The 144,179-nt window shown below is 39.0% G+C and overlaps 5 protein-coding genes across 11 annotated transcripts; 2 read left to right on the top strand and 3 right to left on the bottom strand.

Moving 5' to 3' along the window:
• The first annotated feature begins 36,066 nt into the window (after positions 1-36,066).
• On the top strand, positions 36,067-40,401 carry si:ch211-199f5.1 (protocadherin-8). Its single transcript, XM_053616411.1, has 3 exons — positions 36,067-39,118; positions 39,392-39,599; positions 39,867-40,401. The coding sequence occupies exons 1-3, from the start codon at positions 36,686-36,688 to the stop codon at positions 40,193-40,195; spliced, it is 2,970 nt and encodes a 989-aa protein (XP_053472386.1). The 5' UTR covers positions 36,067-36,685; the 3' UTR covers positions 40,196-40,401.
• A 1,975-nt stretch (positions 40,402-42,376) lies between these two features.
• On the top strand, positions 42,377-53,006 carry cnmd (chondromodulin). The gene is made up of 7 exons (XM_053615948.1): positions 42,377-42,545; positions 42,868-43,008; positions 46,011-46,151; positions 46,819-46,932; positions 49,358-49,511; positions 50,598-50,686; positions 52,052-53,006. Exons 1-7 carry the CDS (start codon positions 42,474-42,476, stop codon positions 52,271-52,273), a joined length of 933 nt encoding a protein of 310 aa, XP_053471923.1. The 5' UTR covers positions 42,377-42,473; the 3' UTR covers positions 52,274-53,006.
• A 474-nt stretch (positions 53,007-53,480) lies between these two features.
• sugt1 (SGT1 homolog, MIS12 kinetochore complex assembly cochaperone) lies at positions 53,481-78,298 on the bottom strand. Of its 2 annotated transcripts, none has more exons than XM_053615946.1 (13): positions 78,226-78,298; positions 78,079-78,127; positions 73,155-73,245; positions 70,708-70,777; positions 70,281-70,351; positions 69,610-69,663; positions 64,739-64,767; positions 64,177-64,202; positions 63,879-63,975; positions 62,557-62,664; positions 55,910-56,006; positions 55,634-55,806; positions 53,481-54,079 (listed from the first exon to the last, which is right to left on the bottom strand). In XM_053615946.1, the coding sequence occupies exons 1-13, from the start codon at positions 78,237-78,239 to the stop codon at positions 53,978-53,980; spliced, it is 981 nt and encodes a 326-aa protein (XP_053471921.1). In that variant the 5' UTR covers positions 78,240-78,298; the 3' UTR covers positions 53,481-53,977. The 2 variants fall into 2 exon arrangements, with proteins under 2 accessions (XP_053471921.1, XP_053471922.1); XM_053615947.1 differs by having other exon boundaries at positions 64,177-64,199; positions 78,226-78,289.
• A 2,127-nt stretch (positions 78,299-80,425) lies between these two features.
• On the bottom strand, positions 80,426-98,060 carry LOC128602248 (ETS-related transcription factor Elf-1). Of its 6 annotated transcripts, none has more exons than XM_053615941.1 (8): positions 97,903-98,060; positions 90,629-90,916; positions 90,165-90,309; positions 86,552-86,665; positions 83,450-83,548; positions 83,286-83,360; positions 82,975-83,167; positions 80,426-82,864 (listed from the first exon to the last, which is right to left on the bottom strand). In XM_053615941.1, exons 2-8 carry the CDS (start codon positions 90,698-90,700, stop codon positions 81,808-81,810), a joined length of 1,755 nt encoding a protein of 584 aa, XP_053471916.1. In that variant the 5' UTR covers positions 90,701-90,916; positions 97,903-98,060; the 3' UTR covers positions 80,426-81,807. The 6 variants fall into 6 exon arrangements, with proteins under 6 accessions (XP_053471916.1, XP_053471913.1, XP_053471915.1 ...); XM_053615938.1 differs by having other exon boundaries at positions 83,450-83,581; positions 97,903-98,057; XM_053615940.1 differs by lacking the exon at positions 97,903-98,060 and adding an exon at positions 91,893-92,367 and having other exon boundaries at positions 83,450-83,581.
• A 19,499-nt stretch (positions 98,061-117,559) lies between these two features.
• On the bottom strand, positions 117,560-128,288 carry LOC128602250 (endothelin receptor type B-like). The gene is made up of 7 exons (XM_053615944.1): positions 126,782-128,288; positions 124,680-124,792; positions 123,070-123,274; positions 122,218-122,367; positions 120,167-120,300; positions 119,376-119,484; positions 117,560-118,618 (listed from the first exon to the last, which is right to left on the bottom strand). Exons 1-7 carry the CDS (start codon positions 127,145-127,147, stop codon positions 118,481-118,483), a joined length of 1,215 nt encoding a protein of 404 aa, XP_053471919.1. The 5' UTR covers positions 127,148-128,288; the 3' UTR covers positions 117,560-118,480.
• Positions 128,289-144,179: the final 15,891 nt, after the last annotated feature.

Here is a 144,179-nt window from a genome sequence, read left to right as displayed (position 1 = left end):
TCAAGGTCACACAGTGGATCACACAGTGGATACATCCTAAATAAACATATTACCACATGACAGAGCACACGTCTAGCTTTCATGGCTTGGATGAGTGATTCACTTAATTACTAATTATTTAGGATGAATCAAAAGATGAATACAACTGGCATGTATTTCAAAATGCATATACTACTATAGCCTAGTATCCTAAACAGTAGCCATAGTAGTAAAAGTACTATACCAAATGTTTTGGAGCATTAATATATAAAATTCAACACAGGTACTGCCAAAATAGTCCGTTAAAACGGTATCCTACCTACTTTCCAGTTTACTATTTAGTAGTAGACATCATAATGGGTGAAATATTGTGATACCTAGGCTATCTACAACCAAAACCTAAAGAATATAGTACTCTATGCCACCTATCTATTATCGTATTAAATAGTGTATTAACATAGTGTATATTCTGACATGCTATTTGACATACTATTCTATACTGTAGTAGGTTCACAGTTGTGGCTTTGTCCAAAGCCATATATTACCATACTAAACAGTGCATAAAAATGTTCAGGGCTGTTCTACACATTCCTGTGCAAATGCAGTCTCTGAGGTCCCAATTCCCATTTCTTGACACTTTTAGTCCAAGCCCCTAGAGGGTCTCCTACACCTAGGGGCCCTAGGTAGTTAGTTTTAGTATTCCCCCACCGGTTTGTGTTGTAAGTATACTAGTGTGTAGGATTGTGTGTAAGGGAGATCATCTATACAACAGATATTGCACTGAAACAAAAGTTTTAAAGCACAATATCCCAAGTTGCATGTTTTAGTTAGAGAGCAATATACAGTAAGTGAACTGAAACAAATAGATTTTATTTTTCTTAAGCTGGCAGATGGTTACTGGGGCCTTTGTTATAAACACATTCGAAAATATGTATCACACTACAAGTTAACCAGCTAACATGGATGAAATGTAGAAAGTTGTTTGAGGGGAAAAAAGTGAAGGTTGAGCAATTAAAGGTGATTCCATACATTTTTTAAAAGAATTAATTTACTTTCAATATGTACTTTGGGAAGCAGTGCTGTACATTTAAAGTGACCTCATTAATCAATAATACAAAATCACTGAAAATTAAATAGAAGAACATAATTTTCTTCTTCCCATGATCTTCAGGAAATTTGTATGATGTAACTTAAGGTAGAATATGAGACCTGTGGAGTGTTCAAAATATTTCATACAGGTGTTCACATAACAGGGTTGAGTAAATGTTGTAGGTCACAAAAGTTGTATTTGAGTATTTTTATGAATGTATTTCAAAGTCAAGTGTAGATATAGTGGGCTGGGACAGTCAAAAATACTGTTTTCTCAGTGCTGTAGATGTTTTATTTATCTCACATTTTACTGATGTAAAATGTATCTTTACTTTAGAGACATTTTGACATATAAATATAATACCATGGAGACACAAATGTCACACCAATCTAAAATAAATGAGAACAGAGTACATTTAGCTACATATAGTACACTGCCCTTCCCTAATTTGTAAAAGAATGTTATGATGACCTCTACGCCTGAATAAACAAAACCTGTATCCTTATGTAACCACTAGATGGCAGAAGCGAGCAAGATATTGGCCGACCAGAAAGACAGAAAGACAAAGACCAGCATCAGTGAGATGTCGGATTGTACAGCGAGAATAAATGAGTGAATCACATTAATGGCAGGGGGGGAAAAAGAACAATAGCCGCTTTTCATTTTAGGCTCATTGATTTCATCAAATGCTGTGTAATGTATGATGGATTTCTGCATTTTACTTCTTCTTTTTAAACTAACACAGTGACTTTGCCAGACACAATTGTGACATAATTACAGTTATTATAGTAATTTAAGAAAAAATCGTAACAATTTGACTGATGCACACTAGTATATTGATGAACAATCCCTGCTATTTCCAAGGGAAAGTAGACTGTGTAGAAAATTGTGTTTTGTAGCACCCTGCTGAAGTAGTTTGCGGTCACATGTCTTGCTCTAAATTCATTCATTCATCAGTCTACCGTGATTACTTTATCCTGGGCAGGGTCATGGCGCATATCACCAGGAGCAATGGGCATGAGCGGGTATATCTTGAATGGTACACTAGTCCCATGAACACACACAAGCATTCACATTCTGTCAGTCAATCCACCTACTGGCATGTTTTGGGAGGGAGAAAACCAGAAAACCCAGAGGGAACCTATACAGACACAAGAGAACATGCAGAACTCCATATAGGCATTAACTCAAACTCAGAAGTCAATCCAGGACTCTGAAGCTGCTGCCCTTGCTCTAAATAAATAAAAAAATCTTGTATTAGGTAAACATACCTGGTGCCCATTTTGGGATAATCTAGAACCCCGACTAGTAACGATCTATCTTCACTATTTTCTGTACACTTGATTGGTACTGTAACCAGTTTCCATATCTGGCTTTTGGGAAAGCCTGCCACAGCCTTAAATATGCAACAGCATATCACAGCCATCATTCACAGTCATTTTAATATCTGCACCTCCAGCGCCTTGGGGTCTTATATATCCAAGAAACCCTCCATTGAATTTTATGGCAAAACACATAACCTCTCTTTAAACCTTCAGAGAAAAAAAATAGTGAGACAAATTCATCATGAAATATTTTTCCCCTTGTGTTAGATTAAAGTGTTGTTGATGTAAGCCACCTCACAAAAAAAAATGTGTACTGACTCTCATTCTTATTCTCATTTCCCCCTTTGATTGTCTACCAACAAATTCTCTCATCACTAATACCCTCGCGTCCCTAAGGGCTAGCTAGCCATCACCTTTGGCCAATGGCGCTGTTTTTCCTTCCCCAGCTCGGTGCTCATGGCACGGAGAGCACTGCCAGAGGAACGTGGCATAAATCCTTTCTGTGGCTCATGGTAGCCACTCCATCTTGCTAGCATCCCTTGAGACTCCGCTCCTGCCATAACAATGGATGATGCTGTCGCAGGCTTTCTGTAACACAGCCAAGGAGAGCTGGAGGTGTGGTGTGTGAGAAGCAGAAGTGTTGTTTCATTGTTAACATGCTCTCCTAAGGGCCTTCATTGGAGGGAGGTTGAATGTTGCTTTGAAAAGGTGAGGACAGGCTTTGTGTAAATGCTATCCCATGGCACAGAGCAGCAGATGTGATGCCCTTATCAGCATCAGAAACTTATGCTGTCAATATGTACACAACAACGTGACAGGGCAGATCATCAAGAATATACATATGACTATACATATCTGAGCAAGTACAGGCATCCATTTTGTGAAAACTAGTATGCAATATGGTCTGAGTGTAATAAAACAGAAAGTTGTATCAAGTAATTGGGGATTCAGCTTACTGCATAGTGTAAAATAGTAAAGTAAACATATGACACATAATAACTACTTTTGTCATGGTTTTAGATGGAACAGCTAAAAATCTGTCAATAACATGGAAATTATTCGAGCAATGCGTTGTCACATGGTATGATTAATGGCATAATAAGAATGATGTGGGGCAAACTATTATACAAACATGCACACACACACTTAGAGGCAGATAGGCATCTGCATCCGTGCTTTTTATTTTTTAAGTGCTTCTAGTAACCATCTATTCAAGTCCCTAATGTCCTACTGGGTTCATGCCATGTTTCCTCTGAATAACAAACATGAAAGTAAACAGAAAAGTTGTAACCCCTTAGTTCGAACCACCATTTGTCTGCCTTTTTGTGTAACTTGTACTTTGATTGGACTTAGTCTATATATTTTCAGTTTTTCCTCCAAAGAATTTTGGGGGAAAAGCATGATAGAGTTTATAACCCACCTCATTTGCATGCCTTCTCAATCACTGCTGAAGATGCATCAGCAAAGCTGGCTGAAAAATATAATCTCAATTGGAGATCAAATCTAGGGGGGCATTCACTCATCAGACATGTAATCATCAGACATAACTGACATCGATAGGCTTTATGAATCTACAGTCTGGGCTAGAAAGAAATCAGCCCCAGCATCGCTCCTTCAAACCATTCTGTATATTTTTCTTATGAACACTGGTGGTACTGTTGCGTTTGGGTTCACAAGAATCTACCTTATACCGTTTATAATCCACCTAAAACCAATTGTTAACAGAAAAGAACCTGATGTGGATGCTAAAAATGAATCGTTATGCGGATGTCTTTTTATCTTTGAAAGAATGAAGGGGTCTCTTTTGCACAAATTAAGTATCAAGTGCAAGAGTGGGTAATATAGGTAGTGTGTGCCATTTCTGTAGCACAAGGTATCATTTTCATTTTGTCTTGGATAGTTTCTTGAGCATGTGGATGTGCTTTTCACAATTTGAAGCAGTCTGTTAAAAAAAAAAAGTAGAATGTGCAAATAAATTAGCAAAACACTTCCTTGGCATGCTACAAAATGGCAGTTTCCCAAATTCTAATGCTTGTTCTTCCAACAGCAAAAATCATGACCTTTAAATACCAGTGTGTGAGGTTTTGCTGGTAATGATAGACCTGGAATGCTACAAGAGTCTCATTCTGTATGAGGAGAGGCTGGGGAGGGGATGCAGGGGGTATTTCTTTCAAATGTGTATCAAGACACTTGGAAAAAAAAAAAAAACAAGTGAATCTCAAACGTTGTAGCAAAATTGGTTCAGAGAGCTGGAGGTAATAGGGATGGTTCAGATATTCTACAGAGTGAGAAAGAAAAAGATTGCCTGCGGGTGGTTTTTAACACCTAGAACGATCGTCTTCAAGCTGTGGGACCAAGCGATACAGTCTGGCTGGCAGGCTGCATCCTGAATGTCATTGAGCATGTGTTGCTGAAGGTGTGGGGATGACGTTTTCTTCACACCATGGGTTTTCATCTTAAAAACTACACTGCTATGCACAAAGATTAGTATGGTTTCTGCCCACATTTAACATTTGTATTTGCCACATATGTACCTTTTTTGTATTAGAATGCAAATAGTTCATTAATGTACCATATAATATACACTTACTAGCCACTTCAGAAGGAACTCCTGTACACCTGCTCATTCATGCAAATATGCAATCAGCCAATCACAAGGCAGCTACAGTGCATAAAATCATGCAGATACAGGTCAAGAGCTTCAGCTCATTTTCACATCAAACATCAGAATGGGGGAAAATGTAATCTTAGTGACTTTCACTGTGGCATGCTTAATAGGCTGGTTTGAGCGTTTCAGAAATGGCTGATCTGGGATTTTCATGCACAACTCTCTCTCTCTAGAGTTGAAACATATGGTGCAGAAAGAAAAACATCCAGTGAATGGCAGTTCTGCATGTGGAAACATCTAATTGATGAGAAAGAGCAAAGGAGAATAGCCCGATTGGTTTGAGCTGACAGTAAGTCTATTGTAATTAAAATAAACACTCTTTACAACCATGGTATGCAGAAAAGCATCTCAGATCACACAAGATGCCGATCCTTGAGGCAGATTAGCTACAACATCAGATGACCACATCGTGTTACACTCAATTCAGCCAACAACAGAAATCTGAGGCTACGGCTAGAACAGGCTTAACAAAATATATAATATATACTGCATGTTATAGCTAAGGCAAGATTGCATGATGTTAAAATGTTCATGGTCATTTGTTTACTGAACTCCAATAATGATATAAATGGGAAAATCTCCTCCTCTATCATTTGTTACATAAATGATACACCTATATACACCTTTCAAACATGATAAAATGATTCAAATAATGCTCAATTTTATGAAAGTTTACAAATCAGTGCAGGCATAGCACCCTTATTGAAGTTCTACACTGGACATAATAAGGTTTCCTCAAATAAAAGTATAGTGGGTGTGAATAAGTGAATAAATTCTATCAGCAATAATAATAATAATAATAATAATAATAATAATAATAATATAAAAATCGATAGGGTGTCCTTATATGGCCATGTTATATACAAATCCAGAGATACAGGTGCACTGATGGGCTTTTCCACTGCAGAGAGCAGCCTAAGCTGTCTAATTCAAAGTAATCAGTTGATAAGCTTTAGTTTTAATAAAGCATCAGCTATCCTTCATATCACTCAGTTTGATAATTACCTTTTTTTTGACAGAAAAGCATCTTATCCAGAGACAATTCTCTAGCTCTGTTTTTTTTTTTTTTGTGTGTGTGTGTGTGTGTGTGTGTGTGTGTGTTTGTTTTTTGGGGTTTTTTTTTTTGGAATGTCACAATCCTTAATTAAATCAGCTTTTAAAAGTCTGATCTGAAATAATGAATTGCTATAATGGCTAATCTAAACTGAGATAAATCCATGTAGAAAAAAAGAAAACAAAAACAAATATGAATTAATAAGGATTAGCTAGTGTAATAATTTAATTTCTAAAATCCCATCACGGTCTGATCTGACCTAAATGAGGTCAGGCATAAACATCAAAGGCTTAGCGGAAAAGCATTTGCCATCTACATTTTCCAGTCTATAATTAGGGAAAGTAAAAGATTGTATTGTGGTTAAAACAACAGGATTATGGCTGGCTAAATGAGCTTTAGGCTCCCCCAATGCTACTCCCCTCCTACTGTTCCTGGATTTAAACTAATTCAAGTGATGCACTCTGACAAAAATTCACACTGCTCATGAAATTACAGCACCTTGTATATTTTAGGGCTTTGTGATCTTTCTGTATTTGCTCTGTACCTAATATAACAGGCTGTTCATATGTCGTATGCATAGACCTTTGTGAATTACCTTCACCCTGTTATCACTCAGAACATATGTCTATTCAAATCCTCTGTGATCTTGAGGCAAACGCTTGAAGCGAGGACTAATAAATCGATTGAGTTGTTTCCTCAGAGATTTAGATCAGGGATCGGGGACTCTGTGTTTGGATCAGGCCTGATGCCCTCGGGCTCTGTTAGGCTGAAGATCATAGGCTCCGGCCTTGGATCCTCTTTGATTTCATTCCCCAAGATAAATGCTTTCTTCAGATGCTTTTCTAATTTGCAGAAGTTGGCCATATTTGAAAGTGGCTCAGAGCATTCAGAACATGGCTCTATGCTGTCTTGAATACAAATATGGCAGTAGCACCCCTTCTACTGACATACTATATTCTCCTCTATGCAAACACGTTACAAAGAACATACAATCATTCCAGATTTTTCAATCATCACTGAGGATCTCAGAGTAATGATATAACAACACAGCAAATTGAACTTGATTCCAGTTGTCAGGTTGGGTGAATACGACAGACTTGTCATTATGTAGCTTTTAGGATGTGTGAAATGTTCTCACAAGGCTAGACTTGATGCTGTGTCTGGGTGTGCATGTGTGCATGTGTGTGTGCGTGTGTGCGTGTGTGTGTGTGTGAAACGTGAGCAAAAGAGGGAACAAGAGATTAGCGTAGAGGTACACTAGCTTGGAAAAGCTTTGTGTCCTCTGTTCACCAAATCAACCCCCCCCTTCCCACCCCCACCCCCACCCCACCCCTTATTCCATCCCTTTGTGTGCATTTTCTATGTTTCCCAAGAACCTCTCATACTGCACAGGCCAATTTCAGAGAAATTGCTAAAGGAAAGAGCTCTTCACCGCAATCACCAGGCCACTCCATCTACACCAGTGATTATGCTGCTAACTCCATTAGGTCTTGGTCACGATGTGAAGGGCGTCCATTTTGTGAAAGAGACGCTACTCAATAGGGGAAAGAGCTTTAGCCCATTCTGAAAATGAAGTACTTTTTCCACAGTCCTTTTCACGGAATAAAAAAAAAAGTCCTTCTGTTTCTTGAGTGCTAGATATTTAGCCTGCATACTCATTCTTTTTAAAAGTCTCCACTCTGAGACAACCAACTTGAGGGGTGAAAAGATTTAATTAAATGCCTCACTTTCAAATTCTCACTTCTGCTAACTGATACTAAAGCTTGTTTCTGAGTGGGTGGCTGAATATGGTGAACTTTGTCCCAGGACATCGCCTACACTCAAGGAATATGGAAAATATCATGCCGCAGTTTGTGAAATTCATGGATTTATTCATGAGATGCCATAGAAAAATAGGCAGAGAAGACAAATCAAGTGTTTAAGATGGTGATTTTAGGTGATTTTAGTCTTTATTTGGTGCAAAGGTTAGGCCCTACTGCATCTTATTATGAAGTCCTGGAAGCAATGCAATTAGCAAAGCTGTAGACTGTAAAATTCCCATACATTAATTTTTTTCAAATCTAAATGGTGCACAAACATATTGCTAGAGATCACACCATAATATTTAAATCAAATGAATAGCGTATGGGTTCTGTTATATGACTGGATTGGAAATTCTGAGTTCAGTCTGGCAACCCTGATGATAAGATAAGGCAAATGTGGAGGCTGTGAAAACGAAAAAAGCCACAATAGTTCTTGCCTTCTGTTCTCAAAGGGGCACACACTGTCAATACATTATGCAGCAAGATAATGAGGGGGGGGAGGGGGGGTTGTCATTTGAGAAAGAGCCAAAAAAAAAATGGAGAAGGAGCAAATGATGGATGGAGAGGAAACCTGCATTTCTGTGTTTGTATGAGGAAAGCAGGGAGACAGCGAAAACACACTGACAGGCTGAGCGTGTAGGCAATTAGTTGGTGTTATCTTGCTTGTGTAAGGGTGTGTGGGTGTGTCACATGGATTTGAGCTTGTGCTTCGGTGCACGATCGTGTGTGTGTGTGTGTGTGTGTGTCTTGCACACACATGCTGAGTGCAAGTGCAAAGTGGAGACAGACTTGTTTTTTTTAATCAGTGGGAGGTCGAAATCGCCCCAGGGTCCTCCTAGGGACTAATTAGTGCATGTGACTTCAGCTGAATAAATAAGGTGGAAAAACAGACACAGACCCGAGTGCTAATGACTCATAAATACACAAATTTGTGTCATTCTGTCCAAATGAGAGATGGCCTTTTTTATGCAAAGCATGCACGTTCATTAACAATTACGTTAAAAAGAGCAGGCAAGGGCCAGACTGCTGATACTGACCTGGAAATAAATAAAGAGCGGGAAACAGAATAGTGTTGAGAAAACAAGCAACAAAGCTATATATCTGTAAAACTCAAAGGAGACATGTTATTAGGTAATGAGGGAACCAACTACGGAGGGTGAGATGCACCATTTATTGTTTCTACCAAGTACTCTATTTACTGTAAGTAAAAGTTTAACAAGTATGTTAATAAGTATGTCTTTTTGAAGACAGGATTTGATTATGTTAGACATGGCTTTAGGTCCCATTGTGAAGGGCATCCATTAAAGACTTTTGTATAATTCCAGAAATACCTCTTATTTAAATGAGCTTTTGGATCTACTAAAATTGCAGTGCAGCATCTGGGCAAAACTGGAACTCATGGCTAAATGGAATGAAATAATGTTTAAAATAAAGTTATTCAGTGCATTTGTATGAGGACCATTCTAATGGTTTATAATCCCAGTCTAATAGGCCACTGTAATTCCATAGAGGGCTTGATAATTATCTAACATGTTATACTGAAGCGCCAACATTGCTAACAAGAAAATCCAAGTAGGCAGAGAGGGGGAAAATGGATTTTTAACACAAAAGACTTGTTTGTTTTTCAGCTGTGTGTCAAGCAATAATAAGAACACAGCAAGGCAAAAGTCTGGTGTGAAAACTACTTAATAATAAGCAATTCTTTAAAAGAAAAAATTCAACCAAAGAGACCACAGTTTTGCCTTCTTGTTTTGTTTTTGCTCACAGAAATTCATAAAGTTTACCTAGATAATGTTGCAAAAAAAAAAAGAAAAATGTGCAAAGCGAAAGTAACCTATGGAATTCATGTCTTTGCGCCCTATGTCCTTTCCCCTTCAGTGAATTAGCTTTTTCACCAAGTGAGTTTTATTCACATTTGGTCAGGGAGTGCAGTGTAGTGTTTTCAGGTGTCTCCCATATCACCATAGTAAGGGGTCCATCCATCTATTTTCTGTGCCGCTTATTCTACACTATTATGTACACATTATGTCTAGGGTACCACGGCATACACTTCAGCCTAATTGTTATTAATAGAAAAGCCTAGAGTCGGGATACTCGATCCCGGACTCGGACTCGAGTGTGAACAAATTTGGACTCGTCGCACACTCGGGTAAATCTGTACTCAAACTTGACACGGACTCCGTGTACTTTTTCCGTGTACAGTCGAGTCCACTTCATACGTAACATGAAAAGATAAAAAATAAATAACAACAAAAAATTATGATAACAAGAAATTAAGTGCACACTCTTGCACAGAAAGCCGCCTCATTGTGTGAGTACCAAATTGAGTTCACTTTAGCGGCTTATTACGCTTGAACGGTCAAATAAATACACACACATCATGTCAAAATGCAGGTCTGGCCGAGTAATCCTGCAAAAACAGTCGGTTATGTCTTAAGTGAATGTAAACAGTTGGGAAAAAAATCGACGGTGTGTCAGTACAGTATATTGGATCTGTTCATTAGGTCTTAAAGTGACAGCAGTCTAATAAACCTGCTGCTGTATATGTCATTAATGTTAATCAAACAACAAAAGACAAAGAGAAAATCACTCACTCACACGTTTGACTGAAAAACTTCAGAAATTTAATAAGAATCACTGTAAATGTCATACAGTGAAGTCTATTTTATTTTAGAAAAACAGAAATGCTGCATTTCAAGCACTGAGGTTATTCTTAAGGAAATGCAGCAATAGAGTATTAATTAAAAAGTAATCGATTCATTAATTGCCCACAGAATCATGATCTTCATGAGTACAAAATTAAATCTGATTTAAATTAACTGCTCACAAAACCCTGCCTACAAAATCATGGTCTTCATAAAGCCAAAATTAAATTTGAGTTTGGAACAGTACCCTGGAGACAACATGCATGTTTCTTCCGACTGCAGTAATTAAAAATCCATGCTACAGCCAGTCTTCAATCTTTCATTTCAGATTATATACATATCATTTCATACTCAAGCTTTTTACTTTCGTGACCACCTGAAGCATCAGTGCAACACAGCATGAAGCAGTGGCCTTTTAATAAATAAGCACACGCTAGGGTGACTGTCACTGGTCAGGGAATGTGTGTGTGTGTGTGTGTGTGTGTGTGTGTGTGTGTGTTTCAGCTGCTCTTTAAAGCCTGCAGTTTAGGTGTTAATATTTAAACCGACCTTCGGCTGCATGGGATACCTGAGGCAGAGACCTCACACACATACTGTGCCGGCCTGTCAGGAATCGTAGAGCTTGTGTCAAGGACATACAGTGTTTGTGCGCAAGGAGGGATTGTGTTGTGTGTGTGTGTGTGTGTGTGTGTGTGTGTGTGAGAGAGAGAGAGAGAGAGAGAGTGATTTTGAGTAAAAGAGAGACCGAGTGAGGGAGTGCATGATTCTGTGACAGTTGCTGCTCTCTGATTTGGTGTGAATTCCAGCATGTTTGTGTGGGTGCCATTAAATTCATGTGACAGGATACGTGTCCAATCCTATATGTCGGAGTCAACGTGTGTCACTGTGCATGACTGTCTGAGTCAGTATTTGAGAAGCCAAGAGAGGGAAAGAGAAAGGCTGAGGGTTGAAAGGCTATAAAAATACTTTTTAGCATCTTTCCAGCAAATAAATGCCTTCATTAAATGTGATCTAGCTTCAGAACGTTTGAACATTTACTTGTAAACATAAAATCAGAAACCTTGAACTGTTCACACCACTGATTTTAATTCTAAAGAAAGTCTTTTTCCTCTCCCGACTTCATTGTGGCCATTATGTTTAAGGTACCGTGGCACTTCAGCCTAATTGTTATTGATAGACAAGCCTTTACAAAATGACACTTGAGTTGGGATTGTGTCGAAACTCTGAAAGCATTGGCTTGGATAAGTTGGTGTAGAACAAAATATTAACGAAGACAGATGTGGCACTTGGAGGTCAGCTCATAGTGGAAGGAATAAAGGGCCAGAAGCACAGGACTGACGGAGAGAGGCAGAATCTCTTTGACATTTAGAGAGTGGAAAGGCAGGAGAGCTTCGCAAGAGGTGTCTGGCAGAGGTCAATTCTAAAATATATATATATATATATATATATATATATATATATATATATATATATATATATATATATATATATATATATATATATTTAAAGCTTCAATGTAAACAGAGGTATAAGTGGAGGAATCAAACAACAAGGCTGTAGGACCATCAGAGTTGGCTCCTAATCAAGTAACATGCTGATTAATAATGATAGTAGGGCAGAATGATTTTACATAAAATTCCAGGCTAACAAGAGTCAGAATAAGCAACTAACATGATAAAATGGTGACAACAGTTTCCTTTTAATACTTACCCATTAATGATTACCTTATGGCCATAAATAATAATATTCAAAGTGGTTTTGTTTTGTTTTGTAGCAGCGCTTCAAGTTACCACTTTTGACTCGTGGTGTGATACATCTATTCAGAATTTAAAGCAGGGACAATAAATACGTACTTCCTTATCCACTGTGTTTTAAATGTTTTTTGTTTTTTTTAAACAATCCATGTCTTCAGTTCACTAATCAGACCAGAGAGGGTAAATAAAAGAAAACATCTATGAAAATCAGCAAACCTCTCCTCTTTCTGAGCTAATGTCTCCATCCCTGTAGCTAGGCACTGGTTCAATGAGCTGCCTTCAGCTAAACTACTTACAGTGGTGCTTAAATTATCATTTATTTATTGAGGAAAATGATCCAATATTACATATGTGAGTGGCAAAAATATATGTTTTTAGCATATGGTGTGACCCCCTTGTGTAGTAATATCTGCAACTAACAGTTTCCAGTCATGCACAACGGCTTGGAGGAATTTTAGCCCATTCCTCAATACAGAACAACTTTATTATTTAACCATTCTTTGATAGAACATCTTATTTTCTTAGGGTCATTGTCTTGTACTTTCTCTTGAGATTCAGTTCACGGACAGATGTCCTGATATTTTCCTTTAGAATTCACTGGTATAATTCAGAATTTATTTTTCCATCAATGATGGCAAACTGTCCTAGCCCAGATGCAGCAAAACAGGCCCAAACCCTGATACCACCACCACCACCATGTTTCACAGATAAGGTTAAGGTTAAGATTCTTGTGCTGGAATGTAGTGTTTTCCTTTCTCCAAACAAACCAAAAAGTTATATTTTTATCTCATCCGTCCACAAAATATTTTTCCAATAGCCTTCTGGCTTGTCCACGTGATCTTTAGAAAACTGCAAATGGGCAGTAAGGTTCTTTTTGGAGAGAAGTGGTTTTCTCCTTTCAACCCTGCCATGCACACCATTGTTGTTCAGTGTTCTCCTGATGGTGGACTCATGAACATTAACATTAGCCAAAGTGAGAGAGGCCTTTAGTTGCATATAAGTTACTCTTTGCTCCTTTGTGACCTCATGGACTATTACACTTCTTGCTCTTGGAGCGATTTTTTTTTTGGTCGACGCCTGGGGAGGGTAAAATTGGTCTTTAATTTCCTCCATTTGTACACTGTACACATCTGTCTGACTATGGATTGGTGGAGTCCAAACACTTTAGAGATGGTTTTGTAACCTTTTCCAGTCTCATGAGCATCAACAACTCTTTTTCTGAGGTTCTCAGAAATTTCCTTTGTTCATGCCATGATACACTTCCACAAACATGTGTTGTGAAAATCAGACTTTGAGAGATCCCTGTTCTTTAAGTAGATCAATGCGCTCACTCACACCTGATTGTCATCAAATTAGCTGCTAATCCTAGAGGTTCACATAGTTTTGCCACTCACAGATATGTAATATTGGGTAATTTTCCACAATAAATAAATGACCAAGTATTATATTTCTGTCTAATTTGTTTAATTTGGTTCTCTTTGTCTACTTTTAGGACTTGTGTGAAAATCTGATGATGCTTTAGATCATATTTATGCAGAAATACAGAAAATTCTAAAGGGTTTACAAACTTTCAAGTACCACTGTATATAAATGCATGGGATTGGATAAACTGCAATCTGTAATCTGAAGAATCTGCTATAGAAGCCACAATAGTTTATGGTTCAAAAAAACTCACTGGACTATGGCAATTTCTATCTACATTGATCTGCTTTGCTACATATCTTTAAAGTAGGCAACCTGCCAGTTGATGACCCCTGATTTTGAAAGATGCATACAGTCCCCTTTGAAACTATGGGAACGGCAAAGCCAATTCATTTGTTTGTGCTATACACCAAAGACATATGGGTTTGAGACCGAAAGATGGATATGAGATGAAAGTATAGGATTTAAGTTTTTATTTCCTCTTATGTACATCTAGATGTGTTAAACAACATAAAAATAGAACTGTTTGTATCAGACCAGCCAATTTTTAGGCATTTAAGTATAGGAAATGATTAAGTCTTGGAATAAATTAAAGTAAATAACAATTGCATTTCCCTTGCTTGCAATAACTGCATCAAGTCTGAACTCACTGACATTGTCAAATCGTTGATTTCTAAATCTGTGATGCTTTTCCAGGTTTTTACAGCAGCGTCTTTCAGTTGTCGTTTGTTTCGTGAGGGTTTCTCTTCAGGAGGTGAAATACTGCTCAATTGGTGTAAGATATGGTGATTAACATGGCCAGTCTAAAATCTTTCATTTTTTCACCCTGATAAAGACCTTTGTTGTGTTGGCAGCATGTTGTTGGTCATTGTCTTGTTGCCTGATGAAGTTCCTCCCAATTAGATTGGATGTATTTATCTGTAAATTGGCAGACAAAATGTTCCTGGAAACTTCTGAATTTATTCTGCTGCTACCATCATGAGTTACATCATCAATAAATATGTGTTCCAGAAGCAGCCATACAAGCCCAAGCCATGACACTACCTCCACCGTGTTTCACAGAGGAGCTTGTATGTTTGGGATTTTTAGCAGTTCCTTTCTTTCTCCACACTTTGGCCTTTCCATCACTTTTGGAGTTTAATCTTGGTTCCAGAAATATTGTGGCTCATCTTGAGTGATTGCATCTTGTGGTATTGTCTCTCTATTTCTGCTCTCAAAGTCTTCTGTGAACTCTTGCCCTGTGGAGGTTGCTGGTGATGTCACTGACTGTTGTTTTCAGAATTTCTTCACAGCGCTCACAATGTTTCTGTCATCATCTGTTGTTGTACTTGACTGACCCATTCAATCTGTTGTTCAGTACACCAGTGGCTTCTTTCTTTTTCAGGACATTCCAAATTGTTGTATTGGCTATGCCCAATGTTTGTACAATGCCTCTGATTTTCCCTCTTTTCTCAGCTTCAAAATGGTTTGCTTTTCTCCCATAGATAGCTCTCTGATCTTCATGTTGAATTGTCTTATATATATATATATATATATATAAAAAACAAATGCAGTCTTCACAGGTGAAACTGAAGGCTAAAACCAAGATATTTTCAGAGCTATGTATTGTTTAAACAATCAATCTAACAAGAAACACCTGTCAGTCCAATATTGGTTGTTCCAATATTTTTGCCCACCTACAAATTGGGTGGTCTTATACAAAATGTGCTATGTTCTATGTCATTTAAAACATCTACATACAAATACCAGAAAATAACAGCTGAAATTCTAAACTCTCTTCTCGTATTCATCTTTTGAGCTCAAACCCAAATGTCTTCATTCTACAGCAAAAACAATAGTTTCGGAGGGGACTGTGTATTCTACCCCATATATGTTCTCAAAGACATACAAACTTAAATTAATTTTTCATTCCATAAATTTCCTATTTACCTGGCTTAGTATGCAGAGAATGGAATTCTTGTGTTCAACCGGCCCATCATTTGATTGACTTGGTCACTTACCAGTTAAGCACACTTGCTAAATTATTTTTTAAAGATTCAGAGAGGTAAAGAGGAATTATGCCATGCCCATGCTAGGCAATGACAAAATGGTATATTAGAAATATTGCAAATAAAACAAATTGTGTGCATCATGGTAAACATATATTCCATACTGACTGAGAAAATGAAGAAAAATGTATCCCCAAAATTTTTGGACTAGTTTCAGGTCTTTTTTGTTTTGTTTTGTTTTGTTTTTTTCTTCATATTTTGACATGTAGTTGGAATGGAAAGTTTGCTGAGACCTGCTAGCTGTTGTTATGCTTTCCATCCCAGCTCGGCACCCCAAAAGGATGTAAAAAAAAAAAAAAAAAAAAACCCAGCAAGGTGCAAACAATGCTGCAAATATATTTGCAAGGCACACATCACTGTGACTACATATTGCCACTCATGTAGACTAACACACACATGCACACAAGTGAGACTGACTGAATTTGTTAGGTTTGGAAGAGAAACGTTGATTTTTATTTATTTACTTTTTCTCAGTGCTACTGCGATGTGCCACTGTGATGAGTCTGTGCAGTATGCAAAGCAAGTTTTGTTGTTTAGGTCACTGTTTGGTATTTTTCATTGTACCTTTGAACCTGATTAAATTCGTAATTCTTAAAAAGCTAGTAGCGTGGCTAAATTTTGACATTGCAGTCTAGCCTACCAGTCTTTGATAATCCCTCAACAAGGTTTTTCTCTGATCTCCAGTCTACATTACAGCAAATAAAAAATAAATTGTGCTAATTTTACTAATTTCATGTATGTGAAGATTATTTACCATACATTCCAACAGTGACTGTAAATGTTTGATTCCAAATGTATCAAAGATGGAAGTCTGACTTGAACACAACACTAGGGTTAATTGTGATGAGGACCTAAAGCTACAGTGTGCAACATTACTGTGTATTGGAAAAGAAAAAAATGCAATGTGATGTTCCTGAGCTGCTGTGAGTCACTCTGGCAATTACACAGTAATTCACAATCAGAGCTATTGGGTTTGAATTGGCAGGAAATTCCATTCAAGTGACATTCTCCAGCTTACATACATATTACACATCACACCTGAAAGAAGTACAGCCAAAAACCTGTCCCCAAATTTCTGGTATCGTTTAAAATAGAGCCACAGGCATCATAACACAGAAGTATTTTCCCTTCAACTGTCTCTGAGGCAGATAGCCTAAAGACACACTGAGAGCCAAAGAGAGCTTGTAAACTCACTCCATAGACCTGCATAAGCATTTTAACAGTGAGAAGCTTTTCCCCTACAACAAAGCCTTGAGTTTTATCTAGCACACTAGCATTAGCTTGTGTCCATTGGTTCTATACTGTGTTCTGAGCATGCAAAAGGAACATAGTCATGGACACCTTTAGCACTTGTGATTAGGTCAGCAATCTGAAAACACAGTGCTGTGGGATCACAACAAAGCAAAATAGCCAATGTTACGTCAGTACACTTGCTAAAACAGTGATTCTCAAACTTTTTCAGCATGAGGCCTTCTTTGTGTAGGGTGCATCCCTTTGTGGCCCCCTAGCATCATAATGTTTTTGCAATTTCAGGGTTTTTTTTTTCATGCTAGGCTCTTTTCTCAGCTAAGAGATGATGTCTTCTATCTAAAAACGCTTGGTGCATGTCTTACTGTGCTGTTTAATTGATTTAATTTATTAATATTTCTCATTTTTATGTGCATCATAGTTCAAAGGTTGACAATCCTGACTTACAGGATTGACTGTAAGCTGTATCACCTGACTTGCAGGTGATATAAAATTTTTTTTTTAAATAATCTTCTAGCATTTCTATGCCACCCCCCTGGTGTTACTGACCACGGCTCCTGGTTTGAGAACCACTGAGCTAAAAGACCGTAGCTCGCAATACCAATTTTCTACCAGAAATGGCATAGTTCCAAAATCTTGACATCCTGTAGCTTTAGCAACTGAGATGGAAAAACTTTAAACCTTCTCTTCTAAACTTGAACTATCTTTCAGCAAAGCTTGCATGTAGTGAATAGCATAAAAAGCATTAAAAAAAATATGTAAAATGTTATAAGTGTATTTGAGTATCTTCGGGAGAACAGGAGCCTCTCGATATGGATACAAGTGTACTCTGTAACTGCAATCCGTGAGCATAACAACTCTTTCCAATTTAAACCCATGGTGACCTGGATGCTTTACTCCTATGTTTCAGGACTCAATTTAAATCAGGTTAGCAGGTCATACAAATGCAGGTGTTAGTTTATGCAGAAATGCCAACATTGCGAACAACTAGAACAATGCTATCTTTAAAAAATAATAATAATAAAGCAACATGGCTAATAATGACCCTAAGCTAGTGGGGTCCAGGTAGCATTGTTTCCTGTTAGGGGTTGCATGACCTTTCCATAGTTGAAGCCAAAAACCATTCAAGAGAAATTTTAGGCGAAAGATTACATTTCCAGGGTCAGTAATTTTTTTTAGGATGTATTGTTAACAGGATGTACTGTGTTTTTCATGTGCACTTGTGTATATGACCAGGCAGCTCAGCTGAAATTGTTGATTCTGGTACTGAGAGCGCGCAGTGTGGAAGCTCATGTCCTCCTTATAGCCTTCCTTGGTGGAATGCTTGGAGGATGCTATGTCTACAGCAGCATCTGGGAGTTTTTTCATGTTTTTTTCATGACCTCAGGAGCATCTAAAAGCAAGCATTTATCTTTTTGAACCTATACCATGATGAGTATCTAAGGCAGTGAGCATAGCATTGTCAAATCAGTAGCTAAATTTTAAAAAATATAATAAAACTATAGTATCAAAGTATTAACCAGTATGACTACAATATACAGTGTATCAGCAAAATTCACAGTCATTGCTTCAATCCATTTAAAAGGCTAATTTTAACTAAAAATCCCTGAAATGTGATGGTTCCATCATGCTGTATATGTATATCTTGCCCTCCTTTTCCTTTTCTCTGCTAACTGCAGGCATACCAATCAGATTAAGAATGTGCTTATTCTTCTTGGAAGAACTCAGCCAGCTCTTTTGTAAAGGCAAAAAAAGAGAAATAAGATCTAAAGAAAACCCTTCCTCCCATGACAGGAACTGGAGACTTAAGCACACCAAGGATGTCCTTGAGATTATCCCTGGCTGTGTGCATTCCAAAAAAAAAAAAAAATCTGAAAGCTTTTTTTTTCCAATTGGACAACCTTCCCAGTTTCTGGACTACAAATACTGGACCAAGGGAGTAAAAGGAAAAGCTTCTACTGCACATTGTTTGTCGAAGTGATTGTAGAATAATAGAATTTATAAATAGGATTTTAGCTAGAAGAATAGATCCCGTAAAAGTCGGTCTCATCTATTGCTTCTAGATCTATACTGGGGGTGCACTGCAAATGTATATGGTACACCATAATTAATGACACAAGGAGCTTAAAATCCAAACACAGCATTTTTTTTAACCCTCTGTGTATTTCTACAATAGCCCAGGCAAAGTCAGTTCCATCATAAGAAAAAATAAATAAATCTTTCTATATGCTCCATAAGGGGGCTTGGTTTCAGTACAAGGCTCTGTGCCCTCGATGCGACACTTTTCGTCAATTAATGTCCAGGAAGATTTACTGCACTGTACAAAACTAGTCATGAATAGCAATCGAGCAATTGGGGGAACAGTTGTGTCTTCCAGGCTGTTTATTTGAGAATGGTGGGAGTAAAAGGCAGGACTTTCAGGCAACATATGGCCAGGGTGAGGGTCAGACAGATAAAATGTTGCCAGGCCAGGACAATTGTTAACCACAGCACGAATGAAATTCTAACACATCCACTCAGAGTTGCAGATAGATGTCAGGAAGGCGGGCCTGCTTTTTTTTCAATGTGTGCAAAGATGTGGGGTGGGAAGAGGTGTGTGTGTGTGTGTGTGTGTGTGTGTGTGAAAGAGAGCAAGAGAGAGAGAGAGAGATGTTTTGAAATGGCCAGACACTCCCCTTTCCCTTCCAGCTCATTGCCGCCTTTGTGCTGAAGCAGAATGTGGGGTTTGTCTCTGTCTACCCCGCAATCTGTGCCTCTCCGCTCTGCCAGCTTTCTAATGATTTTCCAATGATTATTTAGGGGTGTTTGTATGTGTGTGTCTGTGAGTGTGGCCTGGCATTTATTACACGTCCATTCTCGGGTGCCTTCCTGACAATGCGGTCCCTTTCACCCAAACTCAAACCCTTCCTCTTTGTGTTCTTTTAAGATTGATTCAGTCCCTCCCCACAACCTTACTGACTTAACACTCGCTTATGCATTATAAAGTGTTTAGGTTTGAGTATATCTCTGTAGGAATATATGTGACATGTTATAGTTATATAGGCATTTACTTAATATTCATAGTCTGGTAGGCGTGCGGATAAAAGAGCATGCATGTGAGATTTCAGAAAATGCCAACCCATGACATGACAAGTGAAAGTGTATACAGCACCCCCCACACACACGCACACTCAGAGCTCATGAAAGCTCACATTACACAGCTTATACGAATGAGAAAACAGCATTCATATGTTTTTATGCGCTATAAAGTTAATTCAACTGGATAGAACTTTCTTTCAAAACCTGAGATTTTGCTATATACAGTAGCTGATGCTAAGAGTCCTCACCTAACAATTCACCTTTTTTTAACCTCATCACACATAGCTTTGCACATTTCTGCCTCATTTTCACATTGTCAGTATCAGCAACAATATTAAACATGCTTCCAGAGATTGCGCCTCTGAAAATTGGCCCACCGTGACCGTGCACATAAGCCTCTCATTTTAACGTGTCAGAATCTTTTTGCACCAGTCAAACATCATTTACAATTTCACTGTTATACAATCGTGATTTTGAGTGATGTTTGACTCATTTTCCGAGGCTTTGACCTCTGATAGCACTCTGAATCTCCTATCGTACTTGCAGGCTCTTGTATTGTCAGGTGTATTTGCTGTCAAACTGTGAGGCAGATAGGGGTTGCAATGTTTTTGTTGTTGTTGTTGTATGTGTGTGTGTGTGTGTGTGTGTGTGTGTGTGTGTGTGTTATTCACTGGGCCCCAAGCAGAGAGAGCTGGGGTGTAAGTATGCGACACAATGAAAGATTTACAAAGTCTCACGTATGCTACTGCATTACAAAAGCCTTCCGTTTAGTTGCCCCTTGCATCCCTAATTGGCCCCGTTTCTCTCAGTGCTGGGAAGGAGCAGACGGCAGGAGGAGGGCTGAGGTATGTTACAGTAGCCTGCATCTCCATCATATGCTTGAGTTGTTTTTCTCTCTGACTGTTCTCTCTTTTTTTTTTTTTTTTTTTTTACAGTCTATCTCCTTCCTTTGCTCTCTATCTATCTCTTTATCCCCACATAAACAAACAATCTAGGACCATACAATTTATTTTTGTAGAGATAGAAATGCCTCCTTCCTACTCAAAGTATATGGCTTCTATTTTATCATTCTTCGCAATTGAAAGCAAATTTGTCATATTACATGTGAACAGTCCAGAATCGTTTATAGTCCAGGGCTTCTTTATTTCTGTTCAAGAGATAAGGAGACATGACTTTGAACAAAAAAAAAAAAAGATATGTTGCTTTGAAATATTCAGCATTAAAAATGATGAATGGATTTCTAAGACAGCCCAACAGAAGTTCAAAGGGCTGCAGAGACCATGATGGGAGGGGAAAAAAGAACATGAGGGAGAAAGGAGTGCTGTATGAACACTCCACAAACCTAAAGCTTTAATCAGAACCTCTGACCCCCCCCCCCCCCCCCTTCATCCCACCCCACCCCACCAACCCAGGAGAAGAAGTGATGGATTTTCCCTCCCCTCTATACACGGCCTCCTTTATGCTCTGCAGTAGACCAGATCTTCATTGTGAAGCCATGGCAATACTTTCCTAGCCTAAAAAAAAGTCTATTCAGAGCCTGAGCACTGGGAGGGAAAACTCTGTACCTGGAGACCTTTTTTTTCTTGACAACCCTCCATAAATTGCCCAGTTCATTCAATCTACCCTTCCAACCCACATCATGTGCCCTGACAACCACTGAAAGCAACTGAAGCCCGATAGATATTTGTGGTTTTTGTCCTTGGTATAAATAAATGTCTAAAACCAACTATAAGTGCATGTACACTACTAAATTGAGAAGCTGTAGTGAAGGGGAATTAAACTGCCAAACAGCATTGTAGAACAGGAAAGGGCACCTAAAGCCATACTGGTAATGCTAGTCTTGCTGCAGCATGTGTTATGCTTGTATTGTGGTACACTGTATGGGCAAAAGTACGCAGACACCTGACCATCACACCCATAAGTGGTTCTTCCCCAAACTGTTGCCACAAATTTGGAAGCACAGAATTATCTAGAGGGCTTAGTGGTTAGCACGTTCGCCTCACAGGGGCCGGGGTTCGATTCCCACCAGGGCCATGTGTGTGCGGAGTTTGCATGTTCTCCCCGTGCCGCGGGGGTTTCCTCCGGGTGCTCTGGTTTCCTCCCCCAGTCCAAAGACATGCATGGTAGGCTGATTGGCGTGTCTAAATTGTCCATAGTGTATGAATGGGTGTGTGAATGTGTATGTGATTGTGCCCTGCGATGGACTGGCACCCTGTCCAGGGTGTACCCCGCCCTGTGCCTGATGTTCGGATAGGCTCCAGGTTCCCCTGCGACCCTGAAGAAGGAGTAAGCGGTAGAAGGTGGATGGAGAATTATCTAGAAGGTCTTATAGTCACTGTAGATTTAAGTTTTTGCTTCACTGGAACTAAGAGGATGACAATGCCCCTGTGCACAAAGTGGGCTCCATGAAGAGATGGTTTGCAAAGGTTGGTTTGAAAGAGCTCAAGTGGCCTGAACAGAACCCTGACCTCAACCCCACTGAACACCTTTGGGATGAACTGGAATGCAGACTACACCCCAGACCTCCTCGTTTGACATCTCAATGACCTTACTAATGCTCATGCTCATGTGGGGAATGAGCAAATCCCCACAGCCATGCTCCAAAAAGTGGAGTGGAGGTGATTATAACACCGAAGGGGAATAAAATCTGAAATTAATTGATGGTCTGGTGTCCACATACTTTTGGCCAGAAAGTGGTATGCAGGGTGTCTTGCTATTATTCATGTTATTACTGGGAATGTTATAGAACTTTATCTGCAGTGTGCAGAGAATAACCCAGTGTAGACCGTGTGTGATGAAGATTCCCTTTTTCCTGTTCTTTATAAGCCTCACATTTTTTTTTAAATCCCTTGGAATCCCTTCTTATTGCAAACACACGCAAATACACAAGAACACTTTATGGACAGATTTCAAACTTATAATAAAGACCATATAAAGGATATTGTTGAAAGGACTCCATTCCAGAACTTTCCAGCCATTGACATACACTCCTTTACACCACTGATAGTTGATACATTGATTCTTCCACATTGTTAGAGAAAATAAAAGGCTTGTGATTTATGTTATTCCAAAGGAATTATCAGATACATACCGATTTCAAAGTAATGGCGCAAAAGAGTGAGGAACCTCCAAAGATGTCTAAGCTGCCTCAATCTTGGTGCGATAATCAGACTTCCAGACAGACCAAGCTAGCAATACCATTATCTTCAGCCTAGTATCCTCACTCATTCTTGCTGACTTAGCCCAACAGGGGATGCATTTTAAACATACGCACTCTGTCTGGCATTAAGTATTCATGCCTGACGTGCGCTCCCTGAATGAAGGTGGGCTCAGCATCTCCGGAAAGATTGACAGTTCCTGATCTAGGACCTACTGCCTCCACTCAAATATTGATGCTAATGGGAAGCAGTGGAGGGATTTGTGTCAGCGGGACATGCCACAAATCTACACTGCCTGTCAGGTTTGCCAAGCCAGATGGGACAAGGCACTGACAGCAGAAGATCTTTTCTGTGAGAGGTAATATGTCTCGGCCTTCTACAACTGCGTTGACCTCCTTGAGAGAAAAGACCTCAGAGAGTTAGGCGGTAGTCAAAGAGAGTCACCAATTCTTCCAGTTTGATTGTTGGTCGACCTTACTCACAGCAGCGACCTTACAAATAAAATCATGAAATGAAAACATGTCTATCTTATGAATTACAGTGATGTTAATACAAATGTCTAAAAGGCTGATCATGGTGCCCAAAAAAAATTTGATTGCTTATCTCCAAGGTTTAATCAGTTCACTTTCAGGCAGGGATGCAAGAGTCATTGCTTTTACGCCAACTCAGGCTAGTTTCGGGATAAGACTGCATGTGGAAAAAGTGGTCTGCAGGTGGTAATTTTGGGGAAAAGTTGAACAATCCACAACCACCATGATCTTATTCTAAAGAAAAGAATCTGAAATAAATATTAATTAATTTCCTTTAACAAAGGCAAACAAAGGAAAAGTGTAAGTGGAGACAATGTATGTACAATGTACAGAACCATTGCTGTTATATTGTGAAGACCATGAGAGGCAAAGGGGGGGCATATTGCAGATCAAATAAAACATAAGTGAACACCACGGTGAACTTTTTTCCACTGCAACAACTGAGAAAAGAAAGAAAATGTGTGTCTCTTTTCCAGTGCCCAAATTTTTTTTGGCAACTTCACCTCCAAGACACCAATTCAGCTGCCTTTCTCATATCCCACAACAGTTTCAGCTCAGGTTGGTATAGCTCAAAGTTTTAAACTTGAGACCTGACTCTATACAGTATGCTGTGCGTGAATGCAAATAATGATGTAGGTCCATAAAATACAACTGTATTCATCAGGTTATGAAGGGTATCACATAATTGGAGGTCAACACTTTCCCCCTGAGACATCCTTAGACATGTTAAACATGGTGACAGGAAGCCTTCCCTACTCAGGCTTAATGTCACACCCATAACTTCGTGCTGAAAACCATGTCTTGGTCAAGCCAGGACCTGCGTGTTCATGCGGGCAAGACAGACCACCCAGTGGGAAGTTGCTTTAAGAAATCAAATTAAATGAGGTGCCACAAAGACATGTGAAGATTAGCTGTGTAGTGAAAGTGCAAATCCCTGGGCAGTCCATTTTGATGAAAATACCAGAAAATCACAGTTATTGCCAGGAGCAGAAAACTGCTTGTTAGAGCTGCTTGCCTGAAGTCATCTCTCTCTCTCTCTCTCTCTCTCTCTCTCTCACACACACACACACACACACACACACACACACAATTGAGAGTAAGTATATGTGCAGCATATACTTAGCATTCTTGTTTGTTTTGAGTGAAACCATAAAGTACCAATCAAAATCATTCAAAATCATACTTAAGATGGAAGAGTGGGTACTGGAAATCTTTGGGAAACACTGTAGTGTATATGATAAAATTATCATTCATTCTTTTATTCATCTTCAGTAAATGCTTTATCCTGGTCAGGGTGGTGGTGGAGCCTGCTCTGAGAACACTGAGCACAATGTAAGAATAGGGAACTGGAGGAACCCATATGGAGAACATCCAAAACTCTACACAGACAGTAAGGCCTGAACTAAGTGGACCTTGTGAGGTGGGCACAAGCTACCACCTTCACCACTGTTGCCTGCTTTATTATTATTATTGTTATTATTATTATTATTATTATCATTATTTATTTATTTATTTATTTATTTTTATTTGTTTGTTTGTTTTTATTTAGGGTAATCTCTACATAAATTGTGGATTTATTAATAATCACTTTTATACTAACACTCTCTCTTTTTTTGTTTCTTTCCACTTTATTGCACTGCAGCATTCGCAAATTAAAACCTTGACAAGCGTTCAGAAAATCATTTTAGCCCAATTTACATTCTTCTGAATATAAAGCAGGGCATGCTTCGTGTTCAAGTGAAATTAGTGCCTTTTCTCATGGTGTAATAACAACAATCGAAGGAATTATAGATTTATGAATGATTTCAATGCATTGTTCATATATTATATATAGTCCATATGGTACATATATTACATTTCCATTTAACTATTTCAGTTCTTACACTTAGGAGTGTGTGATTAACCTCAATTTAAAATGTCGCTGAAAAGTGCAAAACCTTTGGTGACTTGATTAACAACCCTTCACCATGTCACCAGATAAAAGTAAACAAAAAGGCTCTTGTTTAAAATTTTCAGGCCCCTGCATAAGATGTATAATAATTTTCTGTCAGTTTCTGAAATAACATAATAATAATCATAATAATAATAATACATTACAGCAAGCCCAACACCATATTGTAAAATTTAAATATACTCTGTCATGTCAAAGAACCTTAAATAATGCTCCATTGTTGAAATGGTGCACCTGAAATAATACAAGCCTAATTGCATAATGACTGTGGTAATTAGGCTACTCTTGTCACAAAATTTCAGTCATGCTGGTCTTAAATCATATGTTTGTAAAATAATTTGTCATGCTATGGCAGCGTATGACAGAAATTTCTTCAAAGCAAATTATAATCAGACAGAAATCCAGAACTCAGTGGAGACCAACAGAAGAGAGACCAAGGCCATCTGCTATCAATAACACTTTGTGACACTTTGTTAGTATTAAGGTTCTGTCTGGTTTATGAATGAATATGAGATCAAACCTTACAGTACGTAAGGTAATGACTTTGCATATTGCAAAAGTCACATTTTCTTTTCAAAACTTTCATTTTCTAATGAGTTATAATGTGACTATGTGATTATGTTTCTTTGCTCACTCACTATGAAAATAAAGGGTAAGTGTATGTCTAACCCAGATGGATAATTCCCAGAGCGTAATCCCAGTGGTACAACGGGTAGCTGGTAGCACCTCATGCCAGTCCATTCACATGCATTCATAGTCATTCACACTTAGGGGAAGTTTAGTGTAGCAAACCCACTGGCATGTTTTGGAAGTTTAGGAGGAAACCGGAGAACCCAGAGTAAACACTGGACACAGGGAGAACTGGGGACCCTGGAGCTGTGACGTGGCAATGCTAACTGCTGCACCACCATGTCATCCTTTATGCAACAGTAATAGTAAATCCACCGCACGAGTTAATTCACTTCATCCTAACACACAGAGTACATGTCAGCTGGCCTAAATTTGACGTTTTATGCTAAATCTACTGTCGGCTATGTGTTTCAGTGTCGCGCAAAGTATGCAGATGTCCCAATCAGAGACAAAGCCCTAACAATTGTTCCCCTGGATGAATGAAACACATTAGTGAATATTTAACCCGTACAGGGAGTGAAATGGTGGACGAGTGTTTAGGCTACTTGTGTCATTTGTTGCAGCGACACAAAAGTCGCCATGTATGAACAATGAGACAATATTCACTGTCATTTATTTCCATTTCAAATCCAGCCAAAAGAAGAAAAAAATCTGTCTTGGTCTAAACATGCACAGATTTCCATATCAATATATAGATCATTTTCTTTTCAAGAGGTAATCCCAGATATGTTTACAGTGAGGGAAAAAAGTATTTGATCACCTGCTGATTTTGTACGTTTGCCCACTGACAAAGAAATGATCATTCTATAATTTTAATGGTAGATTTATTTGAACAGTGAGAGACAGAATAACAACAAGAAAATCCAGAAAACCGCATGTCAAAAATGTTATAAATTGATTTGCATTTTAATGAGGGAAATAAGTATTTGACCCCTCTGCAAAACATGACTTAGTACTTGGTGGCAAAACCCTTGTTGGCAATCACAGAGGTCAGACGTTTCTTGTAGTTGGCCACCAGGTTTGCATCTCAGGAGGGATTTTGTCCCACTCCTCTTTGCAGATCTTCTCCAAGTCATTAAGGTTTCGAGGCTGACGTTTGGCAACTCAAACCTTCAGCTCCCTCCACAGATTTTCTATGGGATTAAGGTCTGGAGACTGGCTAGGCCACTCCAGGACCTTAATGTGCTTCTTCTTGAGCCACTCCTTTGTTGCCTTGGCCGTGTATTTTGGGTCATTGTCATACCCATCCACGAACCATTTTCAATGCCCTGGCTGAGGGAAGGAGGTTCTCACCCTGGATTTGACAGTACATGGCCCCGTCCATCGTCCCTTTGATGTGGTGAAGTTGTCCTGTCCCCTTAGCAGAAAAACACCACCAAAGCATAATGTTTCCACCTCCATGTTTGACGGTGGGGATGGTGTTCTTGGGGTCATAGGCAGCATTCCTCCTCCTCCAAACACGGCGAGTTGAGTTGATGCCAAAGAGCTCCATTTTGGTCTCATCTGACCACAACACTTTCACCCAGTTGTCCCTGAATCATTCTGATGTTCATTGGAAAACTTCAGACGGGCATGTATATGTGCTTTCAGGGGGACCTTGCGGGCGCTGCAGGATTTTAGTCCTTCACGGCGTAATGTGTTACCAATTGTTTTCTTGGTGACTATGGTCCCAGCTGCCTTGAGATCATTGACAAGATCCTCCCGTGTAGTTCTGGGCTGATTCCTCACTGTTCTCATGATCATTGCAACTCCACGAGGTGAGATCTTGCGTGGAGCCCCAGGCCGAGGGAGATTGACAGTTCTTTTGTGTTTCTTCCATTTGCGAATAATCGCACCAACTGTTGTCACCTTCTCACCAAGCTGCTTGGCAATGGTCTTGTAGCCCATTCCAGACTTGTGTAGGTCTACAATCTTGTCCCTGACATCCTTGGAGAGCTCTTTGGTCTTGGCCATGGTGGAGAGTTTGGAATCAGATTGATTGATTGCTTCTGTGGACAGGTGTCTTTTATACAGGTAACAAACTGAGATTAGGAGCACTCCCTTTAAGAGTGTGCTCCTAATCTCAGCTTGTTTCCTGTATAAAAGACACCTGGGAGCCAGAAATCTTTCTGATTGAGAGGGGGTCAAATACTTATTTCCCTCATTAAAATGCAAATCAATTTATAACATTTTTGACATGCGTTTTTCTGGATTTTTTTGTTGTTATTCTGTCTCTCACTGTTCAAATAAATCCACCATTAAAATTATAGACTGATCATTTCTTTGTCAGTGGGCAAACGTACAAAATCAGCAGGGGATCAAATACTTTTTTCCCTCACTGTACATACCAAAACTGCATAGCAATGTAAGAAGAAGGGCACATTCTATTTCATTTCATTCTCTGGCTTATTCTGAGTATCACAAGTCAAGCTTTTTTTTAAAAAAAATAAATTTGGCTATGCTTTGCATTTAAGTAGAATTAATGCCTTTACTCATGGTGTAATGACAATAATCCAAAGAAAATGGTTGATTTCTCATAATTATATTGATGGAAATGGTAATAGTTGATCATTGAGAGGTCAAAAAGCAAATACTTTCTCCAGGTATGATAGATTTAGGAATTATTTCATTACAATGCTATAGGCCTAGAAGTGGGTAAACTTGTAAACACATACTGCAAAAGTGATTATCGCCTATCTACTATTTGCCCAATACTTACACTACAGCTCATTGTGATTTTCAAGCCTGTTACAATGTTCAATTTCAATATCTCAGTTTTCACTCTTAGGAATATGTGATTATATGCATGTCTACAAACAACCTTCTTCTTGTCAAGAACCATTTTTCATTCTATAGAGTTCTTGAGTTGAACTATATGGATCTTTATAGATTAGAGATGTTCTTCATGTTTCATTGTAGGTTCTTCAAAGCAGTGTGTTCGTTCTTCAAGGTATCATCCCTTAACAGGTTAACATAAACCCTATTAAGTTCTTTGTGGGATTGGAAAAAGTTCTCCTGGCATCATTCTTAAGAAACTTACTTACCTTGGTTCCTTAAAGCACTAACTAAAGGTTTTTAGAGATCTTGATGATAACATGGTTCCTTGTGGCATTGCTGTAAAGAACCATTTGTGGGTTCTTTAAAGCACCAGTATATAGATGCTCTCTAAAGAATTTGAGAGTAATAGGTTCATTGTGTAACTTAAAATGGTTCTCATATGGCATCAGGCTGGAAAACCATTTCTGGTTCCAATTAGAACATTTATTTTTAAGAGTGTTTTTTTTTTTTTCATGGAGGCCTTGTTAGTGGGTTCTCTTAAAACACATAATTAGGTCCTAAAAGGTCTTTGATGGCTTTAATTCAGACGTTAAGTGGGTCGGTATTGTTCAAAGAAAGGCGATACCCCGCGGCTGTATAGTTAAATGCCTGAAAGCATGGTCCATGTGTCTTGAGTGGGGAGAATGAAACCCACGCTGCGCTCGCGCACTGGACGGGAAACACCCGCGCCGTCCAGCAATGTTCTTTTGTATGCACTAAAGTGGACGAATGATAAACATGGTGACTAAACGCCGCAAGGCAGAACTCATTAATCGAGACCAAAGTTCACCTGCTTGTCCACTGGATTGTTAGTAACTAAATGTCCTCCTCGCCCCCTGTGGTGCGCGCTGCTCTAAAGGCAAGACGACATGGTGCTGTTATATGGTCTCACAAATGTGACGACTTGCGGCAAGAAGGGGTGTACAGCCCAATATCTCGTATATCTTGTTGTGTCTTTGTGTTAGACTACAACTTAAGAGAAATAAAGTAGACACTCGGAGGTAAGTTAACTCGTGTATTCACCAGAGCAAGAGCAAACAACATATCAATGCGCATGGCTAATTACCAATAAGAAATCAATGCTAATGGGAGTGATTCCACTTAAAGAAATAGATCCACCTATACACTACATATCTATAGCTATATTACATACCATATCAATATAACAAGGAACAATAATAACAATATCTCCTAACATTTCTATAGCAGTGTTCCATTTTATATGACAGAAGTTGGAACAAACCCCGCCCCTTTGCCTTTACTTTTTTTTTTTTTTTGTACTTTTTTTTTTTTTGTTAATCATCAGATGGTTCTGTTTAGGGGACTGACATGGAGAGTCTTGTGTTAATAAAGATGTAGGCCTACTGATCGAGTTTTGAGAGAGAATTGTTATTAACTAGGAGAAGTGTGCAAATAAAATTATATATATATATATATATATATATATATATATATATATATATATATATATATATATATATATCATAAATAGGTATCTTTTCCAAAGGGTTAAAATAGTTCATATAATAGAAAACACTTCATAAAATTAAATCAGAAACCACTGAAAGAAAGACCATGAGGCACTAATTCATTCATTCATTCATTCACTGTCAGTAAGAGCTTTATCTTGGTCAGGATACACCCTGACTTTTCACTCATATTCAGTGTACCCAATAAGAACCACGCATTCCCTTTGCCTCTGGAGCATTTAAAGTCTTGAAAGTGTCTGTCAGTGTGTTGTGATTATTTGAGCATCGTAAGTGCATTTACTACAATATAAATACTAATAATACTAAATAATAGGCTATGTCCGAATAGTATACGGATTTGACCATAATCTATTCCTTTGTCGTGCAGGAGAAAAAGTTCTCTTTTCTAACTATTCTATCATAACGTCATGAATATGTCCGCATGAGGCCTTTCATGTCTCCTGAAAGCGAAGGGGTAATTCATGCAGTAATGACCCACTGCCCTCAGAGAGCCGTGGCAATAAAACGTGCGTTATTGTTCCTGTTGTTGACACGGTGCATTACTGATTTTACGCTCCATCTTGACCGGGGTTCTCTAGTGGAACATGTGGACAGAGAGAGAGAGAGAGAGAGAGAGAGAGAGAGAGAGAGAGAGAGAGAGAGAGAGAGAGTTGCCCCAAGATCTCAGTCCATCTGCCGAAAGAAATGCTTCCCATCATGGTGCGCAATTTGCATAAGTCCATTCAGTCCTGCAGTTTTCACGAAGCTATTTAGGTCACAGAGGAAACGCAAACGAAGCAAATCGAAGCTAATCCCTCATCATATGAACAGCAGCAAGGTTATAAGATTTATTACCATTTATTTGTACCTGGTTTAAAAAAACACACACACACACACACACACACACACACACACACACAACTTTGTGCACAGACCATCGTCCAATCATCTGCCCTCGTGCAAAAGTGTCTTGTCAAAGCCATAATGCAGCTATCAGTATCTTGTAGCGTTAGTTTGGACTTGTGGATGAACTTTACATCAGGACGGCTTTAATAAATACTGTTCTGGCCTACATATGCGTCTTAAATTCCCGTCGTTTTGAAAGGAAATGAATCTGAGACCAAATGAAATCGACAACAGTAGCAAATAGCAGACAGTGCCATTTTGTTTGCGTGCAACATTACGTCATGTTTGCGGGATGGAGTGAGGGATTAGTGTGGGATGGAGAGCTACATGTTCATGTGCTATTACTGAAGTGGAAGAGAGAGAGAGAAAGAGAGAGAGAGAGACAGAGAGAGAGAGACAGAGCGAGAGAGAGACAGAGAGAGAGAGACAGAGAGAAAGAGGGAGACAGAGAGAGAGAGAGACAGACAGACAGAGAGAGAGAGACAGAGCAAGAGAGAGAGACAGACAGACAGACAGACACAGAAAGAGAGAGAGACAGACAGACAGAGAGAGACTTTTAAATTGTCCTTTTAGAGAGAAAGAGAGAGAGAGAGAGGGAGAGAGAGAGACAGAGCGAGACAGAGCGAGAGAGAGAGAGAGACAGAGAGAGAGACAGAGCGAGAGAGAAAGAGAGAGAGAGAGAGAGAGAGAGAGAGAGAGAGAGAGAGAGTTTAACATATTAGAGTCATACTTAATATCAAATACAAGTCTATGAACAAAAGTATTAAAATATCTTCAACAAACCATTAGTTGTGTGTGTGTGTGTGTGTGTGTGTGTGTGTGTGTGTGTGTGTGTGTGTGTGTGTGTTTTATATGACTCAGGGAAAAGGACTAAGAAGTGAAAGAAGTCTTTCACTCTTAAATTCATCAGTCGATCTTATACCTCGATAATATAAACTTTTTATTAGACCGTCGTGGGGAAATATGTTACAGCAGCAAATGTTGCAGAGAAGGTACATAAATATACATTTTACAGCAGTAGTGTCAGGAATAATAAAATGAAATGGTATAGCACCATGATATGTAAATAGGTATCAGAAGTACTCGTGCAGGAGAACTGTCTATGTGCAAGAAAACACAAATAAGTCATAGCAGCATGATATAGCCTACATAGAACGATATTATTAGCACAACGAGTACAAACTAATGCAATACATGCATATAAGCAAAACTACATGCTTATTATTGTAAATGCTGATTCAATACTTTAGCTTTAGTACTTGCTATATAAGCCGAAACTAGGTCCTGATTTATTGCGAGGGTCTCTTGGTCATATATTCATATCAGAGAGTTTGGGATTTTGTCTTGTATGCTACCTTCTGCGCCTCTAAAGAACGACACTATAGGCGACGAGGCAAGTAGTAGACATAAAAAAAAAACCCTGGGTGCCTAAATTCAAAGGCCTTGTCGAAGAGTGAAAAGGGATGAGACGGCAACGAGACCTCTCTTAAATCATCATTGGAAAGTCATTAGAGATCTGGCGGGGAGGACCGCACAGCTTGCGGTGCATCACACAAAACGCGGCGCTCTTTACGCACAAAGCCGCAAATGAAGCGAAAAAGAGGAGGGAGTGGTTGTGGGACAGCTTCCTTAGGGCACAGCAAGCACATAAAGTTTCCTGCTCATTCGCATGTGTAAAGTTATATTCATGAGTTGTTAACTGTTTTGTCCCTTAATGACGAATTTATTCAAAGTGTTCTTTGGTCTGCTGGAATGCCCAGATGGCTGAGAAACACTTTATGTGTAAATCTAGAGTTTGTTGGGGATCCCCCCAATAAGAATATCTTTTTATCCTCTCATTGAATAATATTGTCAATATTAAGGTAAACTCAGCAGTGGATAGCTTAAAAACAATATGAAATGTAACCTATAATAAGCATTTCAGTAGCAATCCCAGAGGTCACGTGTTGGGATGAATTCTGAGATAAGGAGACCAGTTTGAAGTAGAGCGCATTCTTTAGTCACTACCAAGAAGTAATTGAGGTCACATTTTTCCTTTACATGTATTCTGGGGGATTAAAGAGCACAGCCTATTGTTTTATTATTTGGAGAAGCTTTTGGCTATAGTTCACAGGTCAGGAGCTGTTGATTAAACAGAGCTAAACGACTCAGAATACTCGAGAGACGAAAAAAAAGAGGATAAACTCCCCCGGCTTTTCATCCGTCTCCAGACTGTGCCAAATGTCTGCAATCAAAACAGTTTTCTCTGCTATAATGATGCAGGAGAGCGTTAACGAAGGCGCTCTTCGAGCCGCGCTCCAATCTGCATCAGAGAAAGTCGGACTAATGACTTGTGTTAAGGAGCAATTAGTGAGTGGAGTGACGGCACGCGAGTTAAGAGGAGGTTACGGACAGGTGTGCGCGCGCGCGGGAGTCAGAGTGAGTACGAGAGACCCCTCCTTGCCCCCTCGTGCGCGCGCGCGCGGACACCCCTGTCCCATCTCCCCCATATACACACACGCACACTCCTGATTTCGGGTGTCTCGCTCCCCCGTTCCCACTCCCAAAACGCGGGTGACAGAGGCCAAATCTCCTCGTTATCATACCAAAAGAGTTAAGCCTTTGCTCAAAAAAAAAAACGACTCATGCGACCAACTTCACACAACAACGGCCAGGCGTTCATGAGAACAAATGCAATGACAATGGCATGGCTACTCCGCTTTTCTCCCGCGCCTTTAGCAAATGCAAATAACAGCTCACCGAGATGGGATTTTCGCAGCTCTCACTAATTCCACCATTGTTCAGCTCGCGTGCAGGCGGCGAGATTGACACGCAGGTCACGTGAGGGTCCACGGCTAATTCTTTTTTATTTGGAAAAAAAGGGGGGGGGGTTAGAATAGATTTGCAATTGTCTAAAGGGTATGACAGAATGGAAAACCTTTAAGAACACCACAGTCTGTTAGGTGCAGTGCTGAGCATCTCACTGAAGGATCTTTTTGACGTCATCTAATCCTCGTGAATGTAAGTCAGATGGACTGTAAAGTTAAAAAAGAAGAACAGAAAAAAGTTCTATCCGATGGACGCATCACTCACTGACAAGACTCACAGAAGTGACCCATCTCCAAATTCTTTATACTCTAAGGAAAAAAACCTACTAAACTTAAAGGCACACTATAGGTATATCATACTAATATACTAAACTAATCACGGTCCATTTACGCACCTTAAATCACTTTAAAGGTACACAATTAAAGGTACGATCCATATTAAAAGTACAAAATATGTACCCTCGAGAGTGCCACACCAGCGACAAGGAAAATGGTACATAATTTGTACCTTTATCATGGATTGTACCTTTAATAGTGTACCTTTAAAGAGATTTAAGGCGCGTGATTAGTTTTTCCACTGCAGATTTCTAAGTAAAGGTGTGCACTTGAGGATACCACACCAGCGACAAGGTACAGTTTAGTACCCTTTTTTAATTTATAGAGAAGAGCAATAGGCGATTAAGTCGAGCTCAAAATTCACATCAGCTCTATAAAGAAACACTGCAAGAGTGATGAGAAGTCTGTGGTGAATTTTATACGAATGAAGGCGTGGAAAAAGCCAGGATTCAACCCATCTCCATATAACTTTTATACAAGTTGACTCGTACGAAATAGCTATTAGGAATGTGTATTTGGTGACACTATTATGGAACTATACACACAGAGGAATTAAAAAAAAACTTCCTTGTCTATAACGTGATGCTGGCAGATGGATTTTCTCCTCTTTGTCCTTCTGTCCCGCGGATGGAAAAGCGCAGAAAGAAGGGCTGAGAGGAACAAAATCTCTTAAATACCCGTGACGAACCTGATCGCTCCCTAAACGCATTTTAATACCAAGCACACCACCCCCTCCAAAAAGCTCTGGCCAATTCATCGACCATCTTGGTTTGGTGAAAAGAGTTATATCAGTGATCGTGGCAGACACAAAGGAGCGCATGCGGAGCTGCTTCATTATGGTCCACTTAGGCGCGGCTGTGTGTGTGAAAGCGCTGCTGGATGTCTAATGCCTCCAATGGGAAACCCTGCCATGGCATTATATCCTTGGCGTTAACGAGGCCTTCATATGCCTTTGATATAATCTGACTATAGAGATCTTTTCTAAATCTCGTGGGCGCTTGGTCTAAATCCTATTGGTAACGGGGTTTTTGTTCACCTGGCATAGCAGGCGAATGTGTAAGAGAAGGAGGAGGCGCGCAGCCAGTTGCATGCACCATGCATGCTAAACGAGCACAAGTACAGAGACATCGGTGCCGAATTAGGATTCAGCTCACACGACATCTCGTGAGCTAAGAATGTATAGGAAATCATCATTGGATCTCGTGAATTATCTAGGTTTGATCAACAAAACACTGTACAACTTTCAACCGATGCGCATTCTTGCACGTGGAGAAACCTAAACATATAGTTGAGCATTGAAACAGTTTTGTAAAACGCGCTCTCCAAGAAAAACGTGATGAAGTGGGAGCTCAGTGGACTTCGGACTAGAAGGTCATAAGTTCAAATCCCAGCACCACCAAGATGCCACTACTGGGCCCTTCAGCAAGGCCCTTAACCCTCAACTACCCAGTTGTATAAATGATACATATGTAAGTCGCTCTGGATAAGGGTGTCAGTTAGCAGTTCATATTTCTCTCTTATTCAGACCCGCACCTGAACTGACTGAAGCACATATAGTAGATTGGACTCTATGGAGATCTGGAGAGAAAAAAAAAAGTATCCTATATAGTAAATCAAGCACTTCATGTTGTTGTGCCAACTCCTTCGCTTTAAGCAATCTCTAAAATAGGCTTAGGTGTCTTTTAAAAGTCCCTTTTTCTGTATTCAATGCGGGGATTGGTCACACTGGCTCTCATTTGCATGCGCGCGTCTATAAACGGGGCCGCCACTGCAGTTTTCGCGAGTTGCTTTTTAAAAGCGGGCGCAGTGGTGGAGCGCGCAGAGGAGAGCCACTTTGTCCTCTCTGGGTTCAGGAACCTTATGTTAAGACAATAGGATTGAAAATCCAACTTGATTGTTTTTTTTGTTGTTGTTGTTTGTTTTGTTTTTGGGTTTTTTTGTGTGTGGTTTTGTCACATTTTAGTGAAGTGGAGTGACAGATCAGTCACTATGGGAGGGAATGCATGCGGTCACCGGTGGATGTTCTTTTTCACCTTGCTGTCATTGCCTCTGCTGCCAGCGCGAGCAGCGGGAAGGACCATGAAATACGAAACGTACGAAGAGGACGCACCGGCCACCGTTATCGGAAACCTGGCCAAGGACATGTCCTTAGGTCCGTCCGTGGGCTCCAAGACTAATTTCAGGATGATGAAGCAGGTCAACGCATCTTTTGTTCGGCTCAGAGAAAGCGACGGGCAGCTGACTGTAGGCGAGAAGATTGACAGAGAGAGAATTTGCAAGCACTCTCCTCAGTGTGTGATTGCCTTCGATGTGGTGAGTTTCTCTAAAGACCAATTCAAATTGATACACGTCGAAGTCGAGGTGAAGGACATTAATGACAACGCGCCCGAGTTTCCCAGGAAGGAGTCTACGCTGGAAATTTCAGAAAACACAGCACCCGGTACCAGAATACCCTTAGATGTGGCTGTAGATGAAGACGTGGGTACGAACTATATTCAGAGCTACCAGATCTCAGTGAATAGCCACTTTACTATTGACGTGCTGAGCAGGGCGGATGGGGTTAAATATGCGGAGCTGGTGCTAATGAAAGAGCTGGACAGGGAGACACAGGCGTCCTATGCGCTGGAGCTCGTGGCGACGGACGGCGGAAATCCGCCCAGGTCCGGCATCACTAAGATCAACGTCAAGGTGAAGGACTACAATGACAACAGTCCCATTTTCGAGCGCAACCACTTTTCAGTAGAAATACCAGAGGACGCGCCAGTGGGCTTTCTGCTTTTGGATCTCAATGCAGTCGATCCGGATGAAGGTTTGAACGGAGAAGTGGTGTACGGACTCGGGAACCAAGTGCCCTCGGAGATCAGGCAACTTTTCCGCGTAGACCGGAAAAGCGGGCGCATCACACTGGAGAGCCCGATGGATTACGAGAGCAAGACGACGTACGAGTTCGATGTCCAGGCGTCCGATCTGGGTCAGAGTCCGAGTCCGCCAGCCATCTGTAAAGTGGTCATACAGGTGCAGGACGTGAATGACAACGCGCCTGAGATCACCATTACGCCGATGACGTCCATGGCGGCGGGAGTTGCGCACGTAACCGAGGCGGCCGCCAAGGACACTTTCGTGGCTCTTATCAGTACTTCGGACCGGGACTCAGGAGTCAACGGCCAGGTGCACTGCACCCTCTACGGGCACGATCACTTCCGGCTCCAGCAGGCGTACGAGGACAGCTACATGATTGTCACCACGGCGCCGCTGGATAGGGAAAAAATAGCCGAGTATAACCTGACAGTGGTGGCCGAAGACCTCGGCTCTCCACCGTTCCGCACCATCACACAGTACACCGTTAGACTGACTGATGAAAACGACAACGCGCCCATATTCAGCAAAGCCGCCTATGAAGTGTCGCTCGTAGAAAACAACGCACCGGGCGCATACATCACCACGGTCGTGGCGCGCGACTTGGATGCGGGACAAAATAGCAAAGTGAGCTATAAACTCGCGGAAACGTACGTGATGGGCGCTCCGGTGTCAACATTTGTCTCTCTAGATCCCGCCACTGGCTCTCTTTACGCGCTGAGAAGTTTCAATTACGAAGTTCTCAAGCAGCTCGAGCTGCGCGTCCATGCGAGTGACGGTGGCGCGCCTCAGCTGCACGGCACCGCCACCATCAACCTCAAAATAGTCGATCAGAACGACAACGCTCCCGTCATCGTACACCCCGTGCTCAGTAACGGCTCTGTGGACGTCCTCTTACCTAAAGACGCCCCATCGGGCTACGTTATCATGCAAATAAAGGCGCGAGACGCCGACGAAGGCATTAACGCCGAGCTGTCCTACCAAATGACCTCGTCCGAAGCCGGCGCGCTTTCTATCAATAAAGTGAGCGGGGAGATCTACGTGAACCGTGAAGGTGCCTACGACGTGGGCGAGACGTTTAAAGCTACGGTAACAGTGAGCGACCACGGAAGACCTTCTCTCACTTCTACAGCCACCATCCGCTTCACGGTCGTCGCCGGGGCTCCCAAAGGTGACCGCAACCTGTTCAGAAACACTGGCAGTGATGATGAAGTTCATGAGTTGGATCTGTCAGTGGTTATCATCGTGGTTCTGGCAGGAAGCTGCACGCTGTTGCTTTTAGCCATCATTTTAATAGCGACCACCTGCAATAAGCGCAAACTAGACAAGCGGCACAATGGATTCGGGGATGAAAAGGAAGACGATGTGAATCTGGATGTAGAGAAAAATAACAGTGACCCACTGATTCCAGTTCACAGTGAAAACGTGTTTGATGGACAGACCTACTCAAATAAACCCGCTTTCACCGGATCCGTTCAAGTGGGTAATGATGAGTGCTGCAGCTCTGAAGACGGAATCGACACCGCGTATGGGGCAGAAGACAAAAGCCATGGACCAAAATTAGACGTAAGCCTTTCTCTCTCTCTCTCTCTCTCTCTCTCTCTCTCTCTCTGTCTTATAACCTCTTATAACCTTGTTTTCTGATGCTGGAGTGCAGCACAGTTGCTTGATTTTTTATTTATTTTTTATTTTTTGCCTTAACTCAACTGTTGAGCTGAATCATGTTTGAACAGAGAAATCACTAACTGTGCTGGACTCTGAGTTATGCACCTCTTACTTGATGCTTTTTTGTGTTTATTTATTTATTTATTTATTTATTTATTTATTTTGTTCAAACAGGGATATTTAACGCTTCCTGGTTATGGAAAAGAGGCTGTAAGGCCAATTACAATATGGAAGGGCAACTCCTATACAACTATTTCAGCACGAGATCCTCAGTTCAGTGGGAAGGACAGTGGCAAAGGAGACAGTGACTTCAACGACAGCGATTCGGACATAAGCGGAGATGGCCTGAAAAAGGACGGACACCAAAACAGCGCCCAAGATGGTAAACTCAATGAGCATATTATTTTGTTTTAATAAAACCAGTCCTCAATGATCTCCATCCATATCCATATCTATATTTTTCACACCTGACATACCTGAGCCAGGTAAGCCACCTTCACCTGTCTTAGATTTGTGTTAGAGTGGAATACAAATATGGATGGATGAGATATCCCATGGACTGAATTGAAAACGTCTGGGCTAAACAGATATTTATTGTGACTAAAATCAAAAAATAATTGCTAATTGTTTGTTTGTTTTTTTATTCCAGCTCTGTGGGCATGCACAAGCGAGTGCAGGATCCTCGGCCACTCAGACCGATGCTGGAGTCCAAACGCCACCCGGATGAACAGCAACTCCAGACAGCATCTGTCCACATTCGCTAAGACAGGCTCACTTCCAAGGGATACTCTCAGAAGGGACAACTATTACCAGGCAAACATCCCCAAAACAGTGGGCTTGCAGAGTGTTTATGAAAGAGTGCTACACCAAGAATATGTCATCGTTCCCCCACCTCAGCCGAGTATCCAAGATATGAACGACGTCACGATTCCAGTGTATTCTCCCACAACAGCACGCTGTTCCAAAAACGAAGTCTAAGGGGTCCATGATAAGATGTCTCTCTAAAATTAAATCTATATGGCCGGATGAAAATGTACAAGTATAAATATTTGTCTATTTAAAAACAAAACATTTTCAGTCAGTGTTGGTCTTAATTTTATGACAGTTTTAAACAATCACCTGATCTTGTTGGAAATCTTGTATATATAATGCAAGTTTGTAAATACAGAGTTTATTTTTTATATTATTGATAAGTAAAACAAAGGTTATTTGAGATTATATACTTTATAATAAAAGCATGTCCTTTATTTAACAAAAAAAAGAGACCCTTTTCAAGGTCGGAAACCCTATCAAGTTGATAAATGCGCAGACATTGAATGTGAGATGTAACTTTTTGATTTATTTCTCTCACTGTGTTATAAAAATAAACATTGAAAATCGATATTCTTGCATCCCTTTCAGGCTCACTGAAATGAAATCTATTTTTTTTTTTTTTTAAATGATAAGTATGTTCAGGGACAGTGGATGGCGCTGTTTGCACAATTTGAGAGTAAGAGCATGTTGGTGCTGGAAGCAGGGGCTGAAATAATCCTCACAGCACATACACCATTCTATTTCCACTAATGTAAATGACACCAAGCACCAAGGTAAGGTCAGTAAGGTTTCACTAAGGTACACTCTTAAAAATAAAGGTCCCAATTAGAACCAAAAAGTTTTTCATCCTGATGCCACAGGAAAAGCATTTAAAGTTGCACAAAGAACCTATTACTCTCAAGTTCTTTAGAGAACCATCTATTTATTGGTGCTTTAACAACCATTTTCATTGTACAGGGTTCTTGAGTTGAGTTATATGCTTCTTTGGAGATTAAAAATGTTCTTAATGTTTCATTATAGCTTCTTCACAGCAGTGCCCCAAGGAACCATATCATCATAAGTTCTCTAAAAAAAAAAAAAAAAACCCTTAGTTAGTGCTTTAAGGAACCACGGTAAGGTTCTTAAGAGTGATTCCAGGAGTGATTTTCCAGTCCCATGAAGAACTTTATAAGGTTTTCTTTAACCCGTTAAGGGATGATACCTTGGAGAACCAATACACTGCTCTGAAGAACCTATAATGAAACATTAAGAACTTCTTTAATCTCCAGAGAGCCATAGCTCAGCTCAAGAACCCTATATAATGAAAAATGGGTCTTGACAAGTAGAAGGTTCTTTGCATAAACTATGGCGCTGTAAAGAACCATTGTAGAACCTTTATTTTCTCTCTCTCTCTCTCTCTCTCTCTCTCTCTCTCTCTCTCTCTCTCTCTCTCTCATTGATTGAACGAGTGAATCAATATTTGCTTCATTCACTCACACCAGCATTAAACTTGTGATAGCCGCGGATGTATTAACGTTTTGAGTGATGAGACGTTAAATGTTTTTGGTGCCTTGTTTGACCTTGGACATCTGTGCATGCTTGAAAGGCATATCAGTCAAATTGTGAAACGTTGATCTTCATTTGCATCTACTTAAACATAAGGAAATCTACCAGATTTTTATTACCACAACCACTGGAGATGGCTACATGGGAATAACAGCTCAGTTTGTGCGTGCACAGCAAATAACCCAGCTTTGTATTCACACATGACACAGCGTTTACACGTCCTACTAGACATTCTACACTGAGATAATTCAGCACTGTATGAGTTCATGTTAATTAAGTACGGCTTTATTCCTGTGTAGGTTTTAAATGTAGCTTATCAGTTTAAGGAGTATCTTGTTCCACTTACGCACTCAAACATGACATGGAGGATTTGTATCTCATGTAGTCCATTAGCTAACAAAAGCACATGTGCATTAATTGATATTCTGCACTCACCCAAAAAAAAAAAAAAAGAAAGGTTTTCTCGAGGATTTTCTGAAGGTGTTTTTTTTTCAGATTGTTTCATCAGTGCAACCATTAAAAGTGCCTCCACTAATGTAACACAAGAACCCTTAAAGCTTCCTAGTGGAAACTTTTTCTTTTTACACTTTTTAGAGAACTATTTACTGTGTAAGCTCTTCCATCACAAAACTGAATTATAGGCCTAATCTATAGTATTTCTGTAAATTCAACTAGACACAAATGATCAATGTAAGGATTTACTTTCACGCCGATGATCACCATTAAACAACAAAAAAACCTTTGTTTTTTTTTTTTTACACTGCTTTCAAACATGCCATTGGACTTCCCAAGCACCCGTAATCTTACACCCTCCCGTCACGAGCCCCATGCCTAACTTTTCCCCTCTATTTGCTAAAACCGAACAAGTGAACACTGTGACAGAAGTCTACAACCAGCCATGGAGGAGACCTCTGAGAAAATCCCTATTGCTTTGGCCGGACCTGAGGATTTACAACAGTTCATGCCACCTGTAAGTCATTTACATGCAATAATCACTTTATATTAATACAGAAAACATTAACATAGCACATTTTACAATTTGTTTGTGTGAACATCTCATTAGAAGTGGTTTGGTAAATGTATAAACATCTTTGAAAAAGAAATCTCATTTTAGTTAAAGCCTTTATGCCTAACAAATGAGTTTCTGGGTCAAGTACCAAGGTTGCTTCACTGCTCATCCACAGGCGCATTCATGATAGTAATTCATGTGCAGTTAATTTTTAGGTCTACTATTTGACATATCAATGACTAAAACGCCTGAGGAGCTTTATAAATGTTGTATGGTATTGCAGGCGTACGCCACTGTCGCCGTGAAGCCCTCGAGCTCCGTGCGCGTGCTCAAGATCGCCGTGGGCGCGCTGAGTATCGGGGCCGTGCTCTTGCTGCTCGGAGCCGTGGGTGCCTTTTACTTCTGGAATGACAATGACAAGCACGTAAGGCAGTGGATTCATTTTCTCATCTCATGCCTCCACCACCCTCTTTTTCTTCTTCTTCTTCTTTTATAAACTACCAGGTCTAATATTTGAATGATTTGCTGTTTGACGGTATATCAGTGGAAGGTGGTCTAGTTGAAGCCCAAGGACCGAGAGGTGGAGAATACATGCTGTAGAGTTTACCTTTAGCTTAAAGGCTTTCCTTAAGGCTTCGAATAGAAAAAGATCACTAACTAACTTTCACACCTATAAATTTACTGTTAAATATACTTACACACTCTTAGTGCTTTTGCATCAACTTTTAGTGTCAAATAAGCTCATAGTGTTGAATCAATTCAGTGTGTGTGTGTATGTATATATATATATATATATATATATATATATATATATATATATATATATATATATATATATTGCTGATTGCTGATTTCTTCAAGTATTTTTGTATTAGAACTTTTCCAAAATTCATGCAAACAAGGCTTCATCAAGTTCTGAATTTAATGTAAAAATGAAAATTTCACTGTGTACGACTTTTATATAACAGTTTGTTGGAATGGCATTTATATGTATTTTACTGAAGAAAATATCATGCACTGTTATAAAAATATTTTTATGCCATTTTTTTCTGCAATAAACGTCTAAGTAGGCTTATAAAAGAAACCGACAAATACGTTATAATGACATTTTGATGTTTATATCAGGTTTTGCAGTTTCTGATTATGTTGTGGTTGTGCGTTTTACAAAGCTGTAAAACAAACATATTACTGCTGAGGTTTGACCTTTTTAATTACTACAGTTTAAGAGTAGACATGCTATAGGTGTGTTTGATCCAAAAATCTACAAAATGATTGACATGGCCAAAATTGCAATTGCAATTAATTGGAAGTAATTAACGTCTACAGTCTTCACTTCACTCTTATAGTGTTCATTTGTGTCAGTTTGAATATACATAGCCTAACCACTGTGGTGCAAATTCAACACGGTGGGAATCACATTTACCAATAGACCAATGTTCTTGTCGTCCTGCTCTGCAATGGTGTGGATTTGCCATCTGCTAATATTTTAATAGGAGAATATTGATTTGGAGTTGCTTCATGGCTTGAAGATGGTGACCAGATAATAGCTTTATTTTTAGCAGGCAACCCATGTTGGATCCATGCCAATAAATACTGGTGTGAGTCAGTGATCATTTTACTGGCAAGAATTTAGTTTAAGAAGCAACCATTTGCAGTTCTTGCTGTACATCATATGGTTGGTGTGAAAGGACCCCTTTATGTGACTGCCCATATACGTTGCACATAAGCCATCCTGCCAAGGAGAAGGAAATGCAAACTAGGCTTCATTCAGCAAAGTTGAGTTCTAAAAATATAGCTTCACATTTTAAACTTTGGTCAGGAATGTATGCAGTTTTAATTTCTTTGCTTAGCAGAGTTATGAACACACAAGCCTAAAGGTTGGTAGCTGTACTAATATATACATAACATTTTAATCAATCCAGTGAATGGAGGAGTGAAACACTGTAACTGTTAATCACCGCCAGTGTTCATTATTTACTCATCAACCTCTGTTTGTCTTGTCTTATTTGACTTTTCCAAATGTAGAAAACAACCAGTCATGTGAAAAAATAAGTACACCCCATGGAAACTGTTGGCTTTTTTTTTAATATGTTTGGCCAAGCAAATATTTGAAACAGTGCCTATTAATAAAGTTGATATACTTGAACAAAACCACAAGGAAATTAGCTTTTCAATCATTTATTCAAAAGAAATAGCAATAGATGTGAGATTCTTCTGTGGAAAAAGTAAGTACACCCTTGGCCTCAGAAGGTAGTATTGCTCCCTTTAGCAGAAATTATTTCTTGTGGGCGTTTTGCATAATTGTCCAACAGGCTTGCTGGAATTTTCGACCACTCTTCCATGCAATATTCTTTCAGTTGCAAGATGTTTCAGGGCTTTCTTGTATGTACTGTCTATTTCAAATTCCCTCACAACATTTCAATGGGATTCAAATCCGGGATTTGGCTAGGCCATTCCATAACCCTCCATTTCTTCTTTTTGAGCCATTCCTTAGTGGGTTTGCTAGTGTGCTTAGGATTATTATCCTGGTGAAAGGTCCGCTTTCAGTTCAACTTCAACTTTCGGACAGATGGCCTCACATTATCTTCAAGCACTCTTTGATATGATACAGAATTCATAGTTGAATCAATGAATGCAACCTGTCCAGTCCCTGAGGCAGCGAAGCGACCCCAAACCATAACATTTCCACCACAGTGCTTCACAGTTGGTATGAGGTGCTTCTCCTGAAAAGCTATAACTTATATCCAAGTCTTTTTTCCTGGTACACCTCCCATGCAGGTCAAATTTGTGCGATCTCCTTCTGATTGTAGAAGCATGCACTTTGACACCAACAGTTGCAAGACTTACTAGCAGATTCTGTGATGAAATTTCTTGGGGTTGAATTTGCTGGGACGGCCAGTCCCGAACAAATTGGCAGTCATTTGAAATCTGTACCATTTGTAGATGATTTTCCTTACAGTGGAATGATGTATTTCAAATAATTTGGAGATCTTTTTAAATCCCTTGCCAGACTCATAGGCATCCATAACCTTTTTTCTGAAGGCCTTACAGAACTCTTTAGATCTTGGCATGATGACACCACACACCTCAATATAACAAAGGGAACACCAGACACTAGACATGAGAGGGGTATAAATAAGAGTATAATAAGAAGAAAAAAATAAGAATTATATATATATATATATATATATATATATATATATATATATATATATATAGTTTAATTGAATAAAATGTATTTTAATGAGTATATTTCAAGGTAAGGTGTAGTTAGTGGTCCAGGACAGGCAAAATCCATTGTTTTGTAAGTGCTGTATATATGGTTTATTAATGTTTTAGTTGCACATACGTTGTGAAGAAACACTTTTCACCTGTGTTTAAACTGTCTTTTACCTTTACTATACATAACTAATTTGCCTCTTACAGGTGGTCAATGTCCACTATAGCATGAGCATCGACGGTAAAGTGGAGGAGGGCTCCATGGAGATTGACACAGTGAACAACTTAGAGAGGTTCACAACAGGCAGCAAAAATGATGAAGCAGTTGAAGTCCATGATTTTCAAATCGTACGTTTTCAGCAATACTTTTATCTTTTTTAAATTCACACAAGCACAATTTAAACTCTATGTAGCACTTTTACATATAAATGAATACTATTAAATACAGAGACAAAATTACTTTTCTCCAATGTTGATAATCATACTGAGAACATTTATCCCCACAGTGAATCATGGTGGTGGTAGAATCACCATGAGAGTTACTCTTGGCCTGTTAGTTGCTTCTCTGCCGAAATCACGCCTTACCTAGCCATTGACTTTTGGTGGACAACCTCCTCTATGTAGAGTCATGGTTTCGCCTTATTCTTTCCATTTTTAAATAATTGATTAAATAATGCTCCAAAATATATTTAAAATTTAGGATGGTACATCCAGAACTTTGTCTCAGATTTGTTTTGATAGCTGCTTGGTCTTCATTATGCCCCACTTCAATACTATGGGCTATTTTATGTAGGCTCATGATGTATAATCCCAATTACATTGATTTCAGTTCTAGGTTGTAGCACTGCAAAATGTGCAGCAATTGTTGACTTCTTTATTCATATAAAATCCACCAAAAACTCACCCATTGTAAAGATCCATATGTATTCTCTGTGAGATTGGGTTGGAATAAAAACATTTGGTCGGAGTGCATGATGTTTCCTTAGTTGCCATCAATTGTGTCTTTTATACTCAGGGAATTACTGGAATCCGTTTTGCTGGAGGAGAGAAGTGTTACATCAAGACTGAGGTCAAAGGTCACCTTCCAGACCTGGAATCTCTGAACAAGGGGTCCCTGACATTTGACCTGGTATGTTGAGCAACCACACTTTACAACTACAGTTTTATCACTGACTGGCAAATATCTGCTTTTGCATCTAATTTCCAAAGAATTGATTTTTTTTTTTTAAAACCCGCCATAGTTTTACATCTTTCTTTGACAGCAGAATTGTAACCACTTCAACATTCCAGGCCTTATGCAGTTGTAATAAAAATGATTCAACACCATTGCAAATCAGGTCTATTGTCAAAATTTACAGACTTTCAGCTGTTTGCAATGAACAAATCAAACAAAAGCAATTGAAATAGTTCAACACAACGAATGCTTCAAGTGATTTCCCCAAATCATTAACAATCAAGTTGCATTTTCAGTTGAATTTGTAAGAAACCACTTGAAGCATTCGTTGTGTTGAACTATTTCAATTGCTTTTGTGTGATTTGTTCATTGCAAACAGCTGAAAGTCTGTAAATTTATTTTACAATAAACCTGATTTGCAATGGGGAATCATTTTGATTGCAACTGTAGATAATAACCATGATTGAATGCATGCCTTAAACATTTGTGGATAGGAGATAAATAATATTTACCACCAAAAGAATCGACTGAACCCACAAAAGGTTTGGATTTCTGTTGCGCCTTGTTCCATATGTTATTTTTCTTTGAGTGAAAAAGACAAAAAATTGAAGTGATTGAGTACGCACATGGCTATCGCTTTTGGCAGAGCCCACCACAGGATCGGCAGTTAGTGATTCTGCCCGAGGCGCTTCCATCCAGTTTTTCAAACACAAAAAAGTCCACAGCTCAGGAGACCCCTTAAAAGCTGCTCACGGCTCAATTTTTCGGGAGTGCTGCCAAGACTAGGCTCCAAATTAGAGCGCCAATGCCCCCTCACCTCACAGCTGCAGCATTCATTTTGCATCGTGCATTTAAAGACGATACTCTCGAAACAGCCGTGACTGTGAAGTTGCTGCGTTCTTTTTCAAGCACTCATCCATCTTTAAATGATTTAATGCAAATGGCCACTTGAATATTCATGCGGCGTATGTGTTTTACAACGTGCTTGCTGGGCTGCACTGATAAGGGTGGTCCTGTCAAAAGCGATGCTTTGCAGCATCTTAGAGCTTTATGTGTGCGGCTGGGAGGAAAGTATGAAATGGATGGGACACAGTCAATGAAATGAATGAGAGATGGTGTGCAACTGTGAGCTACTATTCGTGGTGCTAGGCACATCCATTTTAGTCCTTTGAAGACTGAAGTGAAGGAGCGTTACACAGCATGGAATCCGTGGTCAAATCTAAACAGTCTTACAAATCAGTACTCACTCTACCAAGTAGGGCTGCATTGATACCACGTTTTTTGATACCTTTCGATACTTACCCTGATACTGAAATGAGTAATCTACTCACGATTAATCAATCAGAGCCAACATGGAGCATGTTATTTAGCTCTGTTTGTTTCCGCTATTTAGATAATGGTCGTAAAAAGCACCACCATGTGTCCAAAGATATATGTTACTAGGCCCGTTGTTTATTTCGATAGTTAGGTGATTTTAAATGAAGTGCATTAGCTAGCTACATTAGTTATTTTGGACTGGGTAGGGTTGCAGTGAATGTTGTCTGTACAGCTGTAAGTAAAATACACTGTAATGTCTCTATTGTATTGCCCTTATCTTCAATGACTCATAGTATGTGCGCAAGAACAATATGCTGGGTAAGAGCTGTTAATTTTCACTGACTTAGGGTTTCTGTAGACATTTTTGAGGTTTCGAGTATTTCAGAAACTGTTGATCTCCTGGAATTTTAATACATAGCAGTCTGTAGAGTTAACAAAGAATGAGTGCGGTGAACAAAAAAAAAAATTCCAATGATCAGCAGTTCTGCTGTATGGAAATGTCATCTTGATGAGAGAGGATGATGAGGTGATGAGAAGAGAATTGATAGACAGGTTTGAGCTGACCGGAAGTCTATAGTAGTTCAAATAGCCATTCTTTACATCCATGGTGAGCAGAAAAGAATCTCAGAACGCACAACACACTGAACGTTGAGGTGAAGCGGCTCAACAGCAGAAGACCTAATTGGGTTCCACTCCTATCAGTCAAGAACAGGAATCTGAAGCTACAGCAGCTGAAGATAATAAAGTGGACAGGGAGAGTACTGTAGGAAGATGCTATAGTACACTAGGTATACGTCACATAGTATTAAGTGGTATCAGATGTTGGTATTGTAGCATTTGAACAATTTGAGTAAAGAAGCATGCTATTGGACTGGACACCTGATACTAGTACTGGCATCAATGTGTCCCTAATGCAAAGCAGGACAATTTAAGCCTTTCCTAAATGAGCGTAGCCTAACCTAATGCAGCTTTGGGCTGTTTTGTTGGGGCACGGATAGCAAGACACATTGAACAGCAAACCCAAACGTATAATTAAATCGCATGTATATTTGGATTCCCACAGGAGGATGAGGTCATGCCTGCCAAGTTCGTAGAAGACCCTCTAATCTGGGTCGCAGCTGATCAGCCCCTGAAAGACACCAGCTTCCTCAGTGCCAAGATTTTGGACCTCTGCGATGACGTGCCCATCTTCTGGCTGCGTCCTAGCTACCCAAACAGTAGAACTGCCTCTTATTGTGCTCCCTGTTTGTCTGTCCTTTTGTCAACATATTTCTCAGTTTTCTAGGTTACAAAGACAGCATTGAGAAAATATACAGCCCATAAAAAGGACATCCGTTGATGTTAAACATTATTGCATATATTTATGTTTATATTTTACGGTACCGGTAGCAAGTGAAGGTTACTCTGACTGTTTTCAATTAATTGGTCTGGAAAGCAGCAGATCTGAGCAGTTTATCAAAACAGTGCCAGAAATACAGTTTTGCCTGTTAAAAGAGATTGCTTTGACTCATTTCAAGCAACTCTTAAGGGTGTTTTATGATGACATATCAGTACATCATAACTTTAATTATATATTTAGGCTTTCCTTGTAATGGTGAAGTGTCGTAAAATCACACGTCTGTTTCAGGGTATACAATAAACTGCAGCCAAGGTACATGGGCTATCTGCAATTTCAAAAAGAAATGATTTAGGACACCAAATCACAGGAAGATCCATTTGCACTTTTGTACAAAAATGACCAGTAGAACACATTTGAGAACGCTGTACTGGAATTGAGAAACTACAGGCTCACAAAAATTACAAGACAACCATCCCATTAGTAGGCATCACGCGGCATAATTGACAACAGGCCGTTAATCATGTGAGGTTTCTGGTATATTGTGCTATCATTTCACATAATGTAGAAAGATGATGACATTAAGCCATTGCAGTGGCAGGTCAAGTAGCAAATTATTTGGCTAAAGAACATGCTAGAACATTTCTAGGACTGTTACTATACTACAGAAAGGATAACGTTAGAATGAGTGTATCAATATGATTTGTCTTGAAGCTGGCATTACTTTCCGTGCCATGCCGTAAACTGAGCAGCAATTGGTATACAGTAACAGCAGTGTGGTATAATATTCCATCTCATAGTTGACCAGTATATCACACCCCTAATTAACATGACTCAAAGAAACAGCCAGGCTCAATGGTATAATCAGCATGTCATTTGTCCATCACAATATTCTTAAAATTAAAGAACAAAAATGTGATCAACTGAATTGCTATTTTGCATGAATCATGTTCACTGCCCATTCCAGGAGAGCAGAAGAAACCAGTTCCAAGGGCCAGACGTCAGGCTCCGGGAGACGACGACCGCACTCCATTCAACCCTAACAACCCTTACCATGTGAGTGCCATTTGGCTAGAAAAGTTTTCCACATGACGGTTGTATTTACACAGATGAATCAGAGGGAGATGGAGTGAAAGAGAAATTCAGTACAACTGAATTAGTATGCAGAAGTCACATTGGATTTCAGAAAGCGACCCTTGCATGATTGACAGCTTTAATGTAACGGTAGCTGTACTGCCTGCAGCCATACTTAACATGGCAGTAATTTCAATAAAATGTGAATATCCATTTGGCAAAAATGTCCATCCCAATTGTAATCACTCTGACCCTCGAGGCCAGATCGCAGCGCAGCAATATTTCAGGACTGTCAATTCAGAGCGCGCCAGTCGATACTTGTCTACATCAACTGTGGACCACCGAACATGCTATGTTTTGCCTATTTTTGGGCCATAGTTGTTTTTCCCCTTTCTTCAGCAAGGGAAAACATCATCATGTTGAGGATAGTTCTGTTTTAGTTTGGTTTTTTTTAAAATAACTCTATATATAAACCAAAATTATTTGGTGTCTTATTGTGTCACAGAATACACGTGTAACTGGACACTCCTATTGTTATAAAGTAGAGGGCAACATGCACAGACGTGAGAGCATGGGCAGATGTTAGGGTCACTGTAGGAGGCCATGCCTGTCACCCTGCATCTAATCTCACAGACCTCCTTTCTACAGACCCAGAATCCCTCTATTGACCCTCTCCCCCCCCCTCTGACTCTTCCACAAAAAAAAAAAAAAAATCCCTCTCTTTAATCCATTTCCACAAAAGTGAAAAACCATCTGGAAATAAATAGCAGCTAATTCTTTACTAAAACTGTACATATAGACAGTCTTAGAAGAGCTGTTATTTTTTTTTATTATTATTATAACGAATATATACCTCAGCTTTTAGCATCCAGATGGTGCACAGCTGCATGATATTACTGTGTGTCATCAATATAAATGACATGACTTTGTACAGATTTTATCTTGTACACACTAACTTTCAAAGCTGCAATATTCTTTACAGCTCTGATACACTTTGGGTGTGTTCACAATGTTTAACACATTTGAATCAAACCTTGCGTTGTTTCCCCCTTGGTGTGGGTTGTATAGGCAGATGAGTACACAGCCATTACGCTCCAAAATGTGCACACATTGGTGCACACCAAAATAAGCAGTCTGAGAGCATCTCAGAGAGGTAGTTTAACTATTCCAAGTGAACTGCAGTGAGAAAGAAAGCACTGGCGCCACACGAGTGTCCTGAGCTCAGGCTACCATCTGTATAGTTTCACATCTTTTATTGTTGAGGAATTAATAAAAAATACTGATTAACCATGAAGATAATTAAACAGGGGAGTTTATCCATGACTAATGTGTTTGGCCCAATTGCAGCGTCGTGAGGGTGAGGACAGCCCTATGACGGTTGACACCATGCTGGACCACACAGGTGTGTGCTGCTCCGAGTGTCGCCGTAGCTATACACACTGCATGCGTATCTGCGAGCCTCTGGGTGGACACCAATCGTGGCCATACAACTACAGAGGCTGTAGGCAAGCGTGCCGTCTCATTATGCCATGCAACTGGTGGGTGGCTCGCATCATGGGCCTCGTCTAAAGGCTCCACAGAGGACGAACTCACAAAGAAAGCTAGTTTTCAACATAGAAGCCTCATCACAAGCATCACTTTATTATGATGGGGTCTAAAGTATTAGAATATAGGTTGTATTCAGTATGCGAGTCTGTTATTGAACCGTGCCACCATTGCTGGGGAACAATGTGAAGGACTTTTGGTTGGCTTCAAAAAATATGAACAATGTACATTAAAGGATTAGTTATTGGGAAAGAATTCTAATGTATAGTTGTACTTAGTGAGCAGCCAAGATATTTTACTCTTCTTTTTTTTTTCCTCCTTCTTTTCTTTCTTTTTTTTTTGTGTGGCACCATCAAGTTAATAAGTCATGAAAGTCATTCATGCCCACAATCAATGTGATGTGAACTAAAGTAAAGCATTCTTTTTCTTCTGATGTAAATATATGTAATAAGTTGCTTCAGAACGCAGCAGACAAATCTTTGAATCGCAAAAGTATAAACGCCTAAATATGAGATATTTAAGATTTAACACTTGCTAGATTTAAAACCATTTTGTTTCCTTGGATATTGCTTTTGATGCGACATAAAACGACTTCTGGCCTTTTTTTATGTTGACATCAGACAAATATTGCTGCTTTGAAAGTGCTGTTTCAATATAAAAGTGTAATAAAGATCTTTTTCTACATTAAAAATGAATTACGTTGTCTCTGCTTTAGCAATTGTTTCATTCAGTGGTGAAGGCCAGAACTTGGGGGGGGTTTGGGATTCACTAGAGGTTAATATACAAAGCAGGAGCTATTTATTGCTTAGTGCTTTCATGGTTTGAGATCATACCCATAATGCAAATGATTTGGTTCCTTTTGATGTCCGAATAGAGAAGCTTATTAAAACGAGGGAGAAAATGACTTAAGAATTTACACTAGAGCCATAAAACGTTGCTGTTTGATTAGCTTCAGAGATGAATCGTGTGACGTGAATTTATCATTTAACCCAGTTACTGAAGAGGTTTAAGGGCTGTTTTACAAAACATAGCTACATGGAACAGAGTTTTCTTTTTAGAGCTCTATTTTGTTCAACCAAATGCTCAAGGCAGCTGCTTCATGAACCAAACACTATTTATGTCCTTCATGAAAGCTTTGCATTACATATTCCAAGTGTGACAGAAGACACACTTTCTATCAGTGCGAGGCTTAATAAACCATTCTGATTATGGAAAAAATTGAGGACTTCCATTTCCAGACCCAGAGAAAAATTTATTTACAATGTGTTTGAATAATATTCATTCAAGGAAACCACAACCCCTGAAATACATTGTAAAAATGGCCAATATGTATACCGATGCAAGGCTACTTGACAAGTGACGAGTGATACTTGAGCAGGTTGAATAATGTCAAAGACAAGATGTTCCAGACAGCCAGTCTCCACATCACAGACTATTAAAAAAGGGTAAAGAAATCTTGCAGGTGTAGCAGACATCTAAAAACATCAGGAGGTGGTTCTGAGACACTGATGAACTTTCATCCTTGATCAATCTTCAATGTAGAGGGGGAATAATTATGAGCGATAAACAAGTGCTCACCACAACTGTTAGTCCCAGATTTATGCAATTAGGTCTGAAGGACAGGCCGAATGTGAACAGGACATAATGTGCACATAATGAAGGGAAGGCCAGTGCTGTGAGGTGATTATGGAACTGTATGTTATGTTGAAATCATCATGCCAAGTTCCTTCAATACGGCTTCCATTCCATATCATCAGGGGGATTAACATCTACTTTCCGCTTGCCCACGTCTGTCCAGTTAGTACTGAGAACTGTGCCTCCTGATTCCATCTGTGTAAAGATTAAGGAGTGATTAAACTCTCAGAAAACGACATTAATAAACAAATCGCTACTTTGACAAGCACGGGAAGTGTATGCAGCGGAATATATGATGACGGTCACAAGAAACATGACTCACAGTGTACTCTTTGGAAGACAAAACGTACGGATGTTTCATAAATAAAGTTAGAAAGAAAGAGTGATAAAATCAGAGCATAAAAATGAATTTTCTTTCCCCCCCCCCTAGAGCAAGCTAAGCAATATTTCCCCAGAGATAAAAAAAAACTACTCATCATATTAATCTTAAATCTTAAATATTTTGGTCTGGAGGACCAAATGTCTCTCAGCTCGTCATTCCACATCTCACCAGTTAGAGAAAGATGACAATATTTTTGAAGAATGAACTAGGTACACAAAACAGCAATGGCTCAAAACAGTTAAATGAAATGTGTAACAGCTACAAGAATGTAAAATAACGTACTTCTATAAACGATTAAGCACTACACGAGTAAATATGGAAAGAAAAATAATCGGCAGTTAAAATGGGGGAAAAAAAAAAAATCTGATACAACAAATGGTACTGTTTGAAGTGACATGACCGGTGGTAACTGATCTACTCTAAGTGAGAGAAAGTTCGTTTATTCCTTTCAGATATTACCTTTTACGAAAAAGTAGATCCTAAGTGGATTGTTAAATTACTTGGATGTGTCTGTGTTTTATTTTTCATTATGAATAAAATAAGGTGAGGCCTACATTTTATGAAAGTCTTACCCTTACCAAGGCTGAGTGCACAGAACAAGCAGATTGTGTCAGGTCTATTATTTTTATTTTTTATTCCTAGTTGCCCAGCAGACAAGTCGGCATCAGCAGCTCGCTGAACCTATAACTAGAGTGTTTTCCTTCTCTCTTTCCTTTCCATCCAGAAACCAAATAAAGAAGAAGAAGAAGAAAAAAAAAAACACCTTCCTATAAACTTAACAAAAACAAGTTTAATTTGCATGCAGGTTAAACATTACTAGTTTTAGCATCCGGCATGTGGAAATACTAAAAACAAATACTGTAGCATACAACTAACAGTGGCACAACACACCTTTGTGACTAGCAAAAATTAAGACACTAGTGAGATTCTTATAGTATATTTTACATGTGATACAATGACAGAACCCACAATTACTCAAAGTGCTAGATCAGGATTCCCTGTGAATTTCAGTACTCACTCATCTTCCTAACCAGTCTAACTAGCTGTTCAAACCTTCTGAGTTAAAACACGTTAGCTACTAATTTTTAACCTTCTTAATTAGGTTTCTGGGCAACACAAACAAGCATTGGAGCTTTCAGTTGCTCAGTGGGCTAGTTAATGAATTTATGATTCGTCAAGTCCTGAAAATAAACCTAAATCGTATGTTGGCAATCTTGAGAGATCTTGTATAACTTAAGCATGCTGTAGATTCGGGATAGTTTGTGATGTGTACCGAGACAGTGTTGTTCTAACGCCTTATGCTTAATAATGTTTGAATGTTACTGCAAAACAATGAAAGGTTGCTTGTATTCCAAGCCAATACTTACAAAGGACTTGTTCATGGCCTTCTTGACCTCATCTGAGCCATCAGAGTAGATCTGCTGGAACAGCTTGTTCAGTGCTGCATCTCCTTCGAGCTTCTCAGTCTTCTCTTCCTCCTTAATATCACCCACCAACTTGTCCCAGTTGCGGGTGTAGTGGGAGGATGATGGGTATTGGTCTGAAATGAGAACAGAATAACAGAGAAAAGCAGAAATTGAGAGCGGGGAATTGTCAGGCTGACTTTATTTCTGAGGAGGAGATATGTGCTTCTTGATACTGACTCGGAGAGGGAGAAAAGTGCTTCAAGTTTGGAAGGATGCTTTCGCCTTCCAGCTTCTCCCACCGGATGCCTTCTGTCTTCTTCATTTTTATCTCAACCTGAGGGAGGTAGAGCAAAAAACAGACAATGAGCCATTGTCAAATCCAGTCACCTTGACTTGTTGCCTAGGCATGTAAAATGATCGGGATACCTGTAAACCTTCACAGACACAATGGGCATTCTAATAGGAGCGCATTCCTCAGAAGCAGTGGAGCACAACAGAGCTGTGCACCACTAAATCGCCAATGAGCTTACAAAAGCAAGACGCATACTGAGTGGAAAACCATGTGTGCAGACATAATAGGGAATGTTTTCATGAAGGTTAGCTGGACATTTGGTGCAGACAGTTGGAAATCGGAAATGGGGAGGCTAGAGTATGGTAGTTGTTTGGATTCATAAAATGCTTAAAGAAAAAAAAAAGACAAACTTCTGATAAGCACTTATTTTATTCTAAGCAATTTCCCAGTTGAAATTGCTTGGTCAATATATTCTCTTATAACAGAGCTTCATTATCACCAAGCATCCTTTAAGACCAGGAACAGAAATATAAATGGAACTAAATTAAAATCGGTTCCAATGGTGCAGCTAGAGCATCAAAGTGTCTTAAATAGTGATTTAGGGGGAGGCAATCAAGCTGTAAATTAAAACCTCTGGCATGGTGAAACAGTCAAGTAAGAACGTGTGAAAGTATGAAGCAAAAAAGAAAAGAAAAGAAAATGCACAAAACAAAGATGGATCCTCAGTGAAACAAAGAAATTGAAAAGGGGGGAGGGGTTGCCCTCTGAACAGCAGGTGAACATTTTTACACCTCTCCTGCTTTTTGCAGCTTTGAGCAGTTACCAGCACTGCCATAGATGGTGACTTGTGAAGACTGGCTCATTTTTTTTTTTTTTTTCACCTTCACTCCTTCTTGGGGTATGCAACATTAATCTCCTTCCCATGTCTGCTGGGGCTGGGTGTAAAGGGAGGTGACAGGCACTGCACAACCGCTGAGAATCCTGACGGGCATCAGCGAAGCTGCCTGACAGTGCCATTAGGACCCTGAGGGGTGGCAGGAAAAAAATATAAAAAAAAATCCCACCATGCTACCTAAAAACCGCCTGCCTGTCATCATCACAGCCATTAGAGCAACCGGCGGCCATCCCTGGCATGTCACATATCCTGAGTTTCTTAAACTCACACCACCCAAAATATCCAAAAGGAGGTTGGGGGGGTACAAAGTGTCAATGTACAAGACACTGACGTATAGCTGTGGATTCTAAGACATCTCATTAAAAATAAATAAATAACCCAACAGAGACAGACCTGGAAATTAAAAGGGGGTGGATCTGATTATTTGTTTGCAAGGGAAATGATTCGCAACGACAGCAGTGCTTCAGATCATGCCCTTTGCCTTTCCATTCCTTCCTCATCCATCCATTCTGTCCATTAAAGTGGTTGGTAATTGGTTCCTAGTCATCCTGGTATAGCAAGCAAGGTCAGACACCTCTCACTGATGAATAAGTTCGACAAAACAGTCTTCATGTAAAAACTGTAATGAATTTCCTGGTTACACAATCGCACTATTTGACCATGTAACATTAGCACATTTGTATAAGGGATTTATTTATTTATAAAATCCCACTCTCTCGTGTCACCCAGATGAGGACGGGTTTCCTTTCGAGTCTGGCTCCTCTCAAGGTTTCTTCCTCATAGCGTCTCAGGGAGTTTTTCCTCACCGTCACCTCTGGCTCGCTCATTAGGGATAAATTCACACATTTTATATCTATATCCTGAAATGATATATTTCTGTAAAGCTGCTTTGGGACAATGTCCATTGTTAAAAGCGCTATACAAACAGAGCTGAAAATGGACTTTTGAGGGGTTAAGACAGTCAAGTAAGCGCAACTTATTTAAAGTATGTGAAGAAAACAGCACCGAGGGGGAAGAAACACACTTGCATAAAAACACATGAAAAAATGTCATGCACTAAGAGAATGCTTGCATTAACAAGATTAAGTACAAAAGTCCAACTTTTGACATTCTAATTCACCTCCTACTTGAGATGCCTTAGGCACGCTGTTTTTCACAGACGAAAAAAAAAAATCCTATTTGCCAACTCAGAATTCCATGTTGACATTTCATTTGAGATCATGTTCGACTGAAAGTGAAAACCGACCCCAAGGCGCTTTATTAAAAATAAAAAAATAAAAAAGCTTTTGCTTCAAGAGCCTAGGGCTTCCATCCATTTTCAAGTTCCTGAGCCCTAGAGAACCACTGACTTAGATCAAGGACTAATTACACAGCTGATACACACAATGCAAATAATTTACTGTTCACTGCCAACAAAATCTTGATCGGTAGCAAAGTCAGGCACACTGAAGCAGATACCCAGCAATTTATATTTATTGCTTCTGGGATATTCAAGAGCATGAGAATAATATATTCCTATAAATTCCTTCGATAAATACATTTTACACTTACATTATAGTCACTATAATAATAATAATAATCACTTACATGTACTGCTCTAAACATTTATTGTATATATGCTAATCAGGCCGGTTTGCTGAAACAAAAAGGTTTCCTGAGTCAAGCTAATTAATTTGTGGACACCGCATCATTAAGCAAACAGACTTGTAAAAATAACGATGTGTGGGTCAGTCATTAGAGGTCTGACAACTGCGCGAGTCTGCAGCTGAGTCAGTCAGTTTGGTCTGCAGGCTCTGGTGGTGCACTGAAATCTACACAAGTGCAAACCTAGGAAAAAAAAAAACTATAGAAAATTTCAAGGTCACAAGTCACAAACTGCATTTTGAATATACAGAGTCATGCACTTTTAAAGACTAGAGATTGCTTGCTGTTCATGTTTTAAGTGTTCAAATAAAAACACTGAACACAATACAGGATCTGAAAAAGCAACCGTGTGGCAAAAAATCTAGAGCAGTTGAACAGCTTTGGTGTAACTGCATTACAATGAAGGAGGAAAGAAGGTTTGGATTCACAGCATGTGCCATGTTTGATGATAGTGGGTTAGTGCTGAGCAATGCACCATGCCAGCATGTTTGCTAAAACCAGGTGCTCCAGAGGGGCCAGGCAGACCCATGGACAAGTGGGGCTTTGTGAAGGTTCAGGTCCAGCGTCCACGAGCGGTGTGTGTGTGAGAGACAGAGAGAGAGAGAGAGAGAGAGAGAGTGAGTGTGTGTGAGAGAGAGGTTTGCACCTCCCTCTGCTCTTCGTCCCATTTAAACAGGGCCCTTGTTACACTAGCCTATACAGGCATCTGTGGTATGCACTGCTTTCCACCGTTGCCATGGCACAAGGTTCAGGGTGGAAATGAGGTGAATCTGATGGGGCATTTCTCAGAGACACATATTTAACAAGCGTGTGTGTGTGTGCGCTCTCACCAAAACAATCATTTACTTGCCATTTACCAGTCTTTGCAATGTGTTTGTTCTACAGAGGCTAGAAATTCAAAGGCTAGTCAACAACAATGGCTGCCTGTTTGATACCAAGTCCAAAACAAGGACAATAAATATCCATCAAGGTTTCGGTCGCTAATTTAGTTTACAAAAAGAAAAAAAAAAAAAGTAGTACAAACTCTATATACACATTTTTGCAATGTATTTTTTTTTGGAGTGCAAGTGTGCGCCTGGAAAAGCACATTATCCACGTTACTGTCCATTTTTAGAAGCAAGCATCCTTCAAGTGTTATTTTGGCTTCTCCTAAAATATAGGATAGAATATAGGAGCGTCTATCTGCATGCCAAGTGTCTATTTCACAGCGAGCGTTTGCATTTCTTGTTCAAGGTTAGTGCACAGAGTGCAAGGAGATGTGCACCTACACGGAAGTTTTGAGCCTGACCACACTGAAAAACCTTTTAACTTAATCGTTCGTCATAAATCAAGCTAAAAATCTATTAAAACTGGTTTACACAGGCAACAACGCACACACACACACGTGCCTGACATTTATAAGTGAAATCTGTTACATTACCCATCAATAATGTGTTTCTACTGACAAGAGGCATATTATAGAATAAATAAGATACAGCAGTGGACAAATCCTAAATTTATTAGCTAGCCCACCAGGCAAAAAGGCTGAAATGCACTGCCTAATCCCATGTTTTGGTTGTCCACAAACAGGCTAGGCTAAAAAGTGGTAGTGCACAATGTAAGTAAATATAGTGAGTAGGTTCGCTGGTTTAGTGAATTAATATAGACTAAAGGAAAGCCACTCGTCATTTCCAACCCCTGATTAGGAAACCAAAAGAAAAACAACTGACGTCAAATCAAGATGGCAAAGTCAGTAAGCTACTGGCAAATGCAGGATATTACCATTACTGAAGATATTAAGTAAGTTCGGCTAGCATTGTCATGTAGTACACTGGAGAGTTATAGAACAGCTTTGTGCTGGATTTTGCTAGGTTTTGTCAGTGTTTCAATGTTCTTGATTCAGACAAGATCGTTTGTCACCCATGCGATGCTAATTTACCTGTCTAGCAAAAATCATTCTACCACAGCGTTGTAACGATTACGGATCTTATCGTTTGCGATATAACGGTAGAACTTCTCCCCACAATAAGAATTAGTGTTCCCGCGATAATAACGATAAAGCCTAGTGAATGAGGTATCTCTGTGTGCGACGGTCTGCAACCCATTCGCAGCTCACGTGCAGAGCGAAAACAATTACGGCAGAAGGCGGACGTGAATGAGGAGGAGCTCATCGCTAAACGAGGAGCTGCTGCACCTCTACAATCTGGAACTGGTTCGGTTACAGAAAATTTTAAAATCACAGCTATCACAGTGGTGAACGGTACTATATTTATATCGTCACTGACATCGTTATCGAAATAAATACCAGGAAATTTTGTGATATAGTCCATATCGCCCACCAATAGTAACAATACATTATGACACGATGCATCACAATGCGAAAATGTGATGATTTGCATTGTGCTAACTTGTGATCTCCGCATTCAATTAATTATATCTCATGCGGTGTCACTGTTTGAACACCGGAGGTTCTAATCTGTGCAGCCCACAGAGTTAAAATTTGTAGTGAGCATGCTGGTCACTTCATCACATTCTTTTGTGGAGAGCCTGTGCCGTTACTGGGAATCATTTGCACTCGTGAAGTGACAGATGGCCTGATAGCTCTGGATTGCAGCGACCAACACGCAAGTATTCGTTATACGGATAGATGACCACGTTAGAATGGTTAAAAAGAGCTCTTCTATAGCTTTTAAACTTTTAAAGCCTGGGGACAAACACTGCAGGGGAATATATAAATGTATTTATGTATTTTAAAGATATGGTGAACCTATAATACATTTTGTTTAAAAAAAATAAAAATAATAGTAATAAATATGAAAATAAAGAAGTCTTTTCAATCATCATTTTTCTTCATTTAAATTTCACTAAAATTTCCTGGGAATCGTATCGTGAATTGAGTCAAACTGTATCCTGAATCGAATCGTGACTGGAGCATATAGATCACACCGATTCTACCGTCAACTAGATCGCACCTCGGCCGACGTGTGTATCGCAGCAGTCTGTGGGATTCGGAAGTATGAACTATAGTTACAGCATTCAGATGCTTCACACCACTAAAATGTACATATTAAATGCATTAAAATGGAAAATGTCTGTTTTGAGAACATCAACGGGAAGTAGGTCGGTTTCTTTTTATGGTCGTTAAATTAATTAATTAATTAATTAATTATTGGATCAATCGGAGTTCAATTAATCCAGCAAAGAAAAATTATTAGTCTGTCACAAATTAACATTAAATATGATCTTTTATGTAAATTATATTCATCGTTACATGATATTGTATTCGAAACATTTGATGTTTTACCCAATATATAACCAAACGCTCAGGCTACTGAGCAGTCAGGACAAGTGACATTGCACATGCACAGCTTTAGGAGAATCCCAAGCTCTCTGCGTGCTCAGGAGTGATATTACACAGGAGTTGTCCATAATACGGATACCACAAGGAAAATACTGCAGCAATCCCCTACTCATCTGATTCTACAAAATAAATCAATAAAAAAGAAGTTCTTACACAATGTTCTCTCATTTAACTGCGGTACACGGGTATGAAAGAGAGACTCGGGAGGACAGCTTTACAAATCTCTGTCTGCCATCAGCTACAGACCTCCCAAATTAGTTGTGAGAAATCCTACTCATCAGCATGCACAAGCAACTGTGTTTTCTGCCAACGGCTAACACTGGCCTAGTCGTATTACAGCCATGGTAATGAACGCTAGACGAAGGATTTCAAAATACTGCACATCTCTTCATCCCCTAAACTTAAAACAGAACTGGCAGAAAAGCAGACAATGACATGCTATATCTTATAACTTGGCTCGTAGTTCATGACGCTGCATTACAGCATCCGCCATCTGCATTTCCCCCCGATTTCAATTAAGCGACGTTGATTGGAAGCACTGCTAAGCCAACTAATAAAATGGAATAACAAGATTGACTATACTTTATCAATAATACTGATATGTTGTTGCAGCTCTACATTTCAGAATTCCATTGTTTAGCCGAAATTTACAGTCTAACACTATAATAAATTTTATATTTTATATCGAAAAATGAAAAAGGTTTATGATGTACCTTGGTGGAGAAGATCTTGTATGTGCTCTGCTCAGGAACCACAGGGTGTAGAAGGTGGATATTTAGGCAGTAATCCTCACCAGATGGAAGTTTCAGCATTGCTTTCAACTGTGGAGGGCAAAAAAACAAAAACAACAAAAAAAAAAAACAAAAAAAAAACAACAAAGGTCACATTTTGGTTTCATTTTGTCAGGCCGGTCTACATCGTGTAGAGTTTAAATACATTAGTTAGCTGATGCGGGTCAATAACGTGAAAATTAGTATTCTAACAGAAACAAGGCAGGCTGAGAACTTAATATGAACGTGAATGTGGTTAATTCCAGCCAACCCATAAAAAATATTAACAGTCCTTTGCTAACCAGAGATTCTATTGTCGATTAGATTACAGTTCTGAAAAAATATGTAGATGAACAAAACTTTGTTGTACTAAGGCATCGCTGCAGGTGTGGTGAGGGAGAAGCCAGGGGGTATGTTTGATGCCCTGGAGTGCATCACACATTGGAAACAAAGCAGGATGAGATGGAAGCCCCCAGCCTTGAAACTTCTCCTAAGGCTTAGCTTTGAGGCTTGCTTCAACTCCAAGTCTCCCGATCACGCCTCCTCTCCTCTCTTCTACTCTCTTTCTCTCCTCATCCTCCACTCCCCACACATATTCGGAGTTTGTGTGCTTTAGAGGATGATGCTTTGAGCTGGCAAGACCTCCTCATTAATGCCGCGCAGACTGCTGGTATATCCCGGCGGGAGCCGCGAAAACAGCCCGCAGGCAGGTTCCCCTGATAGCACCGCATTCATATTTTATCTAGTCTCCAACTCGTTTGCAACCAAATTATTACACTATACTCACATTATCCGTAATTAATTTATAGGATCCACATCAAACAACGGGTGAAACTTTGATTTTTCCTTTTTATTGGGGAGAAAGGGATAAGATAAACGGAGGAAGAGAAAGAGGGGCCCTGTAGAGACCCCCCCTCCCACTCGTCTCTCTTTTAATCTGATCGCTTTGTAAAAGGACATGAGCAGTTGTTTATCGCTGTGTAAGGTGGCATGTTAGCGACTGTGAAAACATGTGATATGCCTGTTCAACTTTCTGTAATTCAAAATAATAGACTGAACATCTGTGCTTTAGTAAAAATGATTAGATTAAATCTTGCACTTCGAAAACATCTAAACTTCATTATTAGGGGAAAAAAAACCTGGAAAAGATAATGATACTACTTCAGTATCACTATTAACAGTAATGACGTTATTGTACTTCAAAGGTTATCTGATGACTGAATACCTCTTGTTAAAGCAAAGCTTAGAAAGAACTTAGTTGTTACCTCCTTCTCCTTAAATGTGATGTGAACTTCTTCCTTCTTGACATTTTTGACCATTAGTGTGACAGTAACTTGAGATTCTGTCTGGTACCAGTCACGTCTGAGGGGACAAGAAGGAAAGTTGAGCAACCTAATACTAACGACTACAGTTATAGTACCAATATAATAGCCAAATGATCACAACAGCCATTTATTCAAAGCTCACACAAAATATTCACTCGACACTGGGACTGTGGTTCAAGCTGTTACAGAGCATTATGTGGTATTACAACGCATCAGTCAGTAATTCTCTTGCACTTACTTGACATGTGGAGTTGCAGTTTGCTGCTGATGTTGAGGCATGTGTGCGTTCCACACGAACCAAAGGGAAAGACAAACAAGTCACAGATCAATTAAAATACACCAGAAAATAGCTACAACATTTATAACCTGCTGTATCTAATGTCTCCTGGAGTTGTTTCCTTTAAAGGGAGCAACAGTGCCCCCAACTGGGGAAAATAATATATATAGGCAAATATACAGACAATTTCCCTAGGGAGGGGGGAAAAAAAAATGTCTGGAAGCTATATTTGCATGTACAGAGGGCTCATACTACACTCGTTTGCTATTCATATTAGAAAACATGATCATGCTTTCAACACATAACAAAAAAAGAACTTTCTCCCATTTACTGGGCAGAATGTGAGTAATTGAAAGCTGACACCATGATGGACATAACCCTGATTAAAAAAAATAAAATAAATTGCAATCTCTTTGTTAAGGTCATTTAAGTTTTGATGTTCGGGTAATTCATTTGCCTCTGATGCAATATTAATGGAGGTAGTATTTACATGGGGACAGCTTAAAAAAAATTAAATGCATACCAAATTTGAGGTTCCATTTTGGTCTTGTGCTGTTACACGGAAGCAGAAAGAACAAAGCATCAGTAAGGTAAACTGTCAGTTTATGACTTATGCTAAATAAAAACTTCCATCATCTGGCACATCATACTGCATCTGAATGCAAATAAATACTGTATTCAACCAGAACTATTTCCCATATCTTATGCTTGATGAACTAAAGTACATACACAATTAGAAACACAGAACGTAAAAGAGACTCATGTAAATTTTTGGGTCTAGTTTGCCCACAGAGTTCACTCACAATTTTAAGGCATAACCTGTCTCTTTATAACAAACTTTAGACTTTAAAATATTTACTCACTAGATATAATTCTATAGTTTGAGAGCTGTTTACCAATCCAAGTGAATTTTATGGAAGCAAATATGAGCCTAAGAGGTCTTTTTTCCCCCAGTATTAAGCTGTTATGTCTCATAAATTATTGAAGATTTTCATAAACAGTATGAGATGGAGCTCGCGAGCATCCGACGGCGCATTAATGGCACTTAAAATGAGGTCGCATTTCAAAAGAAGGGGGAAAATAGGGGGAGAGATACGAAGAGAAGGAAAAAAAATCTCTAGGTTTGAGTTCTCTCTATTTCTGTTCTATGTGGAAGAGCCAAAAGCTGCCAGGGGGGGGTTAAAAAGAAAATAAATAAATAAATAAATGCAGACAGATGGTAAATGTCCTTTACAATATAAAAGGACTAACACTACAATAAAGCATCATTTCAATACAGAAGTGAGGAAGACGGCCTTGATCAGTCTAGACACTCCACGCCGTAAAAACTTACTGCAAAGGATAAAGTGCTAAATAACAAATGGTTTTTGTGACAGTTTCTAATTCAACCCTTAGAAATATAACTTGAGAACTTTGCATGAGAACTGACAGTGACAGCCAAAGGACAGCATGCTGCTCGAGTCTTAAATCATCTAAAAGAGCCAAAGAGCGATGCTGCTTTTTAAAAACAACCATGCTGCTCCCAGCATGCACTGCACAGTGTTATTCTAAACACACACACACAAGCTTCTGCTGGTGGCAAGTTCAACAGGGTTGTTTATCATGTACATCAGTGCATTAACAGTTATTTGTTACCCTCGGGCATTCATTTCAGCATGCTGGGTCTAAGAATAGCCCCTGTTTGGAATATTGTACGAGTGAGCGAGTGAGCGAACTGCTAATGGAGATCTTGGGTCAATAAGCTCACTTTTGACATGCACGTTTAACTAAGGGTCATTACGATACAGCAGCCACTGAATCCATACTAATATTTATTCTGTTTATTTGCCAGCTGTGTTCAATCCTGCTCTCAGAGATCTACAAGGCTTTAAAAAATATCTGAATATCAGGGTTAAGTACATTAGATCACTGTGCAAAAAAAAGAAAAAAAAGGAAAGATAATTGCAATTAATCATGAGTAGCATATCTGAACAAAACACATGGCACTGGAAATGAAGGACAACCATCAAATTCTGAAGATATTTCAGAGTTTATATTTATAAATATATTTTAGTAAAGAGATAAAGATTTGTTGCATGATGAGCAGTGTAGCATTTCTACTATATAGCAAAAGACAAGTTTGTGATGTTTATAGCCTTTGAAAAATAAGAATATTGGAAAAACCCTTGTTTAAATCAATTAGAAAAAAAGACAACGCGCACTGAAAGCAAATCCATTTTCAGTTGTCAATTGACAAATTTCAGTTGTCTGTTTCAACTGCATCTCAGGGAAGAAAAAAAAAAAAAGATATTGCATTTCTACAATATAATCATCATTAAAATAGTGCTCATGAAATCAAAGAAGTGATTTGATACAGGCATACAGTATATGGGCCCTCCTCGTTCAATTATCCATCGATATTAACTGCTTTATTCTGGGCAGAGTTAAGGTGGACTTGCCATCATACTCATTCACACCGAAGAACAATTTAGCGAAGGCCGGTGGAATGAAACTGGAGAATCTGCAGGAAACCCGCAAATATACAAGGAGAACATAGAGAGAAACTTCACACAAGGGCTGCAACTAACGATTATTTTCATAACCGAATAGTTGGCCCATTATTTTTTTTCGATTAATCGGAGGGGGTGGGGCAAACTTTCAGCACCATTTTTTGTTTATTTAAAATAAAATCCACAAACCAAGTGTTACAAATATAATCCTAAGACAAACTTTACACAACTGTTTGTCCAATTATACAAGAGTGAAAAGAACACAACACACACACCAGAATATATATTATTCATTTAGCACTGTAGTTTAATTCTGTGCTTTTTGTGCATCCATAAAAATAATGCATATAATAATAAAGTTTATATTATATAATAATATTTATGCATTACTTTTTATAAAAGGTAACGTTGACAAACAGTAAACTGAAGAAAGTCATTGTCGGTGACTCTGGGTATTAGGCTAAAGTTAGCGGCGTCATATTTCGTGCGTATGACATGCGCCGTCGACTGGGAAATGGCTAATACTTCCGGTTATTAAACAACCCGCTCATGTTCCTTTTCAGACGATATTACCTTTCTAAAATGCATACACTAGACGGTAGAGTACATACTGCATCATATGGGACACAACTTTAGTATTTACTCTCCGATGCGTGTTTTCGGAATAGAAGTAATGTAATGAGTAAACGCACCCCGCGCAGACCGACTAATCGATAATGAGATTCGTTGACAAGGACTTTCATAATCGATTATTATCGATTTTATCGATTAGTTGTTACAGCTCTACTTCACACAGACATTCACTCAAGCTCAGGATTGAACCAGTGACACCCATGACAAAAAAAAAGTTTTGTAAATGTTCATATTTTAATTTGAGATTTTATAATTTCTGAGAAAAATGATGCTAGAAAAATTCTTTTGGTGCACTCATCCAATGTGTGTCCAAACAAATGCTCAACAAACTTTACAGCAGCAGCTAGTTAACATCCAATATAGATTATTTGTGTAGTTTTGCTCATGCAGTTTTCCACAAGCTATTCCCTTTTGTGTTAAAAAGATGGTTGGAGTTCTGGGTCTGATCTTTCCTCCTCCAAAATCTTGATCTTAGCTCAAATATCTCTGACCTTACTCCAAAAAACAGCACAGGCTGCCTTGACTGATGGTCTATTCGCTATGATGCTCAGCTAGTATGCACACAGCTAATGAGTGTATGACATAGCAAGCAAGCAAGAATTTTAAGATATTGATGCATGTCAGTGTGTTTCTAACTTGTCCAGAAGGGTTTTTTTTTTCCAGACCGTTGCTTTTTTTATTTCACTGCCTCGTGTTCAATCCTCAGGAAGCCCAAAGCCCTCACAGCCTCATGAGGACTGCCCAAAGGAAGGAAAAAAACTGCTACAAGCGAATAAATGAGCCACGGCCCAATGGCAATCTGAGGCACTGTGGCTGGTAAGCTCTGCTCCATGATAAATACAACAAAGTCACAAAGGGCAAATTTGCAGTGAAAATACTACACAGTTAAAAACAAGTTCTAAACACTCCTGGCTACATTATTTAGCCGGTTTGCTAAGCTACAGCTGAGTTTCTAGAATATAAGCAGCAGTTTCAGTGCTTCTTGAACACTACTATAAATTCCCCCTCTGATTTCCTGTTTCAAAAAAATATACACAGATCAGCCACAACATTAAAACCACCTGCTTAATATTGTGTAGTTCCCCCTTGTGCTGCCAAAACAGTTCTGCTTCGTGAAGGTACGGACTCCACAAGATCTCTGAAGGTGTACTGTGGGATCTGGCACCAAAAGTTTAGCAGCAGATCCTTTAAGTCCTGTAAGCTGTGAGGTGGGGCTCCATGGATCGGTCTCGTTTGTCCAGCACATGCCATAGATGCTCAATCGGATTGAGATCTGGGGGAATTTGGAGCCTTTACCTCGTTGTCATGTTTCTCAAACCATTCCTGGACAATTTTGCAGTGTGGCAAGGTGCGCCCAGAGCATCACACTACCTTCTCCAGCTTAGTTCATTGTTAATAAAGAGCATCCTGACTAGCTGTCTCACTGAATGGTATGGAACTGCATAGTCACGCCCTACAGCCAATAGTAATAACAGCTCAGGAGATCATTGGGGTCTCAGTCACTCTACCTACCATTGGTGCGATTCTTAGAACAAACGCAGCATCTGCAAGGACGCTAGCATACTCCTGTAATCGGGTAAGAAGTACCAGAGGTTCCAAGGTGCCACCACCACCTCCAGTCTCCACTACAGCTTCTTCCCTAATGCAGTTGGAAAACTCTACACACTGCTATCTCCCAACATTTACCTGGACTAGTCAAACCCTTCCGAACACCACACCATCACACAGCCACCAATGATTACCTGCACTTTATAATGCTGGTATGGGAAACTTATAACTTTTCACTTGATACTGCTACTGTACTTCTCTCCACAATCAGTAGTTTACAGGCAAATGTTTACACTGGTTTTTCCCCATTCAACACTGTCCTGTTATCCTGTCTAGTTAACATGCACTGTCCTGTGTATTTATTGAATATTTTGCACTCGTCAAACACTGTGTAAATTTGCACTTTATGTAGTCCTGTGTACTGTAGACGTGTCATTTCAGTGTACGTGTTCCAGTGTATATACACAAGTTATATACACAGGTTTTATATAAAAAAAAATACACAAGGTTTTACTCAACCCTGCTGCCTCATATGTTGCTTTTCAAGGAAAATGGTCAGACTAGCCGGTGGAGCTAAACTCTGCGTTCGTTTTTATACTTATACTAGTAATAATAATAAGAATATTAAACATACACGAAAATGAGGAAACAACCCAGATGCATTGTATAGCAAAATCAGTGTCTAAGATGTCTGAAATCCAATAATTAATAAGTCTAAACTTACTTGCCATTTTCTCTTCACAACACTTGATCCATGTTTGAAAGTCTTCATTAGCACCTGTGAAAAATATAAACTATAGGTGTTCATTGGAACAAACATACAGAAATTAGAAAGTGGAGACAGATGTTACTTTCATGCAGATTGTCAGATATGAAGCTTGCATGAGGAAAAACGGCCACACTGCTTAACACGGGAGTGTACAGGACATGGCGGGTTTTTATATTTTGGGTAAGAGAACCCACTAAGTTCATTAAAAAAAAATAACTAACTAACTAACTAACTAAATAAATAAATAAATACTGAGGGCAGGTATAAAACAAATGACAGGAATACCTCCGCCATCAACAAGTCTTGTCCTTCATGTTACTAGTCTGTATATACTTCAAACAGAAAGGAAGCTCTTGAAGAAAAACCATTTCAGACAGTTGACCTTGACCCCGTTTGGATCCATTCAACAGTGTAATAAGAATCTCAGACAGACACACAACCTGAAAACGTAATTCCTCCACCATACAAATAATTATTGCGGGAGCAGGACTAAAACCAGTCCCGGCCACACCTCTACCTTAAACGTACTCTTATTACAATTTCTATTCGAAATGTATTCAGCACCACAATACCATAATCGTGACTGACAATGTATTTTGGCTGCCTTCAAGCATAAACTGACTCACCTTCAAGTCCTTTTCCAGCTGTGAAAGCCTGGTGTGCAGCACTGATGTTGTCAAGATGATATTCTGCAATTCTGAAAACATAAAATATGAGCAGATTTAATGAAACATAATCAAGTTACTATAGCAGGCCAACAAGCCTGCAACAACAGAGTACATAGCTTCTAGCTGTTTAGGCCATATGAATGCATAGGAGTGCTACTGTTCTTTCTGCATGTGGCAATAGAACATTACATGCCAATTCGTATTTAAATGTAAGTGAATAATAGATCACAATTTGTCTGAAATGAAAATGGAATTACAATGTTAAAAGTCTGAGTGGAACACAATAATGTTTACAACTGAAAACTGCCTGTTACTGACCAATCGGTATTCAGTTTTTAACAAACAGTCGTAAAGTATTGGGTGATAATGTTGTGTAGGAACTCACCCTGTTCTCAGGAATGCAAGTGACATACCAGGCTGAAGCTGCTGGGCTTTTTTAGCGTCATCAACTGCTCCTAAATGAATATGCAAATAAAATACAAATAATATCAGGGGTGTACATGTCAGTAGCCCGATAGCCTTGGACAAGCAGGTCCGTAGCCGAGCTATTAGTGTGTTTTTTCCTTCTAAGTACGTTCAAGTTGGAAGAAGAAAATAAACCCTATTTCCTAGCACCTTTTGCAAAAGCAAATGTGGTCTCATGCATTGCAGTAACATGATGTGCACATGCTTCCAAATCACACCACCTGTTGTGCTACCAGCCAATTTGACTAATTGGACTGCATTAGACTAATCAGTGGTCCGCACTATTTTTAGATCCATCTGTATATCGCGGCTTGGGTCGCATGGCGCCTGGGCAAGAACGGTAACTAGATACAGCGTGAAGTATAACACAGATCACTTGGCGGTGGAAAAGGCAACAATTGGCGGGATCACAGTTACTTTATCAAACCAAGACAAGGTACAACATGCAGTGACAAAGGACTACAAAATGGTGAATGGCAAAACACATAATCCACATAAGTACACTTTGACACAAGGTCCATTTCATTCATTCTAGCTTTTTAAACGGTGTCACAGTGTAATAGATACACCATCACAAGCACGATCTGAATTGTGACCGTGTCACAAGGGGTGCTACAGAAGTATTTACAGTATGCTTGTACAATATTGTTTTTCCCTGCTTGTGAGTTATCACTTTAAAAAAAAAAACCCACAAAATTTAATAAAAAAAAACATCCAGATAGACTAAGAAAAAATAGGATAATGAGAATTTCTACCCGTTCAGGGTTAAACGAGCATACAGGATGGTGTAATAACATTATCAGCTGTGCAGGTTTCTCGCAGCAGCAATTGCAAAAACTCAATTTTGGATGGTGGATTTTTAGGCTATTCCACTGTAATGCTCAATAAACAGTATAAATTTCAGATAAAATCCTGTTACTAATCTGTTGTCTGATGTCCACATGGCCAACATTTTCTGTTATTCTGCTGCTCAAAGGGTTTGAACATGTCTGAGCACTGACTGATGCATGATGGGCATAAATAAATAAATACATAAATAAAATCAATCAATCCTAATCTCACTTAATCACTTTAACTTCACCGTTTATTGTACTCGTGTTAAAACTGACACTTCATTGTAATCTTTTAAGGTCAAAATCGTCACCTTTTCCCCTCTTTCGGCCAACTGAAAGTGACATTTTTGTCCATTTTCAAATATGTTTTTAGTGGAATCCCTAATAGATAGATAGTTAACCGATGTTAAATATAAACTTGCCGATTGTTAGCCAAGTCGAGCAAATATCGGTAGATTTTATTTCATATTAATGAACTCAAAACATTCTCCATTTACAGAAAGTGTCGGAGCCCTGGGTCAACAGTCGACATGTGAGATGGAAAAAGAGGGCGTGGCTTCCAGGCAGTGTCAAGTAATATCAGAGAGTTCAAAAAAAAAATTAAATAAAACTCTGCAAATCATTCCAGCTTCATCTCTCGTTTTTATAAGGTGGAAAAAGACTGCTCTTTTGGTGTGTTTTTAAACAATAACTCTTACTAGTTCATTCCAATGTTACCCTGTAGAGGTCCTACACAAAAATGTTTAAAAGGTTGGCTGGTAACATAAAATATACTGGTCTATATAATATGATATGATATAATATAATATAATAGGAGTAAACATCATTGGATATTGTGGCAGAGTAATACTGTGTAGAGATACTGAATCGTTATACAGCAGAAGCCGGTCTTAGTGTGCCTTTTTCTGATGCAACTGTGGGAGCGTGGTGGATTCACTCCTTTTTGGAGCATATCTAGACATAGTCAAGAAGCTAGTTATATTTCACAGCTGTCATCCTGAATATTAGAAGTGCTTCCCCTCATTCAACCCAAGCATAAAAAGGACGACACAGATCTACTCTCCAGTCTACGGAAGGATACTTCAACAGTTGTTTGGGTACATAACCACTAGAGTAACGCAAGAAAAAGCACAGTGAGAATGTAAACCTGGTAAGCATGTAAGCACATGACTTATTTTTTTTAAGTTACATATGTGAATTCCTAAAAACAAGCAACAGAAGTAAAACACAAACAGTGTGATGGACAGTGTGATCAAAGTTGGTTTCAAGCATTTTTCTTTTGACCATGAAATGAGGCATTACAATACCATCATCAGTGTCAGTATTAAAGTCAACTTTGTGGTACTGTGACAACCCTTCACACAAACCATAAATGGACAGACAAGATGACAAACACACATCGTGGTTTAAAAAAAAAACAACTCAAAACTCTTTGAAGCTCCTACTGTCATTCTGGAGGAATGAGATAAGTGAACCGATAAAACAGCCACATAATAATGAAAAGATACACACACACACACACACACACACTTACTGTTATAGTCTTTGAGCAGGATGTGCGCATATGCTCGCTGACACAGCCATTCTGCATTATTAGCCGTCTCACCTAAAGCCACATTCAGCTCCTGTTAACAAAAACAAGAAAACATGATAAATGATCAGGTGCTGCTACAATAAGAAATGTTATTAATGGTTTAATTTGCTAGTTTTGTAAGCCTGTAGTTGTGTTAATAGTATGATTTAACTCACTCACTGTCATTCAAAAGTTTAGACAGACAGATAAATAGTAGGCCTGCATGATATGGCCTAAAATAGCACACTGCAATTATATTAGTACACACTAAAACTGTGATATATCAGGCAATAGGCCTATATTGCGTTTTTTTTTTTTTTTTTGACACGCCAATGCAGCATTTTAATCAAAACACCCACAGAAAACTTGTTTCAGAATGCTCACAGAGCAAATAAAAAATGTATTTTGGTAAATTACACATTTCCATTTGGCAGGCTTCTGAGATATCAATAATGCAGAGGCTAATATGGCAAGAAGAAGGAGAAGAAGAAGGAGAAGAAGAAGAAGAAGAAGAGGGAATATTGGACAGACAGGTAGATAGGAAGACAGAGACACTGAGGAAAGACACAGGAGTGTTACAGCAGAAAGAACATACAAAACAAGACAAGGATTCAATTAAAGAATAAACAATCTGTACAGGATTTCGGGGAGTGTTTTTTTGCGTTTTTGGTGTCCCCCCCAAAATTTGCAATGCAACTTGCGGAGTTTTGTGTGCTTTTGTTGCAGAAAACTACTTGAATTAGTGAAAATGCAATTACACAAAATACTTTTGCCCGGCCTTTCACAGTGGGATCTGGTGGTAAATGAGGCCGTTTAGCTGTACTCGTGTTCGATGAACGTGAATCGAAGAGGACTTTGGCTGAAAGCGCATCATGTGATGCAAATATGTAATTTCGAAGAAAAAAAAAATCATTGCAAACTCCTTCGAACATTGCGGAGTTTGCTTGATTTTGCGTTAATTTCTGCGATCACAATAATCCTGGAGGGACTGAACAAAACACGACAGGGCATGTCGTTATAGGAAAATAATCAACGACAGGGTAGTGTGATGTGGCCTGGAATGAAGCAGAGTTACATCAGAATTAGTGACCACCCTGAAGTTTTTCCCCCCCATAACACCATGTTCCGAAGTGTTTTATTCCTCTTATACCACAACAATGATTACAATATAAAATTTATTAATGAACGTCACATCCTACTTTTTAACCATGTGTTATCTAAGTAAGGAATAACACATGACACTCCGTAGGGTTATACGAGAATAAAACATACCGGTGATATACTAAGAGTGTGTGTGTGTGTGTGTGTGTGTGTGTGTGTGTGTTGCAGCAGCCTATAGCTATAATCAGTTTCACTAAGACGAACAGTACCACAGTAACTACTCATGCCCATTCCTAAAGCCTAAAAATGTAAAGTTGTTAAAACAAAATGACTCACCAATGCTTCGAGTCTCCCAAAAAGAAAAAAAAAAGATTTCAACCACATGTATATAAATATTAACAATAAATAGCTGCGTTTACATGGACAATAATCTACTCTTAAACCAATTAAGACCATACTTTGATTAAGAAACTACCATGTAAACAGCAATTTTTACTTAGCTTAATCTAATTAAGGTCATACTCGAATTAAGCTCTAATCGAATTAAGACAGGTGGAGTATTCCTGTTTTAGTCACATTATGGACGTGTATTACAGACATGTAAACACCTTAATCACATTATTAACGTCGTGTGGGAGTTTTCACCGCATTTTGCAACAGGACACGATCTCACACGGCAGCGCTCAACATTTTACGGCGAACAAGAGAGTTCGGCTGCGTCCCACACCGCATACTTGCCTATTATAGTCCTGTAGTGGGGAAAAATACATGCATCTCGGCTACTATATAGACAGTAAGTACGCGGTTTGAGACGCAGCACACGGCTTCAAGCAGTTGTCTATTAACACGTACAGCACGACAAATAATTAACTGCACTTAAAGCGTTCGTAAAAAAATTAAATAAAAACACCAAAAACTGTATACGGTACCATAACGAAGACCAACTCTACGTTGATACGTGAAATTCTGGAGGGACGTCGGGGCGCGGTGACGTAATGACGCGGGCTGTTAATCTAATTATGTTCTATAACATGTAACACGGGAACATGACAGGAGTATTCTAAAAGCGACTCATGTAAACACCTTAATCACATTATTATCTTACTCAGAGTAAGGTCAATAATTAGATTACTGCTGTCCATGTAAACGTAGTCAATGATCAATTGTCATTATTGTTAATGGCAATTAAGCACAACCCGATACTCTGAAAAAGAATTTGAGAGCAGTTTTTTCCTTAAAACTTTTCAGTAAGTGACTGATTTCCTGCTCTGCATATTCTTTTCATATAAGCGCATGATCTGGAGTGTGTTATTCTGCTTAAAACACAGTGATTTACCAACAATTACAATGTTTATTAATGAACCACATGTTGTGCGTTTTAACGGTTTATAGTTTGATTTAATGTTGTGGAATGTCCGAGAGGCAAGTTAGTTCCTGTTCTCACTTATATTACATAAAAGTCATCCCCTCACCCGCATCTCCTTTTTGCTTTCTCCACTTGAACAAATCTCTTGCTCGCTCGCTCTCTCTCAAAAAGCACATCTCAACATTTTACAGAGAAAGTAGTACGCATAAATTGAAGACTTTCCTATGCTGATAAACTCTGCAAAGCACTGTGACTGTTACAAAGAGTTTACAACACAGCCTCCTTCCATAAATGTTAAATAAATGTCTCATAATATAAAAGGTCACAACATCAATGACTAGATTATATATTTTACTTTGTTAAACAACCCCACACTTTTTAAACCTGTTCAGTATTAGTCTTAGATTATGTGGAGTGTCTGCTGTACAAGACCCTGTGTATGAGCCGTTACTATAGAAACAATAATGCGTTCGAACGAGCACATTAATATTAACCTATAGTTCACGCTAGAGTCCGAGCCGTGCTGTCACGCGAAAATAACGCGGACCTCCTGACCAATCAGATTCGAGAATCCAACCATGCTGTGGTATAATAAGTGACAACCGGTGCTAGTTTGTTTTCGCTGATGTTCTAGAACATTAAATAATAAGTAACTATAAATGATTAAAAAGCACAATGTGTAGTTAGTTTAAAAGTAAAATGGAAAGTCACAATCAGAGGCAAATCACTGAAGAAAAAAAAAAACTTTAGGACGTGCTGTTTTTGGAAATTGCGCATCACACCACCTTATAGTGGATTATTCTCCTACTACAGCACTCCCCCAAAGTATTGCATTCTTTCTGATCAATCAGAATCGAGAATAACAACGTTGAGGTGGTGGAAGAAAATAAAATAACCTTAAAGCAACAAAATAAGAAATGGAGGGCATATGTATGTATATACAAGGCACATGAAAAAAATAACATGGCAAGTACAATGTAGGTGTCTTTGACCAATTAGTAGTACAAGATAGTTATTAGTGAAACCAGTGCTTACTGTTACAGCAGTTTCCAATATTAAAACAGCACCACACTGACCACGTGAGCTCCACGAAGCAGTGCTGTACATGGAATATTCCAGAGCTAAGCCATGGTATAACCCCAATTCAGAAGAGTTGGGACGTTGTGTAAAATGTATATAAAATAAGAAAGTAAGTAACACTTACCCGGCCTTTTGTTGCCCAAGTCCCAACTCTTTTGGGACGTGATGTGGCCATCAAATTCAAAATTACCCTATTTTTGCCTTAAAATGGTACATTTACTCAGTTTAAACATTTGATATGTTTTCTACATTTTATTGTGAATAACATATGGGTTTATGAGATTTGAAAAATCACTGCATTCTGTTTTTATTTCCATTTATTTACACAGCATCCCTACTTTTTTGGGATTGGTGTTGTAGATAACCGCAAAATCATCTAGAATCATTGTTTGGTGAAGAGGTGCTGGATTATATGGAAAGTACTGGCCCATACTGAATGGGTACTCCGGTTTCTTCCCCCAGTCCAAAGACGTGCATTGCAGGCTGATTTGAATTTTCAAATCGCCCATAGTGTGTGAATGGTTGTGTGAACGTGTGTATGATTGTGGCCTGCAATGGGTTGGCACCGCATCCAGGGTGTCTCTCATTTTGAGCCCTCAGTTCGGTGGGATAGGCGCGTGCCCCACGACCCTGTGCAGGATAACTGGTATGGCAAAGTGGTAAAACCCAGTGAAACATGGTGGCGGCAGCATGGTGCTGTGGGGCTGGTTCTCTTTAGCTAGGACTGTGGTTCTAATCCAGATATAGAGGTTATCACTGATAGTTTAATATACCGATCTATTCTGGCACAAAAGCTGTGGGCCTCTGTTAGACAGCTGAAGATGAAGAATCCACAGTAGTTAAGCGCTAAATCGCCTAGAACTGTTATTTGGTGAAGATTATTGCTTTCCAAGCCGTGATCATTCATTCATACAGATGTTATGCTGATGGAGGTAAACAAACAGGAGGTAAATACTGCCCTGGGTACAGAAGATAGACAGCCTCTTCACGCAGATAAAGCTGTTCTCACATTACAGAGGCTTTACACTTACAATCAATTCACTACAGAAATCAGTTGGGTGTTAAAACACACAGCATACTACCATGGTAATCATCTATTACACTGTTGTGCTAAACTAACTTAGCTTTTCATATTATTCATATTAGCTTAGCTAGCTAGGTAGCTAAAAAAAACAAACAAAACAAAACTATGCTACGTAGAAAGTAAATTAGCGTCAGGGTTTGTTATCAGTGAGCACATGTTGAATGTGTAGATGTCAGGGGTTTGCAGGACTGTTAAGTGAGTTAGCTAATTATAATAATAACACCCCAAAGCTAGCAGTTAGCTTCTATCATTACCTCAAGAGCTCGCGTTGGGTCCGCGTCTATGAAGCGGTCAGTAAAACTCCTGCAACGAGAAAATATTTATTTCACTAACAGGCCTTTAAAGCATTTTATTTATTTTTTTTTTTTAACACAAACCATTATAGTTTCAGAAGCACGCACTTATCGCTTGCCATTAGCCCGCCTGTCTGTTCTCGTGCTTTACGTCTAGAAAGTTCTGGATGTGCTAGGCAATATTTCCTCCTACCGGTATTCCGTAAACCCCGCCCTCTTGCGCTATGATTGGCTGACTGCTGAGGAGATGCGCTACAAGCCAATCATAGCGCAGAACGCTGGGTACTGCTAAGCTGCGCCTGCCGTTAGGTAAGTCCTAACCCAGGAGTAAGAGTTTGTCCGAATACAGGTGGGTGGAAAATATCGTCTAAAGTATACACTGCAGCTCCGTGTAAATATTAGGAACAGTGTGAGTATTTCTGCTGCACTCAAATTGTGAGAATATTCCCGAGAAAATGAATGCACGACGTGATAATAAAGTTATTTATACATATCTGTGGTTTATAAAAGAAAATAAAGGCTGGTGTGACTGAAGCCGGAAGTTGCCATCTTCTGATATAAACCACAGATTTTTAACTGTATGAATATTCTTAGTAGTAAATGTGTGTGTGTGTGTGTGTGTGTGTGTGTGTATATATATATATATATATATATATATATATATATATATATATATATATATATATGTGTGTGTGTGTGTGTGTGTGTATGTGTGTGTGTGTGTATATATATATATAATGTATATATATGCAAATCCTGCAAGTGTTGTTTGTTTTATTACATAAATAAAATAAAATAAAATATTATCCACCTGCAAATCATTTCAGTACTCATATGACAATATGACAATAAAATTATAGTGATATAAAAATCAACCCAGCAAATGTGAGGTGTGTACTATGGTATTATCTTGGTATCATGGTAGAGCTATTGTTTTTTGTTTTGTTTTGTTTTTGTTTTTTTTTGGGGGGGGGGGACGACACTATTTTAATTTAAGCTGCATAGTTACCTGTCACTGACATCTACAACTGAAAGCATTTGGGTGTCAGAAATACTTTCTGAAGTACTTTCGGAAACAGAGACCAGGCTAACTCGAGATTGAAAGGCAAAGAGAAAAAGTACACAAGACCAAGTGCAAGGTTTACTGGTTACGCCCTGTGGTCACATGCATGCATCACAACTCATAACAACCTCAGCATGGCTGTACAGCTAGAAACACTCTAAAATATAGAACTCATGTTATATTGTGCAGGCTAATCCTGCAAGTAAAATAATATATAAGATATATTTTATGTTTGGTTTCCAAAATCAATTCAATTAAATGCTCAAAAGTCATTACATATATGTACTGATTATGGCTCCAAAAAGTGACCTCTGTAACATCTATTATCAGACTGCCACAATTCAACTGGGTTATTCGGATTTATTATTTATTCCTTTTTCTTCCCCTGTATTTGTTTTTGACTTGAATTCTGTTGGTTGTTATAAAGGTAGAAAAAGCTCTGAAATTGTTTCTTTTTTCTTTCTTTTTTTTTACATCATAAACCTACAATTTTAACAGGGGTGTTTTGACTTTTTATATCCACTGTATGCCGGTTCATCTTTCGAGCATTTTGAAAAGAATTTTTTGAAACCTGGCAGTTGGTAGCTGAGTATGATGCTGGTTGAGAAGTAAACCCAGCACCCAGCTTTAAAAACAAACGAACAATGAAACAAAAAAAAAAATAACTTGTGACAAGTCTTTAGTTTGTCCAACTCTAAAAAGTACAAAGAAAATGAGTAATTATTCCACAAAACCTGACAAGAACCCAGGAAGAGTTAATATTTATCCAATGATTTGAGTATACGGGTCAACAGCCCTTCAGCTTCAAATTAACATTGCTATCATTCAAATTTGTAAGAAGGGTGTGGTAAAGGTATGCTTTTTATTTTCAACTAATTACTGGATGCCATTGAGATTTAAAAACCTGTTATTTAAAATATCCCTTATTTAGTTTAAGTTGTGTAAGCAAATGTGATCATAAAAGGAGCGTAAAATCCACCATCGTCATCTTTATTCATCTTTTTTAACCTAAAAACCTCCTGAATAGAAAATAATTCCCTTAATGAAATTGAATATTTCCATGAATATATCACCAGAGACATTAACATTATGGCTTTGCCAATAACAAAAAAACCCCCCCAAAACTAACATAAGGTGTACTTGAGGTTTGTTTAATGAGGTCATCAAGAAATTCAGATTAAAAAAATAATAATAATAAATCCTACTGAAAGAAAAGAGTTTCATCAAATATTAAGGCAAATGGTAGACATTTTCAATGATATTTAATTAGAAACACCAACATTATGGCTTTGATATCCAGGAGCATTGTACAGGCTTTTCCAATAAAAAAAAAAAAATGCAATAAAAAAATTGGGAGTCACATTCATTCGTTACAGTTATCAGTACTACAGCATGTAACACAGAAACAAACAAGGAAGATTATAGATTAAAGAACTGGCATATACAAAAAGAGATGACCCAGTATTAGTAGGTAATGATGGAGGCATACAGCTTCATATTCAGTCATTGTATTTTAAACATGCAGTCATTGTAATCAAACGTTTGGATGGAACAAAAGACACCGTGTTAAGTACCTCGTAAAAGTTTGGACATGTGCATGGCCAAATGCATATGTGCTTCCAGAAAGTTCCAGATCCAGTTCCTTGTTTTTGAAATCTAAATAGTGAACCCCAAATTTTAAATTTCCATTTTGGACCCAAATTCCATTTAACCGAAAACATGATTTTAACACAAGTCCAAATGAAGTTAGGCAGGCCCTGGACAGATCCTAAAATGTATACAAATAATATGAACTGCAGCATCTTGTGGTAAGGAATGTTTATAGCTCAGTACTTGCTTTTCCATCTCAATAGAATTCATCTCAAACCAGGCTGCAGTGCATCATTAGCAACTTCTTTCGAACAGAATATACATATTTAGTGAGTAAAGTAACATGAAATGATTGTCACGTTGATGCAACACCTGAATTTTCAGTTCCTTTTGGTCACATACAATATATTTCTCAAATAACATTAACAGCAATACAGTCAACAGCACATGATCAGCTTTTAAAACATATAGCTTTTTAGCAAGAAAATTTATTTGGTCAATAAAAATACAGCATCTTTTTTTTTTTTTAAATATTTATAGCCAAGTCACACATTTGATCCAGGTATGAATCAGTTACCTACATGTCTGCACTCATGCTTCTTTACCAAGAAGATATGCATCACGTACAGCATCACTAATTCATTTGACCATCACCATCCAGGAGCTATCATTAAGCCGGGAGCCTAGCTCTCCTGTGAACGATAAAAAGTGGCTGCAATTGGCCGTCCATTTCATGGCGACATTATCGACACATCACTGGTTGTGTCAGAGAAGAACCCTGAGGAACAACATTGCAGTACATTATTTAGGGCACTTAAGTAAGGAAAATAGGATTTAAGGCCAGAATAAGCTGCATAAGAATCAGTGATCCGCCTAAAAATAATCTTTGCATGGCATAGCAAGGCAAATCTGGTGCAAACAAAACAAGAGGCAAAAAGAAAGAAAAAGGAGTGCCTGTGAATTCCAGTGCATGTGCAAGTCCCAAAGGAATGTGATGAGTAAGGCCTTAATGGCATTAGACAAAATGAGGTTTCAGTCTAGTCTGACGACTCTGTGGTTGCGCTGGAAGTGTAACCCACCCATGAGTCATTAAAGATGACCACACTTAATGGCTCCACCTTTATTTCCGAGAGGTTCTTCTTATCCAAGCTTGGACTTTGTGGGACGTCAAGGGAGTTTTCAGGAGCTTCACAGACCTCTCCGGGGTCGGGGTCACTTATTTGACCTGATATCTTTGGTTCCGTTGCAGTGACTACAGAACGGATAACGGTACCAGAAGGTTGAGAAACCAACTGTTGCCCTCCAGCAAATGTCACTACTGAGGCACTACTTGACACAGAACTAGAGATGATGGCTTCTTCGCTCTTTTCCTTGACAAAATCTTGGCAAGGATCAGAAGTAGCCTTGTCCAAGGTGACGTTCTGTACTACGAGGGTCATCTCCTCTGGGATGGTCTCTGGAATTGCTTGCATGATGAACTGAGGAGAAGTTACAGATCCATCCATTCCCTCTTCAGTGGAAGATACAGGTACCAGTTGGAGCGTAACGATCTGAGGTGCCTGGCCATCCTGCTGAACCTCCAGCGGCTCCTGCTTGACCTCAACGGTCTCTTGCTTAACACGAAGACTTTCTAACAGCTGAGCCGTGCGGAAAACCGACCCGTGCTGGCCTGGTTGAATGGACTGGACATTCTGAAGAGTTTTAATCATCTCTGCAGAAACAATGGGTAGATGCTGTTGCTGGATGAGACCTAATGAACGGGCTGGTTTGGTGGCTCCTGTAACCTCAATGGGGTTGTTAACTGGCTTACGTTGGCCTCCATTCACAGCCTTCCGAACTTTGGTACTCATAGAAGGTGTTTTGGAAGTGAGCAATTTTGATTGGGAGGGAGAGGTGAAGTTTAAAGATGTTAGTTCATTGATGGATGCCTCACTGGAGTGATCATCATCATCCTCGTTTGAAACGTTGATATTATTGCCACCAGGGCCGTCACTGTCATCACCTATGTAGACGATGTTTTTTGGCATCACTGCAAACTGATACACCAGTCTCTGACCCTCGACTTTATTCAGGATACCACGCTGATAGTAGTATCTGTCAGAAGGGACAATGAGACAAATCATAAATACCTTCTTTTTTTTTTCTTTTTTTTAAACAATGGTTTTTCATTCAAGTAAAGAGTGAAGCATTGCAAGAAAACCTACCGAAGTGCTCTTCCCATTGTTTCATAGTTCATGTCCGGTTTGTTTTTGTGTTTTCCCCATAACTGTGACACGGCCTTGGAGTCCACAAGCTTGAATATGCCCTTTTCCCAATTGGTCCACTTGATGTATCTGGGACAAGCGTTCTTGTCCTGCAGCAAAGCAATCAAAAACTCCCAAAGGTACAATGTATTTCCTGCAGGCAAGTAAAATGTAATCTACATAAGTGAGGATGATCATGGTCATGTGTTGAGCCATCTTCAAAAAGTAATATTACAAAGATTTTTTTATTTATTTCTTTTAAAGCCTCTCACCTTTGCTGTCCTTGCTCTTCTTAATAGTTATGTCCGGCATTGGAGAATGTGCCCGTGGTCGTTTGGGTCTTCTACCTGAGAGTCACAAAAAGTACCAATATACATGAATAACAGTCGATACAATATTAATATTCACTGTATTAAGTGTTAGCTATATTAGTTACCCTTTTTAGCCTTTGGTTTATCATCTGGTAAAGATCCTTTTTGAAGGTGGATCCACTGTTGCTGTCCGACAACACCGTCCGTTAAAAACTGGTTACCCTCTACCAGAGATGACGTCAAAAAAAACATTTGAGCTATGTGATCGGAGGGGGAAAAAAAATAAATGAAGGATGACTGTTGGGACTGAATGATAATGCAATAATTTTGGCATGCAAAGCGTTTAAAAACGCCAATGGTTTCAGAAAGAAGACAAGCTGACCATTTAGGAAAATAAAAGAGAAAGACTAGAGTTGTTATGCTTTCACAGTTAGTCATGGTGTATGACTGAGGTAACTGCCCAGCGCTGACTTTTGCACAATACTGATTAACATTCATTTATATCCATTACCATCTACATCTTCATTTTGTACCGTCTTTATCAAGTTTCTTACTCTAGGGGAGTTATCCCTTTTGTGTCTGGTGTTCTTCACAAAAAAATCTAGGTTGGATTTCATAACCTCTTCCATCCTGACGCCCTCTAAATCATATTACAGCAACCTTCGTTTCTCAACACGGGGAGGCGGATTGCACCGAAAACCCCTTCGTGGTCTAATTCGCTACTGTAAACATTTCATTGCTACTTCTGGTGCCATTCTTAGCATGTTCGGTAACTATCATACACGATGGCTATCAAAAACACACAGATGAACATGACACTTCTGACCAGAACTAAATGAAACAATCTATTTTTAGCAAGGCAGCACTGCACACTGCTCCACCTTAAACTCCTGCAGTGCATCCATTCTCTCTTTCAGCCTGTAACAACAATGTGATAAACCCAGACAATGTAATAGATTTTACAGGAAAAAAAAAAAAACGTCAATATGAAAACATAAGAGGATAAGAGAGGTTTTATTTATTTATTTTTTGTTCACGTTAGGATTTTTATATACACTATTTCACCAAAAGTTTGTGGACACCTGACCATCACACCCATATGACCTCTTTTTTTTTTTGGAACATCCCATTCCAGATTTATTCCCACCATTGCTGTTATAATAACCTCCACTCTTCTGGGAAGACTTTCCTCTGGATTTTGTTGTGTAGCTGTGGGGATTTCAAGGCCAAACCTTGGGCTGCAGTCAGCACTCCAGTTCATCCCAAAGATGTTCAGTGTGGTTGAGGTCAATGCTCTGTGTAGGCCACTCAAATCATTTCACGCCAACCTTGCTGAACCATGTCATTATGGTGCTCGCTTTGTGCACACTGTCATGCTTGAACAGGTTTGGGCCACATAGCTCTAGTTAAGTGAAATTCTAACGCTACAGCACACAAAGACATTTTATACAATCTTGTGCTTCCAACTTTGTGCCAACAGTTGCGAAGAACCACATATGGTTGTGATGATCAGGTGTCCACATACTTTTGGCCATATAGTGTATGTAGACTTTTCAAGACTTTTGTACAAAGTGAAATTTTCATCACTTTTTTTTTAATGGTCATATAATACCATGATAGCATGAAACGGTAATATTTGTAACACGCTTGATTTTAGCCGAATTGTTTTTCAAAATTTGCGATGCAATTTGCGGAGTTTTTTGTGCTTTTTTTTGGGCAGTAAACGACTCGATTTGGCAGAAGTACAATCGCACGAAACTGTTTTGCACGTCTTTCGCGCTTGTTGGTAAACGAGACCTTTTAGCTGTACTCATGTTCGATGCACGTGAATCTAGTAATAGTGCATCTTTTAATGCCATATCAGCATCCGTGGCTATCTTCATGGCAAAAACAGACTTACAAAACCGATAAGCGTTGCATCAAGACAATAAAACTGAAAGCAAACGAAAGGAAAATGCAGCACTTTAAGATCAGATAAGATGTTTTACATTTACATATGATTAAAATTATAAAACCTTTTCCGGTAAAATCTTACTAAAAGAGTCCTCAAATGAGCTTACTACATAAACATGTTGTCTACTTGCATTAAAAGCAGGACAGTCCAATAAAATGTGTTTAATGGAAAATGGGGACTTGCAGAACATACAGAGAGTTGGGTCTTTGCCTTTTAGCAGAAATGTACGAATGATCTATGCGAAGTCTAGTGAACACTACTTGATCAAATGTTGTTTTAAAACAGATTCTATTGGGGATCTTTGAAGACATTCCATGTAATTTCTTGTTTATACAATCGATTCCCAATCTTCTCACCACTACGTGAATCGACACGCGTTGTGATGACGTCTGCGTTAAATCTGCGGTAATTAAAAAAAAAAAAAACGCAAACTCCCCTGAATATCGCAGCGTTTACTGCATGGGTGTAACCACGCATTCTTGGGGGGGGGGGGATGTCTCCCCCAATTTTGAGGAAATACCAATCTGCCCCCCCCCCCCCCCGATATACAGTACAAAATATTTTCTATATGTCCCAATTTAATGAACCCTGCCAACGGATCTGTCTTTTCTTCATCTATTCTATTTATTTATGTCTATTCCTTTTTAATATATTTCCATTTGTTAAGGCAAATAGGTGTGTGCCCCCCCCATCCAATTGTACACTTGGTTGCGCCCATACTCGACGCAAGTTCGTTGATATATTTTAGCAGCTCAGTCTGTAAGAAATGGAGACAGCAGCCAAGTGTAGAAAAGTGCAGCAGAACATACAAGCTTTTTTTCCAGACAGTAAGTAACTAGATACCTAAATAGTAGGTATAGAAGGCATCATACCATGGCTTGGTTTGTTCTTAAGAACATCAATTAACTTTTGATATTTGCACACCCACGAAGTACGCTAGGCTAACGTCAGTTCCAGTTTTTGACCATTAACATTACATTCACTTCCATATCCTCCCACCGAGTTCGTTGGACCCCCCCCCACCAATGTCCATACCGTGGTTACGCCCTTGGTTTACTTGATTTTGCGTCAATTTCTGCTCATTGTGAAAATCTCAAACCCTTTCTACGGATGCACCATCCATCACTGGCGCTGATCTGATGAGCTGCAACACATTGTATTTTTTCCCTTCTTTCTTTCTTTCTTCTTCTTGCCATCACACCTGTAAGTCTGTGTATAACTTGGAACATAAACAAGCTGAGAGTCAGTCCCTCCATACAATGCAAACACTTACGGATCTGCTTCTCATCCAGTGAAAGAGAAGTGGAGGAATCGATGTTCATCAGGGCTTCAGCAGCTTCTGCACTCTCCATCATGGCATCTTCATGACCACTCTGATAAGCTTCCACTGAAAAACAAATCATAATCATAATAATAATAATTAAAAAACAACATCATAAACTTCTGTTTTATCTTTAATTTCCTTTATGCATGTACAGCTCAAGTCTCTCTCTTTCCCTTCTGTCAAATCCGCCCTGTATTTTCATCTCACACACTAAACACTACAGTGTGTTAAACCGAGGAGCTTCCAGGCTGAGATAAGCGTCAGCTAACCATTTTTCTTTTTTTCTTTTTTTTAGCACTAACAGCAAAAAGTTGCCTGTAAGGAGCTGTTTAAGAAGTTAAATGACAACTACACTCAATAAAAGTACTTTTTACAGCTCACAAACTGTAAGAGTTGAGGGTTAGTCCGCTAGCAGTCAAGCATAACACACAGTTCTCACTAAACTACGCGTTCTGACGTGTACACACTTACTTTTCTAAAACACACACACAGTGCGTTCGGCGTGAGGTCTAATCCCCAAACTTCAGCTTGACGCCTGTGTAAACGCTTACATTCTCCCACTTTCCGACTCAAGAGCTTTCTATCAGTTGGCTAATCAGTGTGTAGTCGAGAAACAGCGCCGACGTCAGTGTTATGCTCCAGGCTGCGTCCTTGTTGACTGTCCACGTGAGAACTTGGCCCGGGGTGGGGCTTGAAGCTGTGTCCCAAATACACTCCTCATTATCTACTTAGGTGCACTATCTAGGGAACGACCTAATGGCTTGAACGCCCGTTGAAGTGCACTAGGTTGCAGATTGGGATTGCGCTACACAGACGTAGTACAATCGACCTGCCTGGCTGCCTGTTTGTTTACTATGTCGTAGTTATGGGATGAAATGTGCCCCAAAGAGCAAAAAGTTCACATTAAAAACATATTTATTTTAAATAAAATTTGATAAAGATGTTTTCCCGATAAAAACGCAGTGCGGTGTCATTTTAAGCGTAGACCTCCCTCTTATTCATGGACCCCAGGCCTTATAGACCATGTAAAAGTAATAAAACATGCTGTTGTAGGAAAATAGTCAACGGCAAGGGGGTGTGTGATGCGTTACCACTCCAAAGGTCATTATTTTCCTATAGAGTGTTTTATTACTCTTACACCCCTGCTGGAAAAATAGAAACAATAGAAACCATCACAGAAATTCTAATGGTTTATACTACAAATACCATTACAAACCATCAGCTACCTATTAAAATAGGTCCTTAATGGTATCCACTAGATATAATATGCCACCAATAGAAGGCAACAAATTACCAGTAGAGACCCACAGGGACCATTACAGTTTCCATTAAAACCAATACAATTCCCATTCTAACCATTAAAATGATTACAAATTCTATGAGGGTTTCTATTGTTTTGTTTCTTATTATGAGCAGGAACAACAGCAATTTGCCAACTATTACACTTGTTTATGAATATCAGTTATTATCAGTCATACCTTTTATCAGTTACATTTAATATAAAACATCCGCAAGACAAGTTCGTTGTTCTCACTTACTTAGCAGCTATAAACTGTCTTTTCTTCACAGGCATCTTTATTTTCTCTCTCTTTAAGTTAATAAGACAAAAGGAAAAACTCCCGCTTGTTGTGTTACAAAGAAACTGGAAAGTGGAACCCTCTGACCTGAAGAGTTTCAGGTGGAAAACTTACTGACTGTTATAAAATGTCGACACCAGAGACTTTTTCCGTAGATGTAAAAAAAAAAAGTTGCCTTATAGACAGCTTCATCATATAAACAGTTATAAGTTTTTAAACTTTTTATTAAAGAACAACACATTTTTTATCCATTTATTATTAGCCTTAGGTTATGTGGCGTGTCTGCCATACAAGTCACTGTGTAAGTTGTTACTATAGAAACAATAATGTATTAATATAAATCTGTGATTTGTTTTCAAACCAGAACTACTGTGAGAGCCGCTGTTATAAAACATAATTATCCATTTCTGATCAACCAGAACTGAGCGTTCAGCAAAGCTGTGGTATAAGTTTATATACCAAATCCACTGATTCTCTCACTATATATAGTGCTTATAAATATGAACACAAGTATATATTTATAATCATAAACAAAGTTATGTTTAAAAAACTACATTGATAGGGGAAAAAGTATTCTGACACCACAAATTATTAACAGTACTTTGCTGCAAAACTGTTGTTGGTAAATACAGCTTTGAGGTATCTACTGTATACTAAGAAATACTTAGGGTTTTGTGCAGCATTGTGATTCAGTTTTAGCCTATTCCTCTTGGCAAATCTTTTTCAATTCTCCAAGGTTACGAGGATAAATCCGATGGGCTCACAATTTCAAAATCCTCCATAAATTTTCAGTGGGATTCAATTCCCATTGGCAGAGATTGGCAGGGCCATGGTAGACCTTCCTGAGTCGTTTTATCTGTATATTTGGGGTTGTTCTCTTGTTGCAATGTCAGATTAAGTTTCTTGGCTGATAAGATTAAATTCTCTTCAGAAATGTATTTGTTTTGTTCATATTTATAAATACAAAATCCATGTGTAAATTTGAAGTGGACATATGCGCTTCATATATGCTGGAACTAAATTAATTAAAGTGGTCCTAAAATGCTATTTTAAAAGTTCATTATTTTGTTTATTGGGTGTAATAGAATAGGTTAACATGCTTTAATGGTCCAAAAACACATTTTTTTTTTACATACTGTACATTATTGCAGTACCTCTATTCCCAGGCTGCCTGAAACGCTCCGATTGAGTTCCGGTTTCTTCAAAGCCCCTCTTTCCGAAAAGCCCAGAGAGCTCTGATTGGCCAGCTGACCCTTTGTGTTGTGATTAGCCAGTAACCTCAAGTGTGTATCGGAAATGTAACGCCCCTTACCATAATCATGAGCTTCCAAGGCTTATAAAGGAAATATAAACACAGTTAATAATGTCATCGGTTTTACCGAATCAGTTCAAGCCCGAGTCAGATTCTGAAAATGCGGATGATCGAGCAACTTTGCAAACACAACTTTGCGGAACCAACTTTGCAAACACGACTTGAGCAGAAAGTTTTTATTTTGTAACTCCGTAGTTTTCAGATACGATGTTGTAAATGTTTAATTTGTCTTCTTCACTATAACAACTTCATGTCCTGAAGTGACAATATAAAATACCGTTAAAAATTTTTATCAATTAAAAATCAAAAAAATTATGGAGGCATTATGCTAATATTTCAAATTGTGATGTAGATGTTTGCGGACGTAATATCTGGACTTGGATCGAGGCGTTTTAGGCAGGTCTGGAGCAGTATTCTCTTTTAGATAGAATAAATCCCTTTGTGGGAGACTATTTGTAACTTTGCAGATCTTAAACATGCACAAACAGATACAATACACACTAAAGGAAAAGGAAAACATTAAAAAGCATCATATGACCCCTTTAAAATTGTCTGAATACTTATTTCCCCTCATTCTATACACACATATATTACTCTCAGAAAAGTTGATCAGAAAGGGTACAAAAGACCCTTTACATTTTTGAGGAAACTTGAGTAGGATATGTGCTCCAACCTGACAGTTGTGTCATGTCATCAACAGTATCTTGCTCCAAACCCAGTCTTAATGGCTGGTCACAAGTCAGTCCCGAATAATTGAGCAGGTGGCTATGTGGCATTTGCTCCACGATTACGGCCGGGAAAGAGGATGGATCTGCCAACTGGAGGGAAAAAAGGAGGGAAAAGAAGAAGAAAATTTATGAATAGTGTCAGACAGATCTTCATAAAGCAATGAGTGAATACCCTCCCTGTCATCAGTATTAGCTTGTTCCATAATAGAAGTGGGTTGAATGAATCAAGGTCATGGCAGCTTTCATTATGTTGCCCACACAGTGAAGCAGCACATGAATAATTGACAATAGAAATGGGCTTTCAGCATTTTCAACCCCCTTTTACTGTGGAAGACAGCTAGTTTAGCATCACTTATTCACTAATACACAACTATTACGGCATTGTAAGACCTAGAAAACGAAATACTACCTGCAAAGAGTCGTCTTCTTGTTTGACTGCGCCATCCCAGGCGCCCTCGGTCTGCTGAACCACAGCGGCCATGTTGAACACCAAAAATAGGCCTAAGAAGTCATCACAGTGGGCCTTTTCGGGCTTAAGGGTGTTGGTTTCAGTTCCAAAAAGTTTTAGTTTGATTTAGAGAACACTTCAAGCTCTATGAAAAGGCAACATGTTTGAACATCCATGTTCAAATAGAACCAAAGAGGCACGGACAAGTTTCACTTCATTGCTGTTTCCAGTAGTTAAGCAGCCGGGAATCTGCAAAAGAGGAACCCTGCAAATTAGTTCTTCTACCAAAGATAACCCGAGTCTGATGTCTGCCATCATGCCAAGTGGTATTATCTAAGACCTTTAGGAGCAGCAGCACATTTCGTAAGTGTAAACAGTCGTACATCACCGATTTCTCCATATCTATTAAATCAACAGACAAAAATTCAGAATAGGCATTACATGACAGCTTAGGGGTGCTTTTCGTTCCGTCCAACGCGTTACAACAGCCGTGCTTCTGTAGCATTCTGTAAACAACTTTTTCTCTCGTCCTCCATGGCTGCTCTAGCTGTGCTCCCTTATCTTTCTTTGTAGACACACCACACAAGAAACAGGAAGGAAATGTACTGTTGACGTCACGGCAAGCAAGAGCGGGTTAAAACAGCAGCTGCAGGCATGATGGTGGAAAAGCCCTAACCAATACAAACCAAAAGCCCTAAATATATACTATATATATGTTCTCTTAAATCCTTTGAAAATATATGGCTCCTTGCTTGGTGCTCTGGTGATCATGTTAGATGCACAGACCCTTTGTGGATGGAATGAGAAAGTCCAGGGACAGTCAACACTGAATAGATGTTCACATAGCAGGTGTTAATGGTCTAATAAGTAACCAATAAGCACTGTTCACTTATAAGAACATAGAAAAGTATTATACATAATGCATGAATGATGCAAATCTAGATACTCCAGCATCACCTGACATTGTACAATCAGCACATGCTTTTTATTCATGCTAAATATTACTCAGCTTAACCAGCCGAACTACATACTTCGCTTATTACAAACCATGACATCCATCACTCACTAATGAATGATCAAAATAACTTGAGTTTACATGCTTAGGTTATACAGTAGTATCCTAAAGGTTCAGAAATAACTATACCTAGCACGCAAAATTAGTGCAAAAATCTTTTTTGACTACAGTAAAATAAACAAATGATATTTAATTAGATGGCAGCATTACCTGCCGCAGAATCAACAGCTTCATTGATGGTTTTGTCGCATTTGCCAAGATTGTAATTCTTTACCAGGAGCTATGTGATCAGTACATAATGGCCCTAATCTGTCGTTTAACCTTTGTATGGTTTGGAAACACCAGGGACTCCGTATATGTTTTAGGTTTTACCTGAAAATCCTGTTTCTAGCTACTCCATAGTTGTTGTCCTATGAAAATCATTCTCGCTCTCTCTCGCTCTCGCTGTCTCTCTCTCTCTCTCACACACACATTTTCCCCCTCCCCCCTTACCTTACCGCTCCCTCATTCGGTGTCATGTTACAGGACGTAAGCATAGTGACAGCACCTTGACAACCGAGGCACACCTGGACTACTGAAGCTGCCTCCAGCTCCAAGGCATTTAACTCCCTAGGGTTATGTTTCTGTTCTCCCATAGTTCTCCCGCCTGTGTCTGTGTGTATTGTAGACTGTGGTGTAAATATGTATTCTTTGGCTCGCTCTCTGGAAGATCCGCAAACAGAAAATATTTGGTTGTTGCTTGCTCTATAGCAGGAAACGAAACAAGCGGGAGTGCTCCGAGTGAGAGGCCTCATGGCGTGAGGCTGTCAAAACTCACTGTCCAAACTACGTAGATCTACCTTCTAATAAGCAGCTTTCCTGGAGATTCTAGAGTCTACTCTCCTTAATTTCATAGACTTTGAAACATATTCATTGCGTTGTTTCAGGGACGTTAAGGGAAAGCTAAAAGGAGAATGGGCAAAGTTAATGGAAATGTCTTTAAATCTCTTAATAGGCACAATTCTTTTAAGGGAATACAAGTTGTATACTAAGGATATAGTACTGTATGGTACACATTAGAACATTTGCTGGCATCTACTACCACCACCACTAGTACTACTACTACTATTACTGCCAATACTACTACCACTCCCACTACGACTATTACTACCACCACCACTACCACTACTACTACTACTACTATTACTACCAATACTACTACCACTCCCACTACTCCCACTGCGACTATTACTACCACTACTACTACTATTACTACCAATACTACTACCACTCCCACTGCGACTATTACTACCCCTACTACTACTACCAATACTACTACCACTCCCACTACTCCCACTGCTACTATTACTACCCCTACTACTACTATTACTACCAATACTACTACCACTCCCACTACTCCCACTGCGACTATTACTACCCCTACTACTACTATTACTACCAATACTACTACCACTCCCACTGCGACTATTACTACCACTACTACTACTATTTCTACCAATACTACTACCACTCCCACTACTCCCACTGCGACTATTACTACCCCTACTACTACTATTACTACCAATACTACTACCACTCCCACTACTCCCACTGCGACTATTACTACCACTACTACTACTATTACTACCAATACTACTACCACTCCCACTACTCCCACTGCGACTATTACTACCCCTACTACTACTATTACTACCAATACTACTACCACTCCCACTGCGACTATTACTACCACTACTACTACTATTTCTACCAATACTACTACCACTCCCACTACTCCCACTGCGACTATTACTACCCCTACTACTACTATTACTACCAATACTACTACCACTCCCACTACTCCCACTGCGACTATTACTACCACTACTACTACTATTACAACCAATACTACTACCACTCCCACTACTCCCACTGCGACTATTACTACCCCTACTACTACTATTACTACCAATACTACTACCACTCCCACTACTCCCACTACGACTATTACTACCACCACCACTACTATTACTACCAATACTACTACCACTCGCACTACTCCCACTACGTCTATTACTACCACTGCTACCACTACTGATAGTACTACTACTACCAATACCACTACTTTTACTACCACTGCTACTACTACTAGTACTACCTCTACTAACACCACTACTATGAAAAGTGAATTAATAAAAAGTGATCCATCTATCTATCCATCTATCTATCTATCTATCTATCTATCTATCTATCTATCGATACTACTACTACCACTACCATGTACTACTACATCACTACTACCACTTCTACTACTACTACTACAACAATAATAATAATAATAATAATAATAATAAATTATGATATGATGATAATGATGATGATGATGGATATTAAGAATTTTTATTTGGCCATCAAAACACTACAATATTTCGCAGTTACAGCTGAGAATTACTGACTCAAAACAGCAAGCAGCAGCAGTCTACATCTTCATTTTCAGCATTTTAAAATAGCAGCGTGCACTCCAATTATGACCGCTAAGAGCTTTCACATTGCATACACTTGCCACAGTGTAAAATCCCTACTTCTAATGTGGAACATTTTCGAACCGTTCTGGTTTGTTTTAAATGCAGTATGTAGTAAAACTATTTTCTGATTATTTAACAAGTTACTTTAAACAATACATCTTTTGTAAAATGCAAGCGGATGCACATAAATCCTTCAATATTTCTATACTTCTCGTTTGAACATACATGCCAATGATGTGAAATGAATGACAGTCAGTCCAAAAATCCCCCAGAATCTGCTGTTCACTACACAATTTCACCCACAAACGAAAACTGTTTGTCTTTTACACACTGTTAACAAAATATAAAATAGATTATTTTACTTTCCTGATATTCTTTCAGTACTATTATACGAAATAATGCTTTTCAAATGAACTACAGTGACCTGAGACAAAAGAATGCACCTGAACAATTATTATCAAAACTAAAAATCCACATGCTGTCATCTGAATGATTATGTTTTCATATGTGGAAATACTGTGAAATGTGTGATATGTGTTCAAGTATTCAGCAGGGGAAAACACAATCCAGTACATCAAGCTTTTAACAACCTGCCTTTGCTTGTTCACATCACTGAATGAGTTCAGTACATCTGTTCATAACTTGATCAGTCTGACTCAAAGACCCCCACAGCTAAGTGTAAAAGTTAGAGGAAGCAGAGAGGAAACATTTGCACTGAAACAAGCAGACACATAGAGACGAGGTATTTTAAAGCTCCTGCAACCAACTTCTAACAACCTACTGCTCGAATGTTAACAATTAACCCATCCTGTTGTTCTGCGCAGTAAGAGAGGCAAGTGAGGATGTTCTCATGTCCATAGCTACGATATGTGTTTGTCGAGAAAGACTGTACAATATTTTCTTGTTAAAAATAGCCACTTTATTCTAACTGACAAAACGGAAATGGTGGGTGGGAAATGTTGTACAAAGTTTAACCCCCATGTTTCTGTTTCAGCATGAAATTCATACCCTCTCGAATGCAGTGGTTCTCAAAATGGGGGTCCATTTACAGTGGTAGAATATTTCATTTATCATTCATTATTGTTCTGTTGGTGGAAAAGAATAATAATAATAAAAAAGTAAATAAATAAACAAATAAAAAAAAAGCTATATTGATCTAAAGAGCCAAAAAAAAAAAAAATTTGATTGTGCACATTTGAATAATGAATCTAATTTGAAACTATTTGAATAGTTGGATTATGTTTATAAAATCTGTGCTGAGAGAGTCCATGAAATGTGTTGTATAATTAAAGGGTGCCCTGTACTAAAAAGAATATTTGACAACCCCTCCTCTAATGAACATGAATAGTCTGAGATTAAATGCTACTTGTCATTTACTTGTGAATGTTTTTTTCCCCACACACTTATTTCCATAAATGTTGATTATACTGCAAATAATTAAGAAGAAGAAAAAATATATTGAGTACTTTTACAACCACAATGCACATAATCAAAAGACCCCAGCCAGTGGGACGTTCAAGACTTTACAGCAGTACTGTACAAACAGAGAGCAGATCTTAAACAGACTTTGCCCTTTTGCTGCTGAAGACCTCGTCTTACATAAATCCTGTCTTTGAATCTGCTCTGCCCTGCTCTGTTATAAGGTTTATCAAACTCGAAGTCAGTCAAACTCTTGGCAAGAGGCTGAACGTCTTCTGAACGTCTAGAGCAGCAACTCTAAACCCCCATTCCCCCCACCCCACACACCACCCATCGCCACTGTATTCCTTAAGGAAAAGCGTAACAGACAAGCCAACTGTGCTGCAATATTACATATCAGCACTGGTTTCTGCCTCGTTATCAACCTTGGCCTATTTTTGGGGAGGTTTGTTGGATGTTTTGATTATGATGTTGAGCCTTTGCAATAAGTCAGTGTCCCCCAAGGTGCTTGTTTGATCGAGCCTCGTGTCTGGTGATATACATATCAAACGCATTCAGTGAGGCATAGTGCCAAAGCCTAGTCACACAAAATTAGTGCTGAATTATGGCCAGGTGTGGATGATGCATTCTTTCCCTCACTCACACTGCCAGGCTCACTTTCCACCACCCCCACACAAATCGAGAGAGAAATTAAGCCAGTAAGAACTGCAGTAAACCTCTAATTGACTTGGTGTCTCTCTCTATTGATTTCAAATGGGAATCATTACACTTTCAAGGGTATGTTTTTTCCCCTCTTGTATAGCACTCATGGTCTAAACTTACGTAAACGCAACTTCATTCCTAGAATGTATAAGGATTCAAATGATCTACAGACAAATGATTTAAACAAAGAGCCATCGAGAAGCAATGATTCCATTCATTAATACACTGTAGGTATGTGCCAGAAATAAAATAGTATAAAATTTAACATACACAAAGTAGTTATTTTGAACTCATAATGTTGCCACAAACCTTGCATTCCCTTTGCAAAGTAGTATAAGGATAACTTTTCGCCCTTATTTTGGAAAATTCTGAAGGCTGAATAGCATAAATACTTTTAACCAAAACAATTTTACAGTTGTGTTCAGAGAATTCATTGAAAACATACTGGACCAAGTCATTATTCTGAATGTGGAACAACTGATTAATAATTCAGCCATTTTCCAAAAATATAATACTTTATACTATAGCCTTGTTGCAGTGCTTGATTCTGATTGGTCAGATGTTGTTAGTTAATTTTCTAGAACAGAAGCTCTGACAGTAGTTCACGATTATATTAGTGTGCTGATTCTAAAACGTTGTTGTTTCTATAATAATAACTCATTCACAGGGATTTATGGTGGACACACCACATAAATGGATTAAAACAAATATAATCGTTGATATGGAGCAGCTTTCTCTGGGGTGATGTTTGTTAAGCATTTCTAGAAAGAGTCTCCAGTGTCAGTACTTTGTAACGGTCAGAGGTAGTTGTGGTTTGAGGTTTCTCGGTAACATGACAAGCTGCATTTATTTTCTTTTGGACTTCAAAAATGAGGCTATAAACAGCTGTTTACAGCTGCTTAATGTAAGCGTTAACAGGAACTTGTTTCACTGCTGTTCCACAACATTAAACATAACTATAAACAGAAAATCGTTCTTTAATGACTAAAAATTGTTAATGGCAAGTTGCTGAGGTATAAGAGGGGGGAAAACACTTCAGAACATGCTGTTATTGGGGGAAAAAAAAAGTCAGTGGTAGCTTTGCGTGGGGCAATCTCAAAACTGTGGTTAAAAGATCATTTTTGTAACATGCGGATTTTAGCACTACACTGTATGATCAACTCACAAAGTAACAATTTTAGGTAAATACATACTGTAAGTATATGATAAACTTCTTCTCTAAACCTGATATCAAAGTTCTTTGTTGTTTGAACAAATAAACTTTACACTTCACACAACGAATTGATATTTCCAGACTGTTCAACACTTCAGTTATTGCTTCGTCTCTACGTACCTTGCCCTGGCCTGTTTTGAAACGTTTGAGAAAAGAGACCTAGTCACTCATTAACCGTCAAGGTAAAGTTGCAGTGGAAAAAAAGGAACCCACAGAATAACTGACAGCCCAAAATGTCCCCTGTCAACCACAACTTCTGTAGCGCTTTCACTTTCTCCACTTCTTTTGGTAGTGCCAAGAGCCAAAACTGCACTTTTCAAACTGCAGTTTTCATTCATCAGCTTACACATTCTCTTATCTAATTTCTTAAGGTTAAACGTACCTCAATATGCGTTTCCACAGAATTTGCCTCCCAACCCCCTGGTCTGTGGCATGCAGCCGACACTTGTAATGCTTGTTTGCATTGTAAGGTGAGTTCCTCCTTCTGTTGCTGTGAAAAGGAACGCCCACTTCTGCTTTTATGGCTGACGTCAAACAGTTGAGTGAAAACCACATCACCCATGGCAACTGTGAGCTCAGCCCTCATGGTGGAGGAACAGAGATAACATGTTGCTTGTTAACAGGCAGATAAGTGCAAAGAGCATGTATAAGCAGAGGCGTGAAAGACGACCTGAGCTTGTCTCTGCTGACACCCAATGGCTGCTTTTGCGCTTTAGGGTAACTAGGGTGATGTAACTGAATTTAAAACTGGGAACTACTATTGATAGGAAGACTAGACTGGATAAGATATATATATATATATATATATATATATATATATATATATATATATATATATATATATATATATATATATATATATATATATATATATACACACACACACACACACATTTTACTACATACCTTAGTGACTTCATTGGTTGTAATCACATACTGTATCTGAGACATATCTGATTTTGCATTTAAAGTATGTCCACCAAGTATATCCCATCTAACAAGTACCAAATGATCATATGTCAATATTATTCTTGATTGAATAAAGGCAAGTACAGGAGTCACTATTTTGGTTGTATGAAGACCACTGTGTATATAATGAATAAATGAATGAAATATGGTTACACTTCTATACTGCATTATATGGATAAAAACATATAGTCAAATTTGTCTTTCCATTCATCAAGTCAAGTAAGAGCGATTTTTATACTTATCATTCATGATTGCAGATTATTGACAATATATAATAAGCATATATAATAAGTGAAACATATTTCAAACAAGAGAACAAAAACATACCTGGAGATATCTTAAAAGCTAATATTTATCCACACGTATGACATCCAATAGATGACTTATCATGTTAAAGCTATTGTGCCTGTCCAGCCAATCCTCCCACTCAATTACATTCAGGAATTTTATTTTATCTGATTTTTTTTTGTTTGTTGGATAAAATCTTTGGTACAATTCAGAAGGCATGTCTGAATAAGTCAGTCTTCATATGTGTATGACTAAACATAACGCACTGGGTTTCTTCACCATAATTTAGTGTATTATTCAGACTACTTATTATGGAGTATATTCACAATTCATAGTGCATTATGAATATGTGCTATGCACTGCAGTGTAATACAGTATATTTCCTAAATAATAATAATAACAATGTTTGCAGTCCGTTATGAACGAATCATAACATGTTATGAATGTCAAAGGCTGTTATAGTTAAGACATTTAAAGAAAGTGTTCATTCAGAATTATTGCATTTGGTTGACTGACAACCTTTTATCTAAAGGAAGCGCTCATAAAATATCATTATTATCCAGAAAGGTATAGGATGTGCTGCTATTCATATCCAGTGATAAATTAGTGGTGAAGATTCTCTGACAGGTAAATTGTGAATTATAAAAATAGATCTGTCAGACTGCCACTATTGGGCCCTTAAACAAGGCACTTAACTCTCAACATCTATGGATCTCTGTATAATGACTGACCTTGTGCTATGATTATAGTTTTCTTTTTTATGATCCACATTTTATTGGATTTTACAAACCAGGCAAAGTATAAGGATATGTACAGTGGGGTCCAAAAGCCTGAGACCACACACAAAAAAAATCTGGGATTGTTTTCCATTTAAATAAACAAACAAACATTGGAAATAAACAGAAGGTTATTTATGCATTTATGTATTTATTTTCGTATTTTGATAGTATAGATGAAATTCTAAATATACCCATATTACAGAATGAAATCATTCTTTACAATCATGTAAAGAGTAAAAACACTGATACGATACAAAACTGCTTATCTATTAGTGAATTTTTTTTATCCCAATAAAGAGGAGAGCAAGCTGCACACGACTGAGCTTGAATGCATGCCTCAATGATAAACATTCCGAGCCGAGACAGCCAAAAGAGCACTCAAGACGTCACCATCATTATGCCATATCATTATGAAACATCATTATGACATATCATTGTGCCATATCATTTGCAACAAGAAACTGATATCAATTTGAATTATCTTTATCTAGCAGTCTCATTCTCCCAGTTTTAAATGTGTCGCGTGACTACATTAGAGAGGTTTATTCTGAGTGGTTGAATAGAGACCATGATGCGATATGCACTCAATACAGGAAGAGGAAAATAGCCTGCAACTATTTTGTTTAACATAGTTCAATAGCTCAGTCCACGTTACTGTTTTATAATGAACATTAGTGTGTATTCCAGTGGACATTGTCATGTGGTCTGCTATAGCCACAGCACATGAAAAATAAGAATGGGCTAATAGGAGCTCCTCTGACAGACAGAATCTGCAGAATGAATTAACACATTGTGACTACTAGTGCCTCAGTTTGTCAGCTTCTTCGCAACTGGAAGTTAATTGCTAGCAACTCTCTCTCGCCTCTACTCATGACACTACTGTGATAAACATCCTTTTAATAAGCAGAGTTAGTCTGCTAGAGCTCACACTGATTAATCCTGCCTGTGGCTACAACCTGAACTGCATGTCAGCATACAAAAGAGTGTGACGAAATGGACAGGGTACTGTCTGTGCTAAATACCGTTTTAATAATCATGGCACATTCATGGTACATTCAAGGTATGTTCACACATACAGTGACTTGCAGCGATAATGCGACCGGAGACCATTCATTTTCAGTGTGAGCTGGCGACTTCCGGCGGCATGAGAAACGGCGACCATTGACAACCAGATGTGGGCGTATCTAACGACTTCGAAATTTGAGAAAGTTGGAACGTTAACTTGAAAAGTTAACTTTATGCAAATTTGGAGCGACTTGCTGCAGCGACTACCAATGGGAGTGAAGACAGTAGAGCGCACGCCATCTGTAGCCACCCTGCTCACTTTCAGAAGCAGCGCCATTGTTAGCTTAGCTTAGTTTAGGACCTTAGCGGGTTTAAAGCTAAATAATAATTAATTAATTAAATAAATAAATAATAATGTAGCATTCACTTTTTGTTGCATTTGAGCAAAATACCAGTGTAGCTCATATCTTGGGTGAAGTGTCCGGCTTGTCGCCACTTCGGCGGCCGGGAACGAGCAGCACCAAGCCGGACACATCACCCAGGAAACACAGCGGCCACGACCAAAGAGCTGCGGTCCGGCTCCCTTTCACCATCAAACATAGAGTGAATGACACCCAGATGGTGACGCTTAGTGGTTAGCACGTTCGCCTCACACCTCCAGGGTTGGGGGTTCGATTCCCACCGTGGCCCTGTGTGTGGAGTTTGCATGTTCTCCCCGTGCTTCCTCCGGGTATTCCGGTTTCCTCCCCCGGTCCAAAGACATGCATGGTAGGCTGATTGGCATGTCCAAAGTGTCTGTAGTGTGTGAATGTGTATGTGATTGTGCCCTGCGATGGATTGGCATCCTGTCCAGGGTGTACCCCGCCTTGTGCCTGATGCTTCCTGGGATAGGCTCCAGGTTTCCCCATGACCCTGAAAAGGATAAAGCGGTATAGAAGATGGATGGATTATTATTTTGTTTTAAAAGCACTAAGGCCATAACCTAAGCTAAGCTAATTGGTGCTTGTGCTTTTGCCGCAGGTAGATGGCCGAGCACACGCTGCTTCTCCTTCATCTCGTAGGATATGATGCATATATACACTGGTGAATTTTATATAAGATCCATCTCCCTCCAGAATGTTTCATTTTAGCAGCAAGAAAACTGGTTTGTTGTCAAAAGTGTAATGTTAATTGCGCCACCCAACTATGGCAACCAGTAGTAGGAACGCCTATTGGCGACTTCATAGTACAGCGATTTGAAGAGATAAAATTGCTGTATGTGTGAATGTACCTTTAGCCTGCTACATAGATATAGTTTTTATATGATTGTCTCCTTTGTCTCCTTTAAACCACATGACACTGTACTTAGTATGGTCTATGCCTCCAATTTGTAAGCTATGGTGCTATTCTAGTTAGAATGGTGGCATTCGGTTTGGGAAGCCGCTTGTGAGCATCTGGCTGGCACCCTTTGCATGTGGTCGCATTTTCTCTGCATAGATCTACAGGACATGCTGCTGTATATGTATATGTACATACATTATATATATATATATATATATATATACATATATATACATACATACATACACATATATACATATACACACACACATACATACATACACATATATACATATACACACACACATACATACATACACATATATACATACACACACACACACACACACATATATATATACATATATACATATACACATATATATATACACATATACACACATATATATATATATATATATATACACACACATATATATATATATACACACATATATATATATATATATATATATACACACATATATATATATACACATATACACACACACACACACATACATATATACACATATATATATATATATATATATATATATATATATGTAGATATAGCTACAGTTACAACTACAGATATAGCTGCAAATGTATATACAGCTACCGTAAAAGATACAACCACAGATACAATTACAATTACAACTGTAGCTACAGACAGAGCCACAGTGTTGGGAGGTAAGATAAAATATTAGATGCCATGTGTGTACCTTCTATCATTATTTACACATTTGAATGGCCATAATACAAAGCAGTGCGACAACATGAAATTAAAAATGACCTTATATGGCCATGGGCATTGTTTCGACTCAGGACATCTATCATTTGCTGCTATTGTCAAGCAAATGTTTGACGCAACAGCGCTTCACCGCTGCATATTCGCTGAGAGTAGGTGAATGGTTGAGAGGAAGGAATTTGGCCAATAGTTGCTGCGAGCCTTTTATAATCGACCAATTGGTGTGCGAGAAGGTGGGAATTACAGAGAGGGGTTAAGGCAATGCAAATATGTGCACACATGATGCAGTATTGGACCATAAGCACATCATAATGAAACTAAAGCATCCCGGTCATTTTCTCAAATCTAGAAAAGCTACAGCTACAGTACCTGTGAGAGAAGCACAAACTAAAAGGACACAAGTGGAGAACAACTCACATATCAGCCTGTGGATACACAGGTACTACTGCACCATGAATACACACACACACACACACACACACACACACACACACAATAACAATATTCTGTGTGCTTAATGTTGCAGTATAAGACATAACCAAGTACTGACATGTACTGGCAATGTCACTGATAATATCACTGACTGAGATTGTATGATTATTACAAAATGAATTCAGCCCACGACAAAAATGCAGTTCTCATCTTGGTGATTCTTGGCATTATTAGTGCATTGGACTGTTTGACTACGTGCTGATGGTAGCACCAATGGGATTTAGCCCATTTATTGCTTCATCTCTAAATAAAGAGAACATTTGTAACATTTGTAGGTAGAGACGGATTCAAATGCAGAACTGAAGTGAAACATTTAATAATGTACAAAACAAAACACAAAACAAGACTTACATGAAACAAGAGCGAGGGGGAGCAATGCTTGCTGTGAAGCATGAGGGGGGAACAATGTCCTCTGTGGAGCAGGAAGGAGGAAAGTGATGTCCTCCATGGAGCAACAAGGGGGAAAGTGATGTCCTCCATGGAGCAAGAAGGGGGAGTGTGATGCCCTCCATGGAGCAAGAAGGGGGAGTGTGATGCCCTCCATGGAGCAAGAAGGGGGAGTGTGATGCCCTCCATGGAGCAAGAAGGGGGAGTGTCATACGTCGCAAAGCAGAGAAAAGGAGAGATGTCTTCAGCAGAGCATGGAGGCAGAGCGACATCCTCAGCCGAGCAGGATGGCAGAGTGATGACCTCAGTGGAGTAGCCAGGCAGAGCGATGTCTGAGCCTGGAGTAGTGACATCTGTGGTGGAGCAGGGAAGTAAAGCAGAGCTCTCACCAGGATGCAGAGCAACATCTTCAGCTGAACAGGTAGACTGAGTGGTATCCTCAACTAAACAGGGATGCTGAGCGGCACCCTCAGCTGAACAGGGATGCTGAGCGGCGTCCTCAGTCAAGCAGGGAGGCAGAATAACATTCTCCGTTGACTCAGCAGGCTGAACGAGATCCACAGTAGGGGATGGAGGCAGATCGATGTCCTTAGTGGGGCAGGGAGGGTGGGAGATGGTTTGAACCTGGTTGGAAGGCTCCTTCTTGATATACTTCCTGAGGGAGTACATCATGTCGAGCCATTCCCGATTGGCTTTGATCAGGGAGAATCTCCCCTTCCTTCTCTCACCACGGTTTTCCCCTTCCAAAAAGGGCCTCTTGGATGCTGAAGAAATCTGCTGCATCCATTTTATAAGGTCTTGCATTCTTTCACATGTGTAGATAGAGACAGATGCAAATGCAGAACTGAAGTGAAACACTTAATAATGTACAAAACAAAACATAAAACAAGACAAGACATGCATGAAAGAAGGGCAAGCATAACGTGATACCGATAGACAGACCAAACAACGCAAGACAACTAACGCAGTGCAGAACGTGACTATATATACACCCATCCTAATGAGCCAAAACGTGAATCTGGTGAAAACAAGACATGTGACTAGGTGCAGTGGCTGATGGGAATCGTAGTCTCTAGTCCTTCTCTGATATTACATGACAACAATGCAGCCACGCTTTAAGCCTATAGTCTGTCTAGCTCTCTCACTTCCTAATCTGTACACTCTGCTCAAACCACACTTGTTATCTCATGTCATCTCACCACTATTTAGCTGGGCTGAGACTCTGCTGTAACTTTGAGAAACATTGTATAACTACGTACATTACATTATGTAACTTTGACTCCAACGTTTGTGTTCTCCACTATTTCTACGTTGAATTTCACAGGAACGCGACGAATTGTTTTTAGCAGCCAACAGCAAAACCTAACCATTATCACTTATGTTTGAGATATTTGAAATTCTCCTATTAAAATGGCATTATATCTGAGCTAATAATATCCACTTGTGACAACAGCTAACTTCTCATGGGAATACAGCACCAATCAACAAATTAGACTGAGACCTGATTCAAACTGAAGTGAACTGAATTAACAAAATGTGCTAATTTGCCTGTTTTTTATTTTTTATTTTTTTAAAATCATGTATGATAAAAGAGTCCGAAGAGAACCAGAAATGTTTATTATTTTGAGAAATAAAAAAACAAACCTGACAAATGAGCTCTTATCTGACTGTCATCAACTGTTATCAATTGTTAATGGTAACTTCTATATGCATGCAAAGTAAAGGTTGGTATTCCCCAAGGCATTGCTCTAGGGACACTGCTTTTTTCATGTCATGCTGATGACCTACGGTTGTGTGTTTCAGCCAAATCAAAGGATAGTTACCACCTTAATAATGTTGAGAAATGTGTAAAAAGAAAAGAAAAAAACCCCAAAAACCTTTAGACTCCGGATGCTGTGTATGCCTTCTTAGTTCAAACAAGACAGAAGAGCTTCTACGAATGCCTCAGGCTGATAAACTTTCTAATGCAGAAAAACTTAGAGGATGCAGGAAAACTAGTTCATACTTAGGTTGGACTACAATAATGCCTTGATGTCTGAGTATATGAGTTGCTTGGATGTTTCAGTAGATGCATAAACAAAGTCCACATAGTCTAGAATGCAGAATGTAAAACTGGAAAGTTTGAACATATTACCCCTCTTTTATCAACACTACATTGGCTCTCAGTAAGAAATTGCATTGTTTATAAATTTTTTACAAATGCTCTATAAAGAATAATTGAATGGTCTTGCCCCATATTACTTGAGTGAACCTTTGGTCTATTATGATTCTTCATGCTTGCTACAATCAAAAGGTGCAGGTTCTTTATCAGAACCTAGGATAATGTAAACTACAGCAGAGGCTGTGTCTCAGGTGGTAGAGCGGGTTGTCCACTAATCGTAGGGTTGGCGGTTCGATTCCTGGCCCCCGTGACTCAACATACCGAAGTGTCCTTGGGCAAGACACTGAACCCCAAGCTGCTCCCGATGGCAAGTCAGCGCCTTGCATGGCAGCTCTGCTACCATTGGGGTGTGTGTGAATGGGTGAATGAGACACAGTGTAAAGCGCTTTGGATAAAAGTGCTATATAAGTGTGCCATTTACCATTTAGACCTTTTCCCTATAAAGCCATTCAGCTATAAAACAGCCCTTCAATGACTTATTAGTTAATCAAGCATTTGATTAAATAGCTTTTCTCTTAGGTGAATGTGTAGATCTGCGGGTTCATGGGGGGATCTGGAGTCCTCGCTTGCACTCTGATGCATATCCTTTTACAATGTATATCCTTTCAAACTACTATAGGACAAGACCTAATAATCTTCTCTCTCTCTCTCTCTCTCTCTCTCTCTCTCTCTCTCTTTGTCAAGCAATATGCTCACTTCTGCTGCCTGATGTGATGATGGTACCTGATGAGTATACACACATGCATTGTCAGTCACAGAGCATGGCAGTGGTTTGCTACTTACCTGGAGGGACGTTCAAATTAGGTGACATAGCCTAATATGAGATCCACATATGCTACATGCAGAGTCATCACTGGTGTCCCACAAGTCTCAGTGCTACATTACATTTACATTTACATTTATTCATTTAGCAGACGCTTTTTTCCAAAGCGACTTACAGATAAGAAAATACAAGCAAAGCGATATATCAAGCAGAGAACAATACAAGTAGTGCTACTATACAAGATCCATTAATTGAGTTCCAGACGAGGCAAAGTGCGCAGAGTAGAGGTGTAAGTGCCAGATTATTTATTTTTATATATATATATGTATATATGTATATATATATATATATATATATATATATATATATATATATATATTTTATGGGTTGGTTAGGTGTTCACGGAAGAGGTGGGTCTTTAGCTGTATTTTGAAGATAGTGACAATTTCTGCGGTTCGGATTGAGGTTGGAAGTCCATTCCACCACTGAGGAACAGTTAGTTTGAATGTTCTTGAAAGGGACCTTGAGCCACGCTGAGTAGGTACTACTGAGCGTCGGTCGTGGATTGATCGCAGATTGCGTGAGGGAACGTAAGCCTTCAGGAGAGTGTTGAGGTAGGAGGGTGCTGTTCCAGACAAGGTCTTTTAGGTGAGCATCAAGGCCTTGAATTTGATGTGGGTGGCTACAGGAAGCTAGTGGAGGGAGATGAAGAGGGGTGTGACATAGGTTCTGTTGGGCTGGTTGAAGATGAGGTGTGCTGCTGCATTCTGAATCATTTGAAGGGGTTTGATGGAGCTTCCTGGGTGGCCCGAGAGTAGTGAGTTGCAGTAGTCCAGTTTTGAGATAAAAAGAGCCTGAACTAGGACTCAGTGCTGAGTCGTCTTCTGTTCTCCCTCTATACACGCTCTGTTGGTGAGGTCATATCCTCACATGGGTTTTCATACCACTGCTATGCTTATGATATGCAACTCATCATTTCCTTTCCTCCCTCAAACACTCATGGTTCTGTTCAGATCTAAGCATGACTGGCAGACTTGATGATGTTGCAGCTGAAACTACATCTGCAGCAAAAACAAGTTTCTGTCTACCCCTGAGATGCACCCCATGTCAAGACTATGTGATCTCCCTGGACAACTTTCAAATGTCCCTGCACACACCCTTGGGGTAACCAACCAACTGCCCTTGTTGCCTTACATCACTAAACTAAACACACAATCAGGCTAGTTTTTCCTTTACAACATTAGGAGGATCTGGCCATTTCTATCCACAGAGGACACTCAGGTCATTGCATCTGGCTTCTGATAGGTTTGCGTCTATGTGCCATCTCATAGTTTCCACCTCTGCAACTAATCCAGAATGCAGTTGCACATTTTGCTTTCAACCTCCGGAAGTTCCCATAGCTACGCTCCCTCAACTGGCTTCCTGTAGCTGTTCACACCAGATTCAAAACACTGATGCGTGCTTGCAAAGCCAAAAACAGACCAGTACCCACCTACATTAAGCACTTATCACCCCAGCGCCACCCCAGACTGTCCTCTTCACCAGGTTAATTCTCTGTAAGTTTCTCTGGATAAGGGGCATCTGCCAAAAGCCTTAAATGGAAATGGAAATAGATACTCTTATCTGTAGATGATAGATCTGTACATTCTAAGAACTGCTGTTGTAATCATAATGACTGTCTTTTACTCATCCCAGGACTGCTGATACTAATTTTTTTTTGCCTCTATTCTTCTATAGCTATATACTGTATTCTTCTCGTCTTTTTCCTTGCCACTATTGTGTCTGGCTTGCTCACTGTTACCATATACAGTATTGCACTTTATTTATTATAAGTATTTTTCTGTGCTCTTGCCCCGTGTGTGATGTTCTGTTATGTGAGCAACTTACTTTACCCTCATCGCAAGCATTTCAATGTCCATATGTCTTGACATATTATGCAAATGAGAAATAAACATGACTTGTTTTGAATAGGGATCTACAGCTAAATCCTGATTTCTATAAAGCTCATTTGTGTCTAATGTCTGTTGTTAAAAGTGCTATGAAACTCAACTGAACTTACAAAATGTGTTCATTTTGCTAGCATGAAGAATTTACTGCATCATGTATCTTTGTCAGAAAAAAAGAAACAGAAATATTTTGACACTATACTGTTGACACTAAAACTGACAAATGAGGACTAGTGAAAGTTTGAGGTCTGGCTATCCAGTTTAGTTAATTCCCAATTTAACTCCTGCTTGTGACTAGCAGTCAGTAATTAACATTGCTGAAGTGGGAGATAAGCCCTGCAAACCAGTACTGATAAGTTCCCTGCATAAGGAACTTACCTATGTCACAGTAACTCATTTAGGCCTACCATGAGTAGAATTTATGTATAGCTGTAGTGGTTAGCCTAATGAAACAGTCAATCCAAGTTTATATTTCTGAAATGAATAACTAATCTGTGGCTTATTAATTTTTTTTAGTATTTTGAAAAGAAAATTGCATCATATCACTATGCCTTCTGATTAAGGTCTAGCCTTGACATTTAAATTATATTGGGTCATCTAACAAGTTGAGCTTGTTAGACATATAATACCTGGAGCTAAAATTGTCAAGTGTAAAAGCTTGATCTAAGTAAGTTATCTAACAACTATAGGGTAAATAACAGGAGCAAGGCAACTAAAAAATGCAGACTTTATGATTAGTTATCCTAACAGGAAAACCTGTTGATTGCCCAGTAGGGGTCACTATGAGATTTGTACATATCGTAGGACCCTAGGTGATCCAAATGAGACCATAAACTGCCAATTAAAAGGTTTTGAACACCTTGAAGTAACATATTTGATTAAATTGTAAAAGTTAAAAACTCTACTCCACTGGAGAAAAAAACATTAGAAACCCTCATAGAATATGTAATGGTTTTAATGGTTTTAATGGGAACTGTATTGGTTTTAATAGAAGCTGTAATGGTCCCTTTGGGTCTCTACTGGTAATTCTACTTGTGGCATGTTATGTCTAGTGGATACCATTAAGAACCAAACTGGTAATGGTTATAATGGTTAGTTTTTGGTTTGTAATGGTATTTGTAGTGGAAACCATTCGAATTTCTGTGATGGTTTCTATAGTTTCTTTTCAACAGGGTAGACTTAGTAAGAAATAGGTATAAGTGAACTGAGAAATGTTAATGACATAGTTTTATTGGAAAACAATTTAACCCTAACTGGAAGAGGCGCATCTGGATGACTCGTATGAGGCATTTATAGCACACGGCATACATTTCTCTTACTGTACAATACTGACATTGTCTAGAATAAACTGTATTACACATCTACGTTTACAGTGACACACATTCTTACAATAACTAGCTCAACAAGTGCACTTGTCCCCAAGTCCTTATATACAAAGATTTCTGTATTTGATATAACATTTGTTTATTTATTTCCTTAGTTAATAGTCGATACTGAACAAACTGGCATAAGAAGTAAACAAACAAACAAAAAACTGGCAGTGCATGTGGGATCAAACAACCAAAGGTGATGAAAATGTTTCTTGTTATACCAGCCTTGACTTTACACCTCATCAGCTTTTTTTCTGAAACCTCTCCCACTTGTTGCGATCTCTCTTGTTCTGAAGGAAATGTGTGTTGGGTGACCTGATTTCTGCACCTATAACGATGGCGTGGGTGGAAAGCACCTGAAAAACTCTTTCCTTCTTGGCCTTTGTCTTGAAACCATAACTCAAAATGATCTGACGTCTGCGTATCACCTTCTGTCTCTTCTGAACCGGCTGACCAGAAGCCAAGAGACATTAAAACACTCATTTTGTAGTCTTCGTGTATCATTAAGTCACTCATAAAGTCCTTTTCTGAAATGAGTTCATTTATAATTTACTGTTGTCCTTGGAGGTTGGGGAAAGTGGATGAATAGAACTTGTGATGTTTTAAGCATATGGTGCCATGTGCGTAAATCAAGCCAATATATGAGAAAAAAAAAATTCCAGGGGCCTGTTTTGATTTGATCCCTTTCCATCCATCTGTAAATGGTTTGAGTCTGTCTCGTACAATCTGTCATCTAACGCTTTTTTCCCCTGGCAGAAGGGAAAAAATGCGAAGACCTGTATCACTGGAGAACTCACATTATTTATGCAGAAATAATATATTTATTTGTTGAATATTATGCATGAGAGCTGTCACAAGAAAAGCAGGGCATCTTTATCATTTGTAGTTTTCCCACCAGATTCCAATTATCCTGGATAACCCATAGCTGCTCATAATTCATTTAAAATATTGTTGTTTTTTGTTGTTGTTGTTTTTTTTTTTTTGTGAAACATCCCCTGCCACAACCTTCTTAATCAGAAAATATTTTTGTTTATGTGGAAGCTGTTGGGATTGATTTTGGTGGTTAAAGCATTTATCTGAGAAATCTTATAGATGGTGCTAATCTAACTTCATAATATACTGTACACCTAGAGTTGTTCTTCAGAGAATGGCCAGTTAAGGATTAGGAGTAAAATGTCATCTGTTTAAAGTTCTGTATATATCTGGCTTCTACAGAATATTACGTATATTTTATATGGAAAAAAACTTCAATTTTTAAAAACTGTTTTTTTTTTTTTGCTTTCTTTTTATCCGATTAAGACCAGATATATTGCAGAAGTTCTTATGCTTCAGTCCTCAGAGAGCTACTGCTTTTTTTTATCTTTAAAAATATTTTAATAAAATGAAATTGATCTCAAAGCTCTCTCTTTGCCCTGAGCCCTTTGCCGTCTATATGACAAGAAACACAACTGAAAATAAATTTCAATGAAAATGCAAGACAGGATGCAACTCTCTGCTACAATAAGAACAATAGTCTGTTCTGCAAAACTAGATTAGCTTGTTTTCAAAGCTGAATTAGAATAAACAACAACCTGGCTTATCTATATATGTTTATGGATTTGACAAAAAAAAAAAAAGAAAGAAAAGGAATGACAAATGAGAAAGAATGCCATTTCTCTTCTTTCTACCTTTCCATTTGGCAAACAGAGATAGGGAGTGCACACAAAATTCCTCAGACCTTTCTTTGGCTGTCTTTCTCTTTCCCACCACTGAGCTTTTCATTATATCAACATTTTTCTCCCAAATGTTTGAACAGCTAACCCAGAAGTATGTGCAAACCCATTTTCACTCCCCTCTGCAAATATTAGTGCAATTTGAACTGCTTGCTGAACTTTTTCTAGCAGAGGTAAACTGTGTCAAGAAATCATTTTGATAAGGTTACGCGATTTTGGTCATGTGTATTACCTCAGGTGATTACTGGTTTGTTCTTTCTTTTAAATATTTTCTGTTTTAAAAGCATTTTACATAAATGGAATGGATCATGTAACAACAAACATTTAGCATTAACAGATTTTTTTTTTTAAAACCTGATTTTAAATAATGAAACGTACATGACAATGCAGCAAACTGCACTAAACTATTATTATTATTATTATTATTATTATTATTATTATTAGCTTTTGTTCTTCACTGGGAGCCCAAGTCATAGTATCATACAAATACAGGGGTCTCCAATCTTATCAACAAGGGTTACTTTGGTTGTATGTTTTTAAGTCCAGCCAAATAGGTGGGTAAGATTGGATAAGATCCCTCCTGGCCTACACTGGAATAAATTGCTGCAAATTTACAGCATAGTTGGCTATCTAGTGTTTTTGGCAGGGGTGAAAACGGTAAAAATTCTCTTGTGTTAACCTTAAATTTACCTTTATACGCTAGTAAAAAACTAGCATATACTAGCAAAATATACTTACTAGTATACTAGTAAAACTAGCAAAGTCCTGACCTTAATCCAATAGAAATGTTGTGGAAGGACCTGAAGCAAGCAGTTCATGTGAGGAAACACACCAACATCCCAGAGTTGAAGCTGTTCTGTACTGAGGAACGGGCTAAAACTCCTCCAAGCCGATATGCAGGACTGATCAACAGTTACTGGAGATTTTTAGTTGCAGTTATTGCTGCACAAGGGGGTCACACCAGATACTGAAAGCAAAGGTTCACATACTTTTGCCCCCTTCACAGATATGTAATATTGGCTCATTTTCCTCAATAAATAAATGACCAAGTATAATATTTTTTTGTCTCATTTGTTTAATTTGGTTCTCTTTATCTACTTTTTTTCTGGAGATATATAGAAAATTCTAAAGGGTTCACAAACTTTCAAGCACCACTTTAGTTGTGCTGTCATAACTAGTCTTCCCAGAGTCCCTGCTTGCACTCTTTAACCATTATGTGACAAGAGCATATCTAATAATCTGTTCTCTCTCTCTCTCTCTCTCTCTCTCTCGCTCTCTCTCTCTCTCTCTCTGAGCTACACATGCTACTCCTTAGATACCAGTGATCCTGACTCCTTCTGCTCTCCAGACCGGCCTGATCCATCCTGATGCCCTACATCTGGTTGGAGTTCTCATCACCTGATAATCACTCGCTGCAGCTAAGGATGGCTCCACATGGACAGCCTAAAGTTCACCATCAGTTTACTCTAGATGGTACCACATAGAAACCATAAAGATGGCTGTGGATGTTCTTTGTTGGATCTCTTTAGGACTGCAACGGCTAAGAACGGTTTGCACTCAAGTCTCCATCACTGAACAGTTAATAACTTCAGTTCGATATAATAGACTTTAAGTTAAAACTATAATGAATTCAGAAATGACTCTCATATGCTCATACTCAGTATTTGCTCATAATCTCATAAGATCTTATTTACATAATTTTACTTTAGACTGTATATTATACATTTACAGAAGAGAAATTGCACTATCCGCTGTCACCCAGATGAGGACAGGTTCCCTTTAGAGTCTGGTTCCTCTCAAGGTTTCTTCCTCATGTCGTCTCAGCGAGTTTTTCCTTGCCACCATTGCCTCTGGCTCGCTCATTAGGGATAAATTTATACATTTAAAATTGATCTCGGGAATGTATACATTTCTGTAAAGCTGCATTGTTTAAAGCTGTATACAAATAAAACTGAACTGAATTGAAAGTTTGAGTGTTCAAATCCCAGCACTACCAAATTGCCATGGTTGGGTCTTTGAGCAAGACCCCTAGCCTACTGCCCAATTGTATCCTGTATCAGCCAAATGCACCAGATTATGTTTTATTTTATATTCTAATCATATTTACACGTATTTGTCTTGTTGAGTTTACAATATATAACTGGAAACATACAGGAAAAATAACAGGAATGATTTGTAAAGATATTACAGTACTTTTGTGTAAATATTTTTTTCTACAGTTAGTTATTGTAAAAAGAAGTTTACAGTATAGGATGTAATATTATAGAATTTGAGTCTGTGGAGTGAGGGGGAACGTGTGTGAAAATCCATGCGTTGTTGTTTTGCCTTAAATTTGTGTTAAAATGATCAAACCTGCACCCTGTCCAGGGTGTACCCCGCCTTGTGCCTGATGCTCCCTGGGATAGGCTCCAGGTTTCCCCGTGACCCTGAAAAGGATACAGCGGTATAGAAGATGGATGGATGATCAAACCTGCAAGGAATTCTGGCTACTCTTCTGAACATTTTCACATGTTCTGCAACAAGGGGGGTAAAGCAGGGAATGCAACACTCTTCCAAGAATCTCCTTTGAAGCCTAACTGCTGCATAGTATTTGAATTTTGGGGATTATTGTATGACATATAAAAAAAATGAGAAAAGGAAAATATATTGTATACTGCAAATCAGAAATGCACACCCATATTAACTTCCCCTGAAAAGATTAGAGAAATAGTACATCTAGCTTTTTCTGCGCCTGAACATTTTTGAGTAACTTCAAGTCTTTTTGTGCAGTTCTTGAGTAATAGCTGTGATGTGAATCTTGCTACATGTGCCAATGGGCTAGTTTGTGCTTTCACAAGCAGCTCTTTCACAAGTAAAAACCTTATGCGCATGCAAAAGCTTTTTGGCAAGCTTTCTTGAAATACTCCTACTTACTGCCTGTATCGGTATTTGTCTTCATTTAGAATGCATTATCTGTTCAATCTGAACAATATTTACATATTCAGTTATACATTACAGTAAACTGTGTACCTTAAGACAAAAGACAAACTTGTACTTGACTCACTAGATGGATTAAACAAACATTACATCGAGGATGTTCATTTTCATTAGTGCATTTCCATTTCATTCTTCTAAAAAAGGTTTTATTTCATACATGGTTTAACAAAATGGCTGTCCTGTTGATTTTATTTTTAATCAATGTAACAAGACATTGAAAGTGTTGAGAAGAAGCTAAACAAGTTAAGATGCATAATTATAAATAACGATCATAAGTAATAATTGTTCTTGCGTCTTAATGGATAATACCTGATACTGAATTCATTTAAATATCAGTAAAGCAAAATTGCAGACCAAATATTGGCAGTTTTTGGCTTAAATTTGGACATGTTTCTTATGTTTTTTATGGAACAAAATAAACTCAGACTTTTGGACCCCACTGCAAATGTATTACACCGTTTTACTGTGTGAACTTTTCTTTGTGTCCTTTGCTATTTCCATTAAATTCCCCTGGAAGGTAATCTACTTGCTCATTTAAGGGCCTTTGGCCATTCTGATTTGACAAGGACCATGGAGGGAGACTGCTGCTGATCAGTGGCAACACTGTTGCCAATTTCACAGCCCCTGAGGCAGGACAAAAGTACCCAAGGGAGATTTCACAGCTTTAATGTGCTGTGTGTGACCAGAGAGTAAAATGAGGGAGTCATAAGAGGTGGCACTGTATTTCCTCCCTCACATGATGTCCTTCAGGAGCACTCCTGTGAACCGTATGACCTCTGCATAGACAACGGCAATAAAATTTTTTATAAAGATAACTACGTTTTGTTCAACTGATATTGTAGAATCCCAAATTGGCTGCATCTGTGCATATTCTCGTCACAACCCAATTGTACATCAGACTATTCACTTCAGATTCTCTCTATTCAAATAAACAAAGGCAGGAGGTTGAAACCATTTCAAAGATTAGTTTGAAAGCCTGACAAAAACAGTCACTATGCTATTCTCTTTGCAGCTCTGCAAAGTTGGAAAACTAAATTACAAAAGTTTATTTTGGTCCAGAAGTAAACACGTAGATCAAGCTGCATGAGTTCGGGCTTGGTTTTCATCAACATAGATGAATTGAGCTTTGGGAACTTTGAACCACCTGCTGAAACTTTTGTCTCTGACCCAGTTCTGTCATGTTTTTACTCAAATGCAGTGCCAGCTACAGGCTAAAGATTAAAGTAATACACAATAATCATTGATCAGACTAAGAAACTGGGATCACATATGCAGATCTAATTAAACTCTAGTCATATGCGAACACAACAATTACGTTAACTTTGTTCCATACATCCATATATACTGCTTATCCTTCCTTCAGGGTCAAGGGGGACCTGGAGCCTATCCCAGGAAACATTGGGCACAAGGCAGGGTACACCCTGGACAGGGTGCCAATCCATCGCAGGGCACATTCACACACACATTCATACACTACGGACATGCCAATCAGCCTACCATGCATGTCTTTGGACTGGGGGAGGAAACCGGAGTACCCGGAGGAAACCCCCGCAGCACGGGGAGAACATGCAAACTCCACGCACACACAGGTGGGAATCAAACCCCCAACCCTGGAGGTGTGAGGCGAACGTGCTAACCACTAAGCCACCGTGCGCCTAAGTTAACCTAAGTTAACCTAAGTTAACCTTGTTTCAAAGCAAAAATGTGTATAATGTGTAACTGTTACAAAGTAGCCTGTTTATATTTAATAGATACTATATTATATATACACTATATATATATATACACTATATATATATATATATAGATAAATATATATATATATATATATATATATATATATACATACATACATACATACATACATACACACACACACACACACACACACACACACACACTTCCCTCCACTAATATTGGCACCCTTGTTAAATATGAGCATAGAAGGCTGTGAAAAATTTCTTTATTGTTTAACCTTTTGATCTTTTGTTCAAAAAACTCACAAAAATACTCTGCTCTCATGGATAACATGTATATGTATATGTATACACACACACACACACACACACACACACACACACACATCAGTTATCCAAGTTAAAAAGTTATCCATGCAGTTATCCAATCAGCCAGTCATGTGGCAGCAGCACAATGCATAAAATCATGCAGATACAGGTCAAGAGCTTCAGATAATGTTCAAATCAAACATCAGAATTGGAAAAAGTGTGACTAACCATGTCAAGAATGCTGGTGCCATATGGGCTGCTTTGAGTATTTAAGAAATCTCCTGGGATTTTCATACATAACAGTCTCTAGAGAGAATGGTGCAAAAATCAAAAAAACATTGAGTGAGCGACAGTTCTGTGGGTGGAAACGCCTTCAGAGGTCAGGGGAAAATGGCCAGATTGGTTCGAGCTGCCAGGAAGGATATAACAACTCATATAATCACTCTTTACATCTGTGGTGATCAGGAAAGCATCTCAGCGTGAACGAAACACTGAACCTTGAGGTAGATGGGCTACAACAGCAGAAGACCACATTGGGGTTCACTCCTGTCAGCCAAGAACAAGAATCTGAGGCTATAATGGGCACAGGTTCACCCAAAATGGATTAGAAAATAAAATGACCTGGTCTTCTTCCAGTCTTCAACAATGCAGTTTGGGTGAGTCTGTGTCCATGATAGTCTCAGATCGTTGTTCTTGGCTGACAGGAGTGGAACCCGATGTGGTCTTCTGCTGCCGTAGCCCATCCATGTGTTGTGCGTTCTGAGATGCTTTTCTGCTCACCATGGTTGCAAAGAGTGCTTATTTGAGTTACAATAGACTTGATGTCAGCTCAAACCAGTCTAGTCATTCTCCTCAGAGCTCTCTTATCAACCAGGCGTTTCAGCCTGCAGCTGTGCTCACAGGATGTTTTTAGTTTTTCGCACCATTCTGTGTAAACTTTAGAGACTGTTGTGTATGAAATTCCCAGGAGATCAGCAGTTTCTGAAATACTCAAACCAGCCTATCTGGCACCAAACAGCATGCCACAGTTAAAGTCACACAGATCACATATTTTGCAATTCTGATGTTTGATGTCAACATTAACTGAAACCATTGACCTGTATTTGCATGATTTTATGCATTGTGCTGCTGCCACATGATTGGCTGATTAGATAACTGCATAAATGAGCATGTACAGGTGTTCCTATATGTAATGTGTATGTAAGATCATATAGTCAAATCCCGATGTAATATCATATAGTCAAATCATACAGTCAAGACATTTCATGGAACTTCGAAAATACATAAAAGTAATGAAGAAAAAAAAAATCACAGTGACTGATTTAAATATGTGATACTAAAGTAACATGCAGCAACATCATTAGATTAAATAATAATACAACAGAGTTAGTAATAGTTCTGTACAAAAGTGAACCATATAATACTACAATTGTACCAAGCTAACAGAAGACGTAAAGTATGTTTGCTCTTGTCAGTGAGGAAAAATATGCCTGCAGCTTTGCCTATGAACATTGAGATGAATTTTTATCCATTTTTTCCCACACCTTTAAGCGTTATATTCAACCTACTATAGCAACCTTTGAAACGATTTTCTATCAGTGTTGTTGAATACTCAAATCCGATTGGTCAGAAGATAATGAATAATTTTATATAACAGCAGCATTGAGAGTGGCTCGGGCTGCAAGGTTTATATTAATATGCTGATTAGATTACTTTACTAACTCAAGTGAAGTGTGTGACATGACACCTTGGAGTTTCAAGAGATCATGTCAACATCATGGGGATTTTAACAACATGGTGTGTTTCATCTGATTACACTATTTATATGTTACTGAGAGCTGATAATGGTTTACTAGGTAGCAAGACAATATGACTATATACATTTTAAGTGTGTTCTGACCTACTGCTTGAGACAACCTCAGCGCAAGTGCTGCCAGTGGTGCAGATGATGCACAGGTCTCAGTGGTGATTGGAGGTCAACAAGTGTGTATTACAAATATTACTAATTTATACAGAACTGCCCTCAGGTTAGCGCTTATACCGAAGTGTACTTGTTTGTGATTCGGCTGCTGCTCTGTTCTGACCCGTGCTCTGCCGATTTCAGCTTCATGCAGGACTGCTGTTCATCCACTGCCAACACATCAGGAGGCAGACACCAACAACAGAGGCAAGACTGGGCACAAAATCAAATTTTATTACAAAAAGTTTGCATCAAAATCAGGACAACAGATCTGTCCAAACAGAGAAGTTGATCAAGCAAACATACCCTATATGGCCAAAAGTGGAAAACTGACCATCACACAAATATATGGTTCTTACCCAAACTGTTGCCACTAATTTAGAAGCAAACAATTGTACAGAATGTCTTTGTAATGCTATAATATACAATTTCCCTTCACTGGAACTAAGAGGCCCAAACCTGTTCCAGCATGACAATGCCCCTGTGCACAAAGCAAGCTCCATGAAGACATGGTTTTCCAAAGTTGGTGTGAGTGTCCTACACAGAGCCCTGACCTCAACCCCACTGAACACTTCTGACCCGGAATGCCAACTGCACCCCAGGCCTCCTTGCCCAAAATCAGTGCCTGACCTCACTAATGCGCTTGAGGCTGAATGGGCAAATCACTACAGCCATGCTTCAAAATCTAGTGGAAAGCCTTCTCAGAAGAGCGGAGGTTATTATAACAGCAGGGGTAGGGGGCTACATCTGGAATGGGATGTTCAGAAAGCTCAGATGGGTGTGAAGGTCACATACTTTTGGCCAAACAGTGTACTTGCAGTATATACTTAGGGTATAAATAATGGAAAATGTGTTAAATGAAAATAGTTCATCCCAACCCCTTAAACCAGGCTAGTAGGTGGATTGGCTATTCTAAATTGCCCTTAGGTGTGAATAAGTAATGTATAAATGATGGAATGAGTTTCCTTACCCTGAAACAGCTCTTAAACCGTTTGCTGACCATATATAAGGCTATTGGGTTGATACATGAGTTCACTGAAGCCATGTTGATCCCAATGTAATCAAGGACCAGGAAGAAGCTGGAGGACAGTGACACAACACATCATGCACACTTTGATACAATAAAGAACATGTACTTTATAGTATATTAAACTGTAATCGGTTTTCCGTTTATATTTGTCATTGACCATAAGAAAATCTGAATGACCATGCCCAAAATTCATTGCAAACAAACCAACTGGACACACGGTGTCACACCTCCAGGGTTGAGGGTTTCGATTCTGGCCTCTCCTCTGTGTGTGTGGAGTTTGCATGTTCTCCCTGTGCTTCGGGGGTTTCCTCAGGGTACTCTGGTTTCCTCCCCCAGTCCAAAGACATGTTCTGTTGGCTGACTGGCATCTCTAAATTGTCCATAGTGTGTGAATGGGTGTGTGATTGTGCCCTGTGCTGTATTGGCACCCCATCCAAGGGGTCCCCCACCTTGTGCCCCGAGTCCCCTGGGATAGGCTCCAGGCTCCCTGCGACCATGTATAGGATAAGCGGTACAGAAGATGGAGGGATGGATGGCCACATGTAAGTGTGTTCCAGGCTTTTCATAAATGTGTGTCTGGAGCTGTTCTTCTGCTATCTGATGGGCAAAACATTCTCTCCTAATACTCTCTTTTTGAAATCCTTTAAATCAGTGTAGTTCAAAACATATCAGCTGGTGAGCTGAAATACAACAAAAACTGAGCCCAAAGTTCTAAAAAGTGTGTGTTTTACCTCAGAAGCTCACAGCGGTTTGGATCGTCCTCATTATAAAGTGTGAGTTTGAGAATACGGCTCAGGTGCAGAGGCAACCAACACAGAGCAAAGACCAACACCAAGCAGAACACGGTCTTGGCCACCTCTCGTCTCTATGGTAGAAAAAAATGCCATATTTTGATATCAAAGTTTTACATGTAACGTAACTTTCTCAATATAAGCAAGCATGAAACTATAGAGACGGGCGACTCAATATTATCTGTCTCCTTTTGAGAATTAGTCTTCACATCATTTTTAGGTGTACCTGTATACTAAAAGTAGACCTAATGCTGAAAGAAGCATATCATTTTTTTCTAACTTTCAAATGGGTAAGATAACTACTTCTCCTGCCGTTTGCCTCCACTTCCCACTCCTACAGGAGCATGCAGAGAAATACACAGACACACGAGACGAGTTAATGAACCAGTGCTTCTCTCGTATATAGAGCGATGGAAAATGAACGATCATTTTGCGTTATCTCACTCCATTCTCTCCATTAACTGGCAATTTATCAAAGTGCGGTATATGCCAGAAGACTTCACAAACACAAGAAAGCCGGCTACATAAAGAGCGTGATGAGCTCAGGCAGGCGAGATCAGATGGGGCGAGAACACAGGAAAATGGGTTTGTGAGAGAAACAGCGTTCACTGACAGAATCCTTTCAGAGAGGGATCATTCACATAATATACTAAAGTTATTAGTATATAGTATAGCACTGTTGAATGTGTGATTCTGATTGGCAAAAAGTCTTAATTAATTTCTGTAACAGCAGCTCAGACAATAGCTCTCCAAGCTTATTTGTTGTTATTGTGCTTGTTCTAATATGTTATCGTTTCTATAGTAACCACTTCACAGGAATTTTTATGGTCCACATTAACGGATTTAAAAAAGAAAACGTGCAATCGCTGATATGTTATGCTTCCCGTTAGGGCATTTTGGAATTAGTCTCCAGTGTCAGTGCTTTGTAATAGTCGGAGGTAAAGCTGTAATGAAAAGTCTTCAAGATGGAGGATACCGCGGTTTCCCCATTGCATGACACGCTGTCATTTTTCTGTCTTATTAACATCAGTAGAGTGAAAAAAGAGATGTGGTTGGAGGAACGGCTGTTTAGAGCTACTATAACACAAATGATAACAGGAACTAAATTGTTAGTATAAATGAATTAATAGTATGAGGTGTTGCTCTTTGATTAATAAAGTATAAGAAGAATAAAAGACTTTGTGATGTGTTGTTATTGGGAAACAATCAACTTTAGCATGGTAATGGCCTTCCACTTCACATCACTTATTAGTTTCCTATAACAAAATTCTTGAGGAAGTACAGTATTGTGAGTACCTACAGGATTTCGAGTTTGGAGTTTTTTGTGATTGCTTGATTTTGCCGCGGCCATTTTCAAAATTTGTGATGCACGTGAATTGGCGAAATCACATTCGGATGAAATTGTTTTGCACGACCTTTCGCAGTGATGTTTATTGCTAAATGAGACCTTTTAGCTGTACTCGTGTCGATTCGAAGAGGGCTTTGGCTCACGTGACGCATCCTGCCACAAATCTTTGTGCTCATTTTGAAAAATTTCAAGCTGTATTTCCGAATACTGTGGAGATGAATTGATTTTACATTAATTTCTGCGATAGCAAAATTGTGAAATCCTGGCGGGACTGTATTGTGCTAATAATTAAGCATTTATTTGAACTAAAATTGGCCCAGACTTGAGAAGAGAATAAGTGGTATCACTCATTCATAGCTAGTACCTGATTAAAAAGTTAACAACTTTTGGTAGCACGATTATTATATTCAAGCTCCAATCAGCAGTGGCCTAAACAATGCTTTGTCCACTCAGGGACTCCTCTTAGTTGCCGTGGAGAGAGGATGAAAACATGTATTTTAATGGCCTCAATATCTTCAAAGACATGTTGCAAGTGTTGTTGCGTATAACTCAAATTGCATCAAACTGCCACTTGCTGATTGGGGCTTGTAGGGCTTTAGGGCACTGGATTCAGAGGTCATGAATAGTTATAGAGTGCACCAACGTGTTTCAAGTGGTCGTTCAGAGCAATCTGCACACTGTCCTTCTTTCGCAGCATTTCACAGGTCATGAGAGAGTAGAAGATGGCAGTGCAGGCCAGTGGCATGCAGAAGTAAAAGCTGAAGAGCCACCAATCTTTTGCTGATTTATAAAACTGAGAACAGATTAAAAAAAAACACACCACATTAATAATAAGCATCAAAAGGATTCTTGACAAACTTTCTCTGAAAAACTATGTTATTAATTCCAACCCTTGTGTTCTGGCACTTAGCATTTACTGTACTCACTGACCAAAGGCATTTCTTATTATCATAAATATGCCAATATGTCTTGTTTTAAACTTTTTCTTTTTAAATATAGTAAAATTCAATAATGACTTGTTTAATGTTTTCAATAATGACTGTCCATTTGAGAAATTGACCCAAGCACATCATGAGTCATTAAACCATTTATAAAATTGAGCATTAAAATAAGTCAATTTGACTAGAACAAACCTTAAAGGTTAAGTATGTAATAATTTAATGGCTGTCCATTTGAATCAGACCTCACACAGCTACTCCATTATAAATTCTGCAGTCAATACATGACATGATTTAAATTCAATGTGCAAAAATTGTGTGTGTGCGTGTGTGTGTATGTGTGTAATTCCTGTGCAGGCTAATGGAACGATACAGACATCTAACTATCCAACTTTTAATGCTCTTGAATTCTGAATGCGGATTTAGAGTCAAAACCATCTTAGAGATGCAACAGGCTTTGTACATTTGATAAACACGAACACGAACACGAACACGCACACACACACACACACACACACACACACACACACACACACAAACACACACACTATACTGACCTTCATGAACTGGCTCTTTTGCATGGGATGCAGCAGGCAGATCCTCAAGTGGTCTCCTTTATAATCCATAGCGATCATGTCAAAGGCGACGACCTCAGGCACTGCCAGAATGATGGAGAGCAACCATATCACTATGATCTCGATGGTCGTGCATTTGGGCACTCCGATTCCTTTGATGCGGCTCCAGGATGCTACCGCACGGTACCTTGTAAAAATCAGACAGGTGGTGATGATTTTTTTTTTTTAATACTAATTTTACCCCCCCCCCCACTTTCAGCACTATTCATACTGCACAATATCATCTGGACTGTACTTATTTTTCTTATTGTCTTTCCATGTAACATATATTTATGTTGACTCTTGTAGACTATTTTGTTCCATATGTAACGTTATAAAGTGTTGTGTATAAACTAGAGGCGTGTATAAGAACAGCGAACCCATGGGACCCAACAATACAATTACTCCTAATCAAGCAAAATATTCATTCATCTGGTCAAGATCCCTGTGGTTTATAAACTGCTCAATTGTTTATATTTTGAGAAATAGATCGAGAAAGTTCATTAGAAAATATTGCAGGCAGGTAAAAAGCAAAAATAACGTGAGACTGGACCCATATTGGCTGTTGCACTGTAATCCCTGAGGCCTTGATAATCCAGCATTAAAAATCAGCTCATTCACTCCATATCACTAAAATTGTATTACTGGGTAAGTCTAACATATCGACAAGCTCAATATACTGCTCATCATCTGGTACTGAGTACATACGAGAGCAGTGGTCACCAACCCTGTACCTGGAGATCTACCTTCCTGAAGACATTAGCTCCAACCATAACCATCTCCACCTGACCATCTAGCCTTAAGAACTTCTTGATCAGATAAATTTTGTTTGCAGATGAAACCTGCAGGAAGGTAGATCTCAAGGAAGAGGGTTGGTGAACTAGAGAATACTAGACCATGGCTGCATCCGAATATCCCTACTACCTTACGATACAGTAGATGAAAAGCAGAATGCCAAAAGAGTAGTATGATTAAATTCTTAGTATTCATGAATCAGTAGGCGAGAACTACTGCTTCTGCTGAGATTCTGCAGTTTGGAAGCAATGGACATTGTTCTATATCCCATAAAGCAACGAGACTGGACTGGAACAGAAGAGCTGTCTGAATCAAAAATGGCGGAAGGTAGCGTGTCGGCTCTTTTTAAGTTGTAGGTCACATGACAATGCCAACATGGCGAATGTAGTGCGTCCGGATTGTATTCATGCTACACACTTATACTGATCAATACATACTGTATCAACAGCCGAGCAGTAGGCACTGAATCGAATTCAGTAGTTACTGTCACAGTATGCGATTTTGAACAATGCCCAAGTCTAATACTCATAAGTTAAAGTAACTGGCATACTTTTGCCCAATTGTCACTGAATTTCTAGACTTCATAATCATATTGTTATACAATAGCTCACGCATTGATAATAAATAGCAAACTCATTGTGGTACAGCATAATTACTTTACAATGTTGAGATGTCTCTGTAAATTACAAATATGCCCTACATGCATCTCAGCATGCTCTAAATAAAACAATACTGAATTATTTGTAAATAAGATGTACCTGTCTATGCTTAATGCACACAAACTCAAGACTGTGATGCCAACTGATGCCTTCTGCACAAAAGGAACCAGTTTGCAGACTCCAACACCAAAAGGCCAGTCTTCAGCCAGAAGCTAAAAGAGGGAATTGCAGTTTGGTTAATTTGAAATGTCCACAAAAAAGCCTTACTAGAAATAACAAATGAACTCAAAAATATATAAATTATATACATGTTTTTCTTTGACCAGAAATGTAGTACTGCAGTTTTACTTTCCATAGTTGTACACTGTTTTTTTATTTTATTTTTAGAATTGCAAAACTTCCAAATCTTAATTCATATTCAATCATTCATATAATGTCATATGTTCAATATTAGGCAGGTCTTTGCAGCTCACACCTTACCAATATGAACACGCTGAGATACCACGACACCATGCTAAACATCCATAATATACAGATGTGTTTGCAAGTTTACATACTCCTTACAGAATCAGCAAAATCTTAATACTTTAAACAAAATAAGATTGATCATAAAAATCTGATGTTGTTTTTTATTTAGTTCTGTCCTGAATAAACTATTTCACAGAACAGATGTTTACATATAGTCCACAAGACAAGATAATAGTTGAATTTAAAATAATTACCCTGTTCAAAAGTTTACACACCCTTGATTATTAATACTGTGTGTCGTTACCTGGATGATCCACGACATGATGTTTTTATGTTTTGTGAGAGCTGTTCATGAGTCCCTTGTTTGTCCTGAGCAGTTAAACTGCCCACTGTTTTTTCAGAAAAATCCTCCAGGTCCTTCACATTCTTTACTTTTGCAGCATCTCCTGCATATTTCACCCCTTTCCAACAGTGACTATATGATGTTCAGATCCACCTTTTCACACTAGCTGCATTTACATGGACAACAATAATCCACTCTTAACCTGATTAAGACCATACATTGATTAAGAAACTACCATGTAAACAGCCATTTTTACTTACCTTAATCTAATTAAGGTCATACTCGAATTAAGCTCTATTTGAATTAAGACAGGTGGAGTACTCCTGTTTTAGTTGCATTATGGACGTGTATTACAGACATGTAAACACCTTAATCACATTATGAACGTCGTGTGAGAGTTTTCACCGCATTTTGTGACAGGACACGTGCTCAACATTTTACGGTGAACAAGAGAGTTCGGATGCGTCCCAAACTGCATACTTGACTACTATAGGCCTGTAGTGGGGAAAAATACATGTATCTCGGCTACTATATAGACGGTAAGTACGCGGTTTGGGACGCAGCCCACGGCTTCAAGCAGTTGTCTATTAGCACGTACAGCATGACAAATAATTAACCGCATTTTAAGCGTCCGTAAAGTTTTTTTCATAAAAACACCCAAAACTGTATACGGTACCATAACGAAGGCGACCTGTATGTTGATACGTGAAATTCTGGAGGGACGTCGGATGGCGTGGCGCGGTGACGTAATGACGCGGGCTGTTACTCTAATTATGTTCTATAACATGTAAAACGGGAACATGACAGGAGTATTCTAAAGCGACTCATGTAAACACCTTAATCACATTATTATCTTACTCAGAGTAAGGTCAATAATTAGATTACTGCTGTCCATGTAAACCTAGTTACTGAGGACAAGGGACTCGTACACGACTATTACAAAAGGTGCAAACACGATACATTAAGAGCCAGGGGGATGTAAACTTTTTAACAGGATCATCGGATGTAAATTATTATTTTGTTTAAAGATTTTTTTTTTCAATTAGTACTGCCGTTCAGACGCTAAATAAGATAGTTACACGTCTCCCAGAAGACAACATACTTACAATTACAATAAAGATAAATATATTGGGTCACAAAAACAACAAGAACAACAATAAAAGGCAACAAAGAAAAAGGAATCTTTTTCAAGATCTTTAAGAGTGAATGAGGAATTAATTCCTGAAGAATGAAATATATGACGGGCTAAATCTATTTTTTTTTTTTTTTTTAAATTTTTTTTTAAAAAAGTATTAAGAACAAAAATGAATAAACGTTTCCTTACTTTGTCTACAAAAAAAAAAAGTACACGACATATGAGTTTACAGGTTAAATAGTACCCAGGACTCACCTTGTACACGTTAATGGGGATGCCGATTACGACGTGTACGAGGTCACCGAGCGCCAGGCTCGCGATGAGCAGGTTGGGCCCGTTGCGCATGCGCTCGTTCGCATATATGATCCGCAGCAGCGCAGAGTTCCCCACGAGCCCCGCTACGAACACGAGGCACGACACGGCCGCGTTTATGTACTTGAACGCGTCCCGGATCTCTGTGGGTCCCGTGCACATTGGCGGCGGCGCGCGCGAGTGTCGCGCGGCCGTGACGTTCAGCGCGCGCAAGCCGTTAGCTTTTTCTTCCGAGTCTTTGGCTTCGACGCACGTTAACGCCAGCAGCGCGAGCGAACAAAATATCAATGTAGTCTCCAATTTAGTCATTTTTTAAAAATAATAATAATAATAAAAAACATGAAATATAATGAAAGTGAGGTAATAGCCGACTTTTCACTTTCAAACAACTGACTGAAAATCTAGACTATTTCCCGAATGCTGTCATATCAGAGCCTTCGTGAGGAAAGTTGGGTTTCTGAGGTAAAAATGTTCCTCACAAACACTTGTTCCTTCTCCTTGTGTTCCTTTCACCTCTCCTGAGGTGACATAAACAACTTCCAAAATGAGAAGTTAAGAAAGAAAAAAAAAACCCTCCTTGTCCTTTCCTTACAGATGAGTTGAAAGACTCAAGCTTCCATTGACTTCATTAAGGAAATTAGGTTAATTTGGATAAAAGTAGCCATGTCATGACTTCTTCTCCTTCTTCAGAGTAAATGTTGATGGTGTATGTTCTCCTTTCGGAAGACTAAAAATGTCTTGTTTTATGGAGTCCTCTTTCCCAAGAGGTTAGGCTACATTTTTTTATTTAAGCTCCATCCCACATGGCTGACCACAAACACAGGGTGCTGAGGGGAGGAGGATGAGGAGGAGACAATCCTTAATGTGTTCAGCGCCTACAGAGGTTGAGATTTATCACTTCATTAAACTTAAAACAACGCATTTAGAAGCTGTGGTTGACGACGGTTTTGCTGAAATGACTAGAATGTAAAACGCACTGCTCACCACGAGATTAAATAAATAATAATAATAAAAAAATAATCATAATGAAACATCTAAACATGACAAACATTTGGAGCAAACATAAAAATGAATTAATATCTGCCTACCTGATCCTTATAGTAATAAGAGGGTAGGGTGGTGAAAATATAAAAAAGGCCAGTAGCTGTTTGAACGGAGACCTGAAAAAGGTATATCAGTACTTTTTCAGTAAGGTTAGATCGCTTCTAAAGACAATGTACAAGCACATTTATTTTAAAGTTGATACTGAGCCACGGCTTGAAGTGTTTGGATCTGTCTCACTGAGTTTGTACGGAAAAGGGAGGTCCTGACAGGAGCATGCTCATGCATCACACTCATATCTACACTCTTTGTTACTTAAGCCGGCTTTAGACTGCGAGTACGGCGGCGTTTTAAGAATATTACATGTCACACTGTATGAGATGATTCAAATAATATCTTAGCTGAGTCACATAAATGACTGCGATAACACATGTCAGATTATACGGTGAAGATCCTCTAATGATAGACTTAAGCTAGATTAAAGCAAAGCACATAAACAGGAACATTCTTCAAAGTGAGCTTGAGGTATAAGGATATTTTTCTGTTCATTAGAATGTTTCACTTGGTTACTCAATTGCCATGGCAGTATTGTATCCTGTGAATTTTGCATCATTAGGTATTGCATCACTATAGGTAGCTTTAAGGCAAGCTATGAAGCAATGGATTTTAGGTAAACATTTCTGACATGGCCAGTCACATGTCTTTGGTCACAATGTACTAAAGTGGCTGCCGGGTTGAGCATGTCAGTTTATGCTTACTGAGTGTGCCAATATCCACCTCACGGCCAAATAATTATTTAACGATATATATCATTTTTGTTTTTAACAGCAAAATGGGGCGAAAAATAGTAGAGTATAAAGCTGTCTTTAGTGAAAGTAGCTTTTACTCTGATCCATGAAATGCACAGGCCATCTTAGACCTCGAATATTTTATTTAAAAAACAAAAAATCAAACAAGACAGCTAAATTTCACTGTTCAAGCTAAAAACAACAAAAAAAGAACAAAAAAAAAGCAGTTACACTTATTGTTTTTCTTAAAACAAAGATGTTGCTATATGAAAATCATGCTGGAAGAGGATCCCTGAAATACCACACAGAGCACACCTCACTAATGTTCAGTATCTCACAAAAGTGAGTACACCCCTCACATTTTTGTAAATATTTGATTCTGTCTTTTCATGTGACAACACTGAAGAAATGACACTTTGCTACAATGTAAAGTAGTGAGTGCACAGCTTGTGTAACAGTGTAAATTTGCTGTCCCCTCAAAATAACTCAACACACAGCCATTAATGTCTAAACCGCTGGCAACAAAAGTGAGTACACTTTTGTTGTGAAAATGTCCAAATTGGGCCCAAAGTATCAATATTTTGTGTGGCCACCATTATTTTCCAGCACTGCCTTAACCCTCTTGGGCATGGAGTTCACCAGAGCTTCACAGGTTGCCACTGGAGTCCTCTTCCACTCCTCCATGACGACATCACGGAGCTGGTGGATGTTAGAGACCTTGTGCTCCTCCACCTTCCGTTTGAGGATCCCCCACAGATGGTCAATAGGGTTTAGGTCTGGAGACATGCTTGGCCAGTCAATCACCTTCACCCTCAGCTTCTTTAGCAAGGCAGTGGTCGTCTTGGAGGTGTGTTTGGGGTCGTTATCATGCTGGAATACTGCATACTGATCATGCTCTGCTTCAGTATGTCACAGTACATGTTGGCAAAGTGGAGGAGCACAAGTGTATGGAGTAGGAGAAGCCACACTACAGGACTGTGCCTAAAAACTTCTGACACTGCCAGAATTTAATCGGAGGAAAAATTTGATCGCAACAACCATTAATCGGCTGTCGGGGAACATGTTAAACTAGCGATCAAAAACTACAGATCTTGGGCTAGGATTATAGGAGTCTTTTCAAAACTTGTCTCAGACGACCAAATCATGGCCAAAATTGTACCGTGTGGACCTGGCTTTACTGAAATGCACGGCAAAGTCTAGACTCCATTTCCACTTTTTGTTCCCTTCTTGGTGGGAAGTTTTGGCTGTATTAGTGTGATCTACCTTATTATTGATAGTTGCTAAGGGGATAAAAGACCTTGAAAAACTCCTTGTGTGTTCTTGGACATTCTCATTTGATAGTATATAGAAAGGCAAACAAGGTAAAAGAATTGCGAAAGATTTGCTTAACTTTAGTGATAGACATGAAATTAACAAACTATTATTGTTTGGATAAATGTGTGTGGTACAAAATTGACAAAATACAGGTAAATATGCTTGTAGACAGATTAAATTAACAATTTGAAGTCCATCATAAAAGTAACTCCCAAAGTGTATTATATTATGATGATGATGATGATGATGATGATGATGATGATGATGATTATTATTTTTATTATAGTGCACTATACTTAGGGGCCAAGGCTTACCAATTGTGTGGCACTGGTATAAGAATACGATATGGCCAAAAGTTTGTGGACACCGGACAATCACTCACATACGAGTTTTTGAACATTCCATTCCAGAATTAATCCCTCCTTTGCTGTTATAATAACCTCAACTCTTCTGGGAAGGCTTTCCAGTAGATTTTGGAGCACGGCTGTGGGGATTTGCTCATTCATCCACAAGAGCATTAGTGAGGTCAGACACTGATGTCAGGAGAGGAGGTTGGGCTAAAGTTGGCATTCCAGATCATCCCAATGGGGTTGAGATCATGGCTCTGTACAGGTCACTTCCACAGCAACCTTGGCAAACCATGTCTTCATGGACCTCTGTGCACAGGGGCATTGTCATGCTGGAACGTGTTTGGGCCCATTAGTTCCAGTGCATAGAAATTATAATGATACAGACATTCTAGACAAATGCGTACTTTGTGGCAACAGTTTGGGGAAGGCATACATATGGGTGTGATGATCAGGTGTCCACAAATCTTTGGCCATATAGTGTATATCAAATGCTACAGCATTACTGTAGATATAACAATTAAACTCCTTGGTTGAGAGCAACCAACCGCAGTGCTGCATTCAGAAATTGATACTGATTAATAGTTAGAGGGAGACTAACAGAAATTATGCAAAAAAAAAAGGGGTCTTAAGGTAGGTTTGTGAAATAAAGTGGCCAGTAAAAACACACAATGTTTCAAAATCCTAGCAACACTGCTGTAACCGATTTACTCATAATAGCATAATGGCATCACGCAGCTTAATAACATCTGGTCAGCTGTGATATGTTGATACTTTTTCATTGAGGGATGACATAGAGGGGGAAGACAGACTACTAGCAATGTGCAAACCAGAAGACCGTGCAACCAGAAGAGTTTGTTTTTTATGTATCTCTTTGTATGAACCAGGGCTGTCCTAGCTTCACTGCAAACAAGGCCTCCGCATGCAGGTCATGCTGAGGGTAGACTATCATCTCTGATTATCAGGACATGGTTCAGCCCAGAGAGAAAATCAGAGGCTCAGTGCGTTATGAAACACAGACAGCAATTTGATTATGGGTTTATGGGATGAACTAACCCACTGTTTGGCACCAGCTCTCTCCCTCTGTTCCTCTCTCCTGTTTCAGCACTTCTAACGCCTTCCCTAAGCAATCTGGTTTTCTAGGCTAATGCAAACAAGCATCTTTTCAGAAGATGCTTTCTGTTATTCTTGAACTGATTAGCTATGAATGATTGTTTGAATGTTTGAATTTTAGCTAAAAAAAAATTATCACTCTAGTTACTTGTGCAATATGTGGCCATTACTATTACAAACTATTACTTTCTTTATGTATGGATCACACCGCCCTGTCTTTATTATATTCCTATAACAACCTACTGTACCTCAAAGTGTTTTATTCAATACTTATAGCACAACCCTGTCACAGGGTATCATACTTGATGGGACTTTTTTCCACATCTCATCAACTACACAAACATTTCAGTATCAGTAATGAACATTATTGCTATGTTTTAGACATTTTGCATGAAACTACCTGTTGTGTCAAAATAGGTTTTGTTAACACACTATTACAGAACAAAGTGACTGACTTGCATCTCTTTGGCATGTCCAGCTTTCTAAGCGATACTCTCTTTTATCTTCTAACCATCTTTACAGGGATTGACCTCCTAATTGACCCTTTCCTTTTAAAGCTGGTGTCAGCTGTCACCGTCTCAGTGGTTATACAGAGGTACCTCAGTGTGAGGTCCAGCCTGCAACAGCCTACCTTCTTTTGAGCTCACTAATGGGCCATTGTCGATTTAAGCTGCCTTCACTTGACATGGTGACACTTTAAAATCCCCTCAAGGCAACCTCAGAGCTCTAGCTGTCAGAGCAGTTCCTTTACATTGATCTCAGACTAGTTTTGCAGTTTTCATAACAATAGTTTTGCTTAGAGTCTGGTCAGGGGGGCCTGCACTAAGAGCAGGATGAAAGCGGTGACATCCTGGAACTTAGAGAATCCTCTAATGCTGACACAGTGAATATGGGACAAAAAAACAGAGCGGATTTGAAGACACAAAGTCTCGTGCAGCCAAGGTTCACGTTAATCATTATGCATGTTGCGACGTGTGGTTACAGTGGACAATAAGACCAAACAAGCCAAGTCTTTACTGAAGTGGTGAGGAGCCATAGCCTGTGGCTGTCTTTTTCTCCTTCTTTATCACATTTGAGTGTGAGAGACTGAAACAGACATGGTCTTTATGAGATCAAAGGAGCATATTTAACAATACCGACGTTTTTTTGTGTCTGAATGTGTGAATGGGTGTTTACGTGCAACGACCAAGGGTTAGTGACTATGTGAAAGGTCATATATGTACTCTCCTTATTGAGAGAGAGACAGCCCAGTTTTTTTTTTTTTTTTTAAGAATTATAGCTAGTGGACTGAGGATTGTTCCCCAATTATTGACCAGAATAAAACACAACATAACAATAAACTTTTATTTCCTGAAGGGTTAACATAGGCAGATGGCTTGCTTGAACTCTTTCCATCCCTCTGTGAAGTACATTGTGAAATCCTTTTATAATAAAATGAGATTTTCCCCTGTGAAGACATGCTATCCTTGACACACCCAACATGTCACAATTTGCCTTCGTATATAATCTACTGGTTTAATGCATGTTCATCCTTAAATTAGCACTGGCTTAAACAAGCTCCTCATAATTGTATGCAATTGAATAGCTTTCCAGAGTGAATGAATATATCATTTATTTTCATGTATTCTCATTTCATCAACAGGCGACATTGCAATTTGGTAAGATGTTGCTTCACACTAGTGCACACTCCTATACAACATTCCTCCAGGGCTTCCTCCTCTGTGTGTAACTAACTAGCACAGGAATCAAGCCGAGTGGATAACTGTGAAGCCTTCTTATAGGTGGACAATAGTGTGAGGAAGAATAGAAACAAGGAGCAGCAGAGAACAGGATCGAACCCACTGCATTCCATTCAAGCCTTGAGCACACTGTAGTTTTAAGATGTTGGAATGATATTGTAATTAAAGGATTCATAGATATTGAGTTACAAGAGTCCAGAGCGTTTGACGTTTCCTAGAAAGCCACAGAAATAGTTTGTTGGGCCAGCTACTGGTCCCATACATACATTTAGCATTTTTTTCAATAAAGGCTCCATGTTTTTTGATGGCTAGATTGCATGTAGCATGAATAATAATAATAATAATAATAATAATAATAATAATAACAATAATAAAAAATAGAAACAAAATTAGCCACCTTATTTAATCACTGTGAGGAATTCTTTTTATTGGGCGTTAACATTTCTGTTTTTCATGTCGGATTTGGTTTTTGTGTTGGGATAATTTTGTGGTGTTGGATTTTCCTTTATTGTGTGGTAATTTTGCAATGTTATGCGTGTCTCGGACAATTTGGAAACTGTATATCGGTATATTTGTAGAAAACTAAGCACACCCCTTACTCCAAACCTGCGCTCATAAACTTAGCTCATTGCAAACAGCCCGTATTGTGCTAACTGTCTTGTATATACTGTCCGTATTGCACTGACACAGTTCGTACATTCTGATTTCTATAAAGCTTCTTTGTGCCAATGTGAATAATGTATATGAATAACATTAAATTGAACTAAAGGTACTTTGTTCCTCTACAGTCTCACCGTACTACTAAAGTATGATGCTGAGGCAATACCAGCTTTATATTTGGCAATACCAGCTTTATGTTAGAATGATGAAATAAAGATGGCTGTCACTCTACTCCTTTATGAGCTTAAAACATAAGTCAGTGTTCTCTACAGAGTAAGCTTAGCTTCTAAGACACGAAATACTTTAGGCCACGGACGACTATCAAGTCAAAGTGCTTACTGATTAAAGGTAAATCGAATACCACTAATTGCTCTTCACGGAGTGATTTTGCGTGACTTGTCTGATCCCTGCTATTGAGAAACACCTTTGTTGTCTTTCCTTTTTACACATTTCTTGCATGCTGTCATGTTCTCTCACCCATAAACTCGCTTTTGTTGTGAGGAAATCCATTAACAGGCAATAATTTAACCATGAACCATTTGTGAAAAGGGCTTGAGGTTTTGTTTATGTTGAGAAAATGATTTAGCTGCCAGATTCCAACTCACACGTTTGATAGAGCTGTTTTTAACTTGAGTTCTTCAGACTTGAGAAACTAGCACTGTGAACTATATTTGTGTATGTGCAGCTGTTCAACATAATAGCATATATTAACTGTAATTTCTTTCTGATTGTACAGTGAACTGCCTTATTAAGTGGATCAGAACCGATGCCCATTCATAGAAATGATTCGCCCAGAAATATATACACTCGCTGGCCATTTTAATAGGAAAACCTGTACACCTGCTCATTCATGCAATTATCCAATCAGTCCTGTCATATTAATGTTCACATCAGACTGGGGAAAAAACTGTGATCGCAGTTACTATGACTGTGGCAGGTTTGTTGGTGCCAGGCAGGCTGGTTTGAGTATTTCAGAATCTGCTGATCTTCATGCACAGCACTTTGTATAGTTTTGAAGATGGAAAAAGACCAGTTGATGTTTTTCCAATCTACAGCTGCGCAGTTTTGGTGAGTCTGGGCCAACTGTAGCCTCAGATTCCTGTTGTTGGCTGACAGGAGAAGAACCATAGTTTTTCCACCAGTCTGATGTGAACATTAAAATAACCGGCTGACCGGTCTTCTGCTGTTGTTCATCTGCCATAATCATCTGACATGTTGTGTGTTCTGAGATGCTTTTCTACTCACTCTGGTTGTATTTGCATTACCACAGACTTCCTGTCCACTCTTACCAGTCTGGCAATTCTCCACTGACCTCTTTCATCAACAAGGCATTCCTTGCAAAACTGCTGCTCACAGGTTGTTTTTCACACAATTCTGTGTAAATTCTAGAGACTGTTATGCTTCTGAAATACCTAAAACGGCCCATCTGGTACCAACAGCCACTGAGATCACCTATTCTTATGTTTGATGTGAACATTACCTGAAGCTCTTGACCTGTATCTGCATGATTTTGTGCATTGTGCTACCGACACATGATTGGCTGATTTGATAATTACATGAATCCGCAGTGGTACAGGTATTCCTATTAAAGTGTCTGGTGAGCACAGCATTGATTGCAAAAACGTACTTTTCCAGCCTTTTGGTGCTCCCGTCCCAACTTTTTTTTTTAGACGTGCTGTGGCCATCAAATTCAAAATTACCTTTCCTACATTTCCTCAGTTTAAACATTTGATATGTTTTCTGTTCTATTGTGAATAGCATATGGGTTTATGAGATTTGCAAATCATTGCATTCTGTTTTTATTTACATTACACAGTGTCCCAACTTTTTTTTGGAGTTGGGGTTGTAAGTAACATTAAAATTCGGATTTCCATATAGATCAGAAATCATGCAGGCATGGCTAGGCACATGATGCTATTTTACATCAAATAAATACTTGTGGTCACTGACCAACATTTGCAGTGTTGCTTTGTGAAGAGAGAACCGAGTAGCTGAAGTGCAAACATTCACACCACATAGACCTGATTTGTAATGGGGATCTTACAGTAAGCAGGTTATCTTACAACTGTATCAATAACCAGTTCAAGAGAGGAAAATCAAAGTGGTTTTGGGGCCAAGTAAACATCTGAGTTCTGTTCAGAATCTTTATACACAGAAGGCAGTATTTTTATTACACTTCTTAAAATAACTATGATAATGAGACACTGTAATACATGCATTGTAAAACAAATGGTAAATGGTCTGCACTTATATAGCGCTTTTTAACCTTAGCGCTTTACACGGTTTCTCATTCACCCATTCACACACCAATGGCAGCAGAGCTACCATGCAAGGCACTAGCCTGCCATTGGGAGCAGCCTAGGGTTAAGTGTCTTGCCCAAGGACACTTCAGCATGTGGAGTCATGCCGAACCAAATGCCAACCCTACGATTAGTGGAGTTCTACAGCCTGAACAACTGCCTGATTTGTCAGGCACTAGTTATATGTTTTATCAGATGACTTTAAATTACAACCTTTCTTTTATGTATGATGGTCTGTCTGGATTAAGGGGGGAAAAAAAGTTCAGTACATTTGTACACCAGGCACTTATTACTCATCACAGTAAACTAATTTAATGTAAGTGTAGCCACAGGAGAATAAGTCCGTATGCTTAAAATTGCTTACATCGAGTAATATGATTCTGAGAAATTGTGTTGTTTTTGGTTGCCTTCTGACAATATATTAATCACACTCTCCCTTCTACATACATAGAAAATAATACACTACATACAGACAGGGGGAGAATGCTGTCCTGCAATCAGCTGTCTCATTTTAAAGGAGCTGAACTGGAATTGCATTGGGGATGTTGACATGGTCGGTCTCTTGTTTTGCCCCCACACTCTCAAAGGCCACCTTTTGCAATAGCCAGTGAATAGCTCTTTGTCCCAATTAATGTGAGCTGATGCCATGCTTATTGTTCACCTAATTCCTGTTTTAATTCACACTCATACATCTCTCTGAACTGACACGTACATACATTTACAGTATGTGTGTATATATATATATATATATATATATATATATATATATATATATATACACACACTGTGTGTGTGTGTTCAAAAGTGTATAAATAGTTTATGACCGTGCTCCTATGTGTGAAGGTGAAGGTGAGTCTTAAAGCACTTCTGCAAGTGTGTTATTTTTTTTTGGGTTATATCAGTATGCTCCTACGCATCATGAATTATATCATCAGGTTATGCAAACACAAGAAGCATCTTCAAAACTCTGCTTTGTGGTGAATGAACATGCACGGATAACGATGATATACAATCCTGTCTTTCTCACTCGCTCACTCATTTTCAGTAAATGGTTTATCCTTGTCAGGTTCATCTTGTCAGGACATGGCGAGAACATGCTACACTCCACACAGACGGTAACCAAGGTCAAGCTTGAACCTGGGACCATGGAGCTGTGAGACGGTAACACAACCAACTGTGCCATCGCACTGCTCGTTGTCTTTCGTTCTTTTCATGACAGACTACTGAAATCAACTCCTGAAACTTTTCTAACTGCTGCTCATGCTGCATCACAGGGCAACGTAACACACTTGAAGGAAATCTACCCTTTTCTGCATACACACCCACAGTTGATTATTGTTGCCCTGTTTGACATGGCGAAGACAGTAATGCCATCCCTCCCACCCTGAGAACATGGCTTTTTTTCTCCTCTGCTCTCTTGACTCATGGTTAAGGATCTCTGTGGCACTGTTGGAACTCAAACTCATTTTCTCTTGACGATATGGCGAAAGCTTGTCTGTTGCACCACTTGGGAGCATCGGTACTCTCTTTCTCAGCATTACGCAGATATGATTTTAAATAGGATATTTGATGCAGTGTTTGGGTTTTCTACTATTACAATGATCTGTTTAGCATTATTTACGTAACTTTGCTTTTACTTTTTTTTAAATATGCTAACTGTCATATCACAGAAATCCAGTGTCTACATTTCCCATCCTGCACTGCGGCCTACAAACATGGCCGCCATGGACCGCAATTCCCAGAAGACTCATTCATTCTAATCACGCACACCTGCATCCAATCTCACACACAATCACACCACAGTTTAAAAGGGACTTTTGAGGCATTCACTCTTTGCGAAGTATTGAGTGTTATCACCGTACCAAGCGTTTGTACCTTGTTCCTCGTTTTGATTCATGTTCTTTTATCTTGTTTCTCGTTCTCGATTCTTGCCTTGCCTCGTTTATACCTGTTTGCAGATCGTCTGACCCATTGCCTGTTTTTGACTACGCTATTGTCTCATGATTTGGATTTGTCTGCCTGCCTCTCTTTATTAAAAGCTCTTATCTGCACTTGCATCAGTCCTAACCTTCATTACGTCTATTTCGTGACACTAACATTTAGTTAGAGTAGGCTATCGGTTGACACACACACACACAGTGGATTTTTTCCTTGACTTCTATTTCTGTTCATTCTAGCAATAATAGAACTCAGGTTTCTAGCTACAAATTGCAGTGTCCATGTGCTATTTTGCAATGTATGACTATAATCTAAACAGCACATAGGTTATATTTCAGGCTCTATTGTACTGCCTTAGACACTCTGGAGGTTAAAATACAGATTTATGAATTTTTTGTAATCATATGTAGTGCTAATACATTTGTATAATACTCATTATAGATGGTCGGTATAGAGTTTTTGTGTTATATTTATGAAACAGTGCAAAAAAAAGCACAGAACTGAATGGTCCATGTGGTGCAGACTTGAAGCATGTAGGCCACGCCCAGTGTAGAGGTTTACACTCAACTAAACTGACAAACCCAGCCACTGGTACAATTTTTCAATAACTGATGCTTTTTTTTACATTTATATTTACATTTATTCATTTCGCAGATGCTTTTATCCAAGTCCCACCGGGGCCATATGTGTGCAGAGTTTGCATGTTCTCCCCGTGCTGCAAGGGTTTCCTCCGGGTACTCCGGTTTCCTCCCCCTGTCCAAAGACATGCATGGTAGGCTGATTGGCGTGTCTAAAGTGTCCGTAGTGTATGAATGGGTGTGTGAGTGTGTATGTGACTGTGCCCTGCGATGGACTGGCACCCTGTCCAGGGTGTACCCCACCTTGTGCCCGATGCTCCCTGGGATAGGCTCCAGGTTCTCCGTGACCCTGAAAAGGAGTAAGCGGTAGAAGATGGATGGATGGATGGATGGATGGATGGATGGCAGGTAAATGTGACACGTTGCCCTGCATGTGCAGGAATATGATCTATGAAATAGAAGTATGACCAAGTGAAATGAAATAATTTTGTTACGATAAAGACAAACGAACATAAAATAACAATGACAAAAAAAAACAACAAAAGACATTGGTTAGATTATGAGAAAAATTGGCCTTTTTTATAAAGTTCCAACAGTAAATTTGAATGTATCTGGAATAATATTAGGATACTGAGAGGTCTTTTCCTCAGTGCTCATATTCTAAGCATTTGCCTTTCTGCAGGTGTCACATAGATAAACCCACAAAATCACATACAGCATGTCTCATTAGTTCATCCCATTCCTGACATTATCTAATCCAAATGTGCCAGATAAGCATTTCTGTTCTATTTTTTTGCACACTGCATTGCTTTAGGGGATTTCTTACTGTAAATTGATGGTAACCCACCCAATTATAGCTTTTCTCCACAAATTCACAACTGGTCCAGCTGCTTCTAGAGTCTGTAGATCCTTCCTGAGAAAATAACACTATTCTAGGCAAGACAGGGAGGCATTTTTTTTTAGCCATGCCAAAATGTCACAGGCAATTGTGAACATATCTCTCAAACAGACAAGTGGACATCATACATTTTCTGTGACCCCAAGCCTAGACCATACTTACATTTTTTAACTTCTAGATTTCTAGTCTGTAACATTTGAGTATTAAAACAAAATCTTGCACTGAATTAAGAGTCTAGTGGGAAGGGTCAGCTTGCATTGCTACACAGCTTTTCAAAAAGTCAGGAGATGCATTTGAAAGGGCGCACCTCATTTCCACTGTAACACCCAGCTTCAAACTATTTATAAGGAATAAAACATGACTGGGCGTGTTGCAGTTGGAAAATAATCCACACAGAGGTGGTGTGATAGCCCAACACAAAGTACAGTTACTGTTACCATTCCGAAGTGTATTATTTTCATATAAAAGCACGGCATGTTATGTGTTTTCCCTCACTGGATGCAGGCAAGAACACTTAATCCAGCGTCACACTGATAGGACCTTGTAACGGGAACCATCATTTTCAATGCATGCAAAAAAAAAAAAAAAAACCATTGAAATGACGTTATTACTTGCAAATTACCACTTACAAGGCTCCCACGAACACATCATAAACACGAAGCCTATATGAAATCAGCTGATCTGTTTTTGTGCTCTTTAAAATCTCCCTTAACAGTGTGTGGCTGCCTGAAAACAACATCGTGCTACGTGGCGTGATCGTAGCAGCGCCGCTGCTGCCCCCAGTGGCTTTTGTAGAGCATTCTGCGATGGAACAGAGGCCTTTGTGCTCTTACATTAAAACATGTTTCTGTTGGTTAAGTCAATGACGCATTGAATATAAAAATTCACATTTTTAATAATCAATGTAATTAATTATTTTGACTGATCAGTGTAGCTCTAAGAGGTACGCCAAAGAGTTTGCATAACTACTCTCGTAGTAGTGGTTGTCATATACAAACTTGGACACATTTAGTAACAATCATTTCAAGAATCTATTATGAATCGAACCACCAAACGTTGAAATAGACAACTATGAAGGGTTGAAAGTAGGGTACTACGTCCCTACTAATGTTTTAATGCACGCATTGAGTACACTGTTCCCATAATTCCTTCTGAATTGTTACCCATATGGGCTCCTAAAAAAAATGTCTTATAGATTTGAATTATCAAATCATGCCGTAATATAACTCTTAGTGAATTAGAATAATATCTTGGATGGCAGACGCTTCACGCTCTTCACAAACATCTTGTGACTGTATAATGCAAGCTGTGCGACACCATCCCTTTATTTTTCTCAGCTCTATCATTTTTTCTCTGCCTGTAAAAGTAGGTTGTTAGTTCTCCAAAGGTGAAAACGCACAAACATATGTTTCTATATCACACTAACACACCCGTTAGACAAAGTGGAAGCCAAGTTTAGTTTTCTTTTTAGTTTGTATGTTTCAGCTTTATTGTACCTGTCTCTCCTTAATCCCTCTGTCCTGCCTAATTCTCCGAGATTTTCCTCATGTTGCAGTTTTCACTTCAATAAAATGGTCTGCTTTGAGGAAGGTGAACAGAATTGCAATCATTATCAGATTAATCAGAGAAGCTTGGTACACGTCTGATCCACTGATATTGAACATATGAATCCCTGGCCAGTGGACTTGAATAGACTACCATAGTTCATAGTGTTCTTGACAGATTTGCTAGGGTCCAGTACCATTCGACTTTGGATTAATATTGAAATGAAATAAAAATCTGCTTGCCTAGAACCAATTTTGCTGGATGTGATGTACAAATCTAAAAGGAAATTGACCCTAAATGATGACTTGATCGCTTAAGCTAAAGGAGGAGCTCCATATCTCAAGCTGATCATAGACAAAAAGCAATGTACTTTTAACAAACACCTGTTATCCTTGCCCCTCACTCAGACCTTAACTACTTTTGAAAACGCAGAAGACCCCGTTTTAGTTTGAAAACACCGGACCTGCGTTTCAGTGTAAACAGACCAAAACGAAGACTTTTGAAAACGAAGGCGTGGCTTCGCCCACATTTGCTCCCTGATTGGCTCTTCTGGTTCATTGCGTATCCTTCCCTGATTCGTCAAGCCCCTACCATATGACCATTACGCTACCTTGATCATATACACAACAACATGGAGACTGAACTGCAAGCTTTGCTGGCTGTGTCGTCATTCTTAGCAGCCATTGTGCAGTTAAATTCTGTATTTTATAAAACTGCACCTGCCCACATGCGCAAGAGGCGAGCTATGATTAGAGAAATCGGCAACAAATCTCATTTCGAGCAACGTAAGCGTTTACACTCATATGCGCATGCCCAGTGTGCATGAATGGTCATGTGACATGCGTTTTCGGTCGTGTATTGTGGACAGGGATCGTTTCTGAAACACAGCGGAAACGGCAGTGTGGACGAGGATCGTTTTCATTTTAAAACGCTGTTTTAAAACTAAAATGCACTAGTGTAAACAGGGCCTTAGGAGAAGCATGTTTTTTGTTTTTTTTTTTAAACCCCTGTTGTCTCTCCTTTTTTGAGATAAAAAGGACACTACCTTTTCAGAACAGGGAGTCTGAGCTTGATTAAGTTGAAATGTCTCTTACACCCCATGTAATATACTGCAAGTAAAATTTTATTATAAAGAGCCTCCTTTATTATAAAGCTGTATTGTTTGATATGCAAACATATCGACTCAAGAGCTTTCTATCAAATAATTTAATGCGTTACGTCTCTGTTGTTTAGACGGAAAACATTTAAAGAAATCCCACGTCCCTAGCTTGTCACAATCTCTTGTTGTTGCCTCATTTGAAAGCAGAATTAGAAAAATTCACAGAGAAGTACTGTGAGTTATTGCACAGACACCAAGGACATCGTGTTTAACACTTTTGAGGAATAACTAATCAAATGGCAGCAGTCGACCTGATAACATTTTTGAAATAAGCCACAAGAGACATGAACGTGTGACAGTTAGTAAATATTTGCCCTTATCAGAATATCAGAGACATGTTTCTGTGTGAGGAAAGCATCAGGAGACCAACCTCTATCATTCCTCATTCTCCCTGATGCCACTAACAAGATAATAAGCTGTTCATTTTAATAGGCTGTGATTCTCTTGCATCCTGGTGAAAGACCATCCACCTCCCCCACCTGCACAACACATTCATTGCTCTCTGCTTTCTCTTTTCTTTAATCTTGACTTTGCCTGGGGCCTTGCAGCTCCTGATATTTCCTCTAGAGTCTCGCCATTTGTTAGCTTTTTTTTTTCCTTGTTGCTCTGCTTCTTTTTACTCTTCTCTCATGCTTCCTCTTATCTTGTTACTTTGCCTCTCCTCCTCCTCCACCTCTTTGGTCTTGAGTCCTTCACTCTCATTCCCTTCCCATTTTCCCAGATTACTTTTTCTCCTCCTCTTCACCTGTCTGTTTTAATCTATTCTTAAGCACTTGCATTATACATTCCACCTCTCTTTGTTCACCTTGTTGTGGAGGGTGCTCTCTCTCATGGGGATGTTGGCGTTATGTGCTGAATGTTTAATGCCAAGGAACAAAGTCAGGCAAAATTGCTGACTGCTGCTTAACTCAATGTTGAAGGAATCTTATGGTGGATTAAGTGGGCATTTAGCAATTGGGTTTGCCATAATTTGGCTTGTGGGGACATATTTAGTCTTGCCAAAAGGACAAGAAGTTGACCAGTCAGAACTAGCAGTGCAAGAGCAATGAAAAGGCTAGTGGTAAATAAAAGACTTTATTTGAAACAGTAAACAGTGCTGAAGTATTCAGTCAGGAACTAATTACATTAACGTGTCTTTTTACTCTTCAGTTTGTTTTGTCTTTAATATTGTTATGGTGATGAAAGAGCAGCATGTAGTGTCATTTAGATGTAAACTGCACACATTGTGCCGGCATGTGTGCTATCTGTGTACTCATGTGAGATTGACTTTCAGGACTAAAGGGAAGTCACTGATGGAACAAGTGAATGTGGAATTTCTCGTTATTTGCTCAATTGCTTACGGGCAATTTAGTGAAGATGAGTTAGGTTAGTGAGGCACCTCATATTGATCACTTAAAAACCATTATTTGTTCCTCTTTGAAACAGTGCCTATTAATATAGTTAATACACTATCAAATGACACATAAAATTAACATTTTAAATACACCCCTGCATTTTTAACACGTTCAAATCCATAAAATTAGAATCAGGTGTTCAAGATTGGATGCCAGTGTTTAAAACCTACTTAGGGAGTGCAGGTGGAACCTGTCTTATTTAAAACCCCTCACATCTAGTGTCTGGTGTTCCCTTTGTTATCGAGGTGTGTGGTGTCATCATCTATCCATCATCTATACCGCTGTATCCTTTTCAGGGTCACGGGGAAACCTGGAGCCTATCCCAGGGAGCATCGGGCACAAGGCGGGGTACACCCTGGACGGGGTGCCAATCCATCGCAGGGCACAATCACATACACACTCACACACCCATTCATACACTATGGACACTTTGGAACCGCCAATCCACCTACCATGTCTTTGGACTGGGGGAGGAAACCGGAGTACCCAGAGGAAACCCCCACAGCACGGGGAGAACATGCAAACTC

Source organism: Ictalurus furcatus, chromosome 26 (genome assembly GCF_023375685.1).
Source record: "Ictalurus furcatus strain D&B chromosome 26, Billie_1.0, whole genome shotgun sequence".
Lineage (NCBI taxonomy): Eukaryota > Metazoa > Chordata > Actinopteri > Siluriformes > Ictaluridae > Ictalurus > Ictalurus furcatus.
Note: the sequence above shows the minus strand (reverse complement) of the source record. Positions and strands in the feature narration are given on the sequence as shown.

Coding starts and splice junctions, on each gene's coding strand:
- si:ch211-199f5.1 (XM_053616411.1), top strand. CDS start 36,686: ATGGGAGGGAATGCATGCGGTCACCGGTGGATGTTCTTTTTCACCTTG. Junction 39,119..39,391: donor GCCATGGACCAAAATTAGAC/GTAAGCCTTTCT, acceptor TTGTTCAAACAG/GGATATTTAACGCTTCCTGG. Junction 39,600..39,866: donor CCAAAACAGCGCCCAAGATG/GTAAACTCAATG, acceptor TTTTTATTCCAG/CTCTGTGGGCATGCACAAGC.
- cnmd (XM_053615948.1), top strand. CDS start 42,474: ATGGAGGAGACCTCTGAGAAAATCCCTATTGCTTTGGCCGGACCTGAG. Junction 46,933..49,357: donor GGTCCCTGACATTTGACCTG/GTATGTTGAGCA, acceptor GGATTCCCACAG/GAGGATGAGGTCATGCCTGC. Junction 50,687..52,051: donor ACCCTAACAACCCTTACCAT/GTGAGTGCCATT, acceptor GCCCAATTGCAG/CGTCGTGAGGGTGAGGACAG.
- sugt1 (XM_053615946.1), bottom strand. Junction 64,203..64,738: donor AAAATGGAACCTCAAATTTG/GTATGCATTTAA, acceptor CCTCAACATCAG/CAGCAAACTGCAACTCCACA. Junction 56,007..62,556: donor ACAAGATCTTCTCCACCAAG/GTACATCATAAA, acceptor TACCTCCCTCAG/GTTGAGATAAAAATGAAGAA.
- LOC128602248 (XM_053615938.1), bottom strand. CDS start 90,700: ATGGCCGCTGTGGTTCAGCAGACCGAGGGCGCCTGGGATGGCGCAGTC. Junction 83,582..86,551: donor ACTGGATGAGAAGCAGATCC/GTAAGTGTTTGC, acceptor CCGATCACATAG/CTCAAATGTTTTTTTTGACG. Junction 83,361..83,449: donor TAAACCAAAGGCTAAAAAGG/GTAACTAATATA, acceptor TGTGACTCTCAG/GTAGAAGACCCAAACGACCA.
- LOC128602250 (XM_053615944.1), bottom strand. CDS start 127,147: ATGACTAAATTGGAGACTACATTGATATTTTGTTCGCTCGCGCTGCTG. Junction 122,368..123,069: donor AAAAGAGCCAGTTCATGAAG/GTCAGTATAGTG, acceptor ATCTGTTCTCAG/TTTTATAAATCAGCAAAAGA. Junction 118,619..119,375: donor GGTTTAAGAGCTGTTTCAGG/GTAAGGAAACTC, acceptor TTTTGTGCCCAG/TCTTGCCTCTGTTGTTGGTG.